The 144,179-nt window shown below is 46.1% G+C and overlaps 1 protein-coding gene and 1 pseudogene across 4 annotated transcripts in view; one reads left to right on the forward strand and one right to left on the reverse strand.

The window, feature by feature from the left end:
- The window catches only part of WDR7 (WD repeat domain 7), a 363,164-nt gene extending 342,447 nt beyond the window's left edge, over positions 1-20,717 (forward strand). For all 4 annotated transcript variants that reach the window (XM_047827887.1, XM_047827884.1, XM_047827883.1 and 1 more), the window contains 2 exons: positions 11,455-11,559; positions 17,972-20,717. In XM_047827887.1, coding sequence (XP_047683843.1) covers positions 11,455-11,559; positions 17,972-18,175 — 309 coding nt within the window. In that variant the 3' untranslated portion in view covers positions 18,176-20,717. The remainder of the gene's footprint in view (positions 1-11,454; positions 11,560-17,971) is intronic.
- A 23,667-nt stretch (positions 20,718-44,384) lies between these two features.
- Positions 44,385-97,550, reverse strand: LOC125148675 (60S ribosomal protein L29-like; annotated as a pseudogene).
- Positions 97,551-144,179: the final 46,629 nt, after the last annotated feature.

Here is a 144,179-nt window from a genome sequence, read left to right on the forward strand (position 1 = left end):
TTGACTCTATATCATAGAGTCGGCATAATGTGAATAACAAGTATTGCCTCAGCCCTCCATCAAGAAAAGAAATTATAGAGATAAACAACCCGTTTTCAACCCTCAAATCTCGGTTCAAAATCATTATAGAATCGCCAAAGGGCAGCATCTAGGCTTACGTGCTTACACTGTAGGAGATAGTACAGCCAATAAGAAACGGGTCCCTCTTTAATACTAGAGAGCTTTAGGAATCCTTTCACCATCTACTTTGCTTTTGGTCAATACTTTAGTTTCTATATTTTGTGCCCCACGCGAGAAAAAGCCAGGGTCCTAATTTTATAACGATTCTTTCCTCAAGTGGTGCTTATTTATGGTACCCGTAGGTAGATGTTGCCTCTTTGGAGCACAGATGAGCTAATGGGACCCAGGCCCAGGGAGGGAGGCTGCCAAGGAGAAAGGCAGGACCACCGTCCTCTGTGGCCCAGGTGGCCCAGGGGGGCCACACAGGCGATCCTCCATGTTCTCTGCCAGGAGAGAACGGTGGCAGCTTCTAATCTTTCAACCTCTGTTCTAAGGTCAAGGAAGAGTTCCTCTTCGCCCACCACTGCTGTGGGGGCCAGGGGACCGCTGGGGTGAGTGAGCTCCCCTGGGAGACCTGGCCCTTTCTCCCAGGCAGCACGGCCATCCACTGTCCTCACAGAGCTGGCGGGGTGGGGGAGATTGCACCAGGATGGGAAGGGAGAATGGACCAATCCGGGAACCTTCTTCCAGACCCCCTATACGTGGAAGTCACCGGGCTCCAGAGTCTAGGGATCTAGGAGGCCCTGGTTGCTGAGGGAGACAATGGGGCAGACACTTCCCCAGCAAGGCCCAGCTCCACGTGGCCGCGGCTCTCAGGCAGCCTGCTGTGACCCCCTGGGCTGCAGCTGTGACCACCATCTAGCACTCGAAGTCTGCGTTATTGGGCAGGGAAGAGTCATTTAGAAACTCTGGTGCAGAGGCGCCTGGGTGGCTCAGTCAGTTAAGCGTCCGACTCTTGGTTTCAGCTCAGGTCATGATCTCACTTTTTATGGGTTCCAGCCCCGCACTGGGCTCTGCCCTGATAGCGTGGAGCCTACTTGGCAATTGTCTCTCTCTCTCAATCTCTCTCTGCTCCTCCCCTGCTCACTCGCTCGCTCTCTCAAAATAAACAAACTTAAAAAATATATATTGGTGTATAATGTACCTACATGCCAACTACATGAAAATCGGGTATATAGAAATTGAAGCTTGGCAGCTTATAGTTTTTGTTTTTTGTTTTTTGTTTTTACCTGGCGCTCTGTGAGACAACAGTTTCCAGAGCCAGGCTGCCTGGATTCTCATCAAAATAAATTACTCCAATTCTCGGCACCTCAGTTTCTTGATCTCTAAGGTAGGGTCTAACGTAGTGTTCTTACCTCGTAGGGTTAATCTGTAAGGATTAAGAAGTTTATATAAAAGTGCTGAGGGGCGCCTGGGTGGCTCAGTCGGTTGAGCGTCTGACTTCGGCTCAGGTCAGCATCTTGCAGTTTGTGAGTTCGAGCCCCGCGTCAGTCTCTGTGCTGACCACTCAGAGCCTGGAGCCTGTTTCAGATTCTGTGTCTCCCTCTCTCTCTGACCCTCCCCGGTTCAGGCTCTGTCTCTCTCTGTCTCTCAAAAATGAATAGTCATTAAAAAAACAAAAACCCAACTTACAGCATTCCCCGGCACAGAACAGGTGCTATGAAAGTTTCTCCTTATGGGGCGCCTGGGTGGCCCAGTCGGTTAAGCGTCCGACTTCAGCCAGGTCACGATCTCGCGGTCCGTGAGTTCGAGCCCCGCGTCAGGCTCTGGGCTGATGGCTCGGAGCCTGGAGCCTGTTTCCGATTCTGTGTCTCCCTCTCTCTCTGCCCCTCCCCCGTTCATGCTCTGTCTCTCTCTGTCCCAAAAATAAATAAACGTTGAAAAAAATTTTTTTAGAAAAAAAAGAAAGTTTCTCCTTATGCTTTTTGGATTCCCTGCGGGACGTAGCTCGCCAGTGCACTCTATAGACCTTTTAGTGTATGATTTTAGAATGTATTTGAAGGATGACAAAAGCTGCTTGTTGCAGTTGGCCTTTGATAAATGCAAGTTTTTTGTTTGTTTGTTTCCAAGTATGAAGTTCTGGGATCCGTTTTTTTTATCCGTGACCACCGTGATAAGCCAGAAACTGTGTTCTTCAAGCGCCCAAGTGATGGCTGTGTCAATAATTGTGAGGTTGCAAAAAAGTAGACGGCAAGGAATAGAATGGGCTCATTGGTCCATAATTTGTACATTTGTAAATGAGAATAAAGAGCCAGAACGCAAAATTAGTACGAACGATTTTTGGAAAGGGGGGCAGGGGCAAAGGATTGAAGACAAGGACTGACGATCTGCGGTTTCGTCAGCGGAGGCCTTTCTGGGCCTTACAGCCCAGCCCAGGCTCCCTGCTGGGGACAGGTGTCCACACACACGCCACTTTCCTAGGGACACGGGGAACTTGGCGTGTCAGCCATCCGCACACCAGCGGCTTCACCACAGCTTTCCCGAGGCACAGCTGCAGTGTTCTGGTAAAATCATCGCAGTGCAGGCCTTCCCGCACGCCTTTCCGAGAAACCCTAACGGCACACGGTTGCTGCTTCCAACTCAGTCGGCTTGAAATTCCACGTTCTGAGACGTGGTTAGCTAAGGTGGCCCTTAATTTTTTTTTTTATATGAAATTTATTGACAAATTGGTTTCCATACAACACCCAGTGCTCATCCCAAAAGGTGCCCTCCTCAATACCCATCACCCACCCTCTCCTTCCTCCCACCCCCTATCAACCCTCAGTTTGTTCTCAGTTTTTAACAGTCTCTTATGCTTTGGCTCTCTCGAACTCTAACCTCTTTTTTTTTTTTTTTCCTTCCCCTCCCCCATGGGTTCCTGTTAAGTTTCTCAGGATCCACATAAGAGTGAAACCATATGGTATCTGTCTTTCTCTGTATGGCTTATTTCACTTAGCATCACACTCTCCAGTTCCATCCACGTTGCTACAAAAGGCCAGATTTCATTCTTTCTCATTGCCACGTAGTATTCCATTGTGTATACAAACCACAATTTCTTTATCCATTCATCAGTTGATGGACATTTAGGCTCTTGCCATAATTTGGCTATTGTTGAGAGTGCTGCTATGAACATTGGGGTACAAGTGCCCCTATGCATCAGTACTCCTGTATCCCTTGGATAAATTCCTAGCAGTGCTATTGCTGGGTCATAGGGTAGGTCTATTTTTAATTTTCTGAGGAACCTCCACACTGCTTTCCAGAGCGGCTGCACCAATTTGCATTCCCACCAACAGTGCAAGAGGGTTCCCGTTTCTCCACATCCTCTCCAGCATCTATAGTCTCCTGATTTGTTCATTTTGGTAAGGTGGCCCTTAATACCATCCAACACTACGATGGCGTGATTGGAAAGCTTGGAGGGAGTTTAAGGAAAAGCCACAGACATGATTAAAAAGTTGGAAAATGAAACTTGAAATCTTATAGTCACTGAGGTTTGTTTCGTTGGTTGGGTTGTTGTTTTTTTTTTTTTTTTTTACATCCCGAAAAGAGAGAATGAGTAACAAAGGAGCAAGTTGCTGTAACAGCCCTCAAGTCTATAAAAGGTTATCCTGCCGATAGACAGCTGTCTGGTCTCCGCCTCTGTGAGGCCACAGCAAGAGGGAGCAGGCTCACACTGTAGCATTTTGGATTTAGATTTGATATAAGGAGAAATTTCCTGACAAAACACATTGTTAAACACAGAAAAGCGTCCTCAGGGGTTTAGAATCTTCTCTAGAGATACTTGCAAACCGAATAGATGTTCCTCTGTCTGGCCTGCTTTAAGCAGCCCTGTTCACATACAGAAAAGAAGGGGTGACCTTTCAGTGTTCTAGGCAACATCACCTGGCCTTAAGAGCCCACACACAAAAAGGCTGGAAAAGGCTTCGTTCGTAGCAGTAATTAAATTTTACTTGGGTCTTCTGCGTGGTCATAGATGAAACTTTTTGTTTAATGGCATACTCTGCCTGGATTGTTTGTTTCCTTGAGCATTTGAACCTTGAATATATAATAACATTTTCACAAATTGGTTGCTTCAGAGAAAAGAAAGAGGGAGTTTTTTCTCCAGTGTAATTAACTCTTAACTTCTTAACTCTTTTGAAATGGCTCTTTTTTGATGAGTCTTTGCCTTGCGTAACAAACCAAGCTGTCAGTCCCAGTGATGTCTTCGTCTTCTCTTGGCCTTGAGCTGTTACCTCCCTGCCAGTCAGCCATGAAATCAGTGGCCTTCAGTATTGGGATGTCAGAAAGGCCTGCACGTCAGACCCTGGCCCTCTGTCCTTATCTGCCCTTTTCTGACTCTGGCACCGTCTGTAAGAGAAGTCAACTGTAGGGGCTGGTGCTTTGGATGCAGAGGTGAACGTGTCCTGAGCCGCCCTGGGCATTGCTTGTTATCCTTAAGAAGAACCAGCACCAGGAACGTGTAGGTATTTGTAAGCCTTTGGTATCACTCTCCTTTTCTTTTCGGGGCGGATCCTCACTTCCTAGGTACTCACTTCCCTGACTGTGTGGCTCACCTCCAGCCTGTTTTCCTGTCTCCACACACACGCTTCCTTCAGGGTCCCCTTAAACTGAGGATCTCCGCCATGTTGGTACCCCAACAAAGCATGTTCACCCTGTTCTCTACCAGAGCACATTCTAGGGGAAATCCCTCAGCCAAGAGCTTCATTGGATTTGTAGAAATTTCAGAGACCACGTGCAGCCAACTAGGGACATACTTCCAGCTCAGTAGACCTTTCAGGCACCCCCAAATCACAACTGTCTTTTTTTTTAAGCTTCTTTATTTATTTTGAGAGAGACAGTGCACACACATGCATGCAAGCCGGGGAGGGGCAGAGAGAGAGAATACCAATATCCACTGAGTGTGGAGCCCTAGACGGGACTCAGTCTCACAAACTAGCATATCATGACCTGAGCTGAAATCAAGAGTCAGGCACTTAACGGACCGAGAGCCCCACAACTGCCTATCCGAATCTGAAGCTCACCGTGCGGTCCCACCAGAGGCCTACAGCCAATGCGGTCTCCTTCCCTCTCCGTCCCACAGGTCTTGGGTGAGGCTGTGACAGTGCTGTCCAGGTTCTTTTATCTTCCAGGTCATTTTAGGACATTTCCTATGAGGTGCATGGTCCGAACTTCATAACCTTTCCCCCGTAAACAAAACAAAAACCAAAAACCTTTCCCTTCTTACGGTGCTCATGATAACACAACTTCACCTACCTTAGGAAACCTTTCCTTCGCAATTTATGTCAAAAGTAGGAAAGTATTTTGTGTGGTTGGGTTTCCTCCCCCCCTTTAAAAAAGTGGTGAAACCTGCAAATAAATACAAAATGTTCTCTTTGGTCTTGTTCAGTCCCTCATGTGGGTGTGATAGAGTGCTACCTTTCGGCATCAGTTCTCAAACTTGTCGTTTGAAAGCCAAATATCCAAAACACTCCAGGAAGAGACAGACCCTGTAAAGCGCAATTTTAAAGAAAGTATCCTAGACAGTCCTAGCTTCTGTTGATGCTGACCTAATCATTTGTGAAATGTGTGCCTCTTCTCCTCTGTGCAGGACGGTTAATTCTGTTTCTTCGAGGAGTACGCTGCGACTGCCTGTTAAAACTGCTAGGCCAGTGCACATACTCCTCATTATTATCAATCCTGCCTCTCAGCTCCTTTTCTTCGGTAAGAAAGACGGAAGGATGTTTACCAATTCAGCACTGTCTCCTGCCAGGGGTTATTGTTTGATTTCTTTTATTGTTCGTAGCACTTCTTGAATTAGATTAATTTCTTTATATTCCATTTCTGTCTTTTCAAGACAGCAATTTCTTTTGACTAAAGAATAGAACAAGACACGATACCCATTCGCATGTAAAAAGTAGACCAAGCCTCCTTTTGTTTTGAAACCTGTTGTTTGGGGAAGCATTCTGTACAGTTTAGCATTTAAGATCCCAGCCACTGGGTGGGCCCCATCCCAAGCCCTCACTGGCTCTGTGTGATCCCCAAACAGCTACATCTCCCTTGCCGGAAGGAAGCGAGGTTAAAGTCCATTCAGCTGTTGCCTGCACAGATCTGAGAAGTTCAGAGATTCTGAACAAAAGACAATGGCATCATTTCCATGACACTGAGGTTCTGAAGCACCTCTTAGGCTGAGGTTGTAATGAACTCACTTCCCTCCTTCCCTGAGGACCCCGAGTGGCACTTGCTTTCTTGCTCCACCACGGGTCTCCAAGCGGACGCTGCAGGCAGCACTCCGTGGTTTCTTCTGGGTTCCTGTAAGATGCCCTGCGGGGCAGCCGACAGTGTCTTACCATGTTGTGTGTGTGTGTGTGTGTGTGTGTGTGTTCTGATCTACAGTGTAGTCCCCCTTTGCCCAGACTAAGGAAACTAACAAATGAAGCTTAGTATCCAGGGCGGCCTCAACAACAATACATGGAAACAGAACAGTGCCAGAAAAAGTACTGATCCCCACCCCCCCCACCCCGTGCACCCAGCAGGAGCATGCGTTCAGCTCAGGACTTCCTGGCAGTAAAGCAAGGACATGTTACAATTATGTAATTATTGTTACATGAGAAAGGAAAGCAACAACATTTATCTGGAAAGACAAACATTTTACTGGCAGAACAGTCCAAGATGACATTTAATTCACAGGATCTTCTGTTAGAGACACTGGATAACATAATGAAGGATGTCCTCAGCTGACACAGAAGTAATCTTGGAGTGGATGTTTTAAATAGCAGCCCTCTGTAAAAGTAGAAGTTATGTGAAAACGTTTTCGTGAACACTTTTCTGAAGGAGCCTGTGTGTCTGGCTTTCTGCCTTTACCTCAGGGCGAACCTCATCTCACAGAGAGGTACATTAATGTGACCACTGGGTTGGGACCTCCTTCGGACCTGCCGGTTTATGGCCACTTCACTGTTGCCAACTCACTGGTCGCTGATTAAGAAGAGATGCTAATCTGAAGGAGGCAGGGTTGGCATTCTGTGTTGAGCGTTAGGGGCCCAAACGCCAGGAGGAGGGTCATGCACTTCTAGAGGGCTCTGCGGGCCCTGAAGGAAGGGCCAGCTTTTCTTAGAGGAGCCTTTAGTCTACTCACACTTTTAGATGCATACCAGGACCCCGGAAGCATAGAAGTAACTGTTTTGGCCTTTTGGATTTGTTTTCCCAGTAGAGTTGCCGCATAATGTTACGTGTCCAGGCGTACAACATCATGATTCCACAGATGTATACATTATGCCGTGCTCACCACAAGCATAACTGCCACCGGTCACCACACACCACTATCACAGCATCATCGACTATACTCCTTGTGCTGTGCGCTTCATTCCTGTGACATATCTATTCCGTAGCTGGAAGCCTGGATCTCCCACCCCCCACTTCACGCATTTTGCCCATCCCTCCACCCCCTGCCTGCTGGCAGCCGTCAGTTTGTTCTCTGTGTTTACAGATCTGATGCTGCTGCTTTTTTGTTTGGTCATATTTTTTTTTTAATTTTTTTTTAACGTTTTATTTATTTTTGGGACAGAGAGAGACAGAGCATGAACAGGGGAGGGGCAGAGAGAGAGGGAGACACAGAATCGGAAGCAGGCTCCAGGCTCCGAGCCATCAGCCCAGAGCCTGACGCGGGGCTCGAACTCACAGACCGCGAGATCGCGACCTGGCTGCAGTCGGCCACCCAGGCGCCCCGGTCATATTTTTTTTTGATTCCACGTGTGAGTGAAATCACACAGTATTTGTCTTTTTCAGTCTAACTCATTTCACTTAGCATAATGCCCTCTAGGTCCATCTATGTTGTCACAAATGACACATTCTCATCTTCTTTTTTTTTTTTGATGGCTGTGTAATATTCGTGTGTGTGTGTGTGTGTGTGTGTGTGTGTGTGTGTGTGTGTATACACCACATTCTCCTTATCCATTTATTGATGGATTCTTAGGTTGCTTTCTATACCTTAGCTATTGCAAATAATGCTGCAATAAACATAAGGGTGCATATATCTTTTTGCATTGGTATTTTAATTTAGGTAAATGCCCAGTAGTAGAATTATTGAATCATATAGTATTTCTGTTTCTAATTTTTTGAGGAGTATGGAGATACTGGTTTCCATAGTGGCTGTGCCAATTTCCATTTCCCACCACACTGTAGCAAAGGTTCCTTTTTCCCCACATCCTCACCAATACTTTTTGTTTCTTGTGGAAGAAACTATTTCGAATCAAGTATTCTTAAAATTTTTTTAATGTCTTATTTATTTGAGAGAGAGACAGAGAGAGAGACCATGAGCGGGATCGGGGCAGAGAGAGAGGGTGACACGGAATCCAAAGCAGGATCTAGGCTCCGTGCTGTCATCACAGAGCCCAACGCAGGGCTCAGACTCACGAACCGCGAGATCGTGACCTGAGCTGAAGTCGGACGCTTAACTAACTGGGCCACCCAGGCATCCCCTTGAATCAAGTTTTGTTAATGGGAGGGTAGCACTCAATTCCATGAGACACCGGGCAGGAAATAAGGGAGCCAGGCAGTGGGCATTAGCAGCACAGGAGGAATTGAATTGGTAAAAGGGAGGACAAGTGTCCAGACTGAAGGGCCACCTCTGCTCATCCCTGTCTCTCGTGGCCACATGCACACAAAGGCCCAGGATCACCAGAGCTTTCAGTCTTTCAAGAGAGGCCAGAAATCTTGATTTTATGTGATATCTGATGAGTTAGAATATGAGCTCAGAAAACTTTTTTTAAACATTTTTCAGGGGCGCCTGGGTGGCTCAGTCGGTTGGGCGTCCAACTTCGGCTCAGGTCATGATCTCGCGGTCCGTGAGTTCGAGCCCCGCGTCGGGCTCTGTGCTGACAGCTCAGAGCCTGAAGCCTGCTTCAGATTCTGTGTCTCCCTCTCTCTCTGACCCTCCCCCGTTCATGCTCTGGCTCTCTCTGTCTCAAAAATAAATAAACATTAAAAAAAAAATTTTTTTTTAAAAACATTTTTCAGCCCAAGCCAAACACATCTCCAATCTGGTTTCAGATTAGGCTGAACCTAAGGGTCTTCAGTTTGCAACCTCTGTCTTAAAGCGAGGCCTTTTACTATCTTAACCGTGACATAGCTTTAAATTGGCCCACAGAATTTCAGGTTTTTAGCAGAACTGAATCTTGATTTTAAAAACCAATTAAAGATGCTTTCCAGTGATCTCAGTAAATTGACCTAGTCAGTGAGAACGGTCATTTTTTCCCTTTTAATTGGTTAACTTTTTACCCTCTTCCGCAATAATTTTCATTTTAGGGTAGGTGGCAGGATAATTATTCAGCAGGCTCACCTTGTTGCTCAATTAGCACCACATTAGGAGCCTAGCACCATGGATAGTTGCCATATCTGTTTAATAAAATGTTTAATGAAATGAAATCTGTTTCTAGGCTACCTTAGCATGCTAACTGATACTGATTCTGGGATATATGGTAAGGGCCTCCCCCCCTCCCGATTAAATTGTATACTCAAGTAATCCAGTTTTGTGATTATATTTGTCTTATCATTTTTTCCCAGCTTATTGACATATAATTGACATATGACATTGTAGATGTTACAGGTGCCCATGTGATGGTTTGATACACTTATACGTTGGAAAGTGATTACCACCATAGCATTGGCCAACACTTCCGTCTTGTCACGTAATTACCATTTCTTTTTTGTTGATGAGAACGTTTAAGATCTACTCCCTTAGCACCTTTCAAACGTCTGTCATCTTTAAGTAAGGAGGAGTAACACAAACATTAATATTACTTATTGGATCCTTATTATATGCCATCATTGCACAGAATGCTACATATATAGTAACTCATTGAATCTTCACAGAGCTCTTTGAGGCAGGTATTATCAACATCATCATCATCATTCCTGCTTTCTAGACATGGTACCCTGAGGTTAAGTAACTCACATCATGTGCCCTAGGTCCTTCAGTGTGTAAGTAGTAGAACCCAAAGGCAAGCCAGACAGCCTGACTCAGAGCAGTGTTCTCTGCCAGCCTGAAGCCCAGGGCTTTGCAGTGTAACATGTTTTCTCTGAGTGTTGAAAACCGGGCATTATTTTGGATCCCACAGTGCCCTGAAAGTCTAGTGACAGAAAAGAACAAAATCCAAAGAGCACTGAGAAATGGGCTTGTATCCCCACTCCTCCCTCCTTCCCTCCTTTTAGTCACTCAGCTATGAACTATAAGAAGATTCTTACTGAAATTTACCACATATATGGGGCTGAGCTACATAATGCGCCTGATGTTCCCACTGAGACTCAAGGCTCACAATTGTTCATTAAAAAAGAGGCGGTGCCCGGGTGTCTCCGTTGGTTAAGTGTCCAACTCTTGATTTTGGCCCAGGTCATGAGCTCAGGGTCATGAGATCAAGTCCCACACCGGGCTCCAAAATGAGCGTGGAGCCTGCTTGGGATCCTCTCTCTCCCTTTCTGCCCCTCCCCCCGTCAAAATAAATAAAATAAAAACATTAAAAAAAATAGATGGAGATAAACCTTCCTAGTAGTGTCTCCATTGAAGGGAACATATTTCCCCATTCCTTTCCAGACAGAGGGAGGAGACCAACCCATAGCTTGTAAGCAGACTGAATATTGGTTAATGTGGTCGAGGTATGATCTTCCATAGTTGAGTAAAAGGACATTAATACAATATTATGCTAATTTGCTTAGTATGCCAGTGTTTTTAATGACAATATCATTAAAGTTGAGTATCATTTTTTATTAGTAAAGACCTTTCATCATAGATGTAGTCTAAAACACAACTCCCTTTTTTTTCAGTTCATGGTTAAATCAATGATAGCTATTTGGCAAAGGCTCAAAATGATCCCAGTTAACTTGTCTGTAATAGTATTTGATTTCTGTATGTGTTCAAACCTCCCAACAGGTACGTGTATGTATGTTTACTAATTGTAGCCAAGTGCATTTAAGCCCAGTGTTATTGGTGGGAAATGAAGCGTAAAACATGAAAAATGTATAATTATTAAGGGTTGAAATTATAGTTTTTAACTCCTTTCAGAAGAGGGATATTACGATGCAGCTTTGATTGTTTTTCATTTCAGATGAGTGAGGTTCCTAATTAAGTAAAATTCTTCCCTCTAATGGACATAAGTAAATTAACATATTGGTTCGTCTGTTAATATATGCTTTTCCATTGGACTCACGCTGTCCTCCCAATGCAGAGACAGGTAGCTTCTTCAGAACAAGATTAAAGAAAGCCCTTGGATATATCAGTGGGAGAACTTTCGTTGCTTTTCCTATTTTTCTCACCTAATTTTATAAATAAGGATCATAACAGTATCTAATCTCCATGGCATAACTTGTTCAACATTGAATGCATTTGCATGTGTATGTGTAACAGTTCTGTGGAATGCAGACCGTTAATGACCCTGACTTTTATTTTAGACGATCCATGGACACAAGGGACCAATCACTGCAGTGGCCTTTGCTCCTGATGGACGATATCTTGCCACCTACTCAAATACGGACAGCCACATTTCTTTCTGGCAGGTACGTGTAGATGCTACAGGGTCCTAGGGTATACTGTATGTTTGCTTTTGCTACGAAAGGCTTCCTGTTCTGCCCGCCCTCCCCGCTTCTTTCAACAAATATCACATGTTATTGCTGACTGCTTATGTGCTACATGCCAGCATGCAGGGTGCGCTGAGAATACAGTTAGCAATCTGGAGGTGGGGGTGGGGTCTGCTCTCACAGGGCTTGCAGTCTGTAAATAAGCAAGCAGTTACAATACAGAGGGGAGCCTGAGAATAAGGTTGTGGGACAGATTCACAGAGGAGGTGACATCCGAACTGAGACAGGGTCATGCTGAGTAAGGGCTGGATGGTAAGGGGAGGGCAGAGTGGGTATTTAGGGAGAGAAAGCAGGAGCAGCCTTTCAGTGGTAAGCCAGGGCACGGCATGCCTGGGGGCCCGGCCGGAAAGGCACGGGGCCAGGGAGGTGCTGCCCAAGGATGCGGGCAACCCCAGCAGGGCAGAGGCCAGGGAGAAGGCAGCGAGTAGTAGCTTCATATCCCGTCTATATTATCTCATCTGTTTGCGTTCTGAATTTCCCACATAATGCTCTTCATTCCTGAACTATCAAAACATTTTCAAAACCCCGAGTGTCGGGGCACCTGGCTGGTTCAGTTAAGTGTCCAACTTTGGCTCAGGTCATGATTCCGTGTTAGCGCGTTCGAGCCCCGTGTCGGGCTGTCTGCTGTCAGCATAGTGCCCGCTTTGGGTCCTCTGTCCCCCTGTCTCTCTGCTCCTCTCCTGCTGGTTCTTTCTCTCTCTCTCTCCTCTCTGCCTCTCAAAAATGAAATAAGCATTAAAAAAGATTTTTAAACAAACAAAAAAACCAAAACCCCGAGATCATTGAGTGGCAGTTCATGAGGATGCCTGTGTTTAACTGTGACTAAAATGCCTATTAACTTTGAGCGCCTAATTTTTACAGTAGAACTTGTTTTAGCCTCAAAAATTAATCTCCATTCCATCTTTTTAATTACCTTACTCCTGATAATTGGTAAAAAAAAAAAATTTTAACATTACCAACTCCCTCCCCGATGAAAAGCCAATTTAAAATTTTGTTATTACCTTTACTCTCCTAAAATGCACGTATGTTTTATGAGATTCAGTTTATTGCCTTGAAAGCTAAAAAAAAAAAAAAAAAAAAAAAAGTTTAAATAAGACTTCAGCACAACTTGACGATGGTTTTTAAAAAATCAATAGCTAATAAAATGTAAAACAGATACAATAAATTGCTTAATTCACAACATACTATTAAACCGTGACAACTTCCAAATCTGTCACAGACTTTTCCCTACTCTTCATTTGATTTCGTTTTCCAGTTTGTTTTCTCATTATCTTTTCTCCCAGAATATAGCTCCCGCATCTTAATTGGCTCCTATTAAACTCTCTTCCTCGGCGGCCTCCCCGGTGCCCGAATACCCCAGTGGCTACCGTGGGACCCGTGGTTAGCGCTGCCAGCAGCCCCACGGCGAGCCCCTTAGGCGTCCGTAGAGTGACCCTCGCACCAATGCTTCCTTAAAGGGTTTCCCCACCAAGCGTGTTTTCCACACGGTGGTCTCTGCACACCACCTGTACTTTGACACACAGTTTCTGCTCTTCCCTGTGCCCTTGGAATCCCAGACGAGTGTTCACGTAAAGCTCCACATTCGTTCAAAACATCTCCTGGGCACCAAAGCGCCGGGTGCTGGCCAGTGCTTCAGGGGTACGGAGTCAGCCAGTCCCAAGTCCCTGCTTTCAAGGACCTTGTGTTTGTCCACGTTGTCTTCTTTGGAATACACAAACACAAGTCTTTTTGTTTTGTTCAACGTGACTTCCTCAGAACGTGACATTTGTTATATAAAGGAACACCTCCTACCTTCGCCAGATTTGAAGCTGTTGCCGATATTTTCCTGAATTTCTGCATGACGAATGTTTTTTCCCTTATCTAGCTACTCAAGGTTCTCTTTGGATGTGTTCATCCCTTCCTTGATTTTTTTGTTTTTTCTACTTGTATCCACATTCCTGCCTAGTGCACTGAGGGATTTATGGTTAGCATCCTTTCTTACCTCAGAGCTGAAGCTCATTCATTACGGAGATGGTAGCTTTGCGAGATACCTCTTCTCATCCTCCACTTCCCCTCTTCGGGCTCCTGCTGCTGCCTCTGGGCTTTGCTGAGGACACTTTAACCCGTGCCTCTGCGTGTGGCGGTGCGCGCAGGGGGGCCACAGCGCACTTCCTTGGTGCACACGCTCATTGTGCTGTCCGCACACGTGGGTGTCCCACGCACAGAGCACGGGGACTGCTCAGGCAACACCCAGGTCTTTTTGCCTCTAAACCCAATGTCAGGATGGAAAATGCAACCCATGTCTTAAATTAATACCCAGTTTGGTCTTGAAATTTAAGCGGAAAGCACAGAAACATGTCCGCTTTTATCAAGAAAATACAATAAAACCTCTTCCAGAGTATTCGTATAGGGGGGTTGATTTATATTTTTTTTTTAATTTTTTTTTTCAACATTTATTTATTTTTGGGACAGAGAGAGACAGAGCATGAACGGGGGAGGAGCAGAGAGGGAGGGAGACACAGAATGGGAAACAGGCTCCAGGCTCCGAGCCATCAGCCCAGAGCCCGACGCGGGGCTCGAACTCACGGACCGCGAGATCGTGACCTGGCTGAAGTCGGACGCTTAACCGACTGCGCCACCCAGGCGCCCCTAGGGGGGTTGATTTAAATTAAAGGGAGTCCAGACAGCAATGGTGGATCTCCCACTGCTTTCCCAAAATAGGCTTTGCTGATTTATTTAGATACATATTGTTTAGTTCTAGTGATGTATGATGATACTTTTATATTATTCCAGTAAATGTACTGTAATATATTTTGAAAACTTAATGAAGTCTTATTAATACAGGACCTTACAAAAGCTATGAGCTATTAAAATCTTTGCTGAGAAATGAGTGTTAATGAGAAATATCGGTTGGATAATTACTCAAGTGAGACTTAGTAAAAGGTTTGTGTGCAGCATTACTTACACTGAGAATTGCATTAAAACACTTCCTGTTTTGATGAATTACATCTGTATGTGTTTCTATGTGTTCAGAAAATAATCTTCACGGGACTGGTTTGGTGAAGCATTCTTTCTAAAGGGAAGGGAAAAACCAACGTTGCATTTTTGTTATTTACAAACTCAGCTACTGAATGATGTCATCAAGCAGCCTTCTAAGCCCTTTGATTCTCCAGCTACATATTCCTCCAAGTTGAATATTTCATGTCAGGGTATCTATTCACATTTGAGCAAGGGGAATTGAGTAATGAAATCAAATACGGCCACGGTTCTCTCACCTAAATTTCACCACTATCCTACACCTAGTGAATATCCTCTTTCAGAAATGCTAAAAATAAATTAGATGGATAGTGGTTTCACTTATTTTTATGTATTCCATCATAGAATGGAACACTATTCAGCCCTTTAAAAAGGGTGCTGTAGGGGCATCTGGGTGGCTCAGTCAGTTAAGCATCTGACTTCGGCTCTGGTCATGATGTCATTCGATCCCCACGTCTGGCTCTGGGCTGACAGCACAGAGCCTGGAGCCTGCTACCGATTCTGTGTCTCCCTTTGGATTCTCTGCCTCTCCCCCACTCACGTTCTCTCTGTCTCTCTCTGTCTCTCTCAAAAATAAATAAACATTAAAAAAAAATTTTTTTAAAGGATGCTATAAATCTGTGGCCATCAGCATCAACGTTTTGTTGAATGAAAAAGGCAGATTGTGAAACTGCCTTTTAATTCGAGCCTATTTACGTAAAACTCCTTAAATCTGCCTCTGACATGTACATATATTTGGAGGTCTAGAAAGAAGTTTACCAAAATGTTAGTGATTGTCTCTAGGAAGTAAGATTTGGGGGGATTTTTGCTTTCTCTCTTCTACTTCTATTATTTAAATGTTCCACAATGAGTATTTATTGTCCTTGTAATCAAGAAAAAATTCAGTGTTACCAAAAAATACTCTAATCCCAGGTAGTTTTTATTTATTTGAGGCTCAAACTGCCCTTTCCCATAGTTTGTAAGCCTGTCACTGGTCAAGAAAATACTAATATCCAATAACAAAACGGTTCATTGTCTCAGTGAGCGTTCTTTAGCTGAGCTTATTGGGAAGATGAATACTCACCCTTCCTACTTCAGGTTATCTGTCTTCAGAAGAGGTCACAAGGTAAGGATGGTCTGAGGAACAGCACGTTAGAGTGACCCTGAGGTCCTCGTCCTTCCAGGGGCACGCAGCTGTAACAGTGCTGCGCCGTGTGGAATTTCATTCAGCTGTTCTACCGCAGGAAGGCTGTGTGACCCTTCCGAAGGCATTTATCCATCAGTTTATCAAATGGTTTATCAGTCATTCATGGGATGGCTCAGCTCAGAAGGAGATGCCAGGCACAATGATGGACTTCTTGTTGAAGTTTTCCATTGGTAGCATTTCTGTAAGGTACTCTCTCCCTCTCTCTTTGGCCCTCAACCCAATTCTTCTATGTGGCTAAATTTTGAAGGAAAGAAGTAAAAATAAGGAAGTGTCTGAGCCTATTGGGCACCCTTAGCATTTTGAGCCACCAGCAGAACTCAGGCGTCATCCATATTTTCATAGAAAATCCATAAAGAATGAAAACTCCTTTGTAGCTATTTATCAACTGAGAAATGAGATTTTTTTTTTTTTTTTAAACACAGTATGCCTGTTGATACCAGTTAATTTTAACCACCAATTTTCTGGGTCATTTGGATCTGTTCTATTAAAGAACTCAATTATCATGTACTGTTACTTTCTGTACAAGCGAGAGCCATCAAATCATGCTCACCACCGTTATTCATATATAAAATATCTGGGAACCCTCAGAAAGCAACAAGACATTGATTTTTGTCTTGTATGGAGTTCTTGGGAAAAGGGAAGGAAGCAAGGGAAGAAGTTTTTGGAGAAGGACAGTAAGGTACTGTCTGACTTTAAATGTTAACTTTAACAGAAAGAGTTAATGATAACCATACATTTGGTTTTAAAATGTGACCTCGTACACTAGTGATTTTTTTTCACCTCTGTGTTGTGTTCGGCACTATTATTAATGCAGGAAAATCAGTAACATTAGTCATCTTAAAAGGGTTATTACTCAAGATGATTTAAATTGTGAAAATGTCAGTGGAGCCTGCATGCATCCTGCTAGAGATGCCATGATTTACGCCCTCTGACACCATCGTGCTGCTGAGAAGGGCCAGAAAAAAGAATGGCTTATATTTTGCACTGATCCAAATGCAGAGCATGATATCAGCAATAACACATCTTAAATGTCCTAGGATTTGCCAAGGTTTCGTGTGTCAAGCATTTGTGTCCATAATCTGCATGCTTCACACAAAAACCCCAGAATCTTCTGCGTTTAGACGATGGTTATACTGGAGAGAAGAGTTGGAAATGAAAATTAGTGCAAAGAAGACTAATATTTTTGAGACCTCTTTTCTTACGTGCTCTACGCTTTCCATGTGATTTGCAATAGCACAAAAGATGTGTATTAAAAAGACGTCAAGTAGTATGTAGAATCTACCGGATTCCTGTGACCCCGTTGCTCAGGCTCCCTGAGATACCCGCCATTTAGTATTCACACTTTGACCGGAATGCATGGTTTGTTCACGGGCCGTAATTTCCATGTTATTTTTCACCAATGTGGATGGATTAAGAGAACTTAACATTCAAATCCAATCCCCAAAAGCCACCCAAAAGCAAATCAGCTGATTAAAAACATATGGCCAATAAGGTGTTAAAAGTATTCTGCCTTCAGCGTGGCAGTGAAACAGTGAGCCACAGATACAGTGTTAAGATGCAATTGATTCTCAGTTTCCCCTTGGAAATGAACTAGAGATTTCCAGAGACTGAATACCGTAAGAAAGCAGGTGAGGAGGGAAGTGTGGGTACCTGCGGAGGGGGTAGGGGGTTCCGTTTTGAGCTTTGATCCAGGCATGTGCCCACTTTGCTGCTTTTCCTTGAACAAGCCGTGAGTCCCCAGTCGAGTCTGGGTGGACTTGTCCTTCCCGGCTGCGGGGAGCACCGTGGCGACGCGGGAAGGGCCCACCATCGCCAGAGACTGCCGGGCCTGTTCAGTTACCATCGGGAATTTAGCCCCCTCCTCAAAGACTGATGGCCTTTCCTGCTGCCGGGTGCTCCCCACGGAGTGAAATTCCTGTGGGCGGATGCTTTCACGGTAACAGCATCGCAAGGGTTCCGGGTCCGAGAGAGGCGCCCCGCCCGGGCTGAGAACAGACTCTCAGCCAAGCCGGAGTCAGGGGCCGGCAGAGAGTGACCCGAGGCGTGAGTCACTCTACCCTGACGCGCGGCAGGGAAGGGAGAGGGTTCTGTAAGTGACGCGCGTGCTCTCGTGTCCCCGTGTCCCCCCAGATGAACACGTCGCTGCTGGGAAGCATCGGCATGCTGAACTCGGCCCCTCAGCTGCGCTGCATCAAAACCTACCAGGTGCCGCCCGTGCAGCCCGCCTCGCCCGGCTCGCACAACGCCCTCCGCCTGGCCCGGCTCATCTGGACGTCCAACCGCAACGTCATCCTCATGGCCCACGACGGGAAGGAACATCGCTTCATGGTCTAGCGCTGGGGGCCGCTGCCCTGACCGCATCCGAGCCCTGTCCACTCTGGAGGCCGAGACTCCTCTGTCCTTACTCACCCGGATCGTTCCTCAGTGCCTGCCACGCCGGTGTCACCCCGGGGCGCGGCCGAGGCTGTGTCACCTCCACACAGTCCTCGGGGGGCGGACCCCCCCGCCCGTGTCGTGTCCCCTGTGATCCAGAGGCATGCACACCCCGCCCTGCAGGAGCGGCCCTTGTGTGGACATTAGGTCGTTTTCCCCCCTGGGGGGTGGGGGGTGCCCGCGGTCCCTAGGAGCACCCCTGTGGCTTGGTGCACCAGAAGTCTCCACAGAAGCACTGTGATTGCATTCCCAGCCCAGATCAGCATGTTCCTAGAGCTAAACCCCACCTTGAAGTGCTGCTTGACCCTGGTCGTTTGACATTGGGTTTTGACGTAACGTGGCAGTCCTAATTAGCGAAGTTATTTCCCTTTGGATTTCCTAAAATACATTGTTTACCAAAAAGATTCTGTGTTTACATGGTTGGGTGTTTTTTTTTTCTTTTTTTTTGCCCCATGATTGCTAGGAAGCTCTTCAATCCAGTTTCCTAGGGTTTAACCCCTTGCTTCTTGATTAACACCTAACAGATTTGAGATCATTGAGAAAATATATTTAAAAAAAGAAAATACAGAAAAAAAAAGTTTCCCAGACAGCCTTCTAAAATGCCCATATCCTGCTTAATAATATATTTAGTAGTTTAAAATAAAAATCATCACTATTTATGATCTAGTTAATATAATTATCCAGTCACTATAATCTCTTAAATGGACTTTTATAATAAAGAATCGAGTTTGGAAGCATAGCATATACCTAAATAAGAAGTCCCTTGTGTCTGTTACTAGAGGTCCTTTCAAGAAAGACCTTACCCCTTCCCTCCAGAAACCTTACAGACCCACAGTTCCCATGCCTACGACCTACGTCAGTTATCATGTAATAGTTACAATTCAGCCTTTGAACTGATCAATTAAAGGAAAACTAAGACAGCATTTCTTTTACACAAGTATCCTAGAAAAATGGTACCCAAGACATAAGCATTCAGGAGTATGTAGAAAATGTGAGGGCTCTCAAATAATTTGAGCAAACATTGCAATGAGAGTGTTCATTACACTTCCAAGTAAGCTTTAAGTGGGTTGCTCTCTTCTTATGTCAAATTATGCTGATTCTCAGTAATGGAAAAAAAAATCCACAAAATAATATTTTGTATGAATTGCTCCTAACAAATCTTGATCTGTACATAGCTGGGGATTTGGTTGTTTGGTTGGTTGTTGATTGGTTGGTTAGGTGGGCACAATGGTTTATTAAGTGCAAACACAGAAAATGATTTATTCACAGAAAAGATGCGAAGTTTACAGAGGAACCAAAATGATAATGGGAGCATTTAATTGGAAAAGCGTATATTGTCAGAGTTTATGTAACCTAGGGGGAAAACAAAAGGATCACAGTCCAGGAACAGATACATCTGTTACTGAAACAGATTTTTAAAGAACATGTTAAGAAATTAAGACCACCGGAACGTCTCTTTCCTATTGATACGAAGTACGTTATTTCCATTGGTGGCAAACCTCTCCTGTTCGTTGGTTTTAGACTTTGGGTGTTCTTTCAAAAGTGAATTTATGCCACATGCATGTACATTGTATTTATAAAGATTATATATGTAGTTTCCAAGGAAGAAACAAAGAACTATATACAGCGTAGGCTCTATTTGTCTGGTGAATATGCTGTTGTGTTCGATATAGATAGAGAAACCTGAGGTAAACAAAAGGGGCACATGGTTTTTCCAGCGGGCTCCTGAGTCTTCTCGATACCCAGCACGTGTTTACTTGGTAAACTTAAATAGGGACTAATTTATTCTAGACTACAAAGTTGTTTTGGAATGATGAAGTAAAAGTATAGAGAGATTTGTAAAACAAAATGCACTGGGGAAAAGATGTGAGATGGTAGGCAGGCCACCAAATACACGATGGACCGCTCCGCAGAAATCTGGAACAAAGCAGAGCCGTGAGGGCCTGGGGTAAAAACAATCTGGGCAGTGAGCATGGGCCAGCCTGTCCCACATTCTGCCTGCAAGGACAGCCAACATCATTGGCCAGTAGAACATCACTCTTACAAAACTTGGGTGGATGATGTTGGATGGCTCGACATCTCTAACTGCTGAGTGAATATTTGCATTCTTGTTAACACAGATCTCCCCTTGGCTATTTTGACAACTCTAGTCCCAGATTTCATCACAGCTTAGACTTCTCAGCACCGAGGTAAACTTTGTATCGTCATCCCAGTGTATGCTTTTTAGTGTTGTATTGATTTCGGTGGCACTGTATTTGGACCCATCCTTGTACGTGTGGAGACATACGTGGCTTCACTGGTAGTTTAAAATGCAGTGATTGAACTGTGTACAGCGAGTGAATTAAAATGTCTGCCTCTCAAGACATTGCCACTTAATAGATCCTATATGTGCTGAACGCCCCTGTGTACATATGTGTGTTAAATAAAACTGAATTGTACTGAAGATTGTTTTTCTCATTAAAAACATTGTTCACTCTTCTTAAAACATTCTCAGTTGAAATCCATATACCCCTTCCCCCCCCACCCGCCTACTCGGGTGCCAAATTAAGCCTTGTATTTCTATGTAATTATTCACTTCCCTGGAGAGCTAGCTTCAGGAAAGGCTAACTTGTCACAAAGGACAGTAGAACACTCCAGAAGGAAGAAAGACACTTCCAAAGTGTGAGGGAAACAACTCAACAGCACCCTCTGTGGTTTGGGCAAGGGAATTGCATGCATGTTCCTTTATCTTTACCTCAAGTTGCTCCTAAACGGACTGAATTGTACCGTATTCTATTCCGTCAGATTTTGATGACGTGGTTGACTGCCATGGATGGGGGGCGATGGACGGAGATGATTCAATTCATTTCCTTTAAGAGTCGGTTTGGAGTTGAATTTGAATCCCTGGGGTAATGGATGCAATTGGTTTTCAGAAAAAGCAACAGTAACAAAACAGGTCATCGTCGCTCAGAGAGGGTTATACGTACAAGTGGCGAATGTGCTTCTTTACCTTTTCACATAAGAATGTAGAACAGCTTAAACTGAACCAGTCATCAGGTAGCAGTATACTTTTCCTTCAGAAATAGATAGACATGAAGGAAACTGACTGCCACATCTTCAGCCCTGTTCAGATGCCCAGTGTCCATCCCAGGAATTGCTTTAACGTCTCCTGGTGGCTTAAGTGTGTCCTTATAGGGAAAATAGGAGCAGTCCCGGTCCTGTATGATTGGTGATCACATAAACTGATCAAATGTGGAAAGGGCATGACATTAATAGGAAGGTAAAGCCAAGCAGTGCTGGATGAACTTTCACCTTTCACCCCTTCGGCTGACTGACAGAGCTGAGTGTTGAAGAAAATCAATACTTTGGAGCCAGGAGGGAAATATTTCCAACCTCTAACTAGAGAATGTATTTTGACAAGGCCAAGATAATCCAAGCTGCACAGGAGAAAGAGAAAAGAAGACTCATTTTTAAAGCTTGACACTTCAAGGTGTTTTTGTACAATGGTTTAGAGATCGTCAATACATACAAATACCAAAGGTCAGAAAGAAAAGCCAGAAGAATTTCAAAAATTAGATGTTCAGTTCTTTTTGCTGTTTGCAAACTAAAAAAAAAAACAAAAAAACAAAACAAAAGAAAGACGGCAGAGAGGTGTGTGCCTGTAATTGTTGTTTAAATGAACCGAGCTCACAACGTGTGCTTGGAGGTTATCATCCCTCTTTAATCAAACCTTACATTTTCTCGAGGCAGCAATATAAACATCGAATGCCTAAAAAGGTGTTTAGGCTTCTTGTTTCTGTACATTTTTTTCAAAGACCTGAATCGTTTTTTGAGTAGTTACACCGTTTGGGGGGCACATCTCGGAATCTTGATTTTTGGATTCACGTTGATCCTGCCAGGATGGACTGGTAAATGTTAGACCCTTCTTCGTATTTGGATCATTATTTGCATGAGAAAAGAGTTCGTGTGCCTACTGAACTTGAGTTGTTTCTAGTTGCCCTAGTCCCTTTAAGCAAATTACTAATAAAAGTATTCTAATTAGTGCCCTGCTGAGTGAGAGGCTGACACATCTCTAGGAAGAAGGTTAGCAATTCGCTCCACTCTTACCAGCAAGATTAGATCCATTCATTCTGTGGACAGATGCCTCCATCAAACGGATACAGATTCTTTTCTTTCCTACAGATAAGAAAATGAAGTCGAAGGGTGACCCTACCTTCCAGCCAAGCTCAGGACAAAGGACTCCTGAGTACTCTAAGTATCTAACCCTGTTTTCTCATGCAGGTGCAACAGAAGGCATGCCGTAAACATATGCTAATTGTGCATTAAAATAACAGTGAAAATACGGCCTAAATTTGTATGCCCTTTCTCATTAAAAAATTCCACTCTGTTCTGAGAAGATAGGTCTGGCTGGAGATTTTAAATTTTATGTTTCAAAAGGAGGACAGAATACTGAGGCCAAGAGTCCTCAGTGTTCTGAATCTCCCAGAGAAGGGCAGGAACCTAGCACACGCCTGATTTACAGTAGGTTATCAAGTAAATCTGTATTGCACTTGTTAAATCCATGAGACGATGCCTGTAGAAAGCTTGTTATGACACCAAGTGGGGTGCCTGGGTGGCTCAGTCAGTTAAGTGTCCACTCTTGGATTTCGGCTCAGGTCATGATCTCACAGTTCGTGAGTTTGAGCCCCACATTGGGCTCCGTGCAGACACTCTCCCTCTCTCTCTGCCCCTCCAGTGTGTGTTCCCCCTCTCCTCTGTCTCTCTCAAAATAAACTCTAAAAAAAAGAGTGACACATAGTAAGCATGTGAGATGATAATTTTTAGTAGATGTGTAGAAGTCCTTCCTTATTGAACATAAACAAGATTGGAAATTATTTGTGTTCTTTGGAAAATGGTTGGACTTTTGTGTCTTTATCTCTATCTGGACTCTAATAATAGGTCTGGACATTTACCCAAAGGATTGTCTGTGTGGTTCTCCCTGAATTCACCAGGTCCTTCACCATGTTGCTGTGTGTGACTGTCTTCTCCCTAAAACTTGCAGACACTGACAAGTCCCAAAATACATGCCAGTGGATGGGACCACTTGATTATGGGTGTTGGAAGTTATAACTGAATCCTCAAAAAGAAAGTAGTTCATATTAAATTTAGACTCACATTGGCATCCAGGATGACTTTGATTACTTATATGAATATCTTCAAAATATACATCTATGAAAATTGAACAAGACTGTGGACAAAGTATAAGGTAGGTTTCATGGAATCCCCAAAGCCCAGGAAACTGAAGGTTTAGGTTCTATTGCCAACATCTTGTTTTGACTAGTATCAAAATGACTGAGCCCTTCAGTTTACCCAAATGTGAACTGTATGGTCTAAAACTTTACCCACCCAGTGGCACTTGAGGTTTTAGTGGTTGATGGATTTCTGGATAAGTTTATGGATAATTGGAAGATCCTGCAATGAAACATTTTTATCCATTTGCAAGCTTTTACTGAATCTTAGTATATGCCAAACATAGGTTCTATATTCTATTTTCCCCACTGATGAACTCACAGGCTAGCAAAGGCCACCACACTATGGAACAAGTGCCAAAAACAAATGGGAAAGAGCGATGAGAACATTGGAAGTGATTCATTCTCGTACGTTAGTATCAAGTTAGGGCTTCCGAGAGGAAGTATTTGGACCGAGTCTTGAAGAACAAATAGAAATTAATTAGAAGGATGGAAGGGATGTTTTAAGGTAGGAATTTCTGGATGTCCAAAGTAGTGTGTGATCTGGACGGACATGAGTTACTTCAGACTTGCAACCTGACAGGCACCGGTGGGCACTACTGGGGATCCAGGTGGCTCTTCACCTGCGGCTGTTACTGCACACACAGAAAACAAGACATCTAAGCCAAAGGACATTTGAGAGCTAGAAGGCAAAAACACAAAAAAATTCAGCAAAAACCCTAATAAAAGATTTCTCTGACTGTTGCTAGTTCTCCGGGTCTCATTTTCTTTAAAAAAAAGAAAAGGGTTATTTTTTAAAAAAAAAATAAGTTCTGCATCCCCCTGAGGCTGTGTTCTAGCCTCCCGGGAGCATGGTGTGTGGGATGCTGGCCGCAAATGGTGCCCGGATGCCCCTTCTCCAGCTCCCACCCTGGGGCTGAAGCATTTATTCTCCAACTGCCGGGGGTGTTGACATCTCATGTTGAGTTCTGGAGATTCCCTACAACCCGGGAGCCCTTTCACCCATGGTCGCACTCCCCATCCTGGGGGCAACCACATCCATGATTGTTCCAGAAGGAGCTGTAAGGCTCAGCTCCAAGCTCCACTTGAGAACACCATTGAAGGGTCACCTAGCTCCAGCACTCCCCTCGGGATAGGCTGAAGCCCTCACTGAACTCAGCTGCCCTCACTCCCTAAGTGTGACTGCCGAGAACATCGTTCCATACACATCCCATGTGCAGATTTCCACCTCAAGATCTGCATCCCAGAAAACCCAACCCAGGACAGCTGGGACCAAGAGTGGGACAAGAAAACAGGATCTTGGAGAACAAACAGGGAATTTGGGAACTGGGTCACTCACTGAGCCGTTAGCAAGGAGGACCCCTTCAGCAGCAGGAGGTGATCACAGATGCAACCGTTAAAACTTTCCTGAATGATGAATTGGGACAGTGTACTGATGGAAGTGTATGTGCTAGAGGGTGTGGTGTGGCAGGCATTTGAGAAGTAAGGGAAGATAGAAATTATGAAGACAATGGACTTGGATGGCTGTGCTGGGCACACTAGAAAAAGACAATGAAAAGCTAAGGGTGATTAATCACCAATTAAAGGCTAAGTATGAAAGCTGGAGAGACTCCTTGGCAGGATCTAAAGCAAAGCCTCATCTTCTGCAGCCAAGCGTAAGCTGAGAATCAGGCCCAGGACTTGTTTTGTGAGGCAGAACTCCACAGGAGGCTAAAGCCTTGGCCTCCAAAGGTCTGCTACCCCAAGGTCAGAGCCCTAATTGAGATGGATGGGGCTATCTGGGTTGATGCACTTGAACAACCTTGAATCCTCAGATTCCAGTAAACCCGCCTAAGTGGCCCACCGCTCTCTTATTTAAAGCAAATACTTCCCTTTTGCTGGAAGACAGTGCAGAGGCCTCTTCCTTGCAAAAAAACACATGCCCATGCCCACCGCGTGTGGAAGTGTTGGTCCTGTTAGGAGAGGAAAAGGACCAAATCCCCAAGGGGCTGTAGGACTGAGCCAACATCTACCTGCAGGAACTGGGTGGATTCTGGGACTGGATTTTGAGCCGCTATGTCAAGGGGAGACAGAATATAAAGTGAGACAAGAAAGAGTTTATTGACTGGGGTTAAATACCCTGGCAAGGACCAGGCACAAGGGGCCTAACCCACTGCTCAGCCTGGAGAAAAGGAAGGCTGATACAAGTCAAGAAGAAATGCCAGAACTGTCCTGGCAGATGGTGGAGGAAAGAACCAAAAAGCTCAGAGTGCCGGAGTAGACATGATATGTAAAGTCAGAAACCCACCAGATGACTGCCCTGTGAGAGAGGCCGGAGGACATTGTGTTTACCAAGCAATAAGGAACATGCTGGTGGGAACAGCCCCAGCGTCACTGCAGGCCAGGGCCGGGAGTAGAAGGTGCTCCTGATAACAATGGAGGGTGATAGGATCCTGGGGTAATAGAGATCCAAGCAGCAAGGTTGAAGCAGTAGCCAGAGGGGCCTGACCTGGAGAGATCTTTGGAAATGATTAATAAAACCTGTCATTCCTAGGGCAGCCATCAAGGGTTCAATCTATCCAACCCAGGGAAATCAAGGAAGGATAATAGACTGAAGGCACCTGCCCCAGTAAAAAGTCAAAATCCCTTGCCTAGTTTGTACACCTGAAGGGGGTGTACAAGGGAGAGGCGATAGAATGGGTATCAGTGGTGGCTTCCAGACCAGCTGCAGCATCAGGACTTGTGGTTTGTCCCGTTCGTATTTCTTTCACAAGTTCTCTCCAGAATCCTGGAAGAGCTGCTCCCAGGATTTCGTCAAAGGAAGTACATCTTCGTGGGGCAGAGGGTGACTATAGTGGATACCAGGAGCCTCGGTACCAGGCTGTTGGCGGTTGGCATCTCTCAGTTGGGTCTTTCTGCAGGAAGCGCTTCCATGAGCCACCTTTCTCAGGGCCACACGCCCCTTCCCGAAGGCAGCTGCATCCAATAACTGGTCAAGAGGCTACAAAGACTCCACCTTCCTTGCCTCAGTTTGGGATGTCTCCGAAAGGCCAGCCCAGCTTCCCGGCTCCCAGGAATTGGCTGAGACCCCTGTCACCGCTGCATGGTGGCCCAGCTTCTCTCTCGGCCCATTCGTGCCTCCTGTACCCAGGCATATGCCAGGAACTCTTCTCAAATCTGTCTCAGGGTCTCCTTCCCAGGAAATGAACCTGCCTAGGTCCAGTCTGGCTCTGCCACTTACTGACTAACTCCATGAGGGCCCGTTTTCTCATATGCAGAATGGGAATAATGGCCATACCTACCTCGTGGTTTTGTTATAAAGATTAGAAGAGTGCATATATGTAGAACACTTAGAACAGTGTCTGGCACATAGTAAGTATTCAGTAAATGCTAACTCGGCCACTATCATCATCTTAAGGTATAACTATGAGATTTTCAGGACTCCCACTTCATTTCCTGCCTCTGTGTTACGGGAAGATACGCTTTTCCGCTAATTGTTTTCCTGTGGCTCATTCCTTTCTTCAACCCAGATCAAAGTGCTTACTTTTCAACAGTAAGGAGGAAAGGTGGAAGGGAACTGGTACTTCTGAGCACTTATTTTGTACCAGATGCTGCACTAGCTGCCTTCATGATTCTGCTCAGTTCTTAATCCTACAAGCCATGGATTATTATCTCCCTTTCACAGATGAAAAAATTGCCGGTCATCTAAGATAAGTGACCAAGATTCCCACAGCTAATAAAAGGCATATGTAGTATGTAATAGTTGAGCCTCAGACTCTGTCACCCAAGTCCAGCCTTCTCTGTTCTTCCGGAGTCCCTCAGGTGACAGAAAATGAGGAGGCAGCAGAGGGCTGGCCAGCCACTGCCTTGGAAACAGAAGGGAATGTGGTAGAAAGGAAAAGGGAGATTCGTTCATTTACGCCATTAAAGCCATCATTTTTTCCCCTGTCCCTGGATTTACGGTCATTGTGCCCCATTTTAGAAGGACGGGAATTATGTTGACTCGCAGTTGTGAACACTATGACTCTTGTACCATGAAGTGGTTGAGTTAAAATGCATGAGCTTCGTAATGTACTGCATTCCATGGAGTGATTTTGTTGTAACCCGGGGACCAGGTTTTTCCTCCTGTGAAGTGGGTACCTTTGAAAAGTAGAATCGGACTTACAGAGATGGGTCCTCCTTCTCACGGATGACGTGGTAGCACTTGGTGATGTGGGCACCTCCTTGAACTGCTCTCTGTCCTTGCCTCTGTAGGGCCACATCTCTCTGCCCTTTCCTCACGGCCAATTTTGCTGCCATTTCTTCTTCCGTAGGATACTCTTCTCTGGACAGCCATTTTCTAACAAGTTGAGAGTAATGGAGATAGATAAAATATACTCCACACACTTCAGATTTTAAAAATGGAAAAAAAACATCAAGTTTTTAGGGCACCCCCCCCACCCCCCGCAGGTGACTTGAACTCCCATCTAGACAGAGGAAGGACAAAACTTAATTACACCACATGGCCAGCATTCACCAAAGAGGACTCCCTGCCAGGGCAGGGGCCACTCTAGTCTCTATTGTCACATATTGGGTTTTCATAGTCTAGGCTCCCCTATCCCTGATGATCTCATTCCAGGAAATATTAGAATGTACCAGAATTTTCTAAAGCAAACCGGAACACACCACCATGCTCACATCCGTTCTCCCCAAAGTTGCCGCTAGAGCACGTGCCAGACCCTGACCCCATGACACACAAATCTTAGGTCTCTTTCCTAATGAGTCAAGAGGTCCTCCTGGAGGGTCCAGATGGGTTATCGCCGGAATATCTGCTTCTGTATCACCCAGTTTCTCCCCAGCCCTCATGCTTAGCTTTCCGTTTGTTATTTCCAAACTTTTGAGTGGAAGGCGTTGAGGAGGCTTCCAGAAACATCAACAAATGATAAGCTGAAATTTACCATTCAGCTTACTGCTAAATTTCTTACCAGGTAGAGCAGAGGTAAATTAGATAATCCTGATATAATCCTAATTCTCTGACACAAGAAGGACCCATATCAAGCACAAGGAAAGACCGACTTCTTATCCCTATATTCTTAGTGAAAGGTATTGGCTGGATCTTTAAATAAAGGAATTTGAAGGGAGAAGTAACATTTACGGAGACCATGTTAGGCATTAGACATACATGATTTCATTTAAGCCTCTCAAAAACCCTTCTGTTGGTTAGAAAACGGATACACTGCCAGGTTAAGTAGCTGGCTAAAGTCACACAGCTAGTTAGAGGTGGAACTAGAGTTCAAATCCAAAGTGCTCTTCCCTCCCCATTGATGGATGGTATCATCAAGACCAGCTTTATCGTAGCTGAAGAGACATGCTTCATTCTCATACTGACCTCAGTAAAAAACCAAGGACCTCAAAATTCAATCTTCATTTATTCTGCAATGACTCATTGAATGCCTATTATTTTCCAGGCATTTCTAGGGAAGGCTAAATTAATACAGCCCAGGCACCACATCGCTTATGCATCTCAAAAGCTATCTAGCTAATGTAATGTATCTGTGAAGCCCATTATGCATAGTGTGTGCACACACCCACCCACCCACCCACTCCCTCCCCCCCCCCCCCACACACACAGCCCCTTCCTTCAGGTGATGTAACTTAGAGCAGCCCTCACTGGCCGTGCTCAGCCAGTGTCCCCAGAGTATACATACACAGCCACTGGCTTCCCAGTGGCCTCCCCTCACTGACAGGGACTCCGTCTCCTTTCTTTAGTGCCTCAGACTGTGCTCCCCTGGATCCCAGCTGTCCAAGCCCCTCTGGTCCCTGACTTCATTTCTTTCCTTTCCTCTCCCAGTTCTTGTCCCCAGAGCCTCGTTCCCAGGACCTAGTGATATGATAGGAGCTCAGAGGAGGAAGGAAAAGAGAAGGAAACACATATCTGGCCCGGGGAGTGTGTCCTTTTGACTATAGAGTGATGAGACTGGTGAACCACTGAGACAAACATTCATTTAGATACACACATTCCGGCAGATTTGACTGAAAATCAAACTCATTCATGCATTTGGTGGATATTTATTGAAGATCTACCGTGCATCAGGCAGGTGAACGAGGTATTGGGATGACAGTGGAAAGTGGAGCAATCATGGTATCTGCCCGTCTTGGGCTCACATTCTGCTGGCGCTGGACCGGGGCCGTGGGGCAAGAGGATAAAGTGAGCACAGACTCCGGAAGGAGCTGTGAAGAAAGGCAGGAGGAGCCTAAGACCTAATAGCCCAGGGCTGGGGTGGCAAAGTCAACTGGAGGGCTCTAAAGGAAGAGAAGGAGGGAGATATCAGCAGGGCATTCGGGAAAGGGAAGACTTTCTAGACGAGGAAGTAGCCCGTGTGCAGTCCCCGAGGCAGAAAGTCTGTAGGCGGTGGCCAAAGGGCCGGGAGTGTAGATTGTGCAGAATCGCACAGGCCAAGATCAGAGGTGTTCTCAGGGGATTCAGTGGCCACATTCAAAAGCTGGAAGTTGGGAGGTATGATATGATTTAGCTAGAGAACGAACACTCAGCTGCCATGTAGAGAATGGGCTGGGGGTGGGTCAGGGAGCAAAGTGAAAGTGGCATATTAGCCACATTTTGTAACAATATCACCACAAACATCATGATGGAAAACACTACACATTCATGGATCTTACACTTCCTGTGCACCAGGAATCCCCACATGGCTTACCTGGAACCTCTGCCTCGGGTCTCTCACAGGTTGTGATCAAAGTGTTGACTGAGGCTGTGCTCTCATCCGAGCCTTTATAGGAAAGAATTCACATCCAAACTCACATGGCGATTGGCAAAATTCCGTTCCATCTGGTTGTGGGACTGAGGGCCCTATTTTCTTGCTCCCTGTCACTGGAGACCCTGGCAGGCTGTTAGCCAGAGCCTGCCCTCCACGCCCTCAGGCTTCCTGCAGTTCTCTGTCATGCGGGGCAGGGTGGGGGGGTCTCCAAACACGGCCACATTGCACAGATGGTGGCATTATGGCTGGACCTCAACAGATGAATCAGAGTCGCCTAGGGTAGAAGAACATTCAGGCAAAGGGAGATCATGAGTGAAGGCCCAGAGGTATAGAAGTGGATGGCATTTCCAAGGGACAGCAAATGTAGCCAACTGCTTACCCAAAAGCCATTTTCCCCTTTCTTCCCTGATAAATACACCTGGATTTGGTCCTGTTCATCACACCACATGACCCTGTGCTTAGGGTGAAATCTCTCATCAGCCTTGGGGATTGAAGGTTGATTGATTTAAGCCAATAATGCTAATTCAGTTCCCAGTGGTGGTTAGGTAAGGTCCTTAATGCCTTTCTGGACATTGAAATGTGAGTGGGAAGTTTGGGAGGGGAGTGTTCTTGGGAAAGGTTTTCCTCCTGGATAGAAAAGAGACATTCAAGTAGAAGTTTCCACCTGTGGACATAGCTGGGTGAGTTTGTGATACTTGGGGCCATATTGGAACCCACCGAATGCCCAAGTCAACCCACTGGAGATTGCAGAGCAGAAAGATGGAGAACACTGGAGTCTTCGGAGACACCACTGGGCTTCTAGAATAGCCAATGCTGCAGTTGCCTACCTCTGACTCCCATTGTATAATTGACTTCCCCATGGGTTATGCCATCTACAGCCAAAGCCTGAAAACAGGCCACACCTTGTCCAGTGACATGGCAGGAAATGACACCAGATGCGTGAGCAGAGGCCAGCGTGAAGATCCTCACAGCCAGTGCCCAGGGGTTTGGCTTTTCCCTGTGACATCTGGAGAGATCTTGGTGATTTTAAGGGAGCATAGAATCCTGTTTCTTGGCTAATCCTAGTGGCAGGGTGGCGAATAGATTGAGAACAGAGGGTACTGTGACAGGGAGACCAGGTGGGCAAGGACTGTGAGTCCAATCAACTGGAACTCCAGTGGAGGGCTCAGTGGACCCTGAGAGGAAGGTCTGAGGGATGTTTCCAGGCAGAAGTTGGAGGATTTAACAAGCTTAAATGCCAAGAACAAGGGAGGGAAGGGCATGGGTTTCCCCAGCGGGAGAGACAGTAGCTAAGAGTGTCTGCCCACCCAGCTCAGTCACCATTCCTGGAAAATACCGTCCACAGTCACACCTCGATGCCTTTATTGCTACTGTTGTCTCCCCTGCGGGAGCCCGCCGCAGTGAATTCGCATTCACACAATCCTGCGCTGCTGCTCGAGGCAGATCAGGAGCATAGTCCCCAGGAGAGAGAACCACCTGCACAAACCCTATTCAGGAGACCCTCCGGACATCGCCATCCCACACTGCAACCCACTGGGGGAGCTGTAGGCTGAATGCCTTCCAACACATTGATTACAAACTTGGCCAAAGAATATAAAGCTACCATCTCGCACTGGATCTATTTCTTTCTTTTCTTTCTTTTTTTTTTTTTTTTGCTTTTATATTTTAATTAATTAATTTATTTATTTTTAATAGCTTGGCAAAAGTTATTTTATTTAATCTTCTTTTTTTAAAATATATGAAATTTATTGTCAAATTGGTTTCCATACAACACCCAGTGCTCAAACCAAAAGATGCCCTCCTCAATACCCATCACCCACCCTCCCTCCCATCCCCCATCAGCCCTCAGTTTGTTCTCATTTTTTAAGAGTCTCTTATGCTTTGGCTCTCTCCCACTCTAACCTCTCTCTCTTTTTTTTTTCCCCTTCCCTCCCCCATGGGTTCCTGTTAAGTTTCTCAGGATCCACATAAGAGTGAAAACATATGGAAAATAGTGTGGAGGTTCCTCAAAAAATTAAAAATAGACCTACCCTATGACCCAGCAGTAGCACTGCTAGGAATTGACCCAAGGGATACAGGAGTACTGATGCATAGGGCCACTTGTACCCCAATGTTCATAGCAGCACTCTCAACAATAGCCAAATTATGGAAAGAGCCTAAATGTCCATCAACTGATGAATGGATTAAAAAACTGGTTTATATACACAATGGAATACTACGTGGCAATGAGAAAGAACGAAATATGGCCCTTTGTAGCAACGTGGATGGAACTGGAGAGTGTGATGCTAAGTGAAATAAGCCATACAGAGAAAGACAGATACCATATGTTTTCACTCTTATGTGGATCCTGAGAAACTTAACTGGATCTATTTCTTGAAGACAAAAGCTAACCTTCCCTGCTGGTTCAGAAATGCACTTGAAACAACGCTTGTTGTCTTTCACTTCCCAGGGCTTATATTTCTTGTTTTCTGTAAAATCTAGTGTTAGATAATAAAGGGGTGGAAGGAGCTGGTATGAAAAGGTAAGTCTACATTCTTCATGCTGAAAACCTGCTTACAGTGGTTTTCCTGCTCCCCCGCAGCCTTTGTAAACGGTCCCTCGTTTGTGGCAACATTTTGAATTCAGCCGAAGGGTTCTGCTTGACCGTGGGGAAGGGGCTCCGGCTGGTCAAATCACTCACCGCCGGTATCTGGTGCTGAGTGATGAGAAGCGTAAATGATGGAAGGACTAGACAGCTAGTCAGTAACTTTGCTGGGAGTGTACCTGGCCCAGGTGTTTGCACCTGTATGACTTGGTTAGGTGTGGGGCGGGAGGGCTGGGATCTCCCCTAGCCCATCACTTCATGGCAGAAGCTGGACCAGAGGAGTGACCTCACCTCAGCCCTGACCCACATGAGGAGGAGGACAGAGACTCCCAGGACACTGCTGGAAATGACCAGAAAAAGTACCACCAGCAGGGCACGGGAGGGGAAGAGATGCCCCTGAAGCACCTGAGCCTCAACCCCCAGCGACCTCTCTGACCCTGTCATGGCCCGTGAGCACCAGCTTTCTGGGCTGACCCGGGATCACTGAGGTGTGAGAGTTCACAGCTCTTCGGGAGGAACAAGTTGGGCAGCAGCAACACCACCCTGTCTGTGAGCGTGCCTCACTCAAGGGTAACACGTGGGCGGCCTCAAGGTCAACCAGCATCAGGGAACCGGGCTCACATGGTCTGACTTTGCAAATGTCAAAGCAGAAGTTCATTCAGAGGCAAGAGGCAGGATAATTGTTTCTGGTGTGTGACCTTATCCAGAGTTTCCTTAGGTAAACTGAGGTATGAGAAGGCATGGGAACTGCTGACAGGGTGTAAAACTCCCCATGAGGCCAAGCCCCTGAATCTCTGTTCTTTGTCCAAGATGGGAAGAGAGGGGGAGAATCTCCCTGGATGGTTTCGACCATTCAGTTGAGCCAGGGTTAGTAAACTGTAGCCTGTGGACCAAATCCAGCCTGTCACCTGTTTTCTGTTATGGCCCTTGAGCTAAAAATGTTTTTTATGGATCAACATTTGCAATCAGTTTGGTGATAGGGAGTGCCAACTTTGAACCCCGGTTACGTGAAATGTTATCTTTTCCCAAAAGGACTTCCAGTCTTTTCATTAGTAGATCCATATTACAACCAACAAACAAAGACAAAACAAAAACATAACAAATCTGCATGATATAATTACCATAATTATATTTTGAATTCTATCAATAAAAAAGTGTGGAAATTTGTTTTCTCTTTTGTTATAAAAATACCTAGGTAAAAGTCTCCATTTTGCCTCTTGGCCTGCAAAACCTAAAAGATTTAGTCTCTGGGGGCACCTGGGTGGCTCAGTTGGTTGAGCGTCCAACTTCAGCTCAGGTCATGATCTCACGGTTCGTGAGTTCAAGCCTCACGTCGGGCTCTGTGCTTATAGCTCGGAGCCTGGAGCCTGCTTTGGATTCTGTGTCTCCCTCTCTCTATGCCCCTCCCCCACTCATGCTCTGTCTCTCTCTCTTTCTGTCTGTCAAAAATAAATAAACATTTTAAAAAATTTAAAAAAAAAGATTTAGTCTCTGGCTCTTTATAGGAAAGGGCTGACTCCTGAGCTATAGCCGTACCACTCACAGGGTGTCCCAGGCACCAACAGCATCACCATCTCCCTGGGTGTGTGTCAGGAAGGCAGGGTCTCAGGCCCCACCAGCCACCCCCGACACCCGCCTTGCAGCAGAATCTGCTTTTTGACAAGCTCTGTGGGAGATATGTGTGCACGTTACCTTTGAGAAGCACTGAGCTGGAGTCCATGTGGGAATCTCATGGGAGCTGATGACAGCTTCATTAGATCCCAGCTTGAGAATGGGTACTGGCACCCAATGGGTCTCCCAGGGCAGAAGCTCAGCCTCTGGCACTGGGTGTGTTCTTCTCTAGGAAATGCCCCGATGCTGGGCACCAAAAGCGTGGCAGGCAGGAGGCCAGGGGCCCATGCCCCAATCCTAAAAGGCAACCTGCTACCCCCTCTGAGACCTTCCTTACCTTCCCCATAGGTATAGTGAATGGGGTTTGAAGAGCTGACATCAGAAGTCCAGTGGAGTTTTGTCATATGGCCTTGTTCTATGTTTGTTTTTATCTATTTGTTTCTTTTTGTTTTTGTTTGGGGGGATTGACAGGATCATCACTTTTTTTTTTTAATTTTTTAATGTTTATTTTTGAGAGAGAGACAGAATCAAAGCCTGAGTGGGGGAGGGGCAGAGAGAGAGAGGGAGACACAGAACCCGAAGCAGGCTCCAGGCTCCGAGCCATCAGCACAGAGCCTGATGCGGGGCTCAAACTCGTGAACCATGAGATCATGACCTGAGCTGAAGTGGGACACTTAACAGACAGAGCACCCAGGTGCCCCAGGGTCATCAGTTCTGTCAATATGTAGGTTGTAAAAAGGACAGGGCAAGTGCAGCTTCAAGATGAGGGCAGTGTGCTGAGATATTGGATTCAGGATGTTTCATTTTGCATAGAGCATATTCTGTCAGGTTACTCCTTCTAGTTCCGTTTAGAACTAAGAGAAGAAAATGCTAGGGAATCAGATCTGGAGAACTCTGTATCCCTGGGGCCTGGGTGGCCTGATGGTTTCTGATCGACTCCATTGAATGAGATGGTCAGAACTGCCATGAATTCACTAGCGTGGGTCATCTTTCTTGGCCACCCTCTTGTGGTGGGCATCTGGGAGGCACCAGAGATGTGGCTGTGAAACACAGAAGACACAACTCTACCCTTCTGGGGCTTGCATTCCAGTGAGCAGTGAGCGAGTCGGACATTAAGTTGTACCTTCAAGCAAAAGGGAAAAAGATGGAAGAACGTTCCAGACCAAGAGAAAAACATGGGCAAAGCCCTTGTGCCAGGAGGGAGCATGGCTGTTTTGAGGAACAACTACAACCAGAAGCCAGTATGGCTGAGGGCACGTGCGGGAGAGTGGGGGGAGAGGTGGGAGATGAGACCAGGGGCAGTTTGTAAGAGGGGTCAGGTCATGAAAGTCCTCGTGGCTAGGAAGGTTGCCATGGGTGGAGCATTTAGCAGGCAGAGGACACGATCAGATTTCTATTTTGAAGAGCCCATTGGCTGGCACGTGACATTGGAGAGGAGTGAGAATGGACAAGAGAAGGGCATGGCAAGACCGAGTAGGGGGCCACTGCAGGCGGCCATCCTGAGAGAGATGACGGACAGCAGGCAACTCCTTCCATACGGAAAGATGCCAAGCCCCAGAGAAAGTCCCAGAGAGTGAACTGAGAACTGGGTTGGGAAGAGGCCACCACCAAAGCCCCAATCAAATTAGTTGAAATTGGCCACCCATGGGAATGATACCACTGCCGCTGAATGCTGTGTGGCCTTGAGCTAGTTCGCTCACCTCTCCGGGCCTCCATTTCATGCTTGACAATGAAGAGTTTCAACTAGATAATCTCTAGATAGGATAACCACATTGTTATCGTCCTAACCAGGACAGTCCTGAGTGTGAAAGGAGGAACAATTAATAATTGCTCCAGGACAACCGGAGTAAACCAAGTCAGTCTTAGAAACCAGGACTAGAAATCCCTGAAAACCTCTGCTCCAAACCCAAGGGCCCTTACTCGCAGCACTGCTCCACCTCTCTACAGTTCCCTTGCGGATTGGGACCTGCAGTCAATCCATCTGTAACCAGAATTGCAAGGATCCAAGGTCCCTGGTGAATTCAACTCCCAGCTCACTAAGAACATTGTAGACATTCTTTCTGCTCCCGATGCCTTTTCTTCTCACTGCATTGTTTGGCACTATTTGCGGGTGGCAGAAGGAGGTCCCGTCTCAGCCCTTGGAAAGGCGGGATCACTGGTGAATACAGGGGCTGGCAGGGCCTCAGTCTGTCTCGGATGGTTGACGATGCCATGTGTACGGGGGGGGGGGGGGGGGGGGAGGCAGACGGAACGAGTGCCCCCAAAGCGAGACTGTCAACTACATCCTGGTAAGGCTCAGGGCTCTCCACAGGTTGCCTGCTGGGGGTTAAAAAGCTATAGTGTCTGAGGGGCACCTAATCGATGATTAGATTCAGATGATGCTCAGTGATTTCAGCGTTTGACTCTCGATCCTGTCTCAGGTCATGATCTCAGGGTTGGTGAGCTTGAGCCCCAAGCCGAGCTCTGCCCTGACAGTGTGGAGCCCGCCTGGGATTCTCTGTCTCCCTCTCTCTCTGCCCCTCCCCCACTTGGGCTCAGTCTTGCTCTCTCTCTCTCAAAATGAACAAATAAACATTTTAAAAAAAGTATAGTGTTTGATATTAAGTAAAATCCAGTTTTTCTTAATGGGAAAGGCAAATAGGGTTTGGAAATAGGAATAGGAAGTTCAGGTTTGCCTCAGGGTCATACACCGCCCACCAGCTGGTGACGATTCACTTACCTCCTGATCCCCAATTTTCTCATATGTAAATTTAGATATCACTACCCTGTGAGGCTATCATTAGGATCTCATCAAATCAACCATATGAAAATATTCAGCAAACTATGAAGTTTTTTTAAACAACTCTTTACTTTAAAATAATTGCAGACCCACAAACAAGTTGCCAGAAGAATCCCCATGTGCCCTCACTCAACATTATCAAATGTTAACATCGGACATGATCACAGCTCAGTGACCAGAATCAGTAGGTCAGCATTGGACCACACTGTCAAACTAAGCTGTAGACCTTGAATTTCACAAAACGTCCTAGCCAATGTTTTGTGGTTTTCTTTTTCTCGTCCAGGATCTGGTCCAGTTTCTTTAGTTGTGAGGCCTCTTTCTGTTCTTCTACTCTGTGATAGATCCTCAGTTTTCCGGTATCTTCATGAAATTGACACCTTTGAAAGCACAGGCTAGATATTTTATAGACCGTCCCAAATTTGCGTTTGTCCAATGTTTCCCCACGATTAGATTCAGATGACGCATTTTTTTTTTTTTTAAAGAATACCCTAACTGTGATGTATGTCCTTCTCAGTGCATGGTGTCAGCACGTGCATAAAGTTAATGTGCCCCTCCTGGTGACGTCCGCTTTGATCACTTGAATAAGGTGGGACCTGCCAGGTTTCTCCATTGTAATCTATGGAAGTATTATTTTCTCCTTTTTAATTAGTATCTTGTGGGGGGATGCTTTGGGATTCTGCAAATAAATGTCCTGTTTCCCATCATATTTTTACTTAACTAATTTTACCATCCATCCATTGGTGATTCTTGCCTATGATAATTACAATGGTGGTTGCTTGACACGCATTGATTTTCTACTTGTGAAGTTGTTTTCATTATTGCTTTTATTATCTGTAAGGTCTGGGATGGGGATGGGAGTTCAATCTGCTTGGTTTCAGCCTCCTGGAAAAAAAATGGAAGGTAACATATTGACAGGTTCTGGAGATTAGGACACGGATATGTTTGGGAGCTCATTATTCAGCCTACCACAGCCATCGGCACTACCCTGGGCAGCTACCTTAGGATAGAAGTTTGCTACTGCAACAGATGAAAACAATAGTGACTTAAGCACGGAGCCACATTTGATTCTGCCTCACTGACAACTCCAGGCACGCAGTTCAGGGCTGGGAGGGCACCTCCCACAGCATCAGGGACCCCGGCTCCTTCAACATCATTTCTCCTCTCTCTTCTCTTCTGTCTCATGGGCTGAGATGGCTGCGTCAGCTCCTGCCATCATGCCTGAGTTCCAGACAGCAGGAAGATAGAAGATGGGAAGGAGCACTTTTCCTTCCTTCAAGGGCAAGCCCGCATTTGGCACACCTCTAGTGTGTTCACATCCTGTTGGTCACATAGCTGTGCCCAGCTGGAAGGAACTCTGGGAAATGCAGTCTTCAGTGAGGCTGTGTCTAGCTCCCCTGAGGAATAAGGGGAGACAAGCAGTAGTCTCATCAAGAGAGACAAGAGGGCACAGTGGTGATGATGGGCCACTGTGACGATGGCCCATTCAAGGTGTGAGATGTGTGCTTGGGACTTGGGCTCCTTTGGACGGACGACTCAAAGTTAACCCTGAGTCAGACAGACAGGCAGAAACAGCGATAAAGCGCCCTGCGATGATCCTGCTGTAGCCAGTGTTGACAGCAGCTCAGCACGGACAGTGGCCAAGTACAAAGCACATGCACTTTAGAACCAAATAGAACCGGGCTTGTATTTGGGCTCTTCCATTCTATAGATGGGTGAACCCCCTTGGGTCTCAGTTTCTTAATAAATAAAGTGGGAGTAATAAAACTAACCTCAAGGCTGTTGTTGCTCAAGCATTTGATGAAACAGAGTTTGTAAATGACCTGGCCCAGGGCCTGTCTCACACGAGGTGCTCAAACACTGTAGCCAGTCGTAACATCCACGCATTTGTCCGTCGCTGGTGGCGATGCGTCCAGGCTTACAGACGGGCGCGTGATCCCCCCTCGCACGGCCAGGGTCCTTCGGAGCAGAAGGCCTCTTGAGAAACGGCAGGATGGCTTCTATCTGTTATCCTGCTATAATTTTTGTGTTTGGAAATTCGTTAAGAATTCATTTTGATGAATCCCAAATGCATGCACCATGAAAAACAATTAGCATTAATAGTGTAAAAGAAGATCAATAAATAGATTCATTTTTAAACTGTAATAATTTATTTGCTTCCTGACTTTTGGGAAGTACTGCATCTTCGGGTGACAGGCCGGCCATTAAATAGCCGAACCGTGATGATTTGTGAAAGGAGGTTGATAACGTGGTCCACGGACCCTGTTCTGCCGTTCCCAACCCCGGCGACCCACCGGCAGCGACGGGAAGGCACGGAAACAGCCCCTCGTAGGAGGCAGTGCGCCCTCCCGCCCTGATGAGACGTTCATCAGGCATTCCTCATCCTACACACGTCCCGAATGCAGCCCAGCAGATGGTAAAAATTAGGGAGACCAGTGCACCAAAGACAGGGAGGGAAAGTCTGGCATTCATCAGACGACGAGCAGGGAAGGAAGAAAGAACTATTTGAAGATGAGCTGCTGAGGCTCTAGGACGCAACACGTGCCGCTCCAGTGTCTACCCCGGGGCAGGAAGGCACAGGGAGGAATGTCTGGGCGCAAAAACCGGAGGTAATTCGAGACTGCATAGGGAGGGAAGGGGCAAAAGTAATGAGACTCCGTAGACACGCAGGGAAGAAGGGGAGAGGGCCAGGGCCCTCTCGTCCCTCGCTGGGGAGCAGAGGGCTGCCGCCACCCTCCTTCCCCGCGACTATGGAGGAAACACAACGACCTGTTACTCCTCGTCCCCACGAACTCAGAGCCGAAGGTGACCAGGGCTTGCCTCACGGAAAGGAGAAGTAGGTTGCAAGCGAGATGGCAGCCCCCTGCACTCTGGCAGCCCCTGTGGGACATGGAGGGGGCGCCGCAGGCAGAGCCGGGGGCGGGGTCTCTCTGCCAGGGAGGACAGCGGCACCAGGCTAGGGCTTGGGAGCACGGACAGACGGACGGCGCGGCCCGCGGTGCCCGAGGGCCATCTGCCGGCTGCCGGGCCGAGCTGGCGGTCGGGTTTGCCGATGGCTGCAGATGGCCCTCGGAGCGCCCCCCCATCCGCCGGGCCCGGGGGCCGGGGGCCGGCACAGATTACATTTTAAGGTGATAGTCATCTTTGACCTTTGGGACCTCCGGGGCCACCGGTCATCCATCTTAGAGCCGCTGACTGGCAACCTCTGGGCGATTTTTATGGCCAGCAAACATTGCCCATTGATTGAATTGATTGAAATCTGCATCTGGTTCGTGGGGAAAGGATATGGCTTCCCAGCCCGTGTGCAGCTGCACTTTCTGTCCTTGTTTTCCACCCTCTTCTCCCCGCGCCCCCACCCCCGGCACGGAAGTGTGCCTGGGAACGGGGCACACGTGGAGAGGCACACCCCCCCGCACGCTCACACACCCCAAAGGCACACACGTATGCACCGCCACTCACACGGACGCCCCCCATATTCGTTTCCAGCACACTCCTGTCACAAGTTAAAGGGATCCTCAAAGGAATCCAGCTGAGAAAAGCAGAGGTGCGTGTAGCTCAAGGGGAGTCCACACAAACCCACACATTCATCTATAAAAACATACAATCAGGAGCTAGAAAGATAAAAAAACAAAACAAACAAAACCTATCTGGGATTAAAAAAAAAAAAAAAAAAAACGTGCCCGGTGATTTTGCAATGTGTCGAGTTGGCCGAGCTGAACAGCCTCCCATATTTCCCTTTCCTGCGTGTTTAGGGTGAAATCTGTGGGAGCTAAGTACTGGCAAGGAGGCAGTTGTCATGACTATTCTAGAAGGTTCCCCCTTCCCCCTGCTTCCTGTCCCAACCCACTCCCCTATGGAGACAGAGGCTCCTCCTCTGTGTGGGGCTGGAGGGGTAGGGGGGTAGCTAGGGGTCTGGGGAGCCCTTTATCTGGACAGTTGGGTCGTGTGGTTGGGAGGCACCGACCAGTGATGGCGGCTACAGGGTGGGCCACCTGGGGTCGCAAGATACTGGAGCCTCGCCCCAGATTGGTGAGAAACGCTTTCTTGTTTAAGTCTTTGATCTAATGCCGGGTTGAAGACAGACTCCAGGGGATCTGCTCCTGCAAACAAAATAAAAAACAAAATGAACAGACCAAAAAAAAAAAAAAAAAAAAAAAAACCACCAAAAAACCCAAGTTGCAAGGGAATTTTGTTAGCAGGAAATAAGACAAATTGGCAGCTGGAAGCCTGGGCCACCTGTCACCGGACAGAGACCCAGAGATGGCAGCAAGTGAAGGGACTCAGACTCTGCTGGGGGAAGTGGGGTGTGACCCTTTCCCAAGCTGCCCCATGCCCAGGACCCAGCTCTGCCTGACTACACAGACCACGTCGACAACTCTCAGAAGACATCTATTCTGCTGACTCCGGGTGACCAGGTGACTGAGGAGCAAAACCGTAGATCCGAGGAGTTGGGCTTGCTCCGATGTGAACACTGGTTCAAATCCCAGCTGCACCTGTTTCTGCTTATTGTGATCTTGGACATTAGTTACCTCTGCTACCCTCAGTGTTCCTTTCTGTAAAATGGGCAGGATGGTATTTCTCCCCCATGGTGCTTGTAAGAAATAGCAAAGCTGGGGCGCCTGGGTGGCTCGGTTAAGCATCCGAGCATCCGACTTCAGCTCAGGTCATGATCTCGCGGTCCGTGAGTTCAAGCCCCGCGTCGGGCTCTGTGCTGACAGCTCGGAGCCTGGAGCCTGCTTCGGATTCTGTGTCTCCCTCTCTCTCTGCCCCTCCCCTGCTCACACTCTGTCTCTGTCTCTCAGAAAGTGAGTCAACATTAACAAAAAAAAAAAAAAAAAAGAAAGAAAAATAGCGAAGCTAACATGTCCAATCCGTGTCTTTCCTTGCCTCTTGCAGGGTTTCTCAGCAATTTCTTATTGGCAATTTGGGTGGACAGTTCTCTGTTTCACAGGGCTGTCTTGTGCGGGTAGGATGTTTTGCAGCCCCCCTGCCCCGCGCTTACGAGATGCCAGCAACACCCCAGTTCCGACACCAGCGATGTGTGCAGATGTTGCCAAGTGTTCCCGGGTGCAGACCGCCTGATCGAGAACCAGGGCTCTGGAGGGGTGAGGCCAGCTGGTCTCCGTGGGCAGACATGGGAGCAGCAGGTGCCTCCTTCAGAGTGACCGCTTCTCCCCCTACAGGCTGGGGCACCTCGGACGGGCCTTTGGCTCCCTCGCCTGTAAAAAGAGGATCATCATACTCCCACCGCAACACGCTGGTGGAGCCACAGGGTGACCACAATGAGCCGGTTTTTGGAATTCAGGTGTTTTTTGGACGTAAGGCATCGTCACCGTCGGAATGGGGCCCCCGAGGACAAGATTTTGCCTCATTCACTACCGAGTCCCAAGACAGCCGGGAACCAGGAGGCCCTCTGGGAATTGCGCCCCGAATGAGAGAGCGAGTATTCCTCGTGCTGCCGCGGGGTTCGGTGAGGCGGCTGGGCCTTCTGACTCCTTCGGCAGTGGAAGTCGATAAAATTGATTCATCCGTGACCTTTGACTCTGCAGTACGGCTGTCACCGGGAGGTGGGTCTCCAACTGCAGTGCGCGCAAACCCACTGGAGGCTTGTCAGAACCCGGCTTCCCAGCCATGCCGCACTGCCCCCGCCACTGTCACCACTCCCGGGTGGCCTCCCAGCCCTTGGGCAGAGGCCCACAGAGGCCCTGTTAGAGCCGCTGGCAGCTTTCCAGGCCTGTCCTCCGGCTACGGTCAGGGGACTATGGGATGAGGCCCCCTTTGCATCCCCGGGCATCCACACGTGCCCAGGATCAGGCTCAGCCTCCCCGTCTTTTCCCACGGATAGTCACCAGGGTGGAGACCGCCCAGCCTCTCCCCAAGTAGGCAGAGCACCCCAGTGCTGCACATCCAGTGCCTGGGGCCCCGGGCTGTCCACGGCTGCTGTGGGGCTTTCTGTGCCTGGGATCTGCTTTCTGATTGGCTTTATGTGTTGTCTTCCTTGTTGAAAAACCAACCAACTGAACAAACATACAAACCAACAAAACAGCTGAATTGGGTAGGAAGGTTGGGAGCCTGGGCTCTGCCTTTGGAGGCCACAGAGAGGCCTCTGGTCACCAGCCGGGTCCCGCTGGCCCGACGGGCTCTGTTGTCGCTGCTCTGATCAGCCTTGCAAAGCAGGCTTCCCTTGGGTGCAGTAGGTTCCCCATAAATTCGCTTTAAAATAAAGCATAAGTCTGGAAATTTGTAAGCACTCTCTAAGCTTCCTCTAAAGGGCCGCCCCCCCCCCACCCCAGCCTTGCATGTAAAATCCTCTCTGCAGATTCACACCTGCTGAGAGGCCAACTCTGTCAGATTCTAAAGCACCCCCACCCTCCAACACCCAGAGAGGCCCCAGAACCTCTCCAGAGACTCCTTGGTTCTGCTTTTCTTCACAGGAACCCACGAGAACACAGCATGGTAACCTCAATTCAAGAGCCCTACAATTTGTTTTTCTATTCATAAGCCCTAGGTAGGTTAATCAGTGTTCTCTAATAGCTTCATTTGTAACTATTTTTCCCAGGGCCTACCTAGAGCTCAAGAAAAACTAGCTGCAGCCCCCCATCAGCCCTCACCTTGACCAGGACATCCAAGCTGCTCTGAGCTGGTGCTAGATGAGCCGATGGGAGGAAACTTCTCATGGAATCCAACATGGAGTGGCCTGAAAGCCACTCCACGCTGAAGGAGCTGTGCCCTTCAAGAGAGGGGAGGCGCACAGGTCCCTGCTTCAGGCTCAGTGCTTTCCAGGCATCATCTCTGTCCCAAACAGGGCCTTTCCTCCATGGGCAACATACTTTCTTACCAGTGTGAAACTGCTCCATTTAGGGGGAAACTTTTTCTCCTCCTCTTCCTCCACTTCCTCCTCCTCCTCCTTCTTCTTTGAGCCAGAGAGCACGAGTGCACACGGGCAAGTTGGGGAGGGGCAGAGGGAGAGGGAGAGAGAGAATCTTAAGCAGGCTCCACCCTCAACGTTAGGTCATGATGAGCTGAAATCAAGAGTCAGACGCTTAACTAGCTGAGCTACCCAGGCACCTCCAAACTTTTTTGTCCAAACTTCCTACTTTATCATTTGCTTTACTTATGAACATTTCCAGGCATTCCTGAGACCTGAAAATAGAGGTCTTGGATCAGGTGGGCACTTGCCCCACTCACTCCCTGATTCCCGTCATCTACGTGGCAGAACGGAAGGGGTTAACAGTGTGGGTTTCGTCCCGATACTTGGGGCAGAGGCGTGGCATGTGGGGTTCCACTAAGAAAGTTCTTCCTGCTTCTGAACCACACTCAGTCCCCTCTCTGTGTCCACCTAGAGAAGCACGAGGGACAGAGGCCTGGCTCTCAACCCTCCTGTCCTCCAGGTAAGGACTTCTAGCCCCGTGCCATGGACAATGAACTCGGCTCTGACAGTTGGACCTGGGAGTGGGATCAGGAGGTGTTACCTGGCCAGCCCTGGAGGTGGGACATTGCCAAAAGGGCAAGCTTTAGGAAGCACATGGAGACCCAGGCTGGGCCTGACACTGAGCCAACTTACAAAGCACAGTCAGACATCCCTCCAGTCAGGGCAGGTGGATCGGGTGGGCCAGGAAGGCAGCCGTCTGGCCCTGAGCTTTGAGCATAATTGTGGAGTGAAATCTAACTTAGGTGGACATCTACTCACTTGCTGCCAGGCTCAGAGAAGAATGAATGGCACCCCACTCCTGCCTATGAGAGGTGGGCTCAATTTAGGTTCTGACAACAGAGAAAGCACCTCGGCGGAAGCCCAGACAAAAGCAGTCGACATCCCCTAAATTTAACCTCCAGGTGCTAGAACTGTAAAGGATTCTAGGGATCATCTCCTTCAACCTTGAAAACCAAGGCCCGTGGACACAAGAGTCTTACCACCATGACAGAGCCGGCTAGTGGCCGAAGGCTTCTCCTCGTTCCATTATGGGTTCTCATCAGTCAACCCTGATGCCCACTTTGCGTGACAAATATAATGACCTTTTAACTATCTTGATATGAAGTTTATGGATAATACAACTTCCCTATATACATAATAAAAAATCAATATAATGCCCTCCATGTAATATAAGGCAGAAAGAAAAGGGAAGTCATTCATAATGAGGTAGTTCAATAAGTAAATACACAGGCACAACTACGCTCAAAGACAATCACCATGAACGCCATAGCTACAAATGTAGACTGATAGAGATTTGTTGTACTGGTGACTTAAATACCTTAAGTATTGTTGCTATTGATTATGCGATTTTCAGAAATGGTAAACAGCTCTTAGAGAAGGTGTACCCAAGACAAGGCCCAATCTCCCCTCTTTAGGGAAATTTAAGCCCAGGTTCCCTGGAAAACACTATGAGGCCGGGAGCAAGTGAGGATGTGTTCTCTGGGAGGCACGATCCCAGGGCAGCAAGAGTGAGGGGAAAAAGGACAGCAGCGGAGGGTGGAAAGCCCTACTGGATGGTGCGTTCCTGAGTAACTCACTTCTCAGACACATTGCCAGCAGCGTGAGTAGGCTCAGCTCCGTAGGAAGTCTCTGGAGAGACCAGATGGGGAAATCACACATTGGAACAGTCCACTGGGAGGAGAGGACTGGGAATCCTTATGCCCCTTGGCTAAAGTTGGTTCTGGCGGGAGCTCACTCTCCTGCCCCTCTGGGTTATGTCCTCTGGTCCCCAAGGCAACTGCACCCTCTCGAGTGTGGCTTTTGATCTGACTCTAGAAGCGGTAGGAATATCCTGAGACTCAGGGCCTAAGGGTGCAGTGCTGGTTGGCCTCAGGTGATGGCACCATGATGACTTGAAGAGGGTCAGGTCGGACAGGCCGCTGAAGGTTGGGGAGGCAGGAATGGCCAAGAGGATGCGAGGAGGTGAAGAAGCCGCGTCTGATGCCACATTGTGGTTGCATTCCTGGGAGATTGGGTGTATGCTAAAACCTTTAAAAAATTGTTTTGTGTTTATATATGCAAAGAAGTTTTTAATGTTTATTTTTTTTAATTTTTTTTTTTTTTTGAGACACAGAGACAGAGCATGAGCGAGGGAGGGGCAGAGAGAGAGGGAGACACAGAATCTGAAGCAGGCTCCAGGCTCTGAGCCTGATGCAGGGCTCGAACTCACGAACTGGGAGATCATGACCTGAGCTGAAGTTGGATGCTCAGCTGAGCCACCCAGAATCCCCTAGAAAAGAGTTACGTTTTAAGCTCAGATCATTATGAAGACATTTTCCAACCTATTTAAGTGTTTAGTGGAGTACTACAACTACTTGTGGCCGGGACGCTTCCTTGGGTTGCGGGGAAATGACAGCTGACATCTGCGAGTTCCGGGCACTGCTCTACGGTCTTTGTACGGGTTAAGTCACTGGATGTGCACCACAACCCTGGGAGGCAGGTACAAGTATGATCTATATTTTACTGACGCAGGAACGGGGGCCAGAGAAGTCCACACACCCAGTGAATAGCTGAACTGGGGTTTGAAGCCCAGAGGTCTGGATCTGGAGGTTATACGCTCAGCTCCGGCATCCCAGACCTTCATCGACTAGATGCCGGTGCTGTCCCCGACCAACCGTGGGGCAGTCAAAGCGCTCCTGCAAATTTCCACCCTGCCCCGTGGGAGCAGTGTCTTCTCCCCAGTCCTGACGTCCCGTTCACGGACCCCCGGCCGGCTCAGGTCACCACTTTGAGCTCCTGGTTTACCAGCCCAGGTGGGATCAGGGATGGGACGGGAAGGGGTGGGCCCTGGAGCAAAGGGATGGGGGGGGAGGAAGAAGGGTTTGGAACATCCCCGTGAGATCCTTTTCGTTATACTTCTAGATGGCAAGACAGGCTGGCCCTGTGCCACAAGTGATGGGTGAAGGTTTTCTGGAGTGTTAGCTGTTGTCTCCCACGTGCTGGTGGGGCACCAGAAAAAATAAAAAAGAGAGAAACCCAAAACCCAAAAACAAACCAACCTTCTGTTTTCGTCTTACAACTCAGGCCTTGCTCTTTGTGGCCAAAGCCTGCTGGGGGGTCACCAGGCCTGTGGAGCCCCTGGTGGGCCAGTTGGATCCCATCTGAATCTCAGTTCTGAGAGCGGCTTTGAAACCCAGCCGCTGCCAGAAACGTCTGGTGATTGTGGCCACACAGACCCCGAGGGCTGGTTTCTCCCTGCAGAGCTTCTGACAGGCATCTGCACAGGGAAATCTAGCTCCCAGCCTCTTGGCGGGTGGTCTCAGATCTGCGAAGCCACCAGGCGAGGGGCGCCCAGGCCAGTGAGGGTGAGGGGTAAAGGGAAAGGTATGAATGAGCTCTGGAATCCCCACAGCTGATGGGAGAGCCCTTCTCATGTAGAGAGGAGCCCAAGCTCTCTCCTGGGACCAAAGCTGCCTTCCATTTCCTCCATCAGCCAAGATGACATCTGAGACTGTCACCCTCTCACGTACTCCTCTGAAAGATAAAGCAATAATAACGATTATGGCAAAGCCTCATCTGCTACCTGCTGCGTCCCGAACACTGTTCTAAGCACTTCGGTACGTTAACCGTGGCAACAACCCTGTGAGATGCGTCATCATCAGTTACCCCCATTTCACAGATGGGAAAACTAAGTCACAATGTGTTTAGGTGATTTTCCCATGGTCATGCCATCCAATAAGTGGCTTCTGGGCCTGTGTTTCTAACCACTCTACCTACTGTCCCTCTGCTGTGGTGCAGAGCAACACATGGCCCCCCAGGACCCGCTCCCGCCTGGCCACACGGCTGCCCTGCCACATAGAGCAGGGGACATCCAGTCGGGCAGTGGTGGCCCTGGATCAATGATCACAGCCATCTTTGAGTTGAGCCACCTGTTGGGGATCCGGGCTGCCTCTCCCTACATCCTGCCCTGGGATGACATTGCCACCGCACTCCTGGCTCGCTCTCTCTTGTTAAGCCAGACTGGGTTCCAGGTCCCCGGGGGTTTCAGAGGAGACCAGAGCATGGCCGATTCCAGGCTGATGCCTCCTTCCACTCCACTCTGGTTCCTTGGGCCTCCTGATCTCCCTTATGCCTGAGCTCACCCCTGGCCCTCTCCCCCTGGAAGAGCCTGGCACCCACTCCTCTTCGTTCTCTGGGCTCTGAGCCTCTACAGCACTCCAGGCCCTGGAACAACAGCCCTCCTGTCCTGGGATGTCCTGGGCCCTGGATGCACAAGGTCAGAGAGGAGACGTTTGATGGTGTGTAGCTGAAAACCAGTATCCATTCTTCTTGAAATGAGTAGCTACTTAATTTCATACCAGCTTGTGATGGCTTATATTCTAGAACGGGGGGGGGGGGGGGGGGGAACAAAACAGAAGGAGAAGAGAAACAAAAACCAACACAAGGAGGGTTTTCATTTCGAATCACGTAGGTCCTTGGGCGCCCGGGTGGCTCAGTCTGTTAAGCGTCCGACCTCGGCTCAGGTCACGATCTCGCAGGTCATGAGTTCGAGCCCCGCATGGGGCTCTGTGCTGTCTCTCAGAGCCTGGAGCCTGCTTCGGATTCTGTGTCTCCCTCTCTCTGCCCCTCCCCCACTCATGCTCTGTCTCTCTTTCTCTCAAAAATAAATAAGCGTTAAAAATGTAAAACAAAATAGAATCACATAGGTCCCTGTTTATTTGCACCTGAAATTCCGGAATCAAAGGAATTCCAGGCCTTGCCAGCAGACCCTGAGCCCTCCTTTCCCTTTGGGGGTGGGGGTGGGGGGGACAGGAGGCCCAGGTACGCGAGGACCCCTCCCGGAGCCGAGCCGGGCTGAGCCGGACTGAGCTGGACGGCAGCACAGATGTGGTCCGTCCCGCTGCTGCGCAACCGGGCCCCGAAGCGCTCCGTGCGCCGCTGCCCGGAGCCCGAGCGCCCAGCCGGCCCTTTGTCATCCACCACCCAATGCGCGTTCTCCAGCGGGCACAGCAGGGACCCTGCCACGGGGGCCTCTGCCCGAGCGGTGAGCGGGGATTACGGGCCCGGCCCGTTTTTTGCAGCAGATGGTAGCGCTTAGAGCTAAGCTGCATGCGGGTGCTTTGAACATCTTGAAAAGATTTCTTTAGAAGTTAAACTTGGCTTGGGAGCGACAATATGGTTCGGTCTGTGGCTTTGAAAAGGCCTCGGGGTGGGGTGAGGGGGGTGGCTGTTTCATGTTCCCCTGCCTCACCTCCCTCTTGTTCGTGGAACCCTGTTTCTCACGCGTCTGTGGCCGCAGGGCTCCCAAATACTGTTCTCCATTGTTTGGGAGTCACGCTCGCACAGTTGCCTGTGCCGCCCGGGCCGGCCATCCGCCCCTCGAGGGCACACTTAGGTGGCCAGGGGCAGCTGGACAGACCCACGTCCTCGGGGCGCCCCGCGAGGCAGCGCTGCGAATTGCTGCTGCTCTGCTTCAACCGGCCGAGGGCTTGCCCAGCATCCAGACAGGGCTTCGGGTCCCCAGCCTTTTGGCACCAGCCAGGACCAATTTGCAGCTTCTTGGATCCTGCAGCTCATGGCTAATTGCACCGGAATAATACCCTCCAAATCCCCATCCTCGGCTTGTCCTATTTAACGAATCCTTTGAGGGACCAAGAGCTGGATAATCTCTGCGCTCAGATAATGCCTCCCCTTCCCACCCCACAATTTTCCTGTCCTCAATGTGGTCACTCTGAACTCCTTCCGGAAAGACCCAACCTTCTCCCCGAGGAAGCTGGGGAGGAAGGGACTTCAAATTGGCAGAACAGAAGCGTCAGCCCAGCCAGGCTGGCCACCGCAGCTCCTGGAGCCTCGCAGCCAGAAGCAGGCTCCATTGACCATTCATGAGATGTCAGGTGGGCTACAGATGGGAACATGGCGTTATTGATTTTTACTAGCCTGCTAAAATTGAAAGGAAAAAAGGCCTCCTTAAAGCTCGCGGTTAAGCTTTGTTTCCTAAATGATGATTCCAGGGCTCCGAGTTTGTCAAAGGCAAATTTAAAATATCAGAGCTGTTGGAGATATAATAAAATGAAATCTTCTTACAGCCATTAACTTCAGAGAGGAGGGGATCTCGGCTCAGCCTTGGGGCCTGGAGGGAGGAGTGCAGGGAAGGGAGAGACTCAGAGCAGAGAGGACGGAAGCCAAGTGAACAAAACCCACAGCTCCTCCTCCCTAGGCAGCCCCTTCCGTAAGATCGGACGTGGATATAAAGAAATGAATTCGAACTGCTGTAAATTGACACCAGTTCCCCGGCTGAGCAATGACAAGGAATGGAACCAGGAGCCCGATGGGCCCCATCAAATGCACTGACTTGGAAAATGGGGGAAGTTTGGGGTCAGATGGATGTGCTCCCAGGGGAAGACGCTGCAGGAGGAGGAGGCCAGATCGTCCCCCGCCCCATGACTTATTTAAAGGTTGTTTTCTTTGTTGTTCGTCTTTCTGAGAGGTCTCCTGCTTCGACCACGGGGGCTGCTCCCCCGTTCTTGGTGCCCTGAGGACACGGTCACGTCTGCGGAGAGATTCACGCTTGCCTTCAGCTTTGGATTGGTGTGGCGCTTGGCACCATTTTGCCGTTGGCATGCTCTTGTTGGCTCATTTTCCCCCAAGTCTTTGCTCCTAGCAAAGCCTCTTAGAAAAACTCCCCGTGAGCTCACCGAAGGGTGTGTGCTCTTAAGGTGCCTCGGAGAAATGAGGTCCTGCTTGTGACTCTGCATCACTGAATCCCCCAGCATGGGTGTACGGGCCTCTATGTGTGTGTGCACCTGTGTGTGTGTGTGCATCCATGCATCTACATACGTGTGCGGTCACCGTTGTGCATGTACGTGCCTGCATGCGTGTGCGTGTGTGAAGGTCTTTATCCGCCTGTCAGACTGAGGTGGGAATGCCGTTTGGCTGATGCTGGCTTCCTCCTGAACTGCACAATGGCACTGCAGCATTGTAGAAAATATATTGATTGATTGATTGACCTTTTTGAAATTAAAAGAGCAAGGAGCTGGGAGCCACGAGACCAAAATCTGACCGATGGATCGACCAGCAGATATCTATCGAGCACTGGGCAGCATGCGCTGGGCACTAAGGGGGATTCACAGAAACAAACAATATCCTTCCTGCCACCCTCCCCCACCAATTACAGAATGTGTGCGTCAGTCACCAGTTTCCGCTAGGTCGTGGGACCGGAAGTCCCCAGGTCACACAGCTTCAGAGTTGGACAGGCCCTCTCACCTCACCCTCTTACCTGACTTCTTACCTCACCTTAGAGGAGGAAGCAGACCCTCTGGGGAGTTGAACGGAATCATGCTGGGTCCCCTGGAGTCCTGATTCTCCTCGGTGATGGTAGACCAGCTGAACAGACTTCTATGACATCATGCAGGCCCCGCTGTCCGTGGGCCCAGTGGAAGTTTGACCTCCCACCTTTAGGACTTCTCCTCTATCAGATGGGCAGGGCGATCATTCCCAAAAGCTTGGGAAGCTCAGCAAAAATGCCTTGGGAACCTCTTTAAATCCGCTCTGGGGATTTTTGGGGAAGACTCAGATTAGACCTACCTTATTACAGTGATTACACAACAGTTAAGTCTCCTGTAGCCTCCTGGAGGGTTCTATACCACCATCCATCTTATTCTCAGAACAGCACCAGGACATGGGTACTATTAGTGTTGATAGTTTTCACGTGACGACACTAAAAGCTCAGAGAAGTGGCACGACTTGCCCGAGGGCGCACAGCGAGTGAGTGGCACCAGGATTTGCACACGAATGCCAACTGGAGAGGTACAAGTGTAAAAACTTCAGCAACCCCAGTGGTGTTTGCCTCTATCGTTCCTGCTGACCATATAGCATTTATTCACTGCCAAAAGCACTGGCAATTTTAAGTTTTACTTATTTATTTTTGAGACAGAGAGAAAGAGAGAGAGAGAGAGAGACAGAGCAAGTGTGGGAGCGGCAGAGAGAGAGAATGCCAAGCAGACTCCCCACTGTCAGCACAGAGTCTGATGTGGGGCTTGAACCCACGAACCGAACCATGAGCTCATGACCTGAGCCGAACGAAGTCAGATGCTGAACCAATGGAGTCACCCAGGCATCCCAAGCACTGGCTATTTTGATGTTAATGCGGACAAAGTATGCTCCAGCACCCCTTTCTAAAGCCCAGGTTGGGTGATTGGACTGATACATTTCTAGTGACTAACCCAGTTTCAGTAAGGGTTGGAAGCCCCTTGTCAAACCTCATGCACCAAGAGGGGCTGTGATTAGGTCTGTGCTGTAACACATTAACACAGAACGCTAAATGATTGGAGCCTTGTAGCTGGGGGGAATATTCCTTGCCCATCCCTAAGAAAGAAAAATGACTTTTGCAATGATTTTTTTTTCCATTTTAGAAATAAAAAATGAATTAGGCTTCTAATGCCTTGCACGCAATTTCAAAGTGATGACCAAATTCCTTTCTTCGCTGGTATTGAAATGTTCTTGGTCAGGGGTGGTCAACTTTCAGATATCCTGACGCTCAGTCAGAAAGACACAAAGGGTACCACGCATTATACTCTGGTATACGTAGCATCACCACACCCCACCCCAATTTGAAGAAGCATAGCATGGAGATCTGGTTTGATGTTGGGGGCGCTGTTTGTGGCAAAGTCTTCAGGAATAATGGCATTTGGCTACATGAAATAGAGCAAAAGGGAGAGGTTAGTTGGTCTTCTAGCAAGCTGGGGGGTTTTGTTATGACTCCATTTTGAGGACATAACTATGGAGGTGCTGGAAATTTCCAGGACAATCTCTCATATACCCTTCTCTGATCTACCCCGCCCCTGCCCCCTTTAATTAGGTTGATTGGTTTGTCCCTGACTGTAACCAAGGTAACCAGGGCCTAGCAGAAAGAATAGTTCTTGGGTCTTGTTTCCAGTGAGAGGATGGGCATTGGGCAAGGGTTTAACTCAGAGGGGACCCCACTGACCGAGGGAGCGCAGAGGCTCCCTTCTCAGAGCTGCCCTGGCTGAGTGATAGCTGAAAGGCTGGAAGTACCATCGGGAGACAGAGGGGGACCCAGCACTGTGGATAGATTTTATCACTTTCATGAATACTTCAAATTACAGGCATTAGTTCCGAGGCTTTGTCTAGCAATTGGAGCCACAGCAATTGGTTTTTGTTCATTGATTTACACGGATGCATATTGTACCTGGCTTCCTGGGATACATAACTCGTGTCGCGGAGTTGCTTTTGTCTTATGGAATGTGAGAGAGAGAAAATATCACAGGGAGGGCACTCTCCCTGCCATGAGTCTGATCCGTTGGGGTGGGGCAACATCCAGATCGTGGTGGGTCACGGACAGACAGAAGTCAGGCACCTTGCGTATTTCCCCGGGGCTGGGCTCACACCCGCAGAGGTCCCATGCTTGGGACAGGCTTTCTCCACCTCTGCAGCATTTACGTATTCTTTGTTTTGGGGGCTCTCCCATGCCTTGCGGGACACTTGGAAGCATCCTTGGTCTTTACCCACTAAATGCCAGTAGCAACCCTTCGCCCAGTTTTGATACTCAAAAATGTCTCCAGATATTGCCAAAACGCCCCCAGAGAGCAAAATCAACCCTGGTGCGAAACCACTGACTCAGAGTAACCAGAGACTCGAGCAGACCCGGGCTTGCTACAAGCCCTGGTGTAGTCCCGGGAATGCAGGGATCCCAGGGACGCCAAGATGTGTGGGGGCTGGAGGGTCACTCACTAGGGAGAAAGGTCTCACCAGAAAAAATAAACGACTACTTCAGTTACAACAAAATCAAGTAAGTTGATTCTTTTCTAAACCTTGCATTGGCCCCAACACTCCACTTACGTTATCTAACTTACTTTTCACAACAAACCCATAAGAGTGGCCCCTGCCTCGTTATTCTCATTTTGCGGATGAGGAAGCCGAGGCGAAGAGAAATAATTTGCCCAAGGCCAAAAAGCTAACTGGATGCAAAACCGGGATCTGACCCCAGGACGACTTGGCGACTTGGAGCTTTCTTTCTCGACACTGGATTGTTCAAGAGCCTGGAGAAGTGGGCTCAAGCTGACTCCCTTGGGGATACTTCTGCACCTGCTTTGCAGCTTTTCCCACTGACAGGGGAGCTGCTGGCCCAACTCTCTGCATGGCAATGCTCAGGAAAAGCCAAAGAATGACCCTGCTTAGTGGCACTGTGACAGGGAACTGTGCACTCCCTCCAGCGGAAGGACCGAGACCCTCTTCCCGGGTCACAGGGCAGAATCCTGGGAGCACGGCTTGGCAGTGACCAAGGTTCCTTTCTTCTGGGCTCCCAAGGTCCCCGGGAGAAGCGTCTGACTCAGCCAAAAGCTGCCACCCGCCAGCATCCTGCATTTAACCTCCCCCACTCACTCTGGTGTCCTGTTTACTAAACAACACTGCAGCACTGAGGCAGGGCCTCTGGGGAGCACAGCTAGGTGGAAAGGCAAAGGTCAAGAAGCAGGGTCAAAGGGCTGAGACCCTGGGGAAAACGGGAGATTAAACATCCTCCTTTTCAAATCGGGAGGTTTGGATAATTAATTGGTCCCCGAACGTGAGAGCCTTGGATGATTGTTCTGGGCAGTGGCCATTCAGGTCAAGGGCCAGGGCCGGTAGAATCGGGATGCCTGCGGGAAAGCCCTGAGAGGCCAGAGCAAAACTAACCCCGGTGCTGGGCACACAGGGTCCAGAGGCCAGAGGCCCCCAGGAGGGAGCAGGTCCGCCCCCCACTGGCCAGAGTGGCTCCCTGCTCAAGGGTGGAGCAGAGGGTGAGGGGCCCGGGGCCCAGGGGTGGGGGCCGAGGGCGTCCTGAGCAGCTGCTAAGTGCCCTGGAAATGAAGCGTAAAGGGCTCTTAGGCTTTCCTTTCTTCTTCTTCCTAAAACGATCAATCCTAGCCCTCTGCCTTTGCGTGTGTGATGGGCCTGCCGTGAAGTACACTTAAGGAATCAAGTTTTCTAAAATTCTATAAATCATTATTCTGGCCTTCTCCCCACACCCTTCACAAAATCATTTGTCTACTGAAATATTTAGTGCCTGTGTGTGCACGCTGTAGGTAGGCGAGAGTGAGGAGGGGCGGGGAGGGGGCAGTGCTGTCCTGCACGGGCACCCATCTCTGCTCTTTCTGCGCCCTGTCACTGTGCTGCCACGGCCCCCGAGCTAGGGTCTGGGGGGGGCGGGCAGTGGTGGGTGGAGGGTAAGTTGGCCTGTGGATGGCGGGGTGGGCAGGAGAGCGTAGAAGCACCGGCCCTTTGCCGGACTCCGTTCTCTCCCCGTGAAGGTTGGGGCCTGGTTCCCCTGCTTTCACCAGGGCTGGAAGCTCTGGCACTTGCCAGAATTTTCCATCCCCTCCTCTCACTGCCCCTTATACACGCGACAGGCCAGACCAGAGCAGCCCGGCCCAAGTCCCAAGGCAAGGCCTGATTGATTTGCAGCTGTTGATCTGTTTAATGTCCCTTCTCCCCAAGCGCCCATCTCCACGACAGAGGTGCTACGTTACCTCGCGGGCCTGGCTGCTGGCTGCTGACACCCCGCGCCCAGAGGATGCTTGGGGAGGTTACAGGTGCAACAAGCAAAATGAAAATCCATAGTTTTTAAACCTTTATGAATTGAGAATGTAAACCTGGAAAATGGATCTGGAGTTACTAATGGACAATTGGTCTGACCGGCCCATCCATCGTCCAGGCGCTTGGCCGCGAGCACTCCCATTACAGCTGCTCCTGAAAATGGAGACCCTGTCCACCCCCAGCCCTCCTTCCCTCCCTCCCTTCCAGAGGCCGGGGAAACAACGCAGGCCCGAGAAGGGGACCCGCAGACAACCTGCAGGCAGGCCCCTGTGCCCCGCTGAGGCTGGAGGACGGTGCTGGCAGGGGGAAGGGGGTAATGGGTGCACGGGAAGGATTCTGGCCTCATAAGCTGGGCTAGGACTTTGACCAACAAGCGGCCACGGACCAGAGAAACAGAGCCACGTCCCCACCTCCGGCCTGTCTTGGCCCAGACCCAAACTTGCAAATACCTGCTCTGATACAAAAAGAGACAGTATCTAGGGGCGCCTGGGTGGCTCAGTTGATTAAGCGTCCGACTTCGGCTCAGGTCATGACCTTATGGTTTCTGGGTTCACGCCCCGCATCAGGCTCTGTGCTGACAGCTCGGAGCCTGGAGCCTGCTTCGGATTCTGTGTCTCCCTCTCTCTCTGCCTCTCCCCTGCTCGTGCTCTGTCTCTCTCTCTTTCTCTCAAAAAGAAATAAACATTAAAAAATTTTTTGAAGAGATACAATATCCCAGCCAAGCACTTGCACTTGATTCAATAGCCATGCTATGGAGTGGGGAGTCCAGCCCTGGAGTCCTCACCGGTCCTAGGATCTGTTCATATGTGAGCACGCTGACCCCTCGGGGCCCACACACTTGCCCTACTCTGCCATCCCTGGGAGTCACTCACCTTTTCTGACCGTTCTGTTTCACGTTCCCCCCTGGCCCCAGCCCTGCACTCCCCACACCTTGTCGGCTTTCTTCTCTCCATGTGTGTTCACACTCGGACATACTGTGTATTTTACTCATTTGTTGGTTTAACACCTGTCTCCCTACTAGGAGGTAGGCTCTCTGGGGGCAGGGGTTATTGTCTGTTTAGTACAATATTTCCTCCCCCCCCCCCCCCCGAGCACCTGGAAAAGAGCTTGGAACATAGTGCATGAATAGTAAATACTTGCCAAATGGATGAACAGCCGGCTCAGAGGTGTGAGGTTCCTCCTCAGTTTAACCCAGCGCCTCTGTCCCCCAAGAAAGTCAGGGTCCGCCTTCCTGTTGCTCCCTGTAGAATAGCTGACTGAGTCTGCCAGACCCCGTCTTAGCTGCCTGGCGGTTTCTGCTTCTCCAGCTCAGGCCTGCCTCATTCTCCTGTCCCGGCTGCACGATAGTTCACTGCCGGGCTCCCAGACTGGGTGCCCGTCCGCTGCATGGCCCCATCCTTCAGCAAGCGCCCCCACTCAGAACGTCTGCACACAACTGCCACTGAGCTGGCACTCCCTAAAAGTCACCGTGGGCTTTCCCTCTGGGCAGTAGCATGAGCCACTCCTCATGCCCAAGACCACGGGAACAAGGGGACCAGGTCAACCTTTCGTGATGAGGCTATGAAGTCTACCCATGATCGACGAGGGCAGAAATAAATGGCTCTGAGAAATAGAAGAAGAGAGAAATCAATAAATATTAGTTTCCTTCCTCTTTCCCCTCACTTTCTCAATGCATAATCGGGGGGCATTTGTGAAGCTGATGATGGTGTCAGTTACTCTTTGCTGCAGTAACAAATAAGGGTTATTTTTAGATCATGCTGCCATGATGGTTTATTTCTTCTTCCTGCCGCATTGGCCCGTGGCTGGGGGGGGCCTTTGTTCTCTTTACGATGCAGGCTGATGGAAGAACTGCCATCTTTAACATTCCCCATCGTAGACAAAAAGAGAACATCCCACGGACTGACGTTCTCTTAAATCTCCTACCTGATAGTGACACCTACACTCCCACTCACTTTTCATTGGCCCGAGCAAGTCAAGTCACATGGCCCCACTTAACTTCATGGAGCAAGAAGTGCCATCCTGCTCTGTGTGTGTGTGTGTGTGTGTGTGTGTGTGTGAGAGAGAGAGAGAGAGAGAGAGATACAGGGAACAGGGGGCACCAGAAATACTTGATAGCACAATGACTCCCACAGATGAGAGGTCTTCTTTTGATAGAGCAGGTACACCTGAACTCTTTCAACACTTCTCCTGGGTTAAGACCTTGGGAGTCTCTGTCTCTGTCGTTAGGCCAGACCTGTTGGGGAGACCCAGCTAATCATTTCACATTCTGCATGGGCTCCTGCACACCGACCTGCTTTGAAGAAGCTCTGGTTCTTTGCCCTCAACGGCTGCCCTGACAGTTCCAGAAGGGAGCCACAGAGCCATTTGACTGCATCTGGATTGTTCACGTTGGATGCATCTGTTCAGCAGAACCCTCCTCCCTCTCCCCCCCACTCACCGGTCCTCCTACCCCTCACTCTGAGCTCAGAGCCCAGTTGTAGGATACTGCTGCACCTGCAGAGCAAAGCGGGGATAGGAGGCCAAGGTTGCAGACCTCATGCCCGCTTCCTCTGGCTCCCAGACTACAGAGAACGGATTCAGATTCTACTGTCACAGAGCCGGCTTCTAAGGCTCAGGCCACTGAGAAGGCAGTGGGTGCCTTCTAAGTATCAGACTTGGCTTTGGGGCTTTGCCTCTTTTTCTCTTTGTTAAAAAAGAAATGGCTGGCTTGGCACATCATTTCAATAACACCCTCGTCAATAGATCAAACTCTGATTCTTCTATTGTTTTTTTCCAGTTTTATTGATATATAATTGACATATCACATTGTATTAGTTTAAGACATACAACATAATAATCTGATAAACGTATATATTGCAAAATGATTACCACAATAAGTTTAATTAACATACATTACCTAACATACAATTTTTTTCTTGCAATGAGAACTTTTAAGATCTACTGTCTCAGCAACTTTCAAATATACAATATACAATATACTATATTGCATATATTATATACAATATAGTATATTGTATATAGTATATTGTCATGATGCTATACATTACATCCCCAGGACTTAATCATCTTATAACTACAAATTTGTACCTGACCCTCTTCACCCATTTCAATCCCCACTCCTGCTTCTGGTAGCCACCAATCTCTTCTGTTTCTTTTTTTTTTTTTAAGCTGGAGATAAATTTATTATTTTTATTGATTGATAGATTGTTTTTATTTTTTATTTTTTTAAATTTACATCCAAATTAGTTAGCATATAGTGCAACAATGATTTCAGGAGTAGATTCCTTAGTGCCCCTTCCCCATTTAGCCCATCCCCCCTCCCACCACCCCTCCAGCAACCCTCAGTTTGTTCTCCATATTTATGAGTCTCTTCTGTTGTGTCCCCCTCCCTGTTTTTATATTATTTTTGTTTCCCTTCCCTTATGTTCATCTGTTTTGTCTCGTAAAGTCCTCATATGAGTGAAGTCATATGATTTTTGTCTTTCTCTGACTGACTAATTTCACTTAGCATAATACCCTCCAGTTCCATCCATGTAGTTGCAAATGGCAAGATTTCATTCTTTTTGATTGCCAAATAATACTCCATTATGTGTTTGTGTGTGTGTATATATATTTATGTATTTATATATACCACATCTTCTTTTTCCTTTCATCCAATGGACATTTGGGCTCTTTCCATACTTTGGCTATTGTTGATAGTGCTGCTAAAACATTGGGGTGCATGTGTCCCTTCGAAACAGCACACCTGTATCCCATGGATAAATGCTTAGTAGTGCAATTGCTGGGTCGTCGGTAATTCTATTTTTAGTTTTTTTGAGGAACCTCCATACTGTTTTCCAGAGTGGCTGCACCAGCTTGCATTCCCACAATCTCTTCTGTTTTCATGCATTTGTTTTTGTGGGTCTTTTTAGATTCCACATAGAAATGAAATTATACAGTATTTGTCTTTTTTTGTTTGATTTATTTCACTTAACATAATGCCCTCAAGATCCATCCATACTGTTGCAAATGGCAGGATTTCCTTCTTTCTTATGGATGAATAATATTTCACTGTACACACACACACACACACACACACACCTTCTTTATTCATCCATCCATCTGTGAAGATTTAGGCCAATCTTGGATGACTCCAATTATATGCTATACATAGCTAAGGGTGTTTGGCGGGGGGGAATTTCATAATCAGGTAAATTGGTACCACTATAAATTTACAAACTCCAATCTCAAGTAAGCCCTCAACTCCCTACTACCCACTTCCCTATGGTGTTTTTCCAGCCACCTCTCACTCTTCACTCTCCAAAACTTTGCCACTCCCTTCCAACTTTCAAAGTCTTCTGCCCTTGTCTTCCCCCTCACGCTTGAGAGTGTTTCTCAATCTTGTTATCCTGGAGGAAATAATTTTCAAGTCTCAGGTAACTCTTGCATAAAAATTTATTTAATCTATAGCTCATGACCCATTAAATCATAATGGGTAAATTATAGATTATTACAACTCAATAAAATTGTTTATGTTCTTTTGAATAGGCAAAAAAAAAAGATGCGGAAAAGAAAGAAACAGAAAAAAAGAAAAACAGAAGAGCATAAAATATGATGGAGAGAAAGGGAAAAACAAGTATGCCATTCTTTCAGGCCAGCCTTTTAATGAATGAGTTGAAATTAGAGAAGACAAATAAAGGGTGAGCACCATATTCAAGGCAAATGTGTCTTCTTGCCAAGGGTGTTTTCTAAGTTGTTAGTGTACAAACCTCTGCAGAATCTGTTGCCTCATAGGACCTTCTGGTGGTCTCGAACCACTTGGCATTTCAAAGCACAACCAAAACACAGAAGCTCCATAGATGATGTCAGATTTCTGGACACTTGCGTCGGGGGGGGGGGGGGTTGCCGATGCATCAGCAGGCAATAAATTGTGTAGAAATTAAAAATGGAACATTACTCCCACCTGACATGAAAATATTCGTGGGGGATTTTGTTTTCCTATTGTAAAACTATTCTATGTGGCTCCCTTTTTGCTTCATCTATGTGGCAGGAAAGGCACTGAGAAGGCACACCGAGTGGTGTGGATGCTTTGTTAGAAAGCAAGACTTTAAAAAACCAGCGGTATCGATGGGGCACCTGGGTGGCTCAGTCAGTTAAGCATCCAACTCTTGATCTCAGCTCAGTCATGATCTTGCGGTTCGCGTGTTCAAGCCCCTCAATGAGCTCTGTACTAATGGTGCACAGCCTGCTTGGGACTCTGTCTTCCTCTCTCTCTCTGTCCCTCCTCCACGTGTGCTCTCTCTCTCTCAAAAATAAATAAATAAACACAAAACATTTTTAAAAACTAGCTGTATTGAGATATAGTTCATGTACTGAAGAATTCATCCACGTACAATGTACAATTCACTGGCTTTGAGTATTTTCACAGAGTTGTACATCTTTTGTCACAAGCAATTTTAGGATATTTAGGCTTCGAAATATCCTAAATAGATTTCTCTATATTGCGCATTTCATATAAGCAGAGTCATACAATCTGCAGTCCTTTGTGCCTGATGTCTTTCATTTAGCATGATGTTTTCAAGGCTCATCCATGGATAGCATGGATCAGTACCGGCATGCTTTTATAATATTGAATCATAATATTCCCTTGTATGAAGATAGGCCATTGTTAAAATTAGTTCCAATTCCTACGTGTGTGACTTAGGAGAAAGGAATCATGGCAGGAAAAGAAAAGAAACCTACAGATTTTTAAAAAAATTTGATTAAACTTTTACTTTTATTTTGAGGTAACTGTAGATGAAACTTACTGATATCTTCATGCTCACTTGAAGTTCTCCAGTGCTGGTTGACCTGAAAGGATTGTAGCCCCAAGAAGGGAACTATGGTAAAATTTTAAAAAGCATTTGGATCAGTCTCGTTTGATAAGATCAGGGATAAGATTATGTAAGAAGGAAGCACAGATTTTTTTTGAATACTATGTTCTATAAATATGTTTAATGTATATTTGGAGAGGAAAGTGGGAAAAATACATTTGTTTCAATGCTAGTGCAAAATTTTCCTAGGACCACATGGTTGGGCACAATATAAGTCCACCAGCCCTCAGGAGAAGCATACCCCCTTGGAGAAGAGTCTCCAGGGGCTGTGAGACCATAAATCTGAAGCTACAAAGTGAGGGCAAATCCACAATCCCCATACAGATGCTGCTGTTCCTGCTGTCCACACACTGCTAGCCTATTGCTCGCTGATGTCTAGACCCTCTGGCCACATCGTAGGTCTGTGCCCATCAGAGCCGCATATAATAACCACGTTCTCAGGCCCGGCCCAGAGCCAGGAGATTAGAGACTCAGAGCAGTGACAGCTACTGCTGAGCCAGCTGCTCTTGAACTTCTAAGTATGGTACTTGCGCTTGATTGCAAAATGGTCTCAATTCTACACCCTTCAGGGCAGCTGTACGCTTTGCCGAGCGAATTTGAGCACCGCACTGCCGGCAGGGTGACCTGCCCCCTTGTTTAACGCCGGACTCCACCACGTGATCTGCTTTGGCCAATGGGATGTCAGCAGACCCCCGAGCAAGCCAGCTGAACTGGTGCCTGGATGAACCCAGCCAAGATCAGCCCACAAGCAGCCACCCTTGACGTGAGAGCAATCAGCTGTTCAGCAGAGCCCCAGAATTGGCCCGGAGGGGACTCCAGACATTGGGACGCGAGCAAATGTTATTGTTGCACGTCGCTGAGGCTTTGTGGTTGTTTGTTACTAGCATAGAATGGTGATGGGTAACTAATAGAGGACCTTCCCAAAATCATTTTTTTTTTTTTTTAGGTTTACTTATTTATTTTGAGAGACAAAGCATGCACGCAGGTGGGGGAGGAGCAGAGGGACAGGGAGAGAGAGAGAATCCCACTCAGGCTCTGCACCCTTAGCACAGAGCCTGATGTGGGGCTCCGTCCTGTGAATCCTGAGATCATGACCTGAGCCAAAATCAAGAGTTGGGTGCTCAGCCAACTGAGCCACCCAGGTGCCCCCACAAGATCATTCTTAAAACCACTGATTAACTCTTGTTTTTTATTAGTAAATAGAATTTCCACATTCTTACCTCATGCATTTTATCCCTGGGTTTCTGATTTTCTCAGACCTCATCCAACATTCTAGTTCCTCACACGTGCCCTCTACATATCCTTTTTCCTGCTTTTACCTTCTGTTTTATACACCAGTGGCTCATTATACCAATTGTCTCTCGTTCCTTCATAATACAATGTGAACAAGAGAGCAAAAAAAAAAAAAAAAAAAAAAAAGAAAAAGAACTTTGGTGAATTGACTGTTCAGCTGGAAGATTGAGATATAGAATGAATGAATGAACTAGAAAATGGAAAACATTGATTGCTTTACATTTTCATCCACTCCACGTTCATCATAGAATGCCTTCACATTGTGGCAGGACCATTATTAACCTGTCTTAACTACACCTGGAGAACTTTTCAGTGATTGCTTTCATTAGAGGGTATTAATATGAGCTGCAGAATCTGAAGCAGGGCAGAAAGGAATAAAGAAGGAGAGGAAGGGGGGAAGTGTGGCTTCCTGCCTCAGCCAGCCAGGGTTCAACCGGCTCTTTTTTTTTTTTTTTTTTTTTTTTTTTGCAAAAGAAGCAGTAAATACCAGTGATCCATACTCAAGTATACCGAATGCCACTAAACCACTGTGATGGCTGCCATAAAGGAGATCAGCTGTTTCTAGGGAAGCTTGCCCTGTGTTTGGAACAGGAAGACAGAAACAAGAGGCTGAACACAATAAATAGAAAATTAAAGCTGGGCAAGGAAGTGGTTGTGATAGACGCGTGAGAAGGGAGAACTGCTAACCTCCTCAGAGCCTTTGATTCCGAAGAAGAGGTGCATAGACCTTATGCTATCACGTCAGTCTCACTCTGTTCTCCCTGAGACATCTTGCCTGGTCATGGCTGGTGGGAAGCAAGACAACTGGGAAATTTAGAACAGGGGCTCAGAAGTCTCTGTTTTTTTTTTTTTTTTTTTTTAATTTTTTTTTTTTAAATTTTTTTTTTTTCAACGTTTATTTATTTTTGGGACAGAGAGAGACAGAGCATGAACGGGGGAGGGGCAGAGAGAGAGGGGGACACAGAATCGGAAACAGGCTCCAGGCTCTGAGCCATCAGCCCAGAGCCCGACGCGGGGCTCGAACTCACGGAGCGCGAGATCGTGACCTGGCTGAAGTCGGACGTTTAACCGACTGCGCCACCCAGGCGCCCCCAGAAGTCTCTGTTTGTCCTGGTGTCGTGCACACATGGGGTGCTAGAAGCTGTGGGGTTGCTTGTCTGCCTGATCCAGGCCGGCGGGGGGGGGGGGAGGGTGAAGAGACAGCTGGGGGCGGGCAGGGGAGGAGGCTGATGTGAGGCAAGAGACATAGGGAGCATGAGTGCTGGAGGGCTTCTGCTCGGTTCTTGTTTTCTGATTCAAGCCCCTCAAAGAAGGGCCATTTCCACCCTTGGGTTCTGAGAGATACCCTTGAATCTTTGTGACCACCCTTCACCCATACTTAAGCATTTGAGTTGTTTCCTATCACACCTAAAAGAGCTGTAACTAAGACAAGTAATAGTCCAAGAATGGGAACAGGGAAATAATCCCTAGCCCGGTTATCTATTTTCCACTCTCCCTAGGCTCTTTTTCCTTTGTCTCTGTCTCCAGTTCACGGAGATCCCTCTCTCCCCAGTACTAATTCTTGCAACTTCTCAATTATTCCTTGGGCCTGTTTTGTCCTCTTCTGCTTTGCTATCTACTCTCGTGTGTCAGATGGCACACAGTACCAGCTGCTGGTCGAGCTTTCCGGCCGTTGAGTGGGCAGTGTTAACTCACAAGAGGACTCCGTTGTGTTGGCAGAAGGAAATGTCATGGTGAATTAGTATAAATGAAGTGAGTTGAGTGTAGGAGTGCTGGCAACACTGACTTCATCTTTGGCTCTCGGTCTTGTTCATGCCCATCAGTGATCCCCCCGTCAGAACCACGAGTTCCAAGTTCTGTAGAAGTATAACTTATGCCCTGACCAGAATGCTTAAAGGCTTCTTCTGATCTTCCCTAAAGTGGCACACAGACGCCCCACTTTAGGTAACTGGTAGACAGCCTCTGGTGCACCGGTGGTGCCATATTAGATGTCTACCCTGTGACCTCGCCACCACGCCCCTTGCTTTATAGAAGCTGAGGATTAAGGCCTGGACTTGGCGGAGAACAGCTGAGTAGGATCTCGATCTTCTGTCTGCCTGATGCCGCTGTAAGTTACCCTGAGTAAAACTGTGTGAATGGTATGGAGTGGCTTGCTTTGTTTCTCGGTCTTGAAGTACCTTATGAGTTTGGAGGATATGCTACTGCCCCTCCTTCACGATGTGACAGTTGAGACAGTCGATTCGGCAGGGAACGTGGTGTTGATGCAAGCGGACGCAGGCAGAAGGGGAAAGGTTGGGGTGTGGAATGTTCTGTACTGTGCCCACTGAAGGGCTAATGGGAACTAAGGACAGAGTTCGACCAAGGAGAGTTGTGTTTTGGGTGAAGGCTAAGCTGCCCACGTGCCCCCTGTGCCACTTGACTGGCTGGGCGGTGGGGTTCCAGCCTGATGACAATGATGCCATGAGCAAAGCCACACGCAAACGAGGTTAAGGGTGATCAGGATAATCGGAGACAAAGCAACAGTTGGTGCCTCTAACCCCACCTCGGTGGGGGGCAGGAGAGCGAGGGGAGCGGGTCTAGTGCAGCAAAGACAAGGAAAGAAGACTGAGGGATGCGGCGGATAAACAAAAACGGGGCAAAGAGATTATGACAGGGTGGCTATTTGAGAGTAGGTGGGTAGGGTATCTGAATTAGTTCAATACAAATGAATACAATTTAGTTTTATTTACAGTAACAAACTTTTATTCCTCAGGCTTTTACTGCATCACCAGGAGCTCTGCCTCATGACCAAGTGTGAAAACCACTGCAGTGGGGACTATAAAGAAACACAAGACCAAATCCAGTAACCATCCAGGGCATTGACCATCTCCTAGAAGGGTAAGCAGAAAGCTTGTTGAAAGTGCTCACTGAACACGAGACAGAGTAAATTCAATAGATTTCTCCGAAGACTGCTCTCTAAGTGGTTTCTCCAAGCCTCCTTGGACACACTGAACCAGTATAAATTCATCGTTGTTGGAACTAGCCTTTTGATTCTAGGAGTCTATTTGGGGAGCCCTGCCAGTGAGTGCTAATTATCACCTGACAATCAAATCTCCCCCATTCAGGGTCCAGACATTCTTTTCTTTATCTTCTCCAAAGCAGAATCCAACAAGCAACTGGGGCAGCGGCTGGAGATGGAACCGGACACCTCACATTTGCATAATAATAGCTAACTCTGAATTCTGTAAGGCATGGACAATGACTTCTAGGGGTCAGGCAATTAAAGAAATTCAGAATCACTTGGGGGTGGACTTGGGAGTCCTTCACCTGATTCTTTTCATATCTCCAACATTCCCCCCCCCCCCAACCTTGGATTTTAAAAAGCAAAGATGCCTTCTCTCCAGAAAGGTTTCCCTGGTGGAAGTAGAAGCCTCTGGGAAATGAACTTCTTAGGAGATAATGACATCAGTCCAGGGCCATAGTCCCCGGGCCTAGGGGTGACGGTGGTGAGGGGTGAGGTGTGAACCACAGGCAGCATTTCTTCCTCTCACACAAGGCAGGTAGGAACTATTCAAGGTGGGAAAGTCAGCTCTGGGGAGAGATGGCAGGAGGGGACAGGCTGGAAGGGAAACCTTGGATGGGCACATGGGAGAACGCTGCTTCCCCACTGCAGGGTCCTAGAGAAACAGGGCCAAGCACCCAAGGTCTCATTCATCCTGTTTTGTTGGGGTAGGGGAGAGGGAGAGAGGGAGGTGGTCAGAGTTGCTGCAGGGCTAACCAGGGGTGATGAGAAGCTTTCCTCAGAACTGGAACCACCCTGCTTCAGCAAAAACAGCCTCTACAGGGCCTCCGGGGCCATTTGGCTCTGGTGCACTGGATCCCGAAGGTTTGCAAATTCCTCGCTGCTCAACGTGCGGTCTGGAACCAGCAGCATCAGCCTCACCTGGGAGCTGGATAACAAGGCAGGACCTCATCGGACCCCACTGCGATCTGCTGACCGAGAGTCTGCGTTTCAGCGAGACCCACAGGTGACTCACGTGCACACCCTTGCACGTGCCTCTGCAAAATCCAACAGAAGAAACGTTGACTTTCTGAGAGAAATAAAAAGCCCTCCAGACTTTAACCGTGGGTGTTTGCCCGTGGGCGTGCATGTGCTGTGTGCGTGTGTGTGGGCGGGGGGCACTGGGAAAGGATGCCATTCCTTATGGTGGATGTCCTGAGGATTAGATGCTGTTCCCAGTGTGAAGGACATGAAGTTTTACGGAGTTTACCCCCTACAGCGTGCAAGGCAGGTTAGGGTTAGGGACCCATAGATCATCTTGCGACCTTTCCTCCTGCCCCCACCCGGCCACTCTGGCTCCCGAAGCCCGGATCCAGCCCACCGCCCAGTCTCCTTTCCATGCGTGTTCCTTAGGCTTTTCCTGCAGAACTGCCCTTCTCCCATTTTGTCTTCCAATCAAATTGATTGTATATGCCTTCCCAGAAATGCAGCTGTTGCTTGCTCGTAACACAATAAGGAAATGGGAGGAAGAGAGAAGAGGAAAAGGTAGCCCAGACTGACGGCACATTGTATGGGGCCATTTCAACCATATTGCCTGGGTCCGGTGTGGTGAAGCTGGACACAGAGCAAGTGAGAAAAACTGGAAATTTTTACAGTTTGTTATTCCCAGACCCCCCCGGGAGCATGTAGCAGGCCACGCAGGGCCACGCAGGGGAAGCGATGGTGGGTTGTAAGGCAGAATGGGGGGAGGAGGGTGCTGGCCAGGAGCCTTTAGTGTGGTTTTTGAGAGAAGTTAGGGGCGAGGCAGGGTAAGCAGGTTCTGTATTGGCCAGTCTGAACAATTTCAGTGGGCTCCCGGGCATGGGGGCTCTCTGGTGGTTTGGTGCCCGGACCGGCAGGTGTGGGGGGATTAGAGCAGGTGCACAGTGACCTAGAGTAGGAGCCCCAATGAGGGAGGTGGGTGGGGCTGTGGACTTAACCCATTACTCAAAAGCGAACCGGACCTGACTCTCATCAAGGCTTTAGAACTGGGTCAATATGGCATTTAAAAAAAAAAAAAAACTATGCCACAGGCAGTCTCCAAGTGGAGTGTGTTCCCATATTATCTCATCGAATCCAAACGAATAGGTAGGTACCCCCACGTCCCGGTTACCTTTTACTGCATAAGCAAACACCTCCAAACTTAGTGGCACAAAACCACCGCCATGGATCATGTTCACAGATTCTGTGGGACAGGAGGCTGTCGGCACCATGATGTGAGGCTCTCAGCTGGCGTGACTTCTGTGACTGAAAGAGCCGGGGCTGCAGGGCCCGTCCATGAGGTGGCTGAGCTGGTGTGTCTCGGGGATGGGCTTAGTTGGGACTAGAGAGCAGCATGTTGACCTGTGGCCTTTCCAGCGTGGTGATCTCCACCTCCTCAGACTTCTCGCAGGGAGGTTGAAGGCTCCAAGAATGTGTTTCTAGCAACCAAGGTGGAAACCGTATGCCCTTATAATCCAGCCTTGGAGGTCACCTAGTGTTCTTTCTGTCCCCAGTGCTTTGGCCAGAGCAGCCACAGCCTCCTCCCCAGACCACAGATTCAGTGAGAGGGGACACAGACTCTACCTCCTCATGGAGGCATGTCAAAGACTTCGTGGCCATGATTTAAAGCTGCCACAACATATTACAGCAAATGGATGCCCAAAGAGGTAGGTGACCTGCTCAAGGTCAGGGATTTGCCGTGAGCATAAGTACATCAGACTTGAGGCACTTAGAATAGCATGGCTTTCCGTGACAGGCATCGAAAAGGCCTGAGAGAAATGTTCAATTAAAAAGATGCCTGTTCTCTTTTAGGAAACTTACTTCTAATTTCCTACTCCTGAACTGCCTCTCCTCCTGATGTTCAGCATCTACTGAGCAGTGAGAGGCTGGGGGACATCAGAGGACCGTGAACTTCTGCTATTACAATCTGCTAGAAAGGCCGCTCCTGTTAACTTTAATTTAATTCCACACACTTGCACTGAGTGTCTACAAACAGGCACAGCATCACGTGGCCAAGCACAAGAAGCCCTAAGTCCAACTGCCTGCTTGAAATCCCATCTCTTGCCCTTCCTAGCTATGTGACGGCCACGAGCAAGCTACTTCAACTTCTGGTGCCTCAGTTTTCTTGACTGTAAAGGGAAGATAATGGAATCATCTTATGACACTGTAGCGAGGATGAAATCTAGGACCTGGCTGGTGCACAGAATGCACTGTGTCAGAGTTTGCTGGTATTTTCTTCTGTGTAAGCGAAGGCCGGCTTCTTCCTGCTACCAAGGGTGGGATAGGCCCCGGGCAGGTGTGGAAGAATGGTATAGGAGTAGCAGTATCACTGGATTGGGCTGTGAATGCCGAAATAGAGATGCAGACGGGTGTGAGATCAAAGCAGAGGGAGCTAGAAAAATGGAATATTGACTAAATTGTAAAACTGTGGACCCGTGTGTATTAGGCTTCTGGGGCTTTGCCTAGGCCTCCAGTTTTCAAAACTTACTCATTTTTTTTGAGTTTATTTTGAGAGAGAGAGAGAAAGTGCAAGTGGGGGAGGGGCAGAGAGAGAGAGGAGAGAGCGAGAATTTCAAGCAAGTTCCACACTGTCAGCCTGGATCCTGATGCAGGGCTTGAACTCATGAACCATGAGATCATGAGCTGAGCCAAGGCTGGATGCTTAACCAACTGAGCCATCCAGGTGCCCCAAAACCTACTCCTAATAGCCATGACTCCAGGGTGGGAGTTATAATCATAGCTGGGCTTCAGAGACTGCTGAATGTAGTTTTTTATGAAAAGGGAGAGTCACTTGCAAACCCGCCTGGGGACTGGAGGCTTCTTGACTCCCTTTCTAGACCAAGGGGCTCATGAAACAGGGTGATGCTTAATTAGATTTAATTTATGGCTTGATCAGGTACAACTCTGCCTGCCCTCCATCCTTCATGTTTGGAAGGCTATTGCCTTCCCAACTGCAAGCCAGCTTCCTGAGGAAGGGACGGTGGGTCTCACTCAATTTGCCTCCAGCTGAAGTTCTTGACTCTCGTGTGGTCTTTGAGAATTTCAGGCAAAGGTTCCATAGCAGTGCCCTATGGAACCACAAAGAAACATTTCCACGGAGGAATTCACAGATAAAACACCCCTGGCATGGATAAGTTGTGCATGGTATCTATATGCCATTTAAAGGTGAAGTTCTTGCTTTCTTCCCTATTTCTCTTGCCCACCCCCTGTGCCTGGTACATAATGAAGATTTCATAGCGATTTTTTTCAGTGAGTGAATGAATGGATGAATGAATGAATGAATGAATGAGGAAGGTGTGTGTGGTTGGTGTCACCAAGTTGAAATTCATAACCCAAGGCCTAGATCTGTGCGAAGCAAGCTCAGCAAGTAGGTGGCAAGGCCAAGAACCAGAATTGAGGCAGGCTGTCTCTCCCAGTTGAGACACTCAGATATCTGAGCCAAAAATGTAGGGGAAACATCAGTGCTCAGAATCAGATGGAAGAGGATGTTTTTGGTTGCCAATAACGGAGACCTTGATTGAAACTGGTATAAACAATAAGTGAACATAAAAGGTCCCATGGCTGAAAGTTCCAGAAGTGGGTGGACTTCAGGACTCTTTGATTCAGCATCTCAGTTGGATCCAGGGCCATGTTCTCAGGGACCTAGGTTCTCTTCTCCTCTTTCTCTGTCCCTGGGGGTTGACGCTCTCTAAAGCCTGGCTTCTCACACAGTAGCCAGCAGCATTCAGGGGTGTCTTTGTTCAGGTCTAGCCACTGGCTGTCTACAACTATCAACAAGGGGTCTGGGAGTCAGGATGATTGAACCACCCTGAACCAACCCCTCTGGCAAGAATAATGTCAGCCAGTGGATGGATTAAGCTACATTCGCTCAGTCATTGTGGTAAGGGAAAGGGTGCTGGGGTGGGGGGTGCTCTTAATCCCCACTGATCATGGAGGTCAATATGCGGTGGTGGTGCCGGGCCTGGACACTGGGGAGGTGAGCACAACACCCAGTGGGGGAGGACTGTCTAGTGGAGTAGACCTCCCGTGGCTGCTTCCCAGCATTGTTTGCATATAGCCTTGAATGAGAAGATGGGGCTGTATTGATTATGCTTCCTATACTAAAATTTCTATTTTCATTTTTTACAGCCCTACTATATGCTTCTGCTAGTTGATTCAATACCTTTGTGCCTCTGTGATATGTTAGACCTATGGAGGAGAGGGATCTCAAGACAGATGAGGGCTCTGTATCGTTCAAATGCCTGTCTTCCCTACAACAGCTTGGGGAGTAGGCATCTCCTCAAGCATTTCCATTTTACATATGGAAAGTGGCTGTTTGGTGATTTAAGGGGGCAAAGCTGAGAGCAGATGTCAAGCCTGCCTCAGTCCTGAACCCAAGCTCATCCTACCTCAGAACCACACTGCTTCTCACTCAGGCTGTAGAACCATCTGAACTTAGCGGGAGCTGGAGCCATCAACAGTTGCCCACGACACGGCAGAAGGAAGAAAGGGTGATGTACTATCACCGGCAAAAGAAGCAATGCTTCATTTTGAAGGATAGTGGACACAGAAGCAAAAATGTCCAATTCTTGGGAGAGGTGCCAGGGCTGGGCTGGTGGTCCTAGGCAGGGTGATAAAGTGTGCAAAATGGTCCCCCAGTGCCTTCTCTCTAGTTCTCCTGTGGTATTAACCAGGTGCTCCCAGGGAGCTCCTCGTACCTCTCCGTCCTCCACCCTGTATCCCTGCATGCGTTTCTCTCTTTTGAAGCCTAAGTCAGGACCCTGTTAGGGAGCTGAGGCTAACAATTTCATCAAGTAAGTGCTAACAGGTTTTAAGGACACCCCTGGATCATGCGTTTGCATTTTGCAAAGGCAGTTCAAGAAGAGCAGAATGGTTGACTCCACAGATGTCTGTAGAGATACCGGGACACAAATGGTGCAAGTGCCCTCAGCCTCCAACCTTGACGCTTCATGCTTTACAGCCCCACCATGCTGTGGATCAGGCAGGACAGTGCAGGGGAGAGTAAAGGTGTCCCAAGAAAGGAATATTCCTGTCTACAGCAGGGCCAGGCAGGAGAAGGGGCAAGCCTTTCTTGGGCAAACCAACAGCAATATTCCGTCCAGCCTCCACACACACACACACACACACACACGCACACACACACAGAAAAATGCTGCCAGGAAGAATTTCAGGTAGTGTTGCAGAAAGGTGCCACAAAGATTGTCCTCAGGAAAGAGGGGCTTCTTGTGCCCCTTGTATACCTGTGTCAGTGGGGACAGCCACTTGCATGGGGAGGAAATGCAGCTAAATGTTGATAATAAGAAAATTGGAGAGGGCAAAACAAAACACAGCTGCTCCAGGGTGTAATCAGTGGTGGAAGAGGGAGGGGTGGGGGAGGGGGAAGGCAAAGTGAGAGAGAGAGGCTGGGGAGGGAGGGAGGGGAAAAGAAAGAGGGCATGCAGATGTTCAGCTGGAGAGGCGGCTGTCTTGCTCTCAGATGCCCTGAGGGAAAGGGCTGGGGGAAGAGAGGGAAGTCTAGCCATCTGTTTTCAGCTCTTGTGGCACTGAGCCTGCTTTCTCTCTCACTTTGCCTCCTTTCTTCTCCACCCCCAAATTATGCTCTATTGATTGCTCTGGCCTTTGCAAAGCCTCAAGGCTCTTCTCAGACTCCAGCCCCCAGGGAGTCCTCAGCTCTGTCCCCCTTTGCTCCAGCAGGAATGTGGCCCCAGCAGCTCCCCCAGTCCAATGAGGGGATGGTCAGCCCCCCTCAGAGCCTGGGCTGAATCTGCTGCGTGTCCTCTGTTTCAGCCAGAGGCTCCGGGGCCAGGGCCACTGCAGGGCTCCACCTTGTGCTTCAGGGAGTGGTCCAGCACCCCTGCCCAGAGCCCCGCCTCGGTGCACCCTCACTGCCTGCTCCAGCCACCTCCTGCCACCCCCACATGCCGTCCAAGCGCCATCCACACTTCACAACACTCCCTAGCTACCCTCAGCTCTCGGGTCAAGAGTCAAACCTTCCTGCACTCTGAGTCTTGCCCCCCCCTTCTCTCCCTTTCACCTCTTATTACCCCTGCTGAAGAATTACAGCTAGTAGGGCTGTCCCATGTGTGGTCTCCTCAGGGAGGTTCTCTGTTCCCATGCCTTCAAGTGCCAGCAACGTCCCGGGGGCTGGAGGAGAAGGTCCCTCCCGAGGGCTCTAGTTCTTTCCTCCCAAAGCCCCTGGTGAATGACTTCCACAAGAAGTCCTATCTTCCTTCTACCTTCCCGGTTTTCAGAATGAGAAAATCGGGCATGTAGTTGAAAGAGTATTGGCCTGGGAATTAGACTGGTGCTTGGAACACAGGCTCTGCCACTAACCGGCAGGGTAGCTTTGGGCAGTTTTTGTGGGACATGAAGGGAACCAAAACTGCAGGCTCCTTCCAGCAGAGCGTCAGAGCCCCAAAAGCTTGCTTTGTAATGTCCCATTTTGTTACTTGCTGACCTGCTGCATTTCCTGGGGGAACCAATTAGCCCTTCTCTGTATTTCTTCTCCCATCTTTAATTTTGGCACTAGAGAGCATTCAGTATTGTGCCCTTCAACGATAAGCATCTCTTTTTAAAAGTGCAAAATGTCATTTTCATCACACATGAGGCACATTGGGTCAAAGCAGCAAAGGCGCGTGGTGACCCCCACCTCAATGGACAAAACAAAACTTTTGGATGGATAAAAACCTGCACCGTAAGCAGGCAAATCTGCTCTTGGTGCCAGGCAGCCTGTAGGGGGCCCTTGTCCTACCTACCCCCATGCTCTGTTCTGGCCCTCTCTGAATCATTTCTGAGTGCTGCCCTGAGCTGGGTGCCCTTCGCGATGGCTGCTGACAAGCACATGTACTGGAGGAAACTAGTGTCTGAGGAATTCTTGGATGTTCGGATATGTGCTGAAAAGATGTCAGGCTTCAGGTAGAGGTGAAATCTGAGACTTCGGTTTCCTGCAGAGAGCAAAGGAAGAAGGCAGAAATATTGAGGCTAAGAAGTCAGACAGGGAGAAACAAGAGAAAGTGATTCACTTGGGGTGTGGAGGGGAGACAGCCTCAGAGCCATGATAAGAGACGGAATAAAAGCAGACACACAGGCTTGTAAAGCCAAAGAAAAATGACTTTGTAAGATAGCATGAGTTAAGGATGGACACATGCTTTGACCTTCCAGCCAAGCCCTTCCGGGTGGATGTGGGGCCTTGTTCTTTCTCAAAGAAGGACCTTGCTCCTGATGGACAAAATCCACAATATGGATGAACTGCTTGGGACATAATAAAATCATTTAAAGTACATTCTGGAGGAGTCCGTCCTTTTCCTGTATCGTTTTATTCTTAGCAAGGGCTTCTAACTTTGTATCTGATATGTCTAGTAGCCAGAGAAAGTCCCAAACTGACAAAATCTATGTGGTCTGGAAGCCAAATTGTGAAATTGGCAAAGCCGGTCTTTGCTTTCCAGCTCTCTCTTTTAAGACTGCCTCCCCCACCTCCTATGTTTTCAGTGATACCCCTCCTATCTTTATTTTCATTACCTCCTCTCTCTCTCTCTCTCTGTCTCTCCCAAAAGCTCTGACTACCTTCCTTTTATAATGGGAATACATCTGGTAAACCTATTCATACTGTCAAGTCTTAAGAACTTATTTTCTTCTTTCCTCCAAGGGATTACATCACTGATAGCATCATTTTTGATACCAGTTGGAAACCATCTGGTTAGGAGACCTTGTCCAAAGCTGTAACCCTTGACGATGTAGAACAAATCTTTCCTCCCCACAAGCACAGACCCATTGAGTGCAAAGCCCATGGGAAGAACTATTTTGCGACTCATGGCAGGAGTTAACATGGTACATTGGCTTCCATTCCAGCTTGGAAACCTCCTCACTGTGTGACATGATGCACATTTCTTAACCTCTTTATGTCTCAGTTTCCTCATCTGAAAAGCAGTCAAACAAATGGTACTTCCCTCGTGGAGTTATTGTGGGAATGAGATAATGACAGGCACAAAGCAAGTGCTCAATAAATATTTTCCATCACCCTTTTTTTTTTTTTTTTTTTTTTTTTTTTAATTTATTTTTGGGACAGAGAGACACAGAGCATGAACGGGGGAGGGGCAGAGAGAGAGAGGGAGACACAGAATCTGAAACAGGCTCCAGGCTCTGAGCCATCAGCCCAGAGCCCGATGCGGGGCTCGAACTCACGGACCGCGAGATCGTGACCTGGCTGAAGTCGGACGCTTAACCGACTGCGCCACCCAGGCGCCCCCATCACCCTTTTTAAAATTGGAGGTAGATGTAACACGGAAACTGACATTTGGAAATCAAAAAAATTCTGAATTCTGAAACACAGCTAGCCCTACAGGTTTTGAGTAAGGAAAGGTATGCCTATAATGAGTCATGTGGGGGAGTAATTGCTTTTCCTGATCTAAACGTCACTACACACTCCCCTCCTGTATCTCAGTTTTTTAAACTTCCACTTCCTTTGAGATCCTGATGCACAAATATGTTTACAACCCAGAGTGTGAATTTCTGAATGTCAGTCAACAAACAAATATCCATTGTCTGGGTGCACCAGAACCATCTGGGGGAGAGTGGCTTAAGAAACACATTTCTAGGCCCATATTAAAGTATTTTAATTAAATAAGAATGGTATGGCTTGAGAATTTGAACATCTTTAAAGGCCTTCATATGAATCTGATGCCCAAACAGGTCTGGAAAAAATGGCCCAGTACTCTGTAGCAATACTTAAAAAAAAACTCAGTGAGTCGCTCCAAGTATTTGGTTTTATGAGAGCCTTTACTCATTATCAATTATAGTTTGTTAAGAGTCACATCCGGAGAGCTCTAGTACCGTGGTGCAATCATCTGACATGTAGAAATAGATAGCAGGGTAGACACCTATTGGATTTCCAGCCCAACAACATCCCTTGCCTGGGAACTTCCTCTCCTGCTACATGGTTCTCATGTTATCTTACACCTTGACAACAGTTGGTTAGTCACAGGAGAAAAATGTTGCTATATTTAAGACATTGAATCTGTTCTTTGAGATCCTTGGATCTGGAAGGAAAAGGGTTCAATCATTTCCCCCCTTCTGTGGCTATAAATTCCAAAGTTGGAGACATACCTAGTTCTCTGCTCTGTGGAGAAATGGAGACTTTGGAGAGGTGGAGGAACGTAGCTGACACCCGAGTGAAGAAGAGATAAGAGACAAATAACAGCCTTGATATTGTCACATTCTTAGTACAGACTGTTCTTGCATCTCAAGTGAATTCTTGTCCTTTTAGTGTCTCTGTGAAGTATGACAAATTAATGTCTCATTTTTCTAGGTTGGGTTGGTCTCTATCATTTATAACGCAAAGAGAGTCCCAATTATTATCATTGTCACAATATTAAAATAGCTTTTCAATTTAAAAATAAACTGGAAATAAGAATAGTGTTTACAAAAATGGAATTTTATGTGCGATTGCAAAATGAACTTCAACAGACTTCCTAAAACTTGTATATCACCCTTCAGATCCAGAGCTGAGAAAATATTGCCCCTGGACACATGGTGGGTGCTTTTCTTGTCCATGTACCTTTAAGTCCATGTAATGTCCTTACACCCCACCCACCACAGATCATGAGGACAGATCGATCTCCAACTTTTTTTTCTACAGCACCAAGCTCAGGTGTATCCTAATCCATTCCTCCTTTTTTAAATACTTATAAAAATATCTATATTTGTCCTTTTTTGAGTAACTGTGTCTGCCTTGTTGTGTTCTAGATGTGTATTGTTCTCTTGGCTTTACACTCAGATCTCACTAGATGGCTTTACCTTAGGAACATTTCCTTACAGATGTTTTTGCCCTGAACCACTTTAGGTATGCCACACCTTGTGTAAGATGCAGTTTGGGCAACTTGAGATGTGATATTGAACTATGATCAATGGTGTGATAGAGTCAGCTTGTACACTAGCTCATAGCACCTGATTGTGTATATGTCCTCCCACTTTCGTATTCAGTGCCATCTCGTGAGTCGCTTGAAGTCAGCCATGGTGGGAGAACTATTTATATCGTGGAAATTAGAAAACACAAGTCATGTTTGTTTTCTCTGAAAAATGCTTAGAGATTTTAAACATTTACCAACATATCACTAGCCACCACCCACTTAAATCATTAGAAAGGGGAACCAATTTTGACATGTATGTTAAGTATATATGAATATTTATAATCTTAATTATTATTTTACTTCTTTTTTTTTTTTTGGTCAAATAGTCCATCAAAATAATCAGATGTGTTATAGAGAACACTTAACTGCATCCCCTACTCAGGCTGTCCAGTCACTACTGTTGCTAATATCAGCACCATGGACAGCGACAGTAAATCCATAAAGTGGCCAAGATTAGAAGAACCAAAAATATCTCAAAGTTAAGGGTCTGGGCTTGGCAGTGGGTTGAAAATTAGAAGAGAGTAAGGAATCTAGGAAGGAAGAAGTAAGGGAGTATCTACTAATATCCAGGGCATTTTCTAGGCAACATACCCTGGATTTAAGTGTCAGGGTAAAAGCAGAAACCAGAAACCATGGATGTAAACAAACATAAGAGCATCAGCCTTATACAGCAATCGATGAAGGCAATTAGTTACAAATAGGTGAAAATGTAAGTTTCATGGTAAAATGTATGGCCCAACTATAAAATAGGTGGTCAGAAAATAGCCAAATCATGGGAAGTGGAGGATAAATACAAGAGACTATAAGACATAGGAGACGGTAGCAGCAAGATGGTCTATATACAAGGCAGAGAGTGTGGTGTGATGAACAGAACACAGGATGAGATTTGCCTTAGCTCTGCCGCTAATGTGCTGAGTGACCTTGGTCAGATCACTTGACCTTTCTAAACCCTGGTTTTCTCATCTGTGAAATGAGGATATTGAACTATATGATCTCTGAGGTTCGTATTAGCTCTATGACTTTGTGGAGAATTTTCCCCAAGCCAGAAAATTTCTTATATGCCCTCTTAGGAATTGGAAGTGGAATCCAATAAGTGGAACCCTTGGACTAGAGTAGAAATTAAAATGAGGTCCACTGAGATTTTGGCTTTCACATTTCATTGAGACAATAAATTAGGATAGGTATTTGGAAGGGAAAAGAAAAAAAAAGACACTAGTATCCCAAAGAGATTCAGCCTCCTGAACCCATGGATGTCCCCAAATAACTATCAAATGAACTAAATCTGAGACACAGTGTGATTTTACTGTCTGCTCCTTAATGCATTGTCGTAATCCAAAAATCAGTTCTATGTTACAGTTATTTGGAACTGAACTTCACTTAAGTGCCAATTTTAAAGTCTAAGGTTAATCCAGATACAGAGGAAAAAAAGAGAATTCTTAAATACAACCTAACCCACACCACACAACCTAGTGAGAAGCTCAGAAAATATGTTTGAAAAGAAATATCTTCAGAACTGACTATAGAGATGAATGAACCACAAGTCCAGAAAATTGGTCAATTATTTATCAGAATTAATGAAAAAATGAAGCTGAATTTCAGAAAACTTCACCTGAGTTTATATTATTGATGTCCATAAAAAGCATTTAGGTAAGAAAGGAGCTATATAGAGTTCAACTCTTTCTTTGAAGAGTTGTCACACTACCCATGAGTGATGGGTTACAATCAAATACCACATTTTGTCAAGTTTGGAATGTACAAGGGCAGGTGATCTGTTATGAGAAGATCATGTATTGATATATGATCTAACTGCCATTCTGAAACACAAGCAGACATTTAAGGAGCTTCTGTGAAGGTACTGAGGACACCATTTATAGCACAGACATCCAGAGAAAGAATTATGTCAGTCCCTGATAAATAAGACTCCTACTGTGCCAAAGGAGAGGGACACATGTCTGGAGAATGTAATCCCAGGTCCTTCATTGTAGATTATAGGTTTATAGAAACACAGTGTTATTTAAAGTGTACAAGCATTTTCTTCAAATGCTTATTTAGTTTAAAGTTGACTGTCGTGGGCATGAAGAAATCTAGACGTAACATGGAAATCCATGTTATTGCCCATAACTAGAATCTTTGTTCTCTCTTCTCCTCTCCCCTCTTTTAAAGGTTGTATCAGCTCACATAATGAGATCATATTGGATCCAACTCTTATTATATAGCCACTAATAGGAAATGTTCCTGTCTCAAAGACTTTTTTGCCCTAATAATCTGACCTTTAAATCACCATAGAACTTTAAATTCTTAGAACTTGATTGAACCTTGAAAAAGTATGTGCTCTGGCTGATGGTTAGGTGGTGACATAATTAGATAAATGTCTCTTGGGAGAACTGAGTATACCTGAGGTAGGTGCAAGGATTTGCTTGTGATAAATGTAACTAACAAATTAGCAATCATAGTGATCATGGTGTTAAGTATGACCATCATCCAAGCTTTCAACAAAGGCTAAGACTGCTCTTTGCCCTCACTGTAGTAAGCACTATACATGCAGTTGGTCGTGGAGCCTGGCACTGTGCCCACTCTTAGAGAGCTCACAGGGTGGTGGGAGGAACTAGCAAGTAAATAACTAAAGAACATTAAACTTTGAGGAAACTTTGGGGTAGTAGAACTGTCACCAAGAAAAAAAATTAAAGGTTGTCAGGGAGCATTCTGGAATAGCCAGAGGGTTGAAGAAAAATTTGCCATGGTCTGTTCTCATTTCTAGGATTTCATAATTTTTGGTTCATGTGACTTTCATAAAGGGCTTTAATGAGGAGCCATGGGAGGAGGGGGTGTTAGGGGGGAAAATTAACAAGACATTGTTGGTGCCAAAGAATAAGCCATTTTGTGTAGTGACACCCATATTATGGTGTCCATTGGGGGCAGGGGTTTTCAGTGACTTGCATTATGAGGCAAGGGTTGAGATTCAAAAGCTGTCATCACAAGGAGACTCAATACTGCATCAGGAGCACACTAGTCATCTGCTTTAATAGTATGCAAACAACCTTGTCAGGTAGTGGATGAGCTGGCTGTGAGTCAAGCTGTCATACTCCAAGACAATTGAATTGATTTGTGTTTGCATTCTTCTTCTGTTTCTAATGTGAATGGAAAATAAAAAGAGATGCTTTTCCATTTCTCTCTTCTGCAAGGGATCACCATATTCCATTATATTCTGGTTACTCCTTGGTGTTGTGTGTGAAATGTGGCTGTGAGATTTGGTTGGAGGGTAAATGTGGACCTATCTGATCAGATAGCCCCATAAGATGGTTTACATTCTGGCTTTACCGACTTCAGCAATCCGTGGTGTGCTACTAAATATTTTACAACCAGCTCCCTGGAGGCGGTGGTGTGGAAAGGAAGAAAAGCTCAGGTTTGTGGCGTTTTCTGATTTCTATGGTGTAAGTACTCCCATTGGTGCTGATCTCAAGCTACTAACATGACGTCATTGAATGTGATGTTGGGAAAATGTGCTTGGTTGGTTCTCATGGACCTGCTACCAGCCAGCTCCAGTTGAGTACTGCCTGCAATCCCAACACGTACCCACAGCTAGATTCCTTGTAAAAAGGGGACAGAAACGCCATCCTGATTCCCTGGTCAATACAAGGTGAGGAGAGCCACCGTGTACAAGTATTCCAGGTGCCTATAGAAACAGACATGCCTCCCTTGCTAAGCAGCAATCTGGGGCTCGCGTGGCCTCTTTAAGTAGGATGACCTTATACTTTATTATCTGGACAGGGATACTTTTGAGATAAAAGGGCACGTTATTAATAATTATACTAGGACAATGGTATCACAACCAGGGCTGTGCCTGGACAAATGAGGACAATGTGATCACTCTTCTTTAAGGCAAAGTGTGAAATTAGTAAAGAGGAAATCCTGTGTCCATTTGAAGCCTCTTCTGGATTCTCCGTTCCTGGGCTTGATTCTCAGTCCACCTGGGAGAATGATGCTTAAGTCCCCACCCAGCCTGGGGCTGCAGCCGGTCGGGCAAAGGCAGGGTCTACATAGCTCACAAAACTCTGTTTTCAGATGCATATTTTCAACCGCTGCAAATGTCCCTTCCTGTCTAAGCGACTGTGTCAGCAGCTAAATGCTCCTCTAGTTGGTCTGAGTCCAAACTTCCTGTTCTTCTCATTAAAAAGATAAAAAATACATAGGATTCTATGGAAGAAAAAGAAATTCCAGTAAATAATCCTCTATACCACTCTAAATTTGCATCTAGCCCTTGCTTATGAGTGTGCAGATGTAATTATTGATGACTTATAATAGTGTGGGCCAACTACTGGGTGTTCTACTTGTTTCCATTTAACATTATTTCACATACTCATTTCCATATATTGACACAACCCACATGCTTGTCATTTTTTATGGCAATACCGTACTCCATCATACTGACACATGCTAGTTTTACATCCTGTTCTCCAAAGACAAAATGTCCCAGGTCATCGGGACTGCAAGCCAGCAGGGAGAGCCGGCTGTTCAACAACTCTGGGGTTCTGATGGTCAGCGACCTGCCCAGTGGCTCTTCCACGGCCACAGCAGCTGAAGGTAGAGAATTTGGCCTTGGAGGTACAAGCCTTTGGAATGAGGGCTTGGCCTAGGGCCCTGAGACATAGAATTCACTTCCCCTATATTCGGAGTCCTGGCCCAGTTTGTGCTATTGCTTTGAATGAGTGCTGCTTTGGATCTTAGGCAAGATCAATAAACAGTATAAGGGGAAAGGGAAATACTTAAGTGCAACCTTCAGCTTGAACCTAAGGCTGAGTTAATTAAATTTGATTATCTTCTTGTTGGGGTTAAAGTCTCATCTTTTGTGTAGTGAACGTGCTCTTTATCAAGGGTGTCTAGGCAGGAGGTTTAACTTACCCCCCATACATGCCAACCTCTACTTTAAGCACTTTATGCATATCAACTCACTAAATCCTCACGACCGTATGAGGTACGTACTGTTATTCTCCCCCATCTTATCAGTGGGGGAACTGAGGCACAGAGAAGTTAAGCAACTTGCTCAAGTTACAAAGTCAGTGTGTAGCAGATCTGAGATTTGAACACAAGTGGTTGGGCTCCAGCGTCTATTCCTTGAGCTACCACTACCACATTCTTCTAACGAAATTCCAGTCCTTTCATCCAGAAGTGGGCCTGGCCTTCCTCTGCCCATGGCCCCCTTCTGCCCCAGGCCAGACCAGGCCATCTTCAGCCTCAGAGGAAGAACCCTAGACAGGATGGACTGATTTCATTCATCTGAGCCTTGTGGGTTGAACGGTAGAAAATAGCTAAAATGATTAACCCCAATTTTGCCTCTAATTTCCTTCCTAAATAGATTTTTCCCCTGTTGATGAAATCTGTCTCAATTTGGGGGTGGGTGGGTAGGTAGGGGAGTCTGGACTGATTTTGTATCAGAAGGTCTCACATGTCTGCAGGGAGAAATACAGGGAGGGATTATATTCTTCAAATATGGTGGAGAAGCCACAGCTTCTATTATGGTTTATCCATCCGCCCATCCATCCATCCATCCATCCACCCACCTATCATCTCTTTCCCTATCTATCCGTCTATCATCTATCTATCATCTACCTACCTATCATCTAGTTCTCTATCTCTCATCTATCATCTATCCACCTATTTATCTCTCTAACCATCATTTTTGCAGGAGGTTGATAATAGCAGTATTGAGGCCACCGATCAGGATGCTGCGTGGTTTGTCACCCTGCCACAGCCCTGTTTATGGCCATCATAAAATGTCTGTGGATAGTCCAACAGCTGATTTTCCAGGGTCTTTTTCTACTGTCTGAGTGATCAGAAAAAAAAATCTATCAGCTGGAGAAATTAAGCCATTTTTCTTCAGGGGAGAGAAATGGAGTAGCAGGCTTTCCACATTAAAATGCTATAGTGGATTCCAGATGAATGAAAGATTGGTCTGCATAGTAATGAGACTCAAGAGAGATTTGGAAGGGTTGTAACTGGCTCTTGGAAGAGACACAGGGTGGGACAGTACATTCAGCCTGGTAGAGTCAGGACAGTGAGGGTCTGGGGGCTTCCACTCAGGGGAGCCCGGTGCCAGGACATCACCCTCTTTATTTTTCCTGCCATTTGTTTTTCCAAAAGGCTAGTTTGTCCAGGCAGTTGTTTTAGAAAGGTGCAATTGCTGGGCTGTTCTTCTAATTACTGCCCATTCTCTCTGGTGCCATGGACTAGGTGTCCGACAGAAGTCCCCCTGCCCCTTACAACTCACCCGGGCCAAGTCTGTCGGAAAGACGGGTTCAGACTTCGGAGCGCACAGGGCCCATCACAGAGGGAAGAACGTTTACCCAGCTTTGGACGATTAACCAAGATATAATCCAGGTATAATGTATATGACTGGCCGGAAACCTAATCATGGCCTGTTTCTGGACCTTAACAAATAGGAGCGGCCACTCTGTTGACAGTAAGCAGGTTAGTGGGAAGCCACAAAAGCAAGAGAATTCACTTAAGGATGCCAGTCCAGACCCCGCCCTCACTGGGGATTAGCTTCCTGTGGGCTTCGCCCGCCTGACCTTCCTGATTTGCCCTGGAGTTCCTGTCTCAAAGGGCCATTTCTCACCTGGGGGCTCTTGGGGACAGAGGCTGATTTGTCTTGTCACTCTTTTTCTGGGTGAGTCTTCTGTCGACAGCCAGGTCTCACTCCTGAGAAGGGCCCCTTTGTGGTAGCGGGAAACAGGGCCCTGGCAACCTGAATGCAAATCTTACCTGCTAGGTGGGTGGCTTAATGGCTCTGAGGGTCAGTTTTGTCATTGATAAGGTGGGATGATGATACCTATCAGCAGATGCTGTATCTGTCTGGCAGGTGCCCAACAAATCGTAGCTACTATTTCATTATTATTTGTCTGCATGGCATGAGTAGAGGGGCCCCAAATTCCTGCTACTCCCGGCACTGCCTGATCTCCAGTATTTAAGGTTCAACCATCATTTCACTTCTTTCTCTCTAATTTCATTCCAGGGAGGTTTATGTGCTCTTCTCCCCGCAGTTCTCTTAAAAAGCAAGTATTCACGAGAAAGGCAACACATCAGACCTGCCATTTTCACATTTTTTCCCCACAAAACATCCTAAAGGCAGCAGGGAGCGAGCTTGTGCGTTCTGGGATCAAGCCATACGGCCTAGCAAGTGCGAAGTTTCTTTGAGGTTTTTCCTTAAAAGTTCCTGCAAACTTTGGAGTTGACTCTGTAATGTAAGCGTACTCCAGATGATTTAATCAGAATAAAAAGGAAAGTTGGATGCTGCAGAGAGGGGAGCAATGATGACGCTCCGGTCTAACTGTGGCTCTGAACACTGCTCGCCAGCCTGAGGAAGCTTATACACAGCTGCCCAGACCGGGGCTGGACGGTCACCTTGAGACCCAGCCCTGCCCACCGGAGACCAGGCCCAGAGTGGGGAGGGTCACAGGAGCTGCCACTGGTCATAGCACTGCCGGGGCTGCGTAGCATCATTTCTCTGACTGATGCGGAAGGGGAGAGGGCACCGATGCCATTGTTTCTCAGAGGACAGAGCTCGGGGAAGGTTCTCTAGACTCCGAGTCCAGGACAGAATTTCCTGATAATCTTAGCGGGGCCTGTACAGGCTTGCATGTGGATGCCTCCTCCCAGCCCAGGGCCCCCAGGAGGCAGTAGCTCTGTGCATCCGGCTCTTCCCACAGTCAGACGAGGGGGAGGCGGCCGCATGCAGGCTGGCCAGGATCTTCCCACTTCAGGTTTTCCAGTTTGCCGGACCAGGCAGGCCCCAGGCTTGGATTTCTGCTGAGGCAGGTGGACCCCTGGGACCTGACCTCTGCCCCCTGTCCCTCGGCAGGGCCAGTTGTCAAGGAGATGACAGGATTGAATTCCGAGTTGAGGGAACCAATCTTGTCTGCCTAATTTTATCTTCACACTCTTCCTCCGCCTTCCCTTCCTCCCTCTCTTCCTTCTTTTTTAATCTCCTGTGGCCATTAAAAGAATGGAGATCGTTTCCTAAATAGTGACCAAATCATTATTCGACATTCTGCTGGCTTTTAGGAAATCTCTGCCGCAGGGTTTATTTTGTATGTAATACACACAGTACTGCCTTACATTATCGATAGCTTCCAAACACTTCGACCAACTCACCTGTAATCATCACCAGATCCTAGAAAGACTATTATCTACAATTGTCTGATGCAAAAAATGTAAATTAAAAGGCAAGACCCACAGCCGACCAGTGACTGAGATGGGCTTGGATCCCAGGTCTCCTGGCCGGCAGTTTAGAGCTGGCCAAAACTTGAGATGGGGTGTCGATCTGTCCCTGGGCCCTCCCGAGACATTGCACCTCTGGGAGCAGAGTAAATGCAGTTGGTCAGCTGCAAACAGCTGGGCTCTGAGCTCATTTCCATGCCTGGTTCGGATGATGCTGAGGCATATGGTACTCAGCTGATGGGAGGTGGCATCATCTGTATTCTTTGTCAAAAGCTGTCAACTTCCTGGGACAAATCTGGAAACGGTGCTTCTTATTTCTCCATTTGACAACAACTCGCTCCTGCTCACTTCAGGACAATAAAAATACGTGACATTTCTAAAACTCTACTTGCCAGGGCATCTCTGAAGTTAACTTAGAAGCTTGCAAAGAAATGAAATAGAATGACAGCCCAATCAATGGGATAGACTTACCCTCCTCCTCTTGGAGGGTGATGAGGCGGTCGAGTCCACATGAAGAGGGGGTTCTTTTCTGTTCACCTGGTACCTGCAAAAATTCTTAAAATTAGTCCCCTTTGTCCAACATCCTTCCACTGTGTAACCCAGAGGCATTTTTGTTTGTTCTTTTTTCAATTGTTAGTAAAGGACAATTAGCTGGAAAGGGTCTGGCTGTACCAGGACTCAGGAGAGCCTGACCCCAAGGATGGCAGGCCCAGCTAAGGGGATGTCCTACTTCTTTCTTGCCTCCACTCACTCTTTGGCTAGAACTCCCCTCTCTGGGCCTCATCCCAGCCATCCCTCCCCTAAGTCCTCAGGATCCTCGCCCACATAATGTATAGCAGCCAAATGTCTTTCTCCCGCCCACAGAGATGTTCCCAACCTGTATTTCCAGTTATTTTCACGAGCACAAATAAACTTTTCTGTAGGGTTACGGTAGATACTGATCTGCCTATGACTGTCTCAGTATGACTGTAACAGCATAATCACGAACTGCATGTTCCTTTTGAATCGAGTAAAATATCCTGGTTTGAATATCCTGATTGTACTTTGAATCAAGTAAAATATCGAGTAAATGACCTGATCTCTCAGTTATCAGGCTCTTGAGGCAGGACACCTTCCTTTCACGTTACCTATATGTGAGTGGCCCCCATACAGAATCATAGCATGCCACATAGAGGGGGAAAGAGCTATGGGTGGTGGGCCTCTTGGATGGCTTGCCTCATTGAGTTACAAGTTCACTTATCTCGGTTTCCTCAAGCTTAGTATGCACTAGAACAGAGCTTCTCAAACTTGTTGGTCTCAGAAGACTTTCACATTCTTTTTTTTTTTTAATTTTTTTTAATGTTTATTTATTTTTGAGACAGAGACAGAGCATGAACAGGGGAGGGTCAGAGACAGAGGGAGACACAGAATCCGAAACAGGCTTCAGGCTCCGAGCTGTCAGCACAGAGCCCGACGTGGGGCTCGAACCCACGGACCGCGAGATCATGACCTGGGCTGAAGTCGGACGCTCAACCGACTGAGCCACCCAGGCGCCCCGACTTTCACATTCTTAAAAGTATTGAGGACTCCAAAGAGTTGTTTGGTTTTTTTTTTGAGGTTGGTTATATGTAACATATTTAACCCATTAGAAACTAAAATGAAGAAAAATTGAAACGACGAATTAATTTATTTAGAACAATAATTTAGAACCTATTAACATAAATTATATTTTTATGAAAAATAACTATATTTTCTGATACAAAGAAGTGTAGCAAGAGGAGTGATTTGATTTAAATTTAGCGAGAAGACTGGCACTGCTTTACATTTTTGTAAATCTCTTCGGTATGTTGTGTGATAGTGAAAAGCCAGATTCCCACGTCTGCTTCTGTATTCGATCTTGCATCAACCCCCAACATGGATTCCCTGCAAAACTCTACTGTGCTCTCTACTCAAGAGAGAAAGAGAATGAGAAAGGCAGATAAAGTCTAGCAATACTAAGCAAATAGTTTTGCCACTGTGGACCCTGGAAAGCATCCCATGGGTCTGGAGCCATACTTTGAAAACTGTTGCATTGGATATTCAGTTAGTACCTGTTGACTAAAACAACTTTAAATGTGAAAAATCTAGGGGTGCCTGGGTGGCGCAGTCGGTTAAGCGTCCGACTTCAGCCAGGTCACGATCTCGCGGTCCGTGAGTTCGAGCCCTGCATCGGGCTCTGGGCTGATGGCTCAGAGCCTGGAGCCTGTTTCCGATTCTGTGTCTCCCTCTCTTTCTGCCCCTCCCCCGTTCATGCTCTGTCTCTCTCTGTCCCAAAAATAAATAAACGTTGAAAAAAAAATTTTTTTAAAAATGTGAAAAATCTATAAGAGAAATGTGGAAACTTCCCAGGGTGCTGGGGTGGGGGGAGATATTACTTGTACTTGCTTGGTTGTTCCTATATCATGCAAGCAGCTACCTAAGATGTGGTTCAAATGGGGGGGGGGGCGCGAGGGGGGGGGCTATCATAAAAAAACTATCATAAAAACTCTTTTCCATAGAAAATGGTGAAACAAAGTCCAAGCAAGAAATTAGCAAAATTTCAAACATATTTGTGTCTGTCTGAGAGGGTTGCATGCAATTCTTAAGTCACTGGGGGCTTAAAAGAAGGAATGTTCTTTCTCGTCTAATGAAATTATAAACCTCCCAAGGTTGGGGCTATATTTCTCTTTCTTTAGATCTGTGTTGTCTAATACAGGAGTCACTAGCCACCCATGGCTCCGAGCCCTTGAAAGGTGGCTAACCAGATTGAGATGTGCTGTAAATATAAAATGCACACTGGGTTTTGAAGACTTGGTATGAAAGCAAATATAAAATATCCATGAATCACTTTAAAATATTGATTACTTATTGAAATGGTATGTTAGATATATTCAGTTAAATAAAATATACTATTAAATTAATTTCACAACCAAGATGTCCTTACATACAATGGAATATTATTCAATGCTAAAAAGAAGTGAGCTATCAAGCCATGAAAAGACACGGAGGAGGCTTAAATGCATATTACCAAGTGAAAGAAGCTAAACTGAGAAACTATATAACTGTAAGATTTCAGTTATATCTGGAAAAAGCCAATCTATGGGAACATTAAAAAGGTGAGTGGGGATGGAGTCAGGGAGAGGGAGGAAGGGGTGAATGGGTGGAACACAGGAGAATTTTTAGGGCAGTGAAACTATTCTGTATGATATTATGAAGGTGATCTAATCATTTATACATTTGTCAAAACCTATGTGCTCTGTTTTCTATACAACGCAAAGAGTGAACCCTAATGTAAACCATGGGTGTTAACAGTAATACATCAACATTGGCTCATCGAGTGTAACAAATTTTCCACACTACTGCAAAATGTAGGGGAAATTTGTGTGTGTGTAGTGGGAGGGTGGGGCGTGTGGTGGTGGTAAAGATATATGGGAGCCCTGTATTACTGCTTAATTTTTCCGTAAATCTAAAACTGCTCCCAAAAATAAAATCTATTAATTAAAAACATTAATGTCACTTGCTTTTTTGGTACTTTTATTAATGTGTCCACTAGAAAAACTAAAGTTGTGTTCGTGGCTGACGTGTGTGGCTTGCGTTGTGTGTTTCTATTGGCTACTTCTTTTTTTATTTTATTTATTTTTTTTTTTAATTTTTTTTTCAACGTTTTTTATTTATTTTGGGACAGAGAGAAACAGAGCATGAACGGGGGAGGGGCAGAGAGAGAAGGAGACACAGAATCGGAAACAGGCTCCAGGCTCCGAGCCGTCAGCCCAGAGCCTGACGCGGGGCTCGAACTCACGGACCTCGAGATCGTGACCTGGCTGAAGTCGGTCGCTTAACCGACTGCGCCACCCAGGCGCCCCTCTATTGGCTACTTCTTACTGAGTCACCACTCAGACTCCTAGACTACCTTGCCAGGTGCTTGAGGGACAGAAACACTTAGCAAGGGTTTTCTTGGCTTGCAGAACCAGCAGGCAAGTGATCATTTGCAAAACAAATAAAATAATTCATTAAGGCCCAGAAAGATCAACAGGACTGATGGGCTCCATTTGAGTGGGGGTGGGGGGGGGACATTCATACCCCCAGAGGGCTTTGGCTTCTAGCTGCTTCTGATTGAGCACTTGAGCTAGTGTGTGGGGCTTGAGCACCGGTCAGGTGGCCAGCTGGCAAGCCAGTCATGGTCTCTCACCCCAGGGGTGACCAGGCCTTAGAAGGTGCCCGGTAGGGGGTGTGCTTTCCCAGGCTTGCAAGGGGCCAGTCTCCACAGGGAGGAGGGATCCAGGGCCCTGGCTTCTCTGGATGGAACAGATCCTGGGGCCAACTCGGTCTCAGACCCTACGGAAATCCCTAACCTTGCAAAATACATTGGTAGCTGGTGTCGTTAATCAAATTCCTGTGGTTTTGCAGAGAGACCTGTGAGCAGTCCTTTTTTTTTTTTTTTTTTAAATACATGCAGAAGTAGGTGTGAAACAACCTTCTCCCCAGTCCCACCTCTGCTGAGCCAGTCTTCATCCCAGGGGGTTTTTCCTGGGGCGGTTGCTTTCTCTGAGACTGGGTCCCCTCTGCTGCTCATCTCTGCAACCAAAAGATCTGAATGCTGAGACTAGGCCTCCTGCCCGGGGCTCTTGGACTTAATCAGTCCTGTGGTCTGAATTCAGATGTAGGATCGGCACAGCCTGAAGGCCCCATGGGGTGCTTGGAGGCATCCCTTCATTCCCCAAATACCTTCCTCCAGTTATTTTTGTTTTAAGTTAGGAAATACTCCAAACACACAGAAAAGCACAGAGAATACAGTGCCCACCATCCAGATGTAACAAATGTTAATGTTTTGCCATAAGGCTTCAGATGACTTTTTACTTTTTAATTAAAAAAAAAATCTTTAGTCATTCATTTTATTTTATTTTATTATGCTTATTTTATTTTTGAGAGAGAGGGGGGCATGCAGAGAGAGATGGTGACCGAGGATTAGAAGCAGGCTCTGTGCTGACGGCAGAGACAATGCAGGGCTCGAGCTCATGAATGGTGAGATGGTGACCTGAGCCCAAGTTGGACAGACGCTCAACCAACTTACCCACCCAGCCACCCCTTCAGATCGCCTTTTTAAAGAAATAATCTGCTTTGGGTAGAGCTGGATGAAGCATCACCAACTATTCCCAGCCTTTGCCTTCTCTCTGCCCGGAGGGACCCTCTCTCCAGACATTGCTAAATTCCACACCACTCAGGTTTCATGCGCTATCTGCACACATAGCGATAGTCGACATGCATTCCTGGTTTTAGCAATGTCCAATAAAAAATCATTGAATGCCTAGGATGTAGTAGCCGCTATTGTAGGCATTGGGGATGGAGCAATGAAACAACACAATCTCAACACTGGAGCTTAAATTCCAGTGACAGAGGGGGTGGGGGAAGGGTGTTGGCAATTGAAAACCCAGCACATGAGTGCGCTGAAGAAAAAATAAAGCAGGGAAGGAGCCCTTCTGCGAGCTGCAGGCTGACCGCCTGTCTTCCAAAGGCTTTTTGCTTTGCTTTGACTTCTCTTCCATGGTGGTCAGTCTTCTCGGTCGGAGCCCTGTCGCCCTAAGGGGTCTGCATTTGCTTCTTCGGGGAGCATCCAGGGCTCCCTGGTTTGTGAACGATTTCATAAGAATTCCTCAGCCAGGAGCTCCAGCCTCCCACCGGTAGCTCACATTCAGACTTCACTTCTGTGGGAGGCTGTTTTGGGATTTCAACTTCACACGGGAGACATTTCTCCTCTGGTGCCCAGGCACCTGATACATCTCTTGGCCATTTCCCTGAACCATCAGGAAAGATTTTCCAATCTTCTCCTCCCGGAGGGGGCAGGTCCTCCGACGGCTTGTTAGAGGCAGGGTCTCCCATCTACAAACTTGGGCTCCACACTGTGTGTGCTGTTTGTGCGCTGGCCACCAGCACCCATGTCCAGGACCTACATCCCCCTGGCTCTCCAGTGCTTGGAGGCTCCATTTTATAGTCCATGCCTCTGACACCTGGGGAGTTTTATTTCTTTCTTTTCGACGTGTCTCAAAATTTACAACATTTCTGTCTGTATTTTATCCAGGACTTTGGTGTGTTTGGAGCAGGAGGGGGTCCACATCACCTCTGATTTCTGTACTGCCTGGACTTTAAACCATCTCTTTATTGGCTGGTCTCAGCGCCTTACCTTCCTCTGGTCACCAGCATGTGGGTGGAAGCACGATTCTAGAGCCAGACTCTGGGCTGGAATTCTGGCACCATTGCTTATTAAATGTACACCTGGGGATAGTTAACTAGCCTCAGTTTCTTCATCTGTGAAGGGAAGACAATCCTAATACTGACCTCCTTGGGTTGTCAGGAAGATCATGTTAGTTTTGGTAAAGTGCCCACAGTGGCATCCAGAACCTAGTGAGTGCCATAAAGGTACTATTTGTCATGATGTTTGTTTTAAAGTCTTTGTTGTTCGTTTGATTTTAGTAAGATTCAACTCTTGGAAAATCTATCTCACTGGGTTCTTACCATGTGTCCACCACTAGTATATTTAGTTTATTCAGTTCGTACCTTGCTGCCATTTTGGAAAACAGACCCCGGAGTTGGAGTCCAAGCCAGCCGGCTTCAGGGCAAGCGGATGATGTGGGAGGATGAGCCATCCAGCTGTGGCCTCAGAAGGGAGTGGTTTTGCCAGTATGAGGCACTATACTTCTTTGATTAAAAAAAAAAATTAAAAATTAACAAGGAAAAGAAGGCATTTTAGATTTTGGCTCTCTCCTGTGATTTTGAGGAAGGAGTCTGAGTTTTTACTGAGGTTTTTGTCTGGGCCACTTTTACATTTATTTTTTATTGAGAAGAATATTACTTCCTGGTAGATGGTGTCTAGGAAACATTTTAAAGTACTCCTGTGGGACGCTAAGTGGCTGGTGAGTTTCTTCTCCTGACATTTTGAAGTAAGAGCCAAGGCTGCTCTTCCCGTGGCTTGCCGTAACCCACCTGGCTGCATCAGGCTGCAAAGATGTTTGCTGTGGATGGACTTTCCCTCCATAAAGACTGGGAATTCTGGCCTGGGCCCCAGTGTCAACTTTGGGGATTAAGAATAATTGGATACATAAACTTTTATTTCATGCTTGGTCATAAGCAACTCTTGGCCAGAGTGGAGCCTCCAATGACAGGTATTCATTGAGCACCTACTGTGTGTGTTAGACATCAGCCCCCGGAAGGCAACCACTATTTCCAATTTCCTAACCATTCTTCCAGAATTATTCTGCATAGGCGAAGATACACACACACACACACACACACACACTTCGCAAAAAGACAGCATGCCTCACACACGGTCTTATATCTTACTTTTCCACTTAACATTGTATCTCACAACCATTTTGTAAGAGCACACAACCTTCAGTAGAGCTGCTTCATTTTTAATAACTTCTTTTTCCTAAGCTTCTTTTTAATAACTGCATAGTACTCCACCAGATAATTTATAAGAAGATTCCCTATTGATGGAGAGTTAGGTTGTTTCCAATCATTAAAAAATGCTACAGTGCATAGTCTTGTACACAGATTGGGTCCCATATGTGAGAATATATTGGAAGGATAATCTAGAAGTGATTACTGGGGACCATTTTAAAAAAAAAAAACATCCTACATAAATCTTTTTTAAAGGTGGCAAGAAGCAGAAGTTCATTCTATTAAATGAATTAATGAGTTGTGGGAAAACTGTGTAGCAGAGAGCGGTGACCTGGGGGTACTCAACTTCAGTCAGATAATTATCCTGGTGACCTTGGGCAAGTCTTTTAACTTCTCTGAACCTTTGTTTATAAAATGGACCACTGGGTCATTCAAAGCTGAGGGAGAAACCCATGAACCTATGTACTTTTTAGAAAGTATTCAGTATCCTAGATCCAGGGTAACGTTTGCCTCTCCTCCTAGCCTTTTCTTTGCTGAGCTATGTAAGGCGTTGGTTTTAGGCACTGTTACTTTCGAAGGGGTTGGCACACTCTGTTGCCAGCTTCTCTTTTGCAAGAGCATGTGGTATGGTGAAAATAGACCTGAAGAGCTGACTGAGGAATCCGACCTGGACACTTGTCCCAGCTGCATGACATTAGGAAGTCCTCTTCTTCTGTAGGGTCTCACTCCGTTGTTGAGTGGATAAACCCAGGTGAGGTTTTGGGTTTCAAAAAAGGGTAAAGCCCCATTTCCCATTCCCCCCCCCTTTTTTTTTTTTACAAAGAATGGGATAAACATGTCTTTGCAGAATAAACATGTCTTCACCATGTTCAATTTCCAAACCCAACTGAGTCCCTATATGCTTCCTTCCTTCCTGTGGCCAATGTTTGCTCAGGAACATGGGCTGACTGAGGAGCCCCAGACAGAGGAGACAGAATTGCTGGTGGGAAAGATTAGACTAATCCCTGTAAGCCAGCAGGGCCATTGGTGAAATGTTTTCTTAGGGTTCTGTCTGTGGTGTTCTTGTGGTAATCATTTACTACCTGAAGTAAGCGTTGAGCTTTCCTAAGAGTAGAGTTGTTCAGAAAACGCTGACCTGAGTGTGGGCACCAGTGTAAGATCTGAGCAACCTGGAGTCACTCCATGGACAAGGGGCCCTCAGTCTTTCAGTGACTGCCATCAATGACTGGTGGCCAAACAAGGAGAACTTAATCAATGAAAGACTGTTGTTGGTTGGTAATGGAAGTGTAAATGTAACCTTAAGTGTTGAACTTTGCTTATTGCTTTTTTATAAATACTTTAGTTCAGGTTTAGGCTTGGGCCTTGAAGGGTTGTTAGGGAGGGGTGGGAAGAGTACACAGAGAGACAGGGTCTTAGCAAGGAGATTTGACTGATTGAGATTGTACAACATTGAGAAACATGAGTGAATTGAACTTGCTGTTGTATAGAAGCTTCTTACCTCTGCCAAGAAAAGTCCCAGCTTCCCCCTGAATCTTATCCATCCCTGAAATGATCTGTCATCATGGACGTTCCCCAGTGTTCCTTAATGTTCAGACTGAGGTGAATCTGCACACTCACAAAATTAGACAATGGGAATGGAGGGCCACTGGCTCCTTAATGTGAGGTCTCATCTGCCTCCAGGCCACCCCAGCCAGAGCATTTCCTTGGTACTCGGCACTTCCAGGCTGCCATCTTGGTCAGATCTTGTCTACTTCAAGCCCCGAAGACCTCACCCTGATGTCCAGTCTATTTCTTAGCTGGAAATTCTTAGAAGCTCAGTGTGTGGGAAGTTGTTATCCAGGTGAGAATTTTTCCCCTACAGCCACCACATGAAGCTCACTATTCTCAGTTCTAGAGGTTTCTCACCTGGTCCCAACCCATTCTTCCCACAGTCTGTGATCCCCATGCATCTTCCTACCTCCTTCCTTGTTGCTCGTGTCTTTCTATGCTTACAGCTTCCCTGGTCATTGGCCACCGCAGGCTGGTCTTTCACTTCTGGGCTCCCTCATATCTACACCCTGGTCCGTGTTCAGATATGCAGCTTGGAGACTCAGTCTTTGGAAAAAGAACCACCAAGACACTTGTAAGGGTCAAACTGTGGGCTTTCAAAAGAAACCTCTGCTAGGGCTGAAGGTTTTTGCGCCACTGCAGCCATCCCTTCCGCTTGTCTTTTGTATCTTTCCTCTCCTGGGTTTCTTTTCTAGCACCTGAGACCTAAATTCTCATGGCTCCCTTTGCTTGTCAGGGTCATGTTGGTTAACTTCACTTGTCAGTAGGCAGCATGAGTGACTGGCCTACTGAACCTGCTTTGTTTTCAGCTAGTATCTAACTTTATAGCTCAGTGCCTTTTGAGTTGGCCCTGACCTGTGCAGGGGCCCAGCTCTGCTCCAAAGCATGCATGTGAAGGGTGGGGAAACATTTATCTTCTTATCCCTCAAGTTTTCATGTTGTGGAGCAGTATTAGAAGGAACTCTTTTGGTCTCATCTCTACCTCTTCAGAACTTGTTGATGGGATCAGTTGGAGCCTGATATCTGTCCAGCCACATCTTCCAGGAGCAAGATCACCCCAGTGAAATGCAACCCATTTTTCTTGGCTTCCCTAAACCCGCAACTACAGCATGTTTCCTCTTCCACTTTCCCAGGATCTTGACCCAGTTCTGGGAATGTCACTTCCAATTTGGGAGGCAGGAAGGAAGCCCTTCAGGGCTCTCCCAACCAGCCTTACACTTTTGGTGAAGAGGCTAATATTTTGATCCTTTTCTAGGCAGATTGGGTCTCGTTATCAACTGGTCAGACCTGGAAGGGAGAAAGTGCTAAGAATAGAATCTCCTCACTTCCAGTGGGTAGCAAGAATTAAGGTATCATGCTTCTCCAGTTTTGTTGCTAACCCCAGTCTTCTTTGTTTAACCACTCATGCTAATATCTTCCTGGCTGCGACCCCGAGGAAAAAAGGTCTTCTTCTGATTTATAAATCCTGCTTCCTTCCTAAAGAAGTCTTCTCCTGCCCCTCAGGCCAGGGGCCTCTCACAGGCCAACACTGTGAACACTGGTGCTGGATCACCATTTGCAATGGCACGACAGAATGACCCTTTTCTCCCTTCTATGTGCCTATCCTTCTGGATCAAAAGGCATATATATTCCAGTCATAAAGGCCATCAGGATCCTACAATGCCAATTTCATCATGATGCTGCCAGAGGATGAACATGTCTGGTGACTTCTGGGTATTTTATGTACTTGCAGGAGCAGGTGAACCAACCTGAGAAATCTTTGGCTGCCAGTCTCATCAGACCACTGCCTGCCCTGCTGTGACCTTTCCCACTGTCTTTCTACAGACACAAAGCGTTGTCCCCAGAGGTGGCTGTCAACTGCAGCAGTCACAACATGAAACCAGGCTCCGGTTTTCCTGAAGAGACTCACCCTGCCTCAGTGCTGTGGCCTGGGGGAGGTTTTTAGGGACCAGACAATGCCTTCCTCTTTGTCCCTCTTTCTAGCTCTATCCCTCTGCCTTTTCCTGACTTTGTTCTTTGTTTAAAAGGTCCGGATGGAGGAGCAGAGGCAGCCGTTGTGCAAGGGATGTAATTTTGACCCCTTCTGCTCCTAAAAAATCAATACTCCTTTGAGTCTCTGTAAAGAGTGTTTTATAGACTCCTTTCTGAGCAGCCCCAATCTGTAAAAGCTGATATTATCTGATGACCCTTCTCATACTTACATTTTTTTTTTTACAAAATATTTCCAGAACATCACCTTCCTCTATAACTGAGACTTTACTGCACATATCTGCTTTGTGACGGTATATCTTATCTGCCCAGTTTGGAAGGTAAATCTCCCCATTTACATACCTGAAGGCACTGGGGGATGACAAAGGTCATCAGCTGACATGGTCGCCTTCAGCCCGATGGGAGCCTGAGGTGGGGTGGCCGTGTTAAACATAAAAGGAGGAGCTTGGCTACAGGCTTTTTGCAAAGATAGAGAAAAATCCATCAGCTAGAGGATGTCTGTCACCTGTGATAAGGCTCAGCCTTCACCAGCATTATCTCAAAGACAGAAGACACCTAGGTTTTATTCTTCCTATTGTATCTGCCACTTTACAAGGAAGAAACACGCAACTTCCACTTAATTGCCAAATTCTAGAGCTAGAAGACGCTTCAAATGTCATGGAATCCAGATGTTGCACACTGGTGGCCAGACGGGTCCCCGTGATGGACACAACTTTGTTTGACCTGCATGGTGTTTTTGTTTCTTTGTTTGTTTTAAGTTGAATTTGTTGTCGATACTTAAAAATGAGGAGATTTCAAATAAAAATAAAGTTTGAGAGATTTTCTTGAAAAACTGGAAGCTCTGGCCCCATTCCTCCATGGGAACAACTGAGAAGCAACTGTTCATTGCACTTCCAGAGGCCAAAATCCCTACCCTATGCTTACTTATGGTACATCCAGACGCACTCAGGTTGTGGCCCCTCACCTGAGTTTAGTCCCTATACCACACCCTTTCTTCTAGGTGAGGAAACAGGAACCTAGAAGGTGAAGTGATCTCCCAAGGCCTCACAGGGACTAACACGCAGAGTTCCTGCCAAGTTCCCTCTGGTTGCTGGGCCAGGGACTGTCCTTAGGTGCGTTGTTTCAGTTAAAGCATTCCTATAGAGTTAAAACAAAACAAAGCTGATCATTCAAGAAGAGGAAGGCAGCATTCTTGGGGGGAAGAGCACTGTGTTGGGTTTCAGGGAGAACCAGATCCAAACCCTTGTTTTGTTTTGTTTTGTTTTGTTTTGTTTTGTTTGACAGATCCTGCCACAGGTTTATTTGTACAAATAGCACAGGAGGACACCAGCCCCAGGAGTCACACCTGTACTTCCATCCTCACATTGCCAGACAGAGCCTCGAGTGATGTAGGCAAGTTGACTGAGCTTGTGGCTGCCACCCTTTGAGATCTGGGGCTTGACCTCCTTCAGCTTGATGAGGGCCTTGATAGCCTTGTGCACTGAAGGCCTTGGTGTTGTTGGCCTGCATCTTCTTCAGGCCCTTCTTGTTGTGCTTCTTGGCAAAGCACATGCTCTTCAGGGGGCCTACCCCATTAAGAGAGTCATATCTTTGTGACCAGGGTTTCTTGATGCTATTTCTATGCCATCTTTTGTGAATGGTTGTGTGTGGTGTGCTTCTTGGACTTGGCCATGTCTACACTGAAGCCTGCAGCTCCCCCAAACCCTGGGATTTAGTACCTGAGTGCAATTAGGTCCAATGAACCAAGCAGAGGGAAAATATCTTTGGTATTCTCACTCTTTCTCACTCTTCATAGCTGTGTGAACTTGTCTAGCCTTGTAACTTCTCTGATCTGCACAATGAGGATACTGATATTTAACCTTGGGGGTGGTTGTGAGGGTTGGTGCTAATTCTGTGAAGTTTTTCCTGATACCCTTCTGCCCCATTAACCTCCAAAGATGTGACAGCTCCTTCCTTTGGGTCATTTGGCCCCATATACCTCTATTCCTGCACCTGTTACAGTACTGCATTTGCCCCCAATTAGATTGCAAATCCAGACATTGGAGCCCTGTACCTGCTTTTATGACTCTGGTACCTAACACTTCATCGGTACTTTGTGACTGTTTGTTGAAAGCCCCTAACACAATGGCTGTGATTTTTAATAACTAGCACATTGGAATGAATGCATCTGAATCAATTCCTTAAAAACAATCACCTTAGCAGACCAATGAGACCACCATTGCCCAAATCTCGTCTAAAACTAGGTGCAAGGACTTGATTTGGGGCCATCCTGGAACTGCACAAGAAGTCTCTTTCCTTTGTTATCATGTCATATTTTCCACCCAAACAATACTTACCACCTCCTTTAGTTGGCAATCTTAATTTTGACTATTAACATCAAGGATGTCATAGTTCTCCAAACCTTTAAAACACTCCATACATTTACATTGTTATTGTTATCTGGCCAAATAGCCAGGGCCAAACCCACCCTAAGTGATGAAAAATTGCCACCATTAAGAATTATATAGGGGCGCCTGGGTGGCGCAGTCGGTTGGGCGTCCGACTTCAGCCAGGTCACGATCTCGCGGTCCGTGAGTTCGAGCCCCGCGTCAGGCTCTGGGCTGATGGCTCAGAGCCTGGAGCCTGTTTCCGATTCTGTGTCTCCCTCTCTCTCTGCCCCTCCCCCGTTCATGCTCTGTCTCTCTCTGTCCCAAAAAATAAATAAACGTTGAAAAAAAAATTTAAAAAAAAAAATTTAAAAAAAAAAAGAATTATACAAAAGAATATTCAACAGCAATGAAAAAATATGCCAGAAGAGATATCAATACATTTTGAATAATGAGGATGTCATTAGAATAAGAAAGTACTTTGAAGGAAAGTCTTTCATTTAAATGAATGAAAAAAAAAAATCAATTCCATTGCTATGTAGTTACCCTGTGCCTGGAAGGATGGGGGGAGGAAGGAACCAGCCAAAGAAGTAATAACACAGTGTCCAGAACTAGTAAAACCCAAGGTGAATTATCTACACTCTAATCATTCTCCCACATTACCTATTTCCTGATCCCTCCATGTATCATAGGGACAGGAGCAACCTTTGGGGTGGTCTTGTTTTTGATCTGACATAATTGATACAAATATCTCCTCCAGCTAGGCTTTTCTGAGTGGTGGTGGGAACGACCATAGAGACAAGGCTGGGGCCATGAGTACTGCAACGGACCCAGGAATGGGGCTGACCATCCAGTTGAGAAGATGAGGCAGGATGAAAAAGCATGTACAGCATTAGGGAAGTTGTCCTGGGCTGGGGGGGAGAGGTTAACTTCCACTGGTGGGTTTCATGTAGCCATGGAAAAAACTGGTTCTGTTGGACTGTGAAAGCCTGGGAACACTGGGAATGTGTTGGAGGAACAGAAAGGGCAGGGGAGGAGGCCACGCAAGCTAAGGAAGCAGGGCTAACTACTTGCTAATTAAATGACTCTACTAAAATCATACACAATAAAGACATAGTTTATAGATTGGTCACTTACCTTGTTTCTCATCTTTCCTTCCAGGGAAGAAAGAGCATTGTGAGTTCTCAATCAGTGTTACTCATTTTCCAGGTAACCTTGAGACATCATTAGGTCCCTTTGCACCTCAGTTTGCACATCTGTTTAAAAGAAGAGAAATACCTGACTTTCATATCTCAACAGATTATTCAGAGGATGAAATGACATATTGCATGTGAAAAATTGTTTATTCATTCATCCATCCATCCATTCATCCATCCATTCAAGTAACCACATACTGAACCCTTTGGGATTCCATCAAGACGTGAGGGGGAAAGGCATGGCCATGGAATTCCAATCAGATCGAGAGCTATAACCAGTTCTATCAGGAGAGAGAACTAGACAATAATTACTGGAGACATTTGAGCATTGGCTTTGGAAATGCTCTCTTGGCCCCTAAACTGATACTAATTGTATTTCTTCTCTCTTTTCATTAACTTTTAAAAGGATAAAGTCTCAATACCAACTGAAAGGCATCTCATGTGAGAAAGTCAAATGGGATTGGGAGTGTACACCCCAAAGCTGGTCTCTGTGTGTGAATGCCCAGACAATGCCAGATGTCCTTGCCCCACAGCTGCAAGATGTCTTGCCCATATGCCTCTTCCCCTTTTGCAAGCCCAGCACTCTGTCTGAAGACGGGGGTTCTTGGTTCTCATTTCTCTGAGCAGAATGGAAGAATAAAATGGGGGGCATCACACTTTTCCTTGATATTGTGTCATCCCCGGTAGGCTGTGTCCAGCACCCTGAAAAGCCAGCTTAAGTTCTTTGAGGAAGATCCCAGAATGAAGTTTTCCTGCTTCTGTCTTTTTGGTTGATATTGGTCAAAAAACTGACTGCTTTGTCTGAGTTCACACCCCTCCCCTTTTTACCTGGGTTCTTAGAACAGGACAGTTGCTAGGTGCCCCTGAAGGAAGATTAGGAATAGGTGAAAAGGTAAGGTCTGGGGCAGTATTTACTCTCCCACGGCAGCCTGTGTGACCAAGAGAATGAATGAGAAGACTACAGATAAGGTTAATCAACACAACATGGTCATTGCTTCATAGGGACACCAGTTACAATTGTATTAAACCCTGAGAATGTTTTTTGATAAAGAGAAAAATCATGTGGTGTTTTTCATTGTTGAATTCCCTCAGAAAATCAGGCCTTTCCAGACGATGGTTTGACATTCTCTGTAAACACAATTAGTCTGGGGTTCCTGCTGCGTGGTAGTAAAGATGCCTTCACAAAAGCAGGAGGGAGATTAAATGATTACATTAGCAGAGCAAATATATGTATGATAAAGTTTTATGAGCTCTTCTTCCAAGAAAAGGGCTGTGTAAAAGCAATATTGTATTATCCTTGTTCCAAGGCTCAGGGAAATGTAGCCTCCCTTATTCATCTTGGCAGTTTGTGATCAAACTTATCTATTCATCCCTTTTTTTTTTCAAGAAAATTCAAACCAAACATCATCATGTTATTAATATTATTTAGTGTTGCATCTTTAAATATCTTATTTTATATCATACATCCTTCTCTTCGAGGTGTTAACTCAAATTTTCTCTCAATATACAGCCAGAACTTATAGCAGCAAAGCAACCATTAAAATACTGATGTAATATCATTTCTTGCTGAGATTACGAGATTTCCTTCTTTGTGGGATTTTAACAGTCATTTCTTTGACTCTCAGGAAATGGGCTGAAAGCTGACAGATGGGCCACATGATGCTCTGGGCATTACGGTTACCTTCTCCAACGCTTAGGTAAAACCAGAGCTTCTGTCCACGTGATCTGGTAGTCCTTGCAGCCAGAGGTTTAGTGTTTAGTCCTAGACAGATCATAGGTCCCATCATCCTGTTCTCATTATAAATCCAAACTAATGTAATACTAACTAACTTTTTACATTAGGTAAAGGGAGAAGTGTACCTATATCACCAGTGGGTGAAAAGGAAATTATGGAAGCCATATATTAGTATAGGTCACCACTGGTCTTCCAGTTAGTTGAAGAAAACATCCCAAAGTGAAAGTTTTTTTGTTGTTTGTTTTGTTCTGCTGAGTGACAAGACAGAGCCTAAATGATTGGGAAAAGGGTTATTCTAGGTCTTCCAGAATTTTGTCCCAATAATTGATAGGGAAGTAACAGCCAGAATGTCATTGCTCTTCCTTTCTAAAAGGTGTGAGGTATTTCCCAAAGGCTCATCGTATTACAGCATCATGGAAATCCTGCCTAACTGTATTTGTTTTCTTCTGCTGCATAACAAAAGACTCTCAAACTTAATGGCTTAAAACAACAATTAACATTTATTATCTCACAGAGTTACTTTGGGTCAGGAGTTCTGACATGGCTTAGAAGGGTGGTTCTGGCTTAGAGTCTCTCATGAGGTCAGATGACAGCTGGCATTACAGTCATCTGAAGGCTTGACTGGTGCTGAAGGATCTGTTTCCAAAACGGTGCATTCTCATGAGTGGCAAGTCAGTACCAGCTGTGGGTGAGGCACCTCAGTTCTTCACCACCTGGATGTCCCCCATAGGGCTGCTCAAGTTCTCCATGACATGGCAGCCAGCTTTCCCCAGAGTCAATGACCCTTGAGAAAACAAGGCAGAAGCTAGATATCTTTTATGACCTAGCTTCAGGGGTCACATTCCATCATTTCTGCAAAATCCTATTGCTTATACAGGTCCACATATGTGGGCAGGAACTATAGAAAATTGTTAATACCAAGAGGTAAGAATCATTGGTAGCCATTGTGGAAGTTGGCCATCATATTAATTTGTCTGCGTTTTCAGCCTATCTTTAACCCACTGTGGCAGTATTTTCTCCAAACTTTGTTTTGTGGTTTTCCTCAAGATGTTAACAAACATTCGGCAAAAACCACCACCTACTCCCTCCTTCTCCCCCACGACTCATACATACCACCACTGCCACCAACATCAACCTCTCATGGTCAGTAGAAACATGGCAAACTACATTTTGGAGATTCATAATTCACTTGACATAAAAACTCTGGAAAGCACTTTAGTAAGTAGATGTGTTCGGATTTCACTCAGTAATTCTTAAACTCATTTGACCTTGAATTCTCCTTCATAGAATGCATATTAGTGTCTCCCCAGACACTACGCTCAGAAAGACATAATTTAAGAAATGTCTGTCTGCAGTTGTTTCAAATTGGGGCTAATCTGTCTTTAAGTTTGCCTAGTCAATCTCCTAGGAAGTTTCTATGGCTCTGATGTTTGTGGGGATTACATTGAGGGGTGGGGGGTTCTGCCTTGATCACCATTCACTTTTCCTCTTCAACAATCCCAATTTCAATATTAACTGTTCTCTAGAGTTGACTTCCTAACGATCATAAGACTTCAGGCAAAGTCATCCAAAAAAGAGTTGGGAGTCATCCTACCACCAATTTTGTATTAGAAGTGTTTCTTTCTCGGTTGTCATATTAAGTTGCATTTCTTCTTTTAAAAAAATATAATTTATTGTCAAGTTAGCTAACATACAGTGTATACAGTGCACTCTTGGGTATTTCTTCTTAATAAAGACAGGAGGGGTGCCTGTGTGGCTCAATCTGTTGGACATCCGACTCTTGATTTCGACTCAGATCATGATCTCCTGGTTTGTGGGTTCAAGCCCCACATCGGGCTCTGTGCTGGCAGTGCAGAGCCTGCTTGGGATTTTCTCTGTATTCTTTCTCTCCTCTTCTCTCTCCCTCTCTCTCTGCCCCTTCCTTGCTCAGAATACATAAACATTAAAAAAAGAAAGAAAGAAAGAGAGAGAAAGAAAGAAAGAAAGAAAGAAAGAACAACATAGCATTAGCAAACTTCCTCTAGTATCTTGAGTTTTAGGGAAGCAGAATAGCATCAAGGTCAAGTACACAGGTTCTGAGTGCCTTAGTTCACACCCCTGCTGCACCATACAGGACATGAGTAAGCTTGGATAAGTCCCTTTAACTTTTTAAAAACGTAAAGACTATTTTTACAGAAGTTTTAGGTTCACGGCAAAATTGAGAGGAAGGTACAGAGATTTCCCACATACCTCCTGCCCCCAACATGCATAACCTCCCCCATATCAATATCTCACATGAGAGCGGTACATTTATCACAACTGATGACCCTTTTGACACAGCATAATTTGACACATCATAATCACCCAAGGTCTATAGTTTACCACAGGATTTACTCTTGGGTGATACTCATTCTATGGAAATTCATCATTATCATATTATACAGAGTATTTTCACAGTCCTAAAAGTCATCTGTGCTCCCCCTATTCTTTCCCTCCTTCCTCCTCACCACTGCTAGCAACCATTGGTCTTCATACCATGTCCATGGTTTTGCCTTTTCCAGGATGCCACATAGTTGGAATCATACTGTAGTTTTAACTTTTTTATGGCTCAGTTTCTTTAATTGCAAAATGAGAATGAGGATAAAACTTACCTCAGAGTAATTTGTGGGGACTAAATGATATGAATCCCATAAAGCCCTCAGTATTGGTATATGCCCAGTAAGCATGAGTTCTTGCTGTAAAGAAGGTAGTTCACTTGAAAAGCTGGTGGTTCTACATTCCCTACAAAGGACTTCCTATCTCTGAGTTGCTGGAATAATAGGGAAGCAGGTGGGAAAGAGTCTTGACTAGAAAAGAATGCAGGGGAAGCTAAGAGATGGAAAAAGAGCTCAGCTAAGGTCAGGAGGCAGGAGTGAGCCCATGGAAGGGATGGCCATTCCAAGGGATGGAAGGGTTATGAAGGGTGCCCCCAGGACCCAGATTTCCAGCAGTTTAGTGTCTTTGTCATTACAAAGGAATAGTGCAGCTTAGCTAGTGAATTGTAGAGTTAAAAGGTATGTCACAGATTAGGCAATTTGAAGACTCTTTTTATAGCTAAAAGAAAGAACTGGAGAGGGTAAGCATGCTGCCAAGACCCCAAACCTTGTCAGTCATGAAGCCAGGCTCCTGGCACTGGCTTTGAGCTCCTTTCAACTTACGTGAATCTTCATGATCTGTTGTGAAGACAAAATTTTCCTGATAGTACAGCCTCCAAAGCATTCTCTCGAATTGATACTAATGTGCTATATCTACAAATCCATATTCTAACAAGTATCATGGGCCAGCTATGTCACAATAATTGGTTATTAGGACAGATATCTAGAGGATGTGATTAGAGCCTCAAAGTTGCCAAACCATGAAGGAAACCTGGTTCTATGTGCTGTAATGTTGACATTAGTAGTTGTTGTTGTTGTTCTCAAATAAACTTTTTTGAGGTATAATTTACAGGCAATAAAATACAGATTGTAATCGTACAGTTTGGTGGGTATAGAAAAGTGTATATATCCAAATGACCATCACCTCAGTCAAGAACTGGAACATTTCCATCACCTGAGAAAGTTCCCTTTGCAGTAAATCACCTTCTCCCTGCATCACACACCCCCACCCCTGCCCCCAGGCCCAGCAAACACACATATGATCTAACAGTAGACTTTAGTCCACTGAAGTTGGAATAATTCTGACTCAGTGGCTAGCACTGTCCTGGTGCCCTGGAGGGAAAGGGCAGAGAGCGGGGCCTCTGTGACTCTGTGATCTACTTTGGAGATTGGCCTGGGAAACAGATGAGTTGCAATGGTCTCTCATATGTCAATTAGGGCCAGAATGGCAATGGAATGAAGTGGTTTGACAAGTCTGGAGATGACTATAGGCCGATAAGGTCAGGGAAATCTTGCAGGTGTGAAGGGCATCTCTGGAAGATGGTGGCATGTGAGTGGTTTGGCGTGAGAAGGAAGGAATGGTGAGGAGGACAGGCAGCTGAGCAAGTGACAGCATTGTGGGGTGGAGGGGCTGACCTCCAACATTTGCAGCCCTTTCACAGACCCAAGGAGAATGCCCTGCTGGAGGAGGCTGTGGGATTCCTGTTGAGCAGCTGCGAAGGACCAGTGAAATCTGGGATAACAGGATCAGATTGTTTCCATAATTATTGCATAATATAGCGTATGTTGCATTAACATACATTATTTACTAAATAAATGCAGGTTTTAAAAAATGTCCGACTATGAGCCTGCTGCCCTTTGCTTTTGAAAATGGCCTTGGTGCCTCTCAGTTCCTTGGCCAGCTCTCCTGGGCTTTGGGGAGCCCCAGAGTGTGAACATTTGCCAAGCCTCTAATGACAAGGCCCCATTAGAGTGCATGGCTGGGTTCCTGGAACCACCGGTTAGATGCAGAAATGGAGCTGGAGAATTAGCTTGATGCATGTTCTGCCAAGGAGGGACATGCATTCCCAGTGGTGGCGGCTCCCTGGAGGGTGAGGCAGATGGGAAGGATGTGTCTAGGTCATTAAAGCAGCGCCACAACCAGCAGGCAGGCTCTGAACACCACTCCAACCTACTCCAGTTCTGGGAAGTTTAGGAATCCCTGTGGCCACCGGGGCTTGTGCTGTCAGTAGCAAGGGACATTACGAAATGAAGAAAAGGAGGAGCAGGGGGTGAGGCGTGTGAAGTCATTGACAGAATTGACTACCTAGCCTATGACAGGCACCGGGAATGGAGGGGAGAATCAGACACCGTCCCTGCCCTCAGTGAGGGGGGTGGAAGACAAATGGGGACAGTTAATATCTTACGATTGGTATAAAGTGATAGGGCCCTGTTATGGGTTGAATTGTGTCCCCTTCAAATTCATATGTCAAAGTCCTAACTCCCCATACCTTGGAAACGTGACCTTATCAGGAGAAAGTCTTCACAGAGGTAATCAAGCTAACGTGTCCTTTAGGGTGGTGCCTGATCTAATTCGTCTGTTTCCTTATGAGAGGGGAGATTTGGACACAGAGGAACAGAAGATGATGTCAAGGCACAAAAAGATGGCCATCCACAAGCCAAGGGGAGAGGCCAGGAACAGCCCTCAGAAGGACTCTTCCCTGCCAACACCCAGATTTCAGACGTCTGGCTTCCAGAACTTTGAGACAGTAAATTCCTGTTGTTTAAGCCACCCAGCCATGCAGCCCTAGGAAACTTAATGCAGGCCCTACTGGAGAATACTGCAGGTTCTCTGAGCCTGAGCAGAACGAGGTGTCAAAGAAATTGCCAGCACCAAGGAACATCTAGGCTGAGACCTGAATGACAAAGGAGATATCCAGTGGGGAAGAGAAGGGGCAGACTTGTGTCTGGCCCTGCAGAGTGGATGGGCTCACCAGCCTATAAACAAGGCGTGATGGCTAATTGCCTGTCATCAGTAATCAGTTTGACATGGAGCCAGCAAACCTCCGAAGTCAGGTTGGGGGTGAGGGAATTGGCTGGGGACTTTGGATTTCCGTTCATCAATGTCCAATCAACAGGGAAACTTTCTGAATGGAAACAAGCCAAAATATTTGCCCATAAAATTCCTTTCTGGACCGGGCGCCTGGGTGGCGCAGTCGGTTAAGCGTCCGACTTCAGCCAGGTCACGATCTCGCGGTCCGTGAGTTCGAGCCCCGCGTCAGGCTCTGGGCTGATGGCTCAGAGCCTGGAGCCTGTTTCCGATTCTGTGTCTCCCTCTCTCTCTGCCCCTCCCCTGTTCATGCTCTGTCTCTCTCTGTCCCAAAAATAAATAAACGTTGAAAAAAAAAAATTTAAAAAAAAAAAAATTCCTTTCTGGACCATGTTAAATTGGAGATCCAGTAAAGAAGATGGGGCATTGGTTAAACAAAGGTAGCAGCTGAGATTTTTCTCCATTAAAATGTACAAAAAATGAAGCATCTTGGGATGCTGGAAGGATAATACTTGCTTTGCAAATGGGTAGGAAGAGAAGACTTTTAAAACTAAGAGTTTGGGCCTGCAGTTTTGTTTCTTGGGAAGGTCACATGAGGATGAGCAATGAACTTTCTCAGGGCCAATTCCTGGACAGCAGATCCTGTTTTATCGTTCAGAGAAAGGCAGGGTCTATTCTCCAACATTTTGTAGGCTGTCGAGAAAGGGAATAAATCTGAGACCGCCTTTAAATACTGGGTTTCAATTGCTTTCTTTCTTCCCTGGGCAGATATACGGGCTTGAGGTATGATTTAGTGCCCGAGCCCAAGGGACTGGTCTGCTTCTGCAAGATGGAGGCAGGGCTTTCCAATTATTTTTGTGTTTTCTGCCGAGGACGAATCTCCATTCTCAGTAAAGAGACATTCAGGGCTGGGGATTCTTTCCTCGGGGGGAAAAGTGAGAGACCACAGTTACTGTTGGCCCCTACCACTCCTAGTGTGGGGACAGGGCCTATGTAAGGATGATGATGATGATGATGATGATATAAGAAGAAGAAGGAGAAGAAGGAGGAGGAAGAGGAGGACAAAGAGGAGGAGGCGAATTGCTATTGCACTTGAAGGAGGAAGTTTTTGTTCTAATTAATTAAGCAGGTAACTAGGACCTAAGAGTTGATTATATTACTGGAAGCATAGGGCTTCCTGCTGTAACTGGACAGCAGGATCTTCCACTTGGCTCCCCAGTCTGAACTTACCCCCAGCCACAGTCACCTGAAAGAGAGGCATCCTCCCTCAAGGGAGGATTTGGGCAGGAAGGGGAGGAGGGCAGCATGTTCCAGATGAAGCCAGGGAGGTTTAGGTGAGAGCTAGCAAGACATAACTGTGTTCCACGCAGGGACCTGGCTCCTGGCAAGCATGACCCATTGGATCTGTCTGGTTCTCCTTGATCTCATTGAGCAAATTAGCCACTCTTCCTCTGGCTGGAGCAGCACATGATGGGGTGGGGAAAGGACCTGGAAACATTTGTTCCAATACTGTTCTTTTCTGTGTCTCTTTAATAACTATAATAGTTGAGAATGCCTCCCATGTACCAGGTATTCTGATCAGGATGTTATGTACTTTCTTAATTTCAGGTGGGTTTACTTTCTGGCAGGGGACTAGAAGCTGTGATCTTGCCAAGTCCTCTCCACAGTCACAGGCCTCCCTATGCCAAGCTTTGGGAAAGCTTTGGGCTAGTGATTGGCTCAAGGATGGGGACCGATTCAAGTTAGACCAAGAGACACAGTCCTGGGAATTTCATTGGAACTTGCTCTTTCTCAGAACTAGCAGCTAAGTTGTAGGCAGAGATTGCTAACTGTGTGGGTAATGTAAGCCTGGGGAGCTTGTAGAAGCCCTTGTAGAAAGGTCCAGCCTGGGACGAGAGCCAGGGCTGAGAAAGAAAATCAGAGAAGTCCTTCTGACTTTGTTTAAGCACTTGGATCCCATGCTACAGCCTGAGCTCGATGTTCGTCAGACTTCCAAATCAAGTGAGGCTATAGGTCTTACCTCCCTTTCAAGCTGGATTTCTGTTGCATATAAATCGGAAATGTCTCAGCTAATGCATCCGTGGATCTTTCCAAAGAAATAAACCATTGCAGACAGTTTATTGTGAAACTAAAGTAGAAAAAACACACCTAGTGAGATATAAGGGTTCTCTGGGCGTCTGTAACCAAAAATAGCTCCCCCGCCACCACCTCCAGGCTGAACCTGAGTCCCTGAAGATACCGCTATAGTCACTCTTTTTAATTTAAGATTAAATGCCTTAGTTAACTGTAAGAGTGTTACCTGAAGATATCAGCAGCTATGAACATCTTTGAGTTCATCGGTCTGGCTTTGGTCAATTATTGGGGGTGTGGAGAAGGAAGCCTTGAAAGGAGAGGGTGTGCTGAAGGCATTTTGTTACATGGGGAGGGGCTAGGGAAGGTCTAGGTTATGTGGTTGGGGTGACTAGGGAGAGTACAGAATACAGGAGGCATTGAAGACATAGGAAGAGCTGATGATGGAAAATACCAAAGGTTTTCTTGGTAGAGATGTCACAGGAAGTATAGTAAAGACAAATTCTTCCTGAGTCCTGGCTTTGCAATGGGCCACCCTAGCCTTAGACAGTACTGGAATAGACACCACACAATACGTAATACTGAGAAAGACTGGGGGTGTGACCTGGGTCAGGCTCCAATGGGATTGTGGGTGTGGGTGCCGTGGGTGGCTGGGAGATGAGCGTGGTCTGTGCAGAGCACTGGTGTGGCAATGGGTGTTAGTAGGCATACTTGGGGGAATGGATGTGGTCTGAGATAGGCCCTGTGTGTGCGTCTGTGCATGTGTGTGAGTGTGTGTAGTGCTGGTGGGGCTAGAATCAGGAGGGGGCTTGTCTTGGCGGACAGGCAGCTGTCTGCTAAGGGGCACTTCCAGTTGTAATTGAGAAATGGCAGTGCACTATCTCTCCCAGAGTGAGATGATAGTAATTAATTGTTCATTGATCTCTGCAGGTCAGCTAGAGGTCAGGGAAGTTACTCCAGTGGCCTTCCAGTTTGCCAGGCAGCCGGGAGCCGTGGTTGAGACCTCAGTGGGAACCGTCCTGTGCCCTAAACCCTGACGAAAGGTGACAGGATAATTATGGTAACCTTAATGTCTGTTATTACAAATAATACACAAGTGAGCCATTCAGGAAAACCATGCCAGCACCATCTAAGACTTGGGGAGGAGGAGGAGAAGGAGGAGGGGGAGGAGGAGGAGGAGGAGGAGGAGAAGGAGGGGGAGGAGGGGAAATGTGTCTGACAGTGGATATTTTTCAGCATGGAGCAGAACCCTGCAGTATGATCGTTGTTACGGTCACTATCAAAAGCTCAAGTAAGTGTCCATCTGGGTATGAGGCTGTGCCTCATAGATCTCATTGCTGATCCATATAGGTGATTGCAGCCTGAGACAGAACTCTCACGCAATCTGAAGGGCACACACACAGTGAGTGGGAAAAATAAGACTAGATCAGGCCCCAGCTCTTCTGCAAAGGCTTCTCCCATCTGCCACATTCTCCTATTCTCTGATATTCTCCAGCACATGATAAGGGCATGAATTTTCATCTATGCAATGTCTTCATTCAACAAATATTGATAGAACCCCTCTTTTGTGCCAAGCTCATGTTATGTGTATATTCCTGCAGAGCTTATAAAGGTCCCAAGCTATCATCCTTGTCTATGTCTTCCCTCCCCAACGAGACCGTAAGCTTTTGGAAGGCTGGAACCATGTTGGATATCTTAAACAACAGCCATTTATTGAGCATTATATTGTGCTAGGCACATGGCACATCCATAATGCATCCATAGTAGAGTCCACAATGCTTAACACAAGGGCCACACATGTACTAGTTCCTTAATAAATATTGACTGATGAAAAAATATGAAACCTAACTGTTGCATTGATCATGGGGGTAGCGAAGAGTGGGGTGGGGGTGCTATGGTGGTTCACTCCTTTCTCCAAGATGAAATTCAACTCATTATCCTTTCTAGTTTATCTGCACTTGGCTATGGGGTGAGATTATTCACAAAGTCTGCAACTGTGTGAATTTTCTTCATGAAATATACTATCTTTTTTTTTTTCAACGTTTATTTATTTTTTTGGGACAGAGAGAGACAGAGCATGAACGGGGGAGGGGCAGAGAGAGAGGGAGACACAGCATCGGAAACAGGCTCCAGGCTCCGAGCCGTCAGCCCAGAGCCTGACGCGGGGCTCGAACTCACGGACCGCGAGATCGTGACCTGGCTGAAGTCGGACGCCTAACCGACTGCGCCACCCAGGCGCCCCGAAATATACTATCTTTGAGTTATGTTTGAGCTCATAGAACCATCTTGTCTGCAGTTCAGAGGCATAACATTTTAACTCAGAGGAGAGCAAATGGTTCAATGGAATAGTGTCCAGTTTCTTTCCAAATGTTAAGTTTTCTTTCTGCGCACCTGAACTTCTCTATTGGGCAGAGTTGGACATGGCTGCCTTTTGCAGCTTTCAGATGCAATATAGCTCTCTCACTGCAGCAACGCTTCATCCCATCCATGCTTCCACTCTAGGGTCACCAACCACCACCCAATTCAAAGGATGCCTTTGGAACACAGTGTGGTGAAATCTGATCTTTTTCAAGCTAAGACCCCAGGCTCCAGGGGTTTCCTCCCACCTCTTTGGCTGTTTTTTTCAGTCTCCTTCATGGGCTCCCTCAGTGATCTTCCATCTGACCTATGTGCACATAGCAATGGCTGCCTGTACATCCTATTTCCAGACAGATGTCCCTCCCCAGTCCCTATTTCTTTGGACTTCTTGGACAGAAATCTCCACCTGAATGTCCCATAGGCACCCCAAGTTCAGTAAATAAAAATTAAATGCATTAGCCACATCTATTTTCCTATTCTCATCTCCAAATCTGCTTCATTTAATGAACGGGATCTTCATCCATGTTACCCAATCTAGAAGCCTGGGAGTCATCCTGAGCCTCTACTTTCCCTCACTCCTCACCCCCAGTTGCTCCCCAGGCCTTGTGATAAACATCTCCTGAGTTATCTTCTGTATCACTATTATATTTTTCACCTGCAGGGCCACTAACAGAATTTGGTCCTCACCTTCCTTGTAGGTCATTGAAATGGCCATTTACATCATCCCATTTCCTTCCTGGTGGCCCACTTTCCATCCATGTTCACCCTATCATTAAAGATTTTGTAAGAAAAGCAGATTACGGGTCTGCCCTCTTTAAAGTTGGCCAGAGTTTTCTGTTTCTTCTAGAAGGTCAAGAAACCTGTGATAATCTGCTGCCCCAAACACTGTCATTCCACATGTGACAGCCATGCCATGCGACTCCCACTGTCCTTTACACACCCCTATCCCTCCAGGTTTCATGGAGAGATCCCTCAACTACCTGAGAAAGTCCTACTCTCCTTTAAGACCCAGTCTCTCGGGAGCTCCCTGCCATGCCCTCCCTCACCTCTGTGACCAGGCAGAGTGACAGTCTCCTTGCCCTGTGCTTCCATAAATTCCAAAAGGTATGCCAATACTTACTATGAGAGCTAATATTTATAAAGTATGTGCTATATGGCAGGTGCTATACTAAGCACTTTGCTTATTGAGTTAGTCCTCACAATCGAATGAAGTAATCCCACCTTTATTCCCATTTTATAAACGTAGAAACTAAGGCTGAGACGTGGCCCAACTGGTAGGGTTGGGACTGAGCCCATATTCCCTCACAGAACTCCCACTTTGAATGCTTGGCTCCACACTATCTCACCTCCATAGGGAGCTGGTTTCGCTTAGAGGTCCACCCTCCCCACTTAAATGTGAGCTTCCTCCAGGGGAAGGATTTGCTTTGTTCACTGGCTTTTTTTCTCTTAGCCCAGTGCGTGGCACATCACAGGGGGGCTCAGCAATTTGCAGAAAGAAACTAGTTCTGACTGTCTTTTCCAGAATGTGTTCTACTTCTCAGATTGTGTCTTTGGCCATCTAAAATGTGGACAAACTTAATTTTGCCTCTGGCTTCTTCATGCCCAAGCAAGCGAGAACTTTCTTATCCTGGTATTTATCTATTTATCTATGATATATATACCCTGAACTCTTTAAAATGATTTTCCAAAATGTAGAGTTTTGAAGGCCGAAGGGCTGGACAGAAATCATGTCCTCTCCGAAATGTCCCTTCCTCTCCCAGGTATCAGGCTCTTTTTAAAATTAGCTTCTGAATATGAACGACCCAGCTCTTTAAAGTTTAATGTCCCAGCCATTTTAATTGTTTCTTTCAAAGTACAAAAGAGCAGCTGGGCCACCACATCGGCACTAATCACTTGCCAACTTTCCTTTTTACAAAAACAGCTAAGCTCTTTCTGAGATTTAAAATCACTCCATCTGAGACCCCGGCTTGGCACCTACCTTTGCACTCACATAAAAGGAGGCTCATTTCTGCTTTTAAGAAATGTGTTGCAGAAGCAATTTTTGATTTTTTTCTTAAAAAAATATAGTAAAGTATAATACAATTTTTAGTTATTCTTTTTCTTCTCTTGCCCTTCTCTACTTGAATTGTCCTGAGACAGTGTTGCCAGATAAAATACAGAACACTCATTAAATTCGAATGTCAGATAAACAAAAAACACTCCCTTAGAATGCCTATGTCTCATGCAATATTTAGGGTATATTTATATTAAAAATTAGTTGTTGTTTATTTGAAATTCAAGTTTACTGATGCCCTGTGCTTTTATTCGCTAAATCCGTCAACTCTAGCCTGGAAGCTTCCTGTTTCTACCAAATGGATAATGCTAACTTACATGATGAACAGTATTCCTAAAATAAATAAGTAAATAAAATAAAACTAACATTGGGTCTGGAGATATCTCATCACGCACACACACGCCCACAAGCTCGCTCATCCCTGATAAACAATTCCTTTCTTGCCATCAATCTAGTAGGATAAATGAATGTAATTTCTGGAATCCTAAACAGTCTTTTATCAATGAACTACGCGCACGTCCTGAAAACGTACATGTTTTTAGGAGACTCGGGACCCAAAGGGAAAAAACCGCACAGTCCCTGTCCTGGGGTCACAGTCTAGCTTTGGTGCAGCAAGAAAAGAAAATGATTTATCTTAGTTGCGGCTTAGTACTTAGATGAGTACTGAAGAGGGTGGCAGCGAAGGGACAGAGCCAGAGGAGCCGGTCAAAGGGTGGGGGCGGGAAGAGGTGTGCATTCCCTTTGTAAACCGCAGGACGCCCCCTCCACCCTGCCCCTCCCTCCCGGACTCCGGATCGCTGGCGGGGCGGAGTCAGTGCCTGTCAGAGGCACGCCCCCTGGGGCACTATTTGGCCTTGGGTCTGAAATTGATTCTTTCTGGATTTCAGGGCAGCAGCAGCAGGCAAGAGCCCCTGCTGTCACTTCCAAGACTTTTATAGACTCTGACAGCAAAGGAAAGCTCCCTGTCTTTTGTCTTTTGTATTCTGTTTGTGTTCGGCCTCTAATCCACGTGGGGAATAACATGAAGGGGCCTGAAGGGGGAGGGGGGGTTGTTCCCTGGGCTGTGTGCAGACAGCGCGATCCTAGGAGGAAACTGTGAGGTCCCCTTGCCCCCAGGCCATCCTTTTTGATTTACACACTCTCTCTGGGATCTCCTTTGGAGGAAACGCTCTCTGGGCCCACCACCTGAGATCACCCAGGGTGTGCATGGGGTCACGGGTTGGGAGACCCAGAGAATTCCAGGGCAAGGGTGCTGCTCCCAGCCGCCCCCCTCCCCCCAGGCACTGCTAGCCTGTTGGGGGAAATGAGTAAGACAGGCAAGTGCAGAACCAGAGTTACAGATGTTAGTGCCTGTGGCTTCAGAGCAGGGCTGATGCCTCAGGCGTCTTCGGAGGACAAGAGGAGTAAGATTTCGAAGGAAAGCTACGAACCGGATGGGAGCCAGTATGGTGCCCCGGAAGGCGGAGGCAGAGGAAATGGAAGAAGTCCTATGAATGGCCAAGAGCAGTTGGGTTTCCCGAGTGCGTGTTTCGGAGTGTCTTCCACTACAGTGCCAATGGCCCCGGATGCAGGAAACTGAGGGGCAGCTGTGGTTGAGGGCTCCTGAACCTTGGGGGAATCGCATCACTAGGAGGGCTTGTTGACCTGCACGTTACTGGCCCACCCCCAGAGGTTCTGATGCAGCGCGTCTGGGGTGGGGCCAGGCATCTGCATTTCCAACAGGTTCCCAGGGAGGCTGGGGCTGGATGCTGCCCCAGCTTCCTGGCACTGGCTGTTTCCCAGACCCCTATTGGGCATAAAAGGTAATATTGGTGAATTGCCTATTTTCATGTTGTTTTGCTTGGCAGGAGGGGTGGAGGACGAAGATAGTTTTCCTGGTTTCTTTCTCCCATTGACTCAATCTTTGGAACTTCTCTTATCATTTCTTGGGTGCTACACCTACCCTCTCATCCTCACCGCCACCATTGGCGTCCCCTCTCCCAATTCACAGATACCCACGAGGATCTAGCAGGTCTAGATCATTCATAGTAGCCTGCTCTGCTCATCATCCCTCCAGTGAAGGTACCACTGGCAGATGAGAGTGCCCGATTTGGACAGTTTCTTAATGAAGCCTGAGGCTTAAATAGGTTCTTCCTGCCTCCCTCCCTCCACCCCCCCTCCCCCCAATCCCTTGGAACGACTTGGAATCACTGGAGTCCAAATAGAAAGAGCAAGGGAAGAGTTCACTTAGGTTTGGGGCTTCAGACCTGTCATCGTCTACAGATGGTCCCAGTATAACAGGCAGGTGCTAGGACTGAGAAGAGGAGTCATGCAGTGGGGTCTCCCCACGGAGGGGCAGGGGGGTGTGGAGCATCCAGCTCTAGGCCCTGGGAGGTGCTTGTGTTGTTGACTGGTGAACATATTAATAAGGGCCCTTTTTATTGATGTTTCAACTGCATAGCCTTTGTGGCGTCTTCTAATTTTTCTTTTTCTTTTTTTTTTTTTGGCCGTGGTTGTAAAAACCATCATGCCAATATATTACCCTGAAAAATCTGGAAAGGCACTGAGAGTGGGGAAGGAGATACTGAATGGTCACATCTGCTGTGACTTGGACAACATGGAGGAGGGCTTGTCTCTGCTTCAGCAGGAGAACCTTGGAGGTGGAGCGGCATTGCATGGTCTAGAAACCACCAGCTGGGGGGCTGCAAATGGAGGCTCTGATCTGGTGCAGGTCAGAAGGGATGAAGGACAGCGGCCTTACTTGCAGCAGCACTAGAAGAGGGGGAAAGACTTCTGTGAGCTGTCAGGAGTGCCATTAGTCGCGGTGGCACAGCCATCTGACAGGGCTTAGGGTCTAGGTGTGTGGGGTCAGGTAACCCAAGCCTCAGGGCATATTCACAGCCTTCCTGGGGGCAAGACAGGACAGGGGACCCCATTACCTGCTAGCGGGCAAGAACGCCTAACACTAAGAGGTCCAGATTCAACGTAGCCCTCAAGCCCTCAGCTTCTGCCAAGACTTCCCCCCTCTCTCCCCTTTCTTTGTTCCTCCTTTGCCCTCCACTGTCCCAAAAGGCAGGTAGCCTCCTGTCCTCTGGTGGAGTTTGTAGCAGGGCTGCAAGGGGGTTTATGAGAGAGAGCATCGTTTGCTTTAGGACTAAAATGGATTATATGTGGGTTTCTGGATCCTGTTGCTAATTTCAGACTCTCTTTTTATATTCCCTTCACGGATCACAGACGGAACATGGATTGAATGCAAATGGTAGGGAGCCACTGTCATTCTCCAAGTGGGAAGAGTTGTGTGTGGGAGTGGGGGACCTGAACTCTGGCCCCGCCATCTACACAACCCCACTTGTGAACTTAGGCAGCTCACAACACTGCCTCCCAGTTTCCTCGTCTTCCTGAAATGCTCACCTGTGGCTCCAAACCAAAGATGAAAACCATCTCAAGAAAGCTACCACTGAAGTCTTACTTTGTGATCTGGAGGGGTTAGGGGAACCCTCAGACTCTCCCTCAGGAGCACGTATTGATTTCTTAAGTTGGTTCACTGCACCGAAGAGATGGTATCATTGAGACCAATGGTTGGATTTGAACGGCGGAGTTTTAAACCTGGGACTCCAATGACTGGGTTTGAACGGCTGGACATCCGCCTGGGAGCCCTGAGGGTGGAGGGCTAGTGAGGGAGCTGGGGGGGTCAAGGAGCACCTGGGACTGAGATGGGGAATTGGGTGCTGAATGGTAAGTGGATTCAGCCTTCTTCCCTCCTCCTTCATGGTTCCCATGGAGGACCCTGCATGTGGGAGACACTGTCTACCCCATAACATGCATTGATTCTGAAATTTCATGTTCCTTGTTTTTATTAGTCAGCACACAAAATTGATAACGGAGCATCTAGACAACCACAATGAGTGGATGAATAATTCCAAGAAAAATCAGAATATATATACATATGTTTGGATAGCCTGTAAGTTTATTATGGGTGAATACATGATTCCTTTTCCACTTTTTCAAAGATTGAAAATAGGCCATGAACTCTGGCCCTTGAGCACTTCCAGGGCCTGGGAGGCTCAGGTTGGGAGGATGAATTTCTAGATTAGAATCAGGGAGGGGGATCCAGAGTGGTGCGTGAGGCTCCCATCTGGGCTGGACAGCGCGGGGGCTCCCGCGCCCTGAGCTCACCTCTAAGCTTCCCTACCCCATGGTCAGTGCAGGGCCACCGCTCCAGGATCCTCCTAGCAGCCAGCTGGCAGCCAGTCCTCCAGACTCATGCTTTTTCTACCTCGTCCCATGTCTTGGCATCGGCTCATCTCCCCAGATCCCTGACACAGGCTAATTGCTTGTAACAAAACTTGGCCTTAAAAATGTCAGGCATAATGGGAAGGGGGAGGAGGAGGAAAAAGGGAATCAAAACAACAAGAGGAATTTGGCAGAAGCCACCACAGAGGGTGCAGCCTCCAGGACCCCTGGGCCAGCCAGGTTCATTAACTGATCCGGATTTAGAAGGTCACCACCTTGCACAGCAGTGGCTCCAGCCCAGCGGCCCCCAGGTAGCAGCTGTCATGAGAACACCTTGGAAAGGGCAGGGAAGTGTCAGCAGGCCCCACTGCACTTCGGAGAGCTCCGAGGCCTGGCCAGGGTCTGCCCTCCTCCAAATGCCAAAGTAGAAACATTTATTAAGCCAGTTCCTTCCAGTCCACTGGGTCCACTGCTGACAGGAGGCAGGCTCCTTTGGAGGCCCGGCCTTGATTCTAGGAGGCCACAGGGCTCCCTCCTGACCATTCACCCCCCTGCTGCAGCTGCTCGGATGGGCAGAGCTAGAAGCTAAGAAATGGGAAGCATGACCATGGATTTGGCCCCAGAAACCCTGTTTTCAGTACTTTGCTTATTGCTGTTTTTAGACCTCTCCTTTTCAGTCATTTAAAAACCAGTAACAATGAGGTTTGGCTTCTAGAGTGTTTGCACTCTTCAGCTGAAAGGTCTGGCTGAGGGCACTGCCCCAGGCAAAGTGATGCTGGGCTTCCTGCCCAGCTGTGGGGCCTCCCTTGGCCTTTCCGCCCCTCTGGCTGCAGAGCCCCACTCCCTGACCTCCTCCACCCCAGCTCAATGCTGCCCTTGGGCTGTGTGAGTCCCCATGCGGGGCCAGTGTGTGTGCGGTTTCTGGTCCTCCCCTTCCAAATATCAAAATCAATCATTTATGAGGTCAGCTCCTCGCCTCTCTATCGAGGTCCCCTGGTATGTTCAGAGGCCAGACTTTGCACACAACTAAACCCACAGAGCTTGTGTTCTGGGGTCCCAAACAGGCAGCCTGGAGGGAAAAAAGCCAGATGGCCTGGCTTCTCTTCCTGTCTCTGCACCTTCTAGCTGTGTGACCTTGGACAAGTCACTTCACCGCCCTATACCTCAGATTCCTCATCTGTAGAGCAGAGAGTAGAGTACCTACCCTCATGGGATTCCTGTGACAAATAAGTAAGTGAATACAATGTAAAGCACTTTGAACCTTGCCTGACACACAGTAAAGTTGATGTGAATATATTAGTGTCACAATTCCTTCATTTGCTGTTTGAAATCTTTGTACTCATGCCCTAAATGACAGCTCTTCTTTCCCTAAAAACCCACTACTGGGAGAGGATCTGAATGAACAGCATCATCCAGAGGGGGTTTCTGATCACCTACTATGTAGGGTTAGGTACTGCGTACACAAAAAGGAAGAGGTCGGACGACCACCATTGCACCTCCCAAATGGAAGTGGATTTCCAACTGAGGATGTTGGCAAGCATTTGTTCCAGAGAGCTCCGTGGGTGGTGGATGATACCAAGGGCCACAGGGCAGGAACGGTGAAGGGCTCAATCCTGTTGCTGCCAAGGGCTGGAGCCAGGCCCTCCTGACCACAAATGTGGGGTTTGGGCTGCTTTTTTATAAAAGTGAAAGAAACTTAAGAGACATATCAGTTAAATCCAATATCTGGACCTGGTTTGGATCTTGTTTGAACAAAACAACTATAAAACCACATTTTTGAGACAAGTGGGAAAATGTGATCATAGGCTGGTTGTTAGGGGGTGATAACTGTATTGTGTGTCATTTTTCAAAAAGTCTTTCTTACATCCGGATGGCCAACAGGCACATGAAAAGATGCTCAACGTCGCTCCTCATCAGGGAAATACAAATCAAAACCACACTCAGATATCACCTCATGCCAGTCAGAGTGGCCAAAATGAACAAATCAGGAGACTATAGATGCTGGAGAGGATGTGGAGAAACGGGAACTCTCTTGCACTATTGGTGGGAATGCAAATTGGTGCAGCCACTCTGGAAAACAGTGTGGAGGTTCCTCAAAAAATTAAACATAGACCTACCCTATGACCCAGCAATAGCACTGCTAGGAATTTACCCAAGGGATACAGGAGTGCTGATGCATAGGGGCACTTGTACCCCAATGTTTATAGCAGCACTCTCAACAATAGCCAAATTATGGAAAGAGCCTAAATTTCCATCAACTGATGAATGGATAAAAAAATTGTGGTTTATATACACAATGGAGTACTACGTGGCAATGGGAAAGAATGAAATATGGCCTTTTGTAGCAACATGGATGGAACTGGAGAGTGTTATGCTAAGTGAAATAAGCCATACAGAGAAAGACAGATACCATATGGTTTCACTCTTATGTGGATCTTGAGAAACTTAACAGAAACCCATGGGGGAGGGGAAGGAAAAAAAAAAAAAAGGTTAGAGTGGGAGAGAGCCAAAGCTTAAGAGACTCTTAAAAACTGAGAACAAACTGAGGGTTGATGGGGGGTGGGAGGGAGGGAAGGGTGGGTGATGGGTATTGAGGAGGGCACCTTTTGGGATGAGCACTGGATGTTGTATGGAAACCAATTTGACAATAAACTTCATATATTGAAAAAATAAATAAATAAATAAAATTATAATAGGAAAAAAAAGTCTTTCTTAATTAGAAGTATACACTTAGATGCTTGTAGATGAAATGATATAATGTCTGGAATTCGTTTTTCCAGCTTATTGAAGTATGATCCGCAAATAAATTGCATATATTTAGGTTGTACAATGTGATGACTTCAAATACCTATACCTTGTGAAATGATTACCACGATCAAGTTAATTAACATATCCATCATCTTACAGTTACCTTTTCTGTGTGTGTGGACATTTTAAGTGTGACAACTTTTAAGATCTACCCTCTTAACAATTTTCAAGTATATAAGAGAGTGTTATTAACTGTAGTCACCATGCTGTACATTAGATCCCCAGAACTTATTCATCTTGTAGCTGAAGTCTGTACCCTTTGACCAACATCTCCCCATTTCCCCCACCGCCTCACCCCTGGTACTACCATTCTAGTCCTATTTCTATGAGTTCAACTTTGTTAGATTCCACATATAAGTGACATCATGCAGTATTTATCTTTCTGCATCTGGCTTATTTCATTTAGCATAACGTCCTCCAGGTTCATCCATGTTGTTACAAATGGCAGGATTTCCTTCTTTTTTATGATTGAATAATATTCCATTGTATATCTACACTGCATTTATCCATTCATCCTTTGACAGGCACTTAGGTTGTTTTCATATCTTGGCTATTGTGAATAATGGTTGTAATGAACAACAAACATTGGAGAGCAGATATCTCTTCGAGATACCGATTTCATTTCCTTTGGAAATATACCCAGAAGCAGGATTGCTGGATCATATGGTAATTATATTTTTGATTTTTTTGAGGAACCTCCATACTGTTTTTTATAGATGCTACACCATTTTTGCATTCCCACCAAGAGGTGCAGGGTGCCAATCTCTCCACTTCCTCAACAATGATTGCTGTCTTCTGGTTATTGTTGTTGTTGATGATGATGTTTTGATAATAGCCATCCCAACAGCTGTAAGATGACCTCTCATTCTGGTTTTAATTTGCATTTCCCTGATGATTAGGAATGTCGAATTTCATATACTTGTTGGCTATCTGTATGTCTTCTTCGGAAAAATGTTAATTCAGGTCCGTTGCCCATATTTTAGACAGATTATTTGTTATTCTGTCATTGGGATGTAGGAGTTTCATCTGGAATTTGCTCTAGGAAACTCCCCTAGGTGATGAGGAAGAACGTAGATAAAAAAAGACTGATCCAGCATGGATAATTATTGAAGCTTGGCGACAGCTACAGGGGGATTTATTTTACTTTTCTCTCTTTTTTTGGAATCAGTTTGAGAATTTCCATAATAAAAAGTTGACACAAAAAGACAGTGAACCTCATTAAATATAGTCAACTGATCAGAGGAGCAAAGGCAGTCTCTTCAAAAAATGGGCTGGAACATCTGCACATCCACATACAAAAAAAAAAAAAATGAATCCAGACATAGACCTAACACCCTCCGCAAAAATTAACTCAAAACAGATCAGAGACCTACATATAAAACACAAAGCTATAAAACTAGAAGATAACAAAGGAGAAAACCTGGATGACCTTGCGTGTGGTGATGATGCCTTTTAGAGACAACACCAAAGACACGATCCATGAAAGAAATAATTGGTAAGCTGAACTTCATCAAAAATGAAAACTTCTGCTCTGCAAAAGACAACATCAAGAGAATTAGAAGACAAGCCACAGACTAGAAGAAAATATTTACAAAACACACATCTGATAAGGATGATGAGGATGTCAGCTATCCAAAATATACAAAGAACTCTAAAAACTCAACAACGAAAAAACAAAGAACTCAATTAAAAAAATGGGTCAGAGACCATAACAGATACCTCACCAAAGAAGATATACAGACGCAAATAAGTGTACAAAAAAGATGCTCCACAGCATAGGTCATTAGGGAAATGTGAACTAAAACAACAATGAGATGCCACTATGCATCAATTAAAATGGCCAGGATCCAAAACACTGAGAACAACCAAATACTGGCGAGAATGTGGAGCACAACAGAAACTCTCATACACTGCTGGGGGGAATACAAAATGGTACAACCACTGTGGAAGACAGTTCGGTTGCTTCTTACAAAACTAGACATACTTTTACCATATGACCCAGCATTCATGTTCCTTGGTATTCATCCAAAGGAACTGAAAACTTATGTCCACATAAAAACCTATACCCGATGCTTATAGCAGCTTTATTTATAGTTGCCAAAATTTAGGAGCAACCAAGATATCCTTCAATAGGTGAATGGACAACTAAAACTATGGTACATCCAGTCAATGGAATATTATTCATTACTCTGAATATTATTCCAAAAAGAAATGAGCTATCAAGCCACGAAAGGACAGAGAGGAAACTTAAAAGCATATTACTAAGTGAAAAAAGGCAATGTGAAAAGGTAGCTGCTGTATGATTCCAACTATATGACATTCTGGAAAAGGCAAAACTACACAGACAGTAAAAAGATCAGGGTTTGGGGCGCCTGGGTGGCGCAGTCGGTTAAGCGTCCGACTTCAGCCAGGTCACGATCTCGCGGTCCGTGAGTTCGAGCCCCGCGTCAGGCTCTGGGCTGATGGCTCGGAGCCTGGAGCCTGTTTCCGATTCTGTGTCTCCCTCTCTCTCTGCCCCTCCCCCGTTCATGCTCTGTCTCTCTCTGTCCCAAAATAAATAAAAAACGTTGAAAAAAAATTAAAAAAAAAAAAAAGATCAGGGTTTGCCAGGGTGGGCTGGGGGTAGGGAGATGAATAGGCTGAGCACAGAAAAATTGTACAGCAGCAAAAATAGTCTATATGGTATAATAATAATGGACACATGATGTCATCACATATATATCCAAACCCATGGAACATAAGAATGAACCCTAAGGTAAACTATAGACTCGGGTGATTGTGATGTGTTCGTGTAGGTTCATCCACATTACCACTGTACCAATCTGGTGAATGGCATTGGTAATGGGGGAGCCTGTACATGCATGAGGTCAGGAGGTATACGGGAAACCTCTGTACCCCCTTCTCAATTTTGTTGTAAATTTAAAACTGCTCCCCACCCCCCAATAAAAATGAATCAATAAAGTCTAAAAAAACACCCACAGTGGAGAGGCAGCTGCTTTGGATCCGACAGGACCTTGCCGTTCACAGCTTGTCCCAGTGGCCCCAGCCACATCCTCTGTGCCCTTGGCATGGAGAGGGCATACTTCAACAGCCATACTGGTGGCAATAGGAACCAGAAATTCATCTTTTTGAGGGAGATCTGCAGGGAAAACCTGGAAACAAAGGGTCTATTTCTCTTGTTTCCATGCACATGTTCTCACCCCTCTGACCAGTCACTGCGAAGGCCTCTTGGCCAAGGAATTTCTCTTGACAGCCTCAAGCTGCGTGGGGAAATGCTTTCTGTTGCCTTAAGAGGCCTCTGTGTCCCTTGGCCCCTGTGTCGCTCAGCTCCTTTGCCATGCTATTTCCAGAAAAGCCTGTTTGTGGGAGAGATCCGGCCTGCTGCAGCCCTGAAAGGGTCTGAGGAATATGTTGCAGCTTCGTCCCTGAACACCTGTAAGACTGCTGTCTCTTTCCTGTCGTTGGCATGGCATCCTAGATGGTGATCATTCTCCCAAAACATGTCTGCAAAGTCACCAGAGCTCACTTCCTTCTCCCTGCCTCCTCTCAAGCTCTCTCCGCAGCTCTCTCTCAAGCCAGGTGGGAGCCTGGGAGAACAGTTGGTGGTCCCCATTGTGGAAAAGCCAAGAGGGCCCTGCTGGGTCGTGGGGAGGGCACTGGAGTAGAGATCAGGAGCTCTGGGATCCAGAAGCAGTTCCTCCCTTATCTGGTTTGCGTCATCCAAGATTATTCCTTTTATCTCTTTTGAATCCAACTGTTCCCATTTAGGGCACTGAGCTCCCAAAGTCAAATATTTCCTCCTTTCTGAGAGTGACTGTCACATTTCCATTTGAGTGAGAGCCCCTAGAATGGCCGCTACTGGTCACACGAGCCCACAAAGATCTGATCTCTCTGCAGTAACGCCCAGCGGTGCAGGGAACAGCCTCAGAGCTCCTCACTGGCTGACCGCAGCCCCTGTAGCACTGTGCCCAGCTGCCACAGGGTCTCCCCACTGCAGCCCTTTGGGAGTGGAGCTGAGTGGTAGGCAGGTTAACACTGCCCCTTGTGCATGTGAGGGATGGGATGCAGTTTCGAGTCTGTATTCTAGAACCTTCGAAGGAAGCCTCAGAATGCTGGCAAAGCTTCTGGGAGGCCTGTCACTTGCCAATCAGCTAGCCGTCTGGAATCTTTCCCATGTACCTCTAATTCTGGTCTCTCCTCACCAGCCCCAAGTAGGGGAGGGCATGGGATAGAAGGGAACAAATGTCTGGTTGGAGTCCTTCCTGAGTAGCCCCTGGCACTCTGTCCCCGGTCCCTCTGGCCTCAGTGGAGGGGTCCTCTGGGTGTCCACCACGGTCTCTATCCAGACTCAGTTCAGCGTGGTGTTTAAGAGGAAGGTTATGGAGCCTCTGGAGTCAAACTGCCTGGGCCACTCCCAGTTTAGCCACTGTAGTCTTGTGTGTGAGGACCAGTTATTTCCCCTTGCTGGGCCTCAGTTTCCCCATTTGTGAAGTGGGGGTACATTTTTTGGTGAAAATTAGATGAGTCAGGCTCTCATAAAAGTGCCTGGCACAAACGAGGGCTCCATAGCTATCATTTACGGCTACAATGATGGGCTGCTGGCCCACCGCACTGTGATTTCCTGTGGACTCTGGAGGACGGGGCAGGGTGGGGATTACTGTGTGGTTGCGGGGAGAGCTGCAGGACTGTCAGCCATTTCGCTAGCTCACAAACAGGGAGGAAGCCTGTGTCCTCGGGTCTATCCAGTACCCCCCTGGGAAGCAGCTCTGGCCTCATGTGTGCTCTTTGGGGGCTCCCCTTATACCCTTCCTTGGCCAGAAGTCCTAGGGCTGAGTTAAGAGAAGCCAAGATCTTTCTGCTGCCCCACACCTACCTGCTGCCCTTGGCCTGCTCCCTTAGAGAGTAAGAGAGTTAAGAGAATAAGGCAGGGGGCAAACCCAGTTTTGCCTGGAGGTAAATTCGTTCCCTTGAATGCCTCATTTTTTGAGCGCCTACTATGCACTCCCACTTGGCCAGGTGCTGGGGACCCCAGACAGTGAAAGACAGAGATTCAGTCTCCTCCTGGCCTCAAGGCTCCTTCTCATTCTCTGGCCTAACCCTCTCCTCTCCACGTATGTGTCAAGCACCCTCTTGCCCCAGGGCCTTCACCTCTCTCTTCCCTTAGCTTGGAACCTTCCTCCTCTCAGATACACACACAAGCCTCTTTCCCTGGCTTCTTTCAAGTTCATGCTCCAATGTCATCTCCTCAGGGAAGCATTCTCTGATCTCACCGTTTAAATCAACCCAACATTCTGTATACTTTTTCTCTGCCCTTTGGTCTTCCCTGAGCTTATCGCTACTTGACATTATCTTATGTATTTGTGTAATATTTTTTTTTCCCGTCTTTCCCAGACTTGCATATGTATGAGGTGTTCTTGAACTTTTTGTGTTCCACGACCCCATTGGCAAACTGGTGAAGCCTATGAGTCTCTTTTCAGAATAAAGTGTTATAAATGCATAAGATACAGTGCAGCATATTTACAAAGGAAACCAAGTATATTGAAATATGGTTATTAAAATACTAAAAGGCAGTTTACAGAATGGGAGAAGATATTTGCAGATGATATATCAGATAAAGGGTTAGTATCCAAAATATAAAAAGAACTTATCAAACTCAACACCCAAAAAACCACATAATCCAGTGAAGAAATGGGCAAAAGACAGGAAGACACTTTTCCAAAAAAGATATCCAGATGGCTAACAGACACATGAAAAGATGCTCAACATCACTCATCATCAGGGAAATACAAATCAAAACCACAATGAGATACCACCTCACACTTGTCAGGATGGCTAAAATTAACAACTCAGGAAACAAAAGATGTTGGTGAGGATGCAAAGAAAGGGGAACACTTTTGTGTTGTTGGTGGGAATGCAAAGTGGGGCATCCACTCTGGAGAACAGCATGAAAGTTCCTCAAAAAATTAAAAATAGAGCTGCCCTAGGTCCAATCAATTGCATTCCCAGATATTTATCCAAAGGATACAAAAATGCTGATTCAAAGGGGCACATGCACCCCAATGTTTATAGCAGCATTGTCAACAACAGCCAAAGTATGGAAAGAGCCCAAATGTCCATCAACTGATGAATGGATAAAGAAGAAGTGGTATATATATATATATATATATATATATATATATATATTTGTGTGTGTGTATATATATGTGTATATATATACATTGTGTGTGTGTGTGTGTATATATATATACACACACACACATATATATATATATATATATATATGATGGAATATTACTCCATAATCAAAAAGAATGAAATCTTGCTATTTGCAACAATGTAGATGGAACTAGAGTGTATTATGCTAAGTGAAATAAGTCAGTCTGAGAAAGAAAAATACAATACGATTTCACTCATATGTGGAATTTAAGAAACAAAACAGATGAACAGAGGGAAAGGGAAGGAAAAATAATATAAAAACAGAGAAGGAGGAAAACCACAAGAGATTTACATACAGAGAACAAACTGAGGGTTGCTGGAGGGAAATGGGTGGGGGGATGGGCTAAATGGGTGATGGGCATTAAGGAGGGCACTTGTTGGGATGAGCACTGGGTGTTATATGTAAGCGATGAATCACTGGGTTCTACTCCTGAAACCATTATTATATTATATGTTAACTAACTTGGATTTAAAAGCAGGAAAGAGTAGCCAATGGAAAAAAGACAGTCTCTTTAGCAAATGGTGCTGGGAGAACTGGACAGCAACATGCAGAAGAGTGAAAACTAGACGACTTTCTTACACCATACACAAAAATAAACTCAAAATGGATGAAAGACCTAAATGTGAGACAGAAAACCATCAAACCCTAGAGAAGAAAGCAGGCAACAACCTCTTTGACCTCAGTCGCAGCAATTTCTTGCTCAACGCGTCTCCAAAGGCAAGGGAATTAAAAGCAAAAATGAACTATTGGTACCTCATCAAAATTAAAACTTCTGCACTGCAAAGGAAACAATCAACAAAACTAAAAGGCAACCGACAGAATGGGAAAAGATATTTGCAAATGACATATCAGATAAAGGGCTAGTATCCAAAATCCATAAAGAACTTACCAAACTCAACACCCAAAAAACAAATAATCCTGTGAAGAAATGGGCAGAAGACATGAATAGACACTTTTCCAAAGAAGACATCCAGATGGCTCATCCAGATGAGTGCTCAAAGTCACTCATCATCAGGGAAATACAAATCAAAGCCACAATGAGACACCACCTCAGACCAGTCAGAGTGGCTAAAACTAACAACTCAGGAAATAACAGATGTTGGCGAGAATGCGGAAAAAGGGAACCCTCTTGCACTGTTGGTGGAAATGCAAACTGGTGCAGCTGCTCTGGAAAACAGCATGGAGTTTCCTCAGAAAATTAAAAATAGAACTACCCTATGACCCAGCAATTGCACTACTTGGTATTTATCCAAAGGATATAGTAGTGCTGATTCATAGGGACACATGTACCCCAATGTTCACAGCGCTTTCAATAATAGTCAAATTATAGAAAAAGCCCACATTTCCATCAATGGATGAAAGGATAAAGAAGATGTGGTTTATATATACAATGGAATACTACTTGGCAATGAGAAAGAATGAAACCATGCCATTTGCAGCAACGTGGGTGGAACTGGTAGGTATTATGCTGAGTAAAATAAGTCAGCCAGAGAAAGACAGATATCTTATATTTTCACTCATATGTGGATCTTGAGAAACTGAACAGAAGACCATGGGGGAAGGGAAGGGGAAAAAAAGTTACAGAGAGGGAGGGAGGCAAACCATAAGAGACTCTTAATACAGAGAACAATCTGACGGTTGGTGGGGGAGTGGGGGAGGAGGAAAATGGGTGATGGGCATTGAGGAGGGCCGTTGCTGGGATGAGCACTGGGTGTTGTATGTAAGCGATGAATCATGGGAATCTACTCCCAAAACCAAGAGCACACTGTATACACTGTATGTTAGCCAATTTGATAGTAAAATAAATAAATAAATAAATAAATAAATAAATAAATAAATAAATTTTTGAAAAGGCAAAAAAAAAAAAACCAAAGAACCCTCAAATTTATGATATAGGAATATATATGCTTCTTTAATAACACATAAAATAACAGTATCTAACATGGTCTGCCAACTCCCTAATTTTGTAGTAATACTATTTCTAATAAATATTCCTGGATATCTGCAATAACTGTAATGTGATATTAAAATATTTCTATTGGTGACAAAGCCACAGGTACTATTAATAAGAGTATGGTCTGTTGCCTACATTCATAATTGAAGGAAATGCTAAATATTAGTTACTTTAGTGAAAATAAAGATGCATTTTTTTCCCCTCATCTGAGTTCACAGATTCACTGAGTTCTTAAACTCTGGTTAAGCTCTTTAGACCACAGATACTGGTTTCTCCTACTAGCTCTAAAAACCATGCTGGGCATATTATAGCTACTCGATAAACATTCTTAGCAGCAAAAAATAAAAAGCCCATGTTACAATCTCATAGTTAAAAGGTTAAAGTTTGTTCCCTAGTCTTTAATAATAAAATGATAGCAACAACTAGAATTCAATTATTTTTGCTATGTGTCAGACACTGTTTTACGGACATTTAATTTTTCCCATTTAATTCTTCCAACAACTCTGAGACATGTACTATTTTGTTTGTTTGTTTGTTTGTTTGTTTAAGTAATCTCTACACTCCATGTGGGGCTCAAACACACGACTCTGAGATCAAGAGTCACATACTCTACTGACTGAGCCAGCCAGGTACCCCAAAGTATGTGCTGTTAATATTCCCTTTCTATGGTATGGAAACTGAGCCAAATAGAGTTCAAATAGTCTGTTCAAGGCCACACAGCTGGTGTTAGACCTCTGATCTGCCTGTGTCCAGCATAAGTTTCAGCGATTGAGATAGTTTCCTCTGGTGTCTCAACCCTGGGACTTTGTCTTTGGCCTCAGTTCTAAAGGTCCAGCCTTGGTCCCCTCCCTTGGATAGGCCTCTCTTCAGACCAGCTCTCTTCCATCCTTGTCTTCTCAGAGGGGCTGGGGTGCTATCTTCAGAATCTCAGCTACCCCTGGCTTCATACAACCACCTCAAAACTAATGACCACTAGGTCGGTATCTCCAGGACTGATTTCTACCCTCCAAATCTCCATGTCCACCTGCCCACTGGACACCTCCCCTTGATGTCCTTCATGCCCATCTATGTCAATATAAGGTTCATCTGTGTGAGGACTTTCCTGACCCTTCCCAGATAGATCTGCCAGACTTACCACCACCCCAGTAATACTGTGTTACCCAATTCATTACATGCCTACTTCTCCTTACCGTTCTGACAGCTCCCTGGGGACAGGGACTATTTCTACTTTGTCTCTAAATCCCTAAGACTTAGAGCAATGCCTGACACAGCAGGTGCACTATGGATGCTTACTGAATGGGTAAACTCATGAATGAATAAATAAGTGAATGATTTATACTCATGAACATACTTAACAATTTGACTACTGTGTTTATTATTATTCACATACAACCAAGAGTCTGGTACTATTACATGACTCAAGATAAATGGATTCTGACAATTGCAGGAAAGGATAGAGTTCCTCTTTATCTCGAAGCTTGAAGTCAGTCTTAGCAGTAAAAATACACAGAACTAGATCACAACAGGGTATGATAGCTATTTGTTTCAGTTCCTCAAATCAATTCAAACCCCGTTAATACTTAATTTAATTCCCTGACTTTTTTTTCCCCTAGAACATTAACAGATATGTTATTAAGCTGTGGGGTCATCTATAATTGGTCGTCTCTCCGTGAATTAAATTTTAAAAAGGAAAAGTAAGATCAAAGAATAATCAGATTTCCTATTTATGTAGGGCAAACAAGTTAAATTCTATTTACTTTCTAAAAATAGATTATTTTCTTAAGAATCAAACATTTATTTTTATCTCAAGCAATTTCAATACATCTTATGTAGAGTTAACAAATAAATTCCAGGTAACAGTATTACATATTTAATAAATGTAGCCTGTATTGAATGATGTTTGAGTGCAAAGCATCGAGCAAGTTCTGGAGACAAAAAAAGATGGACTGAACACAATCTCTTCCTAAAAAAGAATCTGTGAACAATAGAAGGGTGTGAGCCTTGAGGGAAGGGCTGAGCAGACATGACCAAGGAATGTGTACTTCAAAATACCAAATGGAAGCTTTGAGGCATCCTGAAGTCTGGTCTAGCAATATGGTTAATGGTGGAGGGGACTGTTGAGTCTGAAAATATATGGGATAAAAACCTACTTTAAACTATCCCTTATTCATTCTGCACAGTGATGGACACCTAGAGTGAGTCCTCCTTACCAGTTGCCACAATCAATATTGTGTTGAGAATTCTTGCACATGTTGTCCTTTGTGACATCTCTGGTATATGTATCCAGGATTGCTAGGTCACCAAAATGGCTCTTTCTGTCCTGATAGCACATAAGCCATTGTATAAACCAATGGTTCTCAACTGGGGATGATTTTTCCTCCCAAGGGAGATTTAGCAATGTCTGAAGACGTTCTGGTTATCATGACTGAACAGGCGCTACTGGCATCTAGTGGGTAGAGGCCAAGGATGCTTCTAAACATCCTACAATGTATAAGACAGTTCCCATGACAAAGAGTTATCTGGCCCAGAATGTCAATATGGTGATGTTGAGAAACCCAAGCATCTTAATCTGTGGTTGATATTCCTTTTCAATGATCCATCGATGGAACTGAGTGAGTCCATGAACCTCCTGAAGATGTATGCCAAATTTTATGTGTGTGTTTATGAGGTATGGAGTTGATGCATTCCATTTCCTCCCATTCATGTCCACTCAGAACCTCAGAATGTGATCTTTGGGAATAGAGTCTTTGCAGATGTGATTTGTTAAGGATCTTGCGATAAAATCATATTGGATTTAGGATGGGCCTAAATCCAATGACTGGTGTCCTTAGAAGAAGAGAAGAGGAAACACAGAGGCACACAGAAGAAGCCATGAGAAGATGGAGGGAGGTAGACTGCATAAATGCTGTCACAGGACAGGGAATGCCAGGAACCACCCAAAGCTGGAAGGGGGGTGGTAGGATTCTCCCCTAAAGCCCCTGGAGGGAGTATAGCCCTGTCAGCCCCTTGATTTCAGACTTCTGGCCTCCAGAACTGTAAGAGAATAAATTTCTGTTGTTTTAAGCCACGATGTCTGTGGGAATTTGTTACCGTGGCCCTAGGAAACTGACACAAGGTATGTGCATTTTTATTAGGCAAAGGGTTTATTTTTTGGCTGCCCAACATTTTCTTCTTCTCTTTTGGTAATAACACCCTAACTGCTCTCCTACTTGCTCAGTCTGAGTGGTTGAGAGTGGGGTTGACCCCACTTCTAGTCATGTGATTCAGACCCAACCAGTCAACCAAGTGGTAGTTCAGGATTGGGCATGTGACCCTAGTCATGTCCTGCAACTTTCCATAGCATCCTTTCAACTAAAGTTGTCTTGCTGATATAGAAGGCTGCCTTTGCTGGTGGCTGTCTCTGCTACCATTTAGAGAAAGGCTGATGAGAATAAAGTCAACACAAAGGACAACACAGCCAAGAAAATGAGGATATTCTGATGACTTCATTAGAGACCCTGGATCTCTCTATCCTTGAGGATTCATTTCTTGAACTTTTCTGTCATGTAACTACTGAGTTTCCCACATTTTCTTTTTGCTTGTTTGTTTAAACCAGGTTAAGTCTGGCATCTGTCAAATGAAGCTATCTGAAAAGGTTCTGACAAATAGAATTTCTAGTTTTCATTGAAAGTGCAATAGAGTGTCCCCCAAAACGTTTAGGAGCCTCTAATCTGTTTTTATTACTGTTAGAAAGGTTTGTAGTTCTGTGCTTAAAAGGACCACCATATGGTCATAATAGTAACAGAACATTCTCAAACCCAGGAATAGGGCCTCTTTGGTTTATTGAATTTAGAGTTTTAAAAAGTTTCTAGGATCAAGGAATTTTATTTTACTTTATTTTATTATTTTTTTAAGTTTATTTATTTATTTTGAGAGACAGAGAGAGAGAGAGAGAGAGAGAGAGAGAACAAGATGGGGAAGGGCAGAGAGAGAGGGAGAGAGAAAATCCCAAGCAATCTCTGCACTGACAGTGAAGAGCCTGATGTGGGGTGTGAACCCACGAATCATGAGATCATGACTTGAGCCGAAGTAGGACACTTAACTGACTAAGCCACACAGAAGTCCCAGGATCAAGGAATTTTAGAACTGAAAAATGATATCAGAGATTATCCTGATTTTTTTTTACAGATAAAAGCAGGGAGGAAGAATATATTATACATTGACAAGCCAGATCATTAGAAATATAATTTATCTCAATTGTCCTTTAAACAAGCATTTATCATTGCACATCACAAATAAAATCTATTTAGAAAAATATTTCTACTTAGGATTTCTTTGGAACACATATATAAAGAAAGATGAGTGTATAAATGATGCAATCATATATTCAAATGAGAAGTGAGGAGAAATATGAAAAACCCACATGTTTTGGTCAACATTCCCTGTTTGAGATGCCTGTCTGAATTCTCCTTGATTTGTGGTTCCTCCAGTACACTCAAAAACTCCTCAGTAAACAAAGTCAACCCTTCTCCATTGTTTGCTCTTCCTGTCTTCCCTGATCACATCTCTCTGAAGAGGTGTCCTGCAAACATCCACTGGAGAAAAGTGAAAATGACGATGTTTGGATCTCTATCATAGCTGTGCCTGGAACCAGGCATGCAGATTTGGTGATCACACCTCCAAGTTGATCCACTTGTTCTTGGTGGCTTGGGTGGTGCTTCATTTTCTTCCCCTCCCTTCACACACCTATGTGAGGTCATGGTGTAAGTTCCTCATGTTGTGTTCCAGGCATTAGCATGATGGAGGGACCTCCCTGACCGCCCCTTGACCCCATCAGCATTGTGGGGCAGAAGTAGCAACATCTTCCTCATCTTTCAGAATGAGGAAATAAGATGTATTGGCTGAATACCTCCATCCCCCAGCCTTCCTTAACATGGGGATGTTTTAACTATTTTTTTTGAGAGTGGGAGAGATGGGGGGAGGGGAAGGAGGGAGAGAGAGAGAGAGAGAGAGAGAGAGAGAGAGAGAGAGAGAATCCCAAGCAGGCTCCATGCTCAGTGCAGAGCCTGACACGGGGCTCAATCCTATGACCGCGGATCACTACTGGAACCAAAATCGAGAGTTGGACACTTAACCCACTGAGTCACCCAGGCACCCCAACACAGGATTTCTGATGCTCTCTTGAGTAGATCTTGAAGAAGACACTGGGGTAACACTGAAGCAACCCTTCTTCTTTTCCACATTCTTCTGAAGAATGACCTCTAGGTTTTGAGCAAGCTGCTGTGTGGTTGTGTCCTCATGCAGGGCAGGCCTGAGGGAAGGAATGGCAGTATGACTAGGCCTTCATCTCAAGAGCTGAGTTAATCTCCACAGCCCCTTTAGGAACTCAGGGGGGTTTCTGAGATGGACCTAAAATGGCAGCCAAGCTAAATAAGCCCCACAAGTTCATGAATTTCAGGCATGTGTGAAGGAGTCTCAAGACAATATCAACCGTTGAAGAATAAAGACAAATCTTATGGAGGAGCTTACTTGCACCATATGCTCTGGCTCTCCTATTGTTATGTGTAGACATAGAATCAAAGGTCCTGAGGTAGGAATACCACCCAACCTCCTTGTCTTTACACAAAGAACCTAAGATAGAAGAGGTAAAGAGAATCCTCCAATGTGACAAAATGAAATGCAGAAGTGGGTCCAAGGCAGGAATTCCGACTGTGGAGGTTTTAAAATGTGGCCCCCAAACTCACTGATCCTACTCCTATTGAAAAGGAGTCTATGCCCCCTCTTCTTGAATCTGGGTGCTATGATTGCCTCATTAATAGGATGTGGCAGAAGTGATGCTACAGCAGCTTCCCAGGGCAGGACTTTAAGGAACTGGCAGCTTCTACCTTTTGCCTCTTGGAACACATAGTCTTAGAATCCAGCCACCATGCTGTAAGGAAGCCCAAGCAGCCCCATGGGGAGGCCAGTGTGGAAAGGAATCAAGGTTCCTGGCTCCCAGCCCCAGCTGAGCTCCCAGCCAACAGCCAGTACCAATTCACCTGGAAACAGATCCTTCAGCCCCACCCCAGCCCAAATCAGTGTTACAGAGATGGACCCTCCCTGCGAAGCTTTGCTCAAATTGCAGATTGGTGGCATAAATAAATGTTTTTACACATTTAGTGGTATTAAGCCACTAAGGTTTAGGCTATTATTGCTGTTACAGAGCAATACGTGAGTAGAATATTTCTTGTCCAATACACTCCCTATTACACCATCAACCAACGTCTTTTTGAGAATGGCAGTTGGAGCCAGTGGGGAAAGTGCTACATCAGTGGTTCTCAGACCTAATCAGTTATTATGCAGATTTAGGAAACTTGTCAAAACGTCAGTCACCTGACTGTTGCAGGAGATTCGGTATGGGCCTGAGTACCTGCATTTTTAACACATGCCCCAGTTGTCCAAGAATACTGTATAGTCATCAGTTAATTAGATTATGATTATTCTCATGAAAGAGCATGTTTGCTGGCTAAGATGCTTTGGGACAATTACAGCTGTCCTTCTGATCTACCTTCTCTCCCACCTTCATCATTTCTCCGCTTAACAAAGACTAGTATGTGACACTGTATACAGAGGGACAGAATATTACTTTAATCCACTTAATCGTATGAGGATCTGGAATTCTTCATTTCATTCAAATTCTGCGTGTTCAGAGCTACCAGCCCACAACTCTGCCCTGTGTCTCCCAGTGGCCTCTCACTTCCTGGTGGGAAGAGCAAATGCCCTCAAATTGGACAGAGCTGGAGCCTCAAAACCTGGGCCTCTCATTATGTGTGTGACCTTCAGCCAATTACTTTCCTTTCAAGGTCTCAGTTTGCTCATCTGAAAAATGGCAATGAGTCATGTTGCCAAATTCACAGGAGTTTGGCAACTAAATGATTCTTAGCACACCTCCTGGCACTTTATGTGCTCAACAAATATTCTGTGTTATGGCTTGTCCAACAAAAGGTATGGAGGAGGGGACACTATCATTCAGAGCCTAAACTTATACCTGGAGACAGGGAAGTGGGCAAAATCAGGGGTAACCTCAGCCTGCTGTAAACCAGGATCAGACCACTGGGGCATGTTTTAAAAACATAGGTTCCCCAGCCCCAGACTCACAAATCCTGATTTAGGAGATGTGCACAGGCTCTAGAAGCTGCACAAATAATTCTGAGGAGCTGTCAGATTAGGGATCCAATAGAACACTCAATGTTCATTGTTCCTGAATATGCTGAATACCTTACACATTAAAATAATTTGAAATATATTGTTCTGTTCCAGCAGACTTTTGTGCATTTTATGCACCCCTCCCCCCTGTGAGAATGGGGTTACCAAGTTACTACATGCCCTCAAATCAGACAGATCTGGCCTCAAAACCTGGGGGCCTCTCATTAGGTGTGTGACCTTCAGCCAATTACTTTAATCCACTTAAACATATGAGGAACTGGATATCCAAAGGATACAAAGATGCTGATTTGAAGGGGTACATGCACCCTGATGTTTATAGCTGCATTATCAACAATAGTCAAATTGTGGAAAGGGCCCAAATGTCCATCGACGGATGACTGTCCATGCTATATATATGGCATATACATATGGTATATATATATATATATATGCATATATATATATATATGCGCCACATCTTCTTTATCCATATATATATACATACACACACTATATATATATATGGATATATATATACACAATGGAATATTACTCAGTGATCAAAAAGAATGAAATCTTGCCATTTGCCACAACGTGGATAGAACTAGAGTGTATTATGCTAAGCAAAAAGTCAGTCAGAGAAAGACAAATATCATATGGTTTCACTCATATGTGGAATTTAAGAAACACAACAGATGAACAGAGGGGAAGGGAAGGAAAAATAAGATAAAAATGGAGAGGGGGGCAAACCATAAGAGACTCTTAAATGTAGAGAACAAACTCAGGGTTGCTGGATGGGGAGGCGGGAGGAGGGATGGGCTAAATGGGTGATGGGCATTAAGGAGGGCACTTGTGATGAGCACTGGGTATTGTATGTTAGTGGTGACTCACCAAATTCTACTCCTGAAACCATTATTACACCATATGTTAGCTAACTTGGATTTAAATAATAATTTTTAAAAATCCTTGAATGACACAATCATGTTTTAATCTTCCTGGACTTCAGCACGTCCAGGGCACAGCCTCAGGGTGAGGGATGTCCCCGGCATCTCTGCTTCCCTAACTTCCCGAAGCTTCACATTAGCTACTACCACACCTGACCCAGCTCTCCACCCACAGGATGGAAGTAGATGTCACTCCTGGAGATTTTAATTAATCGTCTTTCTATTTTTTTTTTTTTTCCTTTTGGGTCAGACTCTTAAGTGTCTATCATGCTGATAGCGCTCTAGGGAGTCTTTTGTTCTGAATAGGTGAAAAATTGTACCCACAAAAAGAGTTCCCCATCCGATCAATTCTCTCTAACAACTTTATTGATTAGCTGCAGGAACATTTTTCATTTATTAATTATGAAGATGTTTCAGAGATTTCTTAAAGTTAACTATTGTAATTTTTTTTTAAAAAAAAAATACTGAGTTAACCCTGACTGACTTGCCTCAAACTGCTTACCAGGGCGCAGAGTCCTAAAGTGGGTATTTAGGGCCCTGGCAAAAGAAGCTATTAAAGTACCCAAGAGCATAGGCAGTGGTCAGAATCTTCATTTGGGGCTGATTAATTGATTACTTGGAAAAAAAAAAACACATGGCTTGTCTTTTTCAATAATGTGTTAGCATCAAAATATCATCCCATTATGATGTCCAGGCTGGTGATGGTTAATTAATTAATGGCCGCCAGTTAAAAACAATGTTCGACCCAGGTAAATCTTTCATTTATTAAAATCAATTTTGATAATGGCTTTGCAAAGGGATTCAGGGGCAGAATCAGGAGACTTGACGGGCTCCTTCTTCCCTCCCTTTTCCTTCCCTTCCTTTCCCTCCTTCTCTTCCCCCCCACCCCATTCCTCTTTCTCTTCTTTTCCCCCTTCCCCCTCTGTAGTTCAGTTTACCACTAACTGGTCTGGGGCAGGTGTCTGTCAGAGCCCCTTCCATGAGCAGTGCAGCAGCTCCCTGGGCTGTGGGTACTCTGGAGGTTGCAGGTTGGGTTCCTTCTCCTCATGGGTTATTTAGCAGAAAGCCATCTGACAGCACACATTCCTTGCCAGCTTGATTCCCGAGGCTTCCTGAGGAGGAAGGCTGGGCTGCTCAGAAGTGAGGGAACCTATCTCAGGAAACCAGATCCTTGCTCCCCAGTACTCACTGGCATCCCAGCCCCTCCCCTCACCACACCCACGCTGGACGAGGTTCCAGGCAAGTAACCCTAATCCTGGATGTGAGAAGGAAGGCATCCAGTTAGCCAACTTCATTCTACAAACGTGAGTAGACAGGGCTAGAAGAACCAGATACTGCAGTGAGCACAAACACAAGTTTGGGCCTATCCTGGCCCTCAGGGGATTGCAGACTAGGATGCAGCCTGAGACCATCTTAGAGTTTTAGCAGAATTGAAGAACATCCAGGAGTAAGGCTGGTGGGTAAGATCAAAGATGAGAGGAGATGCCCACCTCACCTAAAATACATCACTGGAAAAATGGGTTTGATCCCAAGGTAAATGATTATAAAAGAGGGTGTTTCTCATGAGGAAAAGGAAAAGGTAAAAATGAATTGGATTATTGAATGTGAATGATCTGGGTGAAAAGGCAAAGGAAAAGGATAATTAAAATAAAAGGCAAAAACCTTGCTGGCTGCCCAGGGACTTCAAGGCAGCAACTGTGGTGTTGGGGAGTCCTGAGAAAAAGCGGGATGACCACTGTGGGGTGGTGAGGGTGGAGGGTTGGGCGAGAAGGAACCTGGGTTCCCACAGAGCTGAGTAGAAGAGCAGAAGCTCTAAACCATGTGTTTGGCATAAGAAGATAGTGAGGAAGGGCAGGATCCAGATTCGAGAAGGGTGGTGAGTGATTACAGGCATGGGGTCCACCTGGGTCCTCGAGCAAGAACCAGCCTTGCCAGTGATGGGAACTGCTGAGCAGTAGAGGGAAGGCACAGGAACACTGGAAACAGGTTGATGTCTGCAGATAAACCGTATGCGCCTAAAAGAACTTACAAATATGACCTTGGTACTACTTTTCTATTGTTAAGAAATTAAGGAAAATAGGTACTGGTGAAAGTCCTCATTTTCAAATAAAAAGAAAGAGTAGACTCTAGAAACCTTAAACTTGAGGGCTCCCTGACATTCAAGTATAGCTTTTCTGATAAAATTCCAGAATAGATTATTAAAAGGAAGATTGGGAGCTTTTAGAAATGAATCCAGAGGTTCTTCAGAGTTAACATGGATTTGTGAGTAACAGAAAACTAACCACATTTCCTTTTTAATAGGGTTATAGATTTGTGTATGACAAGTAGGACATAATCAGGGCTCATCTTGATTCTACCAAAGCAACCCAACTAATCCTGACTAATATTCTTTTTTTTCCCTAAGTTTATTTATTCATTCTGAGAGAAGGAGGGAGAGAGAGAGAGAGAGAGAGAGAGAGAGAGAGAGAGAGAACCAGTGGGGGAGGGGCAGAGAGAGAGGGGGACAGAGGATCCAAAGTGGGCTCTGTGCTGACAGCAGACAGCCTTATGCAGGGCTCGTGAACCAGGAGATCATGACTTGAGCCAAAGTCGGATGCTTAACCGACTGAGTCACCCAGGTGCCCTAATCTTGCCTAATATTCTGATGAGCAAGTCTGCAAATTCTGGGTTAAATTTGTGCAGTTAGTTTGAATCAGTATCAATAAGGATTCTTACAGAAAAGATCTTGATTATTGACTCGAAGGAGGAATTTAGTTTAGAATTCTGTTCCTAACCCCTTCTGGTTCAACATTTTTCTAAAGGAAGTGAATGAAGGAGCAAAAGACATGCTTCTGAGATTTACAAACGTGACCCTCATCTGGGAGGGGCATAGTTTACATAGGTAAAGAACAAGTCAATATTCAAAGTTATTCTGTTAGGTTGGAATATGGACATAAACCAAGAGCATCACAGGAATAAACAGAGTCTGAGTTTGGGTTTAAAAAAATCAATAGCAAAGGCACAGCATTAGGAAGTATGACCAGGCAGCAGTTGACATGCGAGAAAGGTTGGAGGTTTATCTGACCATGAAATCAGGATGAAACACCAGCATAATGTGACTGCTAAGAAAGCTGATGTGGTCTTAGGCTCTGCCTTAGGGGGTACCCCCTGGAAGCAGAACCCAAGATAAGGATTCCAGTACAACTAATTAATTTGGGAGGTGACCACATGACACCTCCTCCTGTAGGGAGGGGATGGGAGAAGTCAGACAGGGAAAGAGCCAATAAAGGGTGAATATGAAGCCAGCAGCCCTGCAGGTGACAGGAGCTTGAGGCTGCTGTGGAACCCCGAGAAGCCGGGAGAACATGAATCTCAGGGTGACCCCCACTGAGGGGTGAGAGAGCGGTGGTATCTATACTCCTGTCACCCTGTCATTCATTGAAGGCTCCCCTGGGTATTGTGCATTCCTTGGCACTTCTGACTGGGCATAGTCCAAATGGGTTTTGGCAGCCAGAGAAAGCCCTCAGGCTAACACATGCAGGTGTGGGCACTTGTAAGTCAGGCTGGCATGTGATAAAATGATAAGGCTCAAGGGGGTATGAACTGGGCAGCAGTTACCAGTATATAACAAACAGTCTTGCTGGTCCACCATTATCTGGTATGGTGTGTTTAATTTGGGGTGCTACATTAAAGAGGAACCCTGAAAATCAGTGTTTCTTAGAGTAGGGGCCCAGGAGAATAAGGAGTTTCAATTTGAGGACCTTGTCATCTAAGGACTGAGGGAACTAAGGACTCCCACTTTGGACTTAGGGTGGAGGGTATATGCTTGACATCTCATCTTCATTGTCTAATAGACAAACACCTTCAACTTAACAAGTCCAAGTGGGAATTCAATTCCCCTCCAAACTAGAACACTATGTTTGAAATAATTTTGCAGAAATACAGAAAGTATACTTCCCACTAAAAAAAAAACAACCCAAAAAACCCAAAAAACCAACCAAACAAACAAACAAACAAAACCCAGTGGTGATACTTTTGTTCTAGAGAAAAAAGGGGGAAAGGGAACTGAATAAAGATAGAAGATCAAAAACCAAGTGCCAAAACACTTTGTGTGTGTGTGTGTGTGTGTGTGTAAATTATCTTAAAGATACACTGAATTTTGATATTGAAGCAATTGGTTGAAAGAATAACAAAACTTGAACAAATTCTTAATCTAAGACTATAAAAGAACAAGGGGATTCATTTAAAAAAGTAAATAAATTGGGGCGCCTGGGTGGCTCAGTCGGTTGAGCGTCCGACTTCAGCTCAGATCACCATCTCGTGGTCCGTGAGTTCAAGCCCCGCGTCGGGCTCTGGGCTGGTGGCTCAGAGCCTGGAGCCTGCTTCCCGTTCTGTGTCTCCCTCTCTCTCTGCCCCTCCCCCGTTCATGCTCTGTCTCTCTCTGTCCCAAAAATAAATAAACATTTAAAAAAATAAATAAAAAAGTAAATAAAAACACCACCCTGGAGGAAGACACAGAAGATCATTTACTACCATGGGAGAATATGCTGGTATCCCCACTTTTTGAAAGTTCATGTTACGCCACTTTACTTTTAGGAAAGACCTACAGGACTACCTGTTTTCACTGCCCAAATGAAATCCAATGAGGATTTTCGCTTCTATAAAAAAAGGCAAAGAGCGAAAGTAGCGTTCAGCGTTTGTGTGCAGTGAGCCGGTTTTGAGGCAGCGCCCCGGGAACCACACTCAGCATCTTGGCAGCAAGCTGCCGGAGCTTTGAACTGTGTCTGTGAGCATCTGGGCTTTATCTCGATGTATTTTGTGCATCTGTTAGCAAGATGTGTCCGGAGGTATCAGAAAAGCCTAAGAGAGGTTATTTTTGGGGTCTGGGAACACTCAAAAATGTTTCCGTATAAATTAATGGTGATTACTTCTTTGCTTCACACTATTTGGCTTATGAAAGGTTTCATAGGAAAGCTCTACCTCTGGATAGTAGGGGTACAACCTGTGTGGTGTGAAAAAATATCCCCCCACACAGATATTTACATACATCATATAGATATAGGTGTGTTTAACTATTGATTCTTCACTCATGCATGTATACACATACAGCAAATCACAGCTGGGTATGACCATGGGGGTTTTGATATTAATACCAATTCCTCCTCATTGGTGAAAACAAACTATGACATACCCACTAACAGAATATTAAACCAGGGAAGTCTCTATGTATTGATATGGAATAACCTTCAAGATACACTTTTCCCCCAAAAAGCAGAGTCTCCCCCTTGCCATGTACCCCGGCCCTGTGTTTTAAGGGGGTTTCAATGCTAAGGGGATCCTCATCTTCCTTTCATTGCTCCTGGATCCTGGTCAGGCTACTTACTAGCCACGTGGCCTTGAAAAGTAATCCTTTACCTTCTCGGGATTCTAGTTTCCCTAAAATGCTTTTGTCACAGACATTGTCTTGGAAGGACAAGCGGGAACAGGAATGAGCTTTCAGGATTTAGAATTTTATTTTCTTCTGAGTTGGCCTGGGAAAGAGAGAAGGAAAAACTGTTCCTAACGCTGCTGTAGAAAGCAACATTTATTCTTCTTTTCACTTCATACTTCTCTAGGCTTGGGACAAAATACTTACAATCCCTGTTTTCCCTGAGGACGTCATCAGGGATGCAGTGACCTGGACCAGTAGTCATGGACATGTACAGATTGGAACAGAGAAACAAAGAAAGCATCCACATCCCAGATACATGGGTTTGCACAGTTCAGGTCAGAAGCTGTGGCAAGAGTGCTCTGGGAATCCCAAGTCAGAGTCAAGCAGGGAAGCTGTCAGTTCTCATCTGGGCTATTCTGAGACGTCCCATGACAGTAAGGATTCCACAGCAAATTAAATAAGCAGAAAGACACAGTGTGAAGAGCAGACACTGGAAACGTCTCCCCCAAATCAGGAAGAGCTGGTTGGATGGAAAAGGACATGCTGATGTCTAGCATTCACAGAAACAAATTCAAGGAGTCTGTTTACTTAGAACTTAGGACAATTTGTTACTGTACAAACCTAAGAAATCAAAGTTAATGCTTAAGGCAAAATGGAATAGTCAGAGTTGGCCGTGAGGATGTAAAGATTTTAACAAGAATTGCATTGGTTAATCCCCTGCCACCAGCACTTTCTAAAGAATGAGGTGGACACAGGATAGGACGACTTGGTTCTGTTTTCCTGCCAAGTGGCTCCTGGCAAGGGCTGGCATTCTCAGCAGCTCAGAACTCTGGGCTTCAGGGGATGGTGGAGGGAGAGTAACAATACCTCACATCTGGTCAAGTCTCCACTGATTATAAGGTATTTTCATATCAGTTATCTTAGCAGACCTCAACACCACAAAGAGAAATGTATCATGAGGAAGGTGGGGCTCTGCAAGATGAGGGGAAGCTGGCTTCACGTGGTTACAAATGGTGGCCTGGAACATCAGCTTTTTCAGTGTTCTGGAAATCTGCCACATCATGCCATCTCTGTAAGCCACCCTCCTCTCCTCAAATCTCTCAGCCCTGACCGATCCCGATGTGGGAACTGCCAGCCCTGAAGTGCCATTCTTTTAGCAAATGTATCTTGGGAAGTCCCATATCGAGATGAAAATGCCTCTATAAGTATTATCACATTGATGACATTATCTGCCAAGGGGGATGACCTTATCTAATAGGACCCTTAGGAGATGGAAGACAAGACACATATGTTTTGAAATAAGGCTTGGGGGAGTATAAGACATCTGGACACAGTACTGTTAAGTAGAGACAGGGAATCTGAGCAAAGGGCCCAGAGAAATCTCTGGACAGCCAGAGAGCATTTTGAGGGCATGGAGTGGCCCAGAGAAAATAACTCTGGCCCCAAGATAAATGTCACTTATATTTCAGTTTTATCTAGAAATGATCCAGATCATCTGACTTGTGCTAGGTGTTCAGTTTCAAGATGGCAGACCAGCTAAAAGAGGTGAAGAGTGGGTTTAGTTGAAGTGGACTAAAGAGAACCTAGATGTGCAGAGATGGCTGCTGGGGAGGTCAGTTAGCACTGGAAAGCACGCTCAAGAACTTTAAATCTAGACAGGGACCATAATCCCAGGATCTGGGGATCAAGCCCATGCAGAGAGGGAAAACTTTTCAGCCTACTGTGATGCAGAAGCCTCAGTCTCAGAGACCGAGATGGGGGTGCACACTGGGAAGGTGAGGGTGAGTGGACTAGCCAGACCCACTGAGATGTCCCTGGACACAGTGAGAGACCCAGGTCATAAATGAGCAGAGGCTTGGGCTCTGTTACCCAGGGTACGAGGGATTGGAAGCCTGGCTCAGACATGATGGGAAATTGGAGTTAAGAAGCACAGTGTATCTTAACCTATAATTTCACTCCAGTGAATTTTATTCTACAGATATCCTCATACTTGTGGGAAATGACATACATACAAGAATATGTGGCATTGTTAGTAAGAGCCAAAGGTTTGAAACAACATAAATGTTCATCAGTAGAGAAGAGCCCAAATGTCCATCGATGGATGAATGGATAAAGAAGATGTGGTATATATATATATATATATATATATATATATATACACAATGGAGTATTACTCAGCCATCAAAAAGAATGAAATCTTGCCATTTGCAACAATGTGGATGGAACTAGAGTGTATTGAGTGAAATAAGTCAGAGAAAGGCAGATATCATGTGATTTCACTCATATATGGAATTTAGGAAACAAAACAGATGGACAGAGGGGAAGGGAAGGAAAAAGAAAATAAGATAAAAACAGAGAGGGAGGCAAACCATAAGAGACTCTTAAATACAGAG

Source organism: Prionailurus viverrinus, chromosome D3 (genome assembly GCF_022837055.1).
Source record: "Prionailurus viverrinus isolate Anna chromosome D3, UM_Priviv_1.0, whole genome shotgun sequence".
NCBI lineage: Eukaryota > Metazoa > Chordata > Mammalia > Carnivora > Felidae > Prionailurus > Prionailurus viverrinus.